General features: G+C 44.0%; 24 protein-coding genes across 49 annotated transcripts in view; 10 read left to right on the top strand and 14 right to left on the bottom strand.

The window, feature by feature from the left end:
* The first annotated feature begins 17470 nt into the window (after nt 1-17470).
* On the top strand, nt 17471-19494 carry LOC9655868 (BTB/POZ and MATH domain-containing protein 1). The gene is made up of 4 exons (XM_002980647.2): nt 17471-18058; nt 18424-18772; nt 18827-19109; nt 19173-19494. The coding sequence occupies exons 1-4, from the start codon at nt 17649-17651 to the stop codon at nt 19370-19372; spliced, it is 1242 nt and encodes a 413-aa protein (XP_002980693.1). The 5' UTR covers nt 17471-17648; the 3' UTR covers nt 19373-19494.
* Nucleotides 19495-20315: 821 nt separating this feature from the next.
* LOC9656313 (transcription initiation factor TFIID subunit 13) lies at nt 20316-21135 on the bottom strand. Its single transcript, XM_002980511.2, has 5 exons — nt 21055-21135; nt 20952-20989; nt 20834-20893; nt 20709-20783; nt 20316-20654 (listed from the first exon to the last, which is right to left on the bottom strand). Exons 1-5 carry the CDS (start codon nt 21119-21121, stop codon nt 20532-20534), a joined length of 363 nt encoding a protein of 120 aa, XP_002980557.1. The 5' UTR covers nt 21122-21135; the 3' UTR covers nt 20316-20531.
* Nucleotides 21136-21158: 23 nt separating this feature from the next.
* LOC9656312 lies at nt 21159-25457 on the top strand. 2 transcript variants are annotated; one of them, XM_024685557.1, is made up of 20 exons: nt 21159-21258; nt 21566-22521; nt 22583-22902; nt 22958-23079; nt 23132-23226; nt 23346-23399; nt 23457-23487; nt 23535-23571; nt 23628-23761; nt 23813-23892; nt 23940-24125; nt 24174-24242; nt 24293-24382; nt 24435-24510; nt 24562-24664; nt 24715-24769; nt 24816-24989; nt 25037-25159; nt 25210-25294; nt 25344-25457. In XM_024685557.1, the coding sequence occupies exons 1-19, from the start codon at nt 21174-21176 to the stop codon at nt 25291-25293; spliced, it is 2874 nt and encodes a 957-aa protein (XP_024541325.1). In that variant the 5' UTR covers nt 21159-21173; the 3' UTR covers nt 25294; nt 25344-25457. The 2 variants fall into 2 exon arrangements, with proteins under 2 accessions (XP_024541325.1, XP_024541326.1); XM_024685558.1 differs by lacking the exons at nt 25037-25159; nt 25210-25294; nt 25344-25457 and having other exon boundaries at nt 24562-24660; nt 24707-24769; nt 24816-24857.
* A 670-nt stretch (nt 25458-26127) lies between these two features.
* LOC112350062 lies at nt 26128-27173 on the bottom strand. 4 transcript variants are annotated; one of them, XM_024685560.1, is made up of 3 exons: nt 27046-27173; nt 26391-26511; nt 26128-26340 (listed from the first exon to the last, which is right to left on the bottom strand). In XM_024685560.1, the coding sequence occupies exons 1-3, from the start codon at nt 27168-27170 to the stop codon at nt 26266-26268; spliced, it is 321 nt and encodes a 106-aa protein (XP_024541328.1). In that variant the 5' UTR covers nt 27171-27173; the 3' UTR covers nt 26128-26265. The 4 variants fall into 4 exon arrangements, with proteins under 4 accessions (XP_024541328.1, XP_024541331.1, XP_024541329.1 ...); XM_024685563.1 differs by having other exon boundaries at nt 26128-26327; XM_024685561.1 differs by having other exon boundaries at nt 26411-26511.
* A 4870-nt stretch (nt 27174-32043) lies between these two features.
* LOC9656311 (TGACG-sequence-specific DNA-binding protein TGA-2.1) lies at nt 32044-33598 on the bottom strand. Of its 2 annotated transcripts, none has more exons than XM_002980509.2 (4): nt 33510-33598; nt 32970-33242; nt 32506-32756; nt 32044-32455 (listed from the first exon to the last, which is right to left on the bottom strand). In XM_002980509.2, the coding sequence occupies exons 2-4, from the start codon at nt 33172-33174 to the stop codon at nt 32162-32164; spliced, it is 750 nt and encodes a 249-aa protein (XP_002980555.1). In that variant the 5' UTR covers nt 33175-33242; nt 33510-33598; the 3' UTR covers nt 32044-32161. The 2 variants fall into 2 exon arrangements, with proteins under 2 accessions (XP_002980555.1, XP_024541537.1); XM_024685769.1 differs by lacking the exon at nt 33510-33598 and adding an exon at nt 33374-33500.
* Nucleotides 33599-33799: 201 nt separating this feature from the next.
* Nucleotides 33800-34881, top strand: LOC112350076. Of its 8 annotated transcripts, none has more exons than XM_024685655.1 (4): nt 33800-33978; nt 34433-34527; nt 34585-34600; nt 34691-34881. In XM_024685655.1, exons 1-4 carry the CDS (start codon nt 33827-33829, stop codon nt 34770-34772), a joined length of 345 nt encoding a protein of 114 aa, XP_024541423.1. In that variant the 5' UTR covers nt 33800-33826; the 3' UTR covers nt 34773-34881. The 8 variants fall into 8 exon arrangements, with proteins under 8 accessions (XP_024541423.1, XP_024541421.1, XP_024541422.1 ...); XM_024685653.1 differs by having other exon boundaries at nt 34687-34881; XM_024685654.1 differs by having other exon boundaries at nt 34582-34600.
* A 59-nt stretch (nt 34882-34940) lies between these two features.
* Nucleotides 34941-37301, top strand: LOC112350075 (protein NUCLEAR FUSION DEFECTIVE 6, chloroplastic/mitochondrial-like). 5 transcript variants are annotated; one of them, XM_024685648.1, is made up of 4 exons: nt 34941-35103; nt 35420-35911; nt 36773-36870; nt 37025-37301. In XM_024685648.1, the coding sequence occupies exons 2-4, from the start codon at nt 35766-35768 to the stop codon at nt 37075-37077; spliced, it is 297 nt and encodes a 98-aa protein (XP_024541416.1). In that variant the 5' UTR covers nt 34941-35103; nt 35420-35765; the 3' UTR covers nt 37078-37301. The 5 variants fall into 5 exon arrangements, with proteins under 5 accessions (XP_024541416.1, XP_024541415.1, XP_024541414.1 ...); XM_024685647.1 differs by having other exon boundaries at nt 36773-36901; nt 36990-37301; XM_024685646.1 differs by having other exon boundaries at nt 34942-35103; nt 36773-36901.
* Nucleotides 37302-37505: 204 nt separating this feature from the next.
* On the top strand, nt 37506-53256 carry LOC112350033 (titin-like). Of its 5 annotated transcripts, none has more exons than XM_024685469.1 (7): nt 37506-37983; nt 38044-38293; nt 38353-38423; nt 38479-38535; nt 38593-42043; nt 42299-44266; nt 48204-53256. In XM_024685469.1, the coding sequence occupies exons 1-7, from the start codon at nt 37900-37902 to the stop codon at nt 53192-53194; spliced, it is 10872 nt and encodes a 3623-aa protein (XP_024541237.1). In that variant the 5' UTR covers nt 37506-37899; the 3' UTR covers nt 53195-53256. The 5 variants fall into 5 exon arrangements, with proteins under 5 accessions (XP_024541237.1, XP_024541235.1, XP_024541236.1 ...); XM_024685467.1 differs by having other exon boundaries at nt 38593-42762; nt 42796-44266; XM_024685468.1 differs by having other exon boundaries at nt 38593-43038; nt 43156-44266.
* Nucleotides 53194-57268, bottom strand: LOC9656310 (putative aconitate hydratase, cytoplasmic). The gene is made up of 20 exons (XM_024685473.1): nt 57143-57268; nt 56996-57097; nt 56844-56948; nt 56616-56776; nt 56444-56536; nt 56196-56381; nt 55983-56144; nt 55773-55917; nt 55580-55722; nt 55470-55526; nt 55339-55418; nt 55017-55278; nt 54900-54967; nt 54727-54845; nt 54554-54675; nt 54406-54504; nt 53873-54352; nt 53725-53823; nt 53420-53662; nt 53194-53345 (listed from the first exon to the last, which is right to left on the bottom strand). The coding sequence occupies exons 1-20, from the start codon at nt 57192-57194 to the stop codon at nt 53274-53276; spliced, it is 2850 nt and encodes a 949-aa protein (XP_024541241.1). The 5' UTR covers nt 57195-57268; the 3' UTR covers nt 53194-53273.
* A 152-nt stretch (nt 57269-57420) lies between these two features.
* LOC9656309 (pentatricopeptide repeat-containing protein DOT4, chloroplastic) lies at nt 57421-59737 on the top strand. The gene is made up of 2 exons (XM_024685475.1): nt 57421-59442; nt 59492-59737. The coding sequence occupies exon 1, from the start codon at nt 57506-57508 to the stop codon at nt 59408-59410; it is 1905 nt and encodes a 634-aa protein (XP_024541243.1). The 5' UTR covers nt 57421-57505; the 3' UTR covers nt 59411-59442; nt 59492-59737.
* A 152-nt stretch (nt 59738-59889) lies between these two features.
* LOC9648252 (cytochrome P450 704B1) lies at nt 59890-61905 on the top strand. The gene is made up of 6 exons (XM_024685477.1): nt 59890-60365; nt 60417-60632; nt 60696-60989; nt 61041-61373; nt 61435-61635; nt 61696-61905. Exons 1-6 carry the CDS (start codon nt 60024-60026, stop codon nt 61870-61872), a joined length of 1563 nt encoding a protein of 520 aa, XP_024541245.1. The 5' UTR covers nt 59890-60023; the 3' UTR covers nt 61873-61905.
* On the bottom strand, nt 61847-63811 carry LOC9656308. 2 transcript variants are annotated; one of them, XM_024685479.1, is made up of 7 exons: nt 63738-63811; nt 63552-63680; nt 63082-63247; nt 62763-63015; nt 62442-62700; nt 62213-62376; nt 61847-62134 (listed from the first exon to the last, which is right to left on the bottom strand). In XM_024685479.1, exons 2-7 carry the CDS (start codon nt 63661-63663, stop codon nt 61925-61927), a joined length of 1164 nt encoding a protein of 387 aa, XP_024541247.1. In that variant the 5' UTR covers nt 63664-63680; nt 63738-63811; the 3' UTR covers nt 61847-61924. The 2 variants fall into 2 exon arrangements, with proteins under 2 accessions (XP_024541247.1, XP_024541246.1); XM_024685478.1 differs by having other exon boundaries at nt 63552-63676; nt 63738-63808.
* Nucleotides 63812-64044: 233 nt separating this feature from the next.
* On the top strand, nt 64045-66691 carry LOC9648251 (probable plastid-lipid-associated protein 14, chloroplastic). Its single transcript, XM_024685474.1, has 14 exons — nt 64045-64277; nt 64341-64384; nt 64443-64521; nt 64573-64680; nt 64740-64919; nt 64976-65062; nt 65111-65223; nt 65274-65361; nt 65415-65495; nt 65547-65623; nt 65693-65828; nt 65877-65939; nt 65988-66065; nt 66116-66691. The coding sequence occupies exons 1-14, from the start codon at nt 64056-64058 to the stop codon at nt 66665-66667; spliced, it is 1908 nt and encodes a 635-aa protein (XP_024541242.1). The 5' UTR covers nt 64045-64055; the 3' UTR covers nt 66668-66691.
* A 91-nt stretch (nt 66692-66782) lies between these two features.
* Nucleotides 66783-69026, bottom strand: LOC112350034. Its single transcript, XM_024685476.1, has 3 exons — nt 68474-69026; nt 67034-68368; nt 66783-66954 (listed from the first exon to the last, which is right to left on the bottom strand). The coding sequence occupies exons 1-2, from the start codon at nt 68999-69001 to the stop codon at nt 67109-67111; spliced, it is 1788 nt and encodes a 595-aa protein (XP_024541244.1). The 5' UTR covers nt 69002-69026; the 3' UTR covers nt 66783-66954; nt 67034-67108.
* A 40-nt stretch (nt 69027-69066) lies between these two features.
* LOC9648250 (NPC intracellular cholesterol transporter 1) lies at nt 69067-74947 on the bottom strand. 3 transcript variants are annotated; one of them, XM_024685472.1, is made up of 36 exons: nt 74853-74947; nt 74692-74759; nt 74543-74642; nt 74373-74480; nt 74197-74313; nt 73998-74151; nt 73696-73943; nt 73469-73639; nt 73342-73418; nt 73170-73287; nt 73028-73111; nt 72888-72980; nt 72742-72843; nt 72624-72692; nt 72454-72549; nt 72298-72405; nt 72136-72249; nt 72002-72088; nt 71828-71956; nt 71575-71773; nt 71381-71524; nt 71272-71330; nt 71141-71224; nt 71020-71088; nt 70896-70972; nt 70623-70842; nt 70504-70569; nt 70295-70439; nt 70114-70244; nt 69967-70060; nt 69872-69908; nt 69752-69809; nt 69511-69689; nt 69389-69455; nt 69266-69334; nt 69067-69191 (listed from the first exon to the last, which is right to left on the bottom strand). In XM_024685472.1, the coding sequence occupies exons 1-36, from the start codon at nt 74904-74906 to the stop codon at nt 69144-69146; spliced, it is 3843 nt and encodes a 1280-aa protein (XP_024541240.1). In that variant the 5' UTR covers nt 74907-74947; the 3' UTR covers nt 69067-69143. The 3 variants fall into 3 exon arrangements, with proteins under 3 accessions (XP_024541240.1, XP_024541239.1, XP_024541238.1); XM_024685471.1 differs by having other exon boundaries at nt 73998-74313; XM_024685470.1 differs by having other exon boundaries at nt 71828-72088; nt 73998-74313.
* A 67-nt stretch (nt 74948-75014) lies between these two features.
* On the bottom strand, nt 75015-75781 carry LOC9656307. The gene is made up of 2 exons (XM_002980505.2): nt 75585-75781; nt 75015-75509 (listed from the first exon to the last, which is right to left on the bottom strand). The coding sequence occupies exon 2, from the start codon at nt 75453-75455 to the stop codon at nt 75138-75140; it is 318 nt and encodes a 105-aa protein (XP_002980551.2). The 5' UTR covers nt 75456-75509; nt 75585-75781; the 3' UTR covers nt 75015-75137.
* A 140-nt stretch (nt 75782-75921) lies between these two features.
* LOC9648249 (F-box protein SKIP5) lies at nt 75922-77143 on the top strand. The gene is made up of 5 exons (XM_002980640.2): nt 75922-76075; nt 76135-76294; nt 76359-76437; nt 76513-76571; nt 76659-77143. The coding sequence occupies exons 1-5, from the start codon at nt 75955-75957 to the stop codon at nt 77053-77055; spliced, it is 816 nt and encodes a 271-aa protein (XP_002980686.1). The 5' UTR covers nt 75922-75954; the 3' UTR covers nt 77056-77143.
* Nucleotides 77144-77293: 150 nt separating this feature from the next.
* On the bottom strand, nt 77294-79682 carry LOC9648248 (GTPase Der). The gene is made up of 9 exons (XM_002980504.2): nt 79634-79682; nt 79138-79562; nt 78847-79071; nt 78518-78783; nt 78274-78461; nt 78093-78218; nt 77824-78009; nt 77634-77771; nt 77294-77558 (listed from the first exon to the last, which is right to left on the bottom strand). The coding sequence occupies exons 1-9, from the start codon at nt 79676-79678 to the stop codon at nt 77331-77333; spliced, it is 1827 nt and encodes a 608-aa protein (XP_002980550.2). The 5' UTR covers nt 79679-79682; the 3' UTR covers nt 77294-77330.
* A 9010-nt stretch (nt 79683-88692) lies between these two features.
* LOC9656306 lies at nt 88693-90786 on the bottom strand. Its single transcript, XM_002980503.2, has 2 exons — nt 90006-90786; nt 88693-89523 (listed from the first exon to the last, which is right to left on the bottom strand). Exons 1-2 carry the CDS (start codon nt 90171-90173, stop codon nt 88978-88980), a joined length of 714 nt encoding a protein of 237 aa, XP_002980549.2. The 5' UTR covers nt 90174-90786; the 3' UTR covers nt 88693-88977.
* A 445-nt stretch (nt 90787-91231) lies between these two features.
* On the top strand, nt 91232-92824 carry LOC9648247 (molybdenum cofactor sulfurase). The gene has a single exon (XM_002980639.2). The coding sequence runs from the start codon at nt 91232-91234 to the stop codon at nt 92822-92824; it is 1593 nt and encodes a 530-aa protein (XP_002980685.2).
* Nucleotides 92825-92977: 153 nt separating this feature from the next.
* On the bottom strand, nt 92978-97445 carry LOC9648246. 2 transcript variants are annotated; one of them, XM_024685670.1, is made up of 2 exons: nt 96678-97445; nt 92978-96585 (listed from the first exon to the last, which is right to left on the bottom strand). In XM_024685670.1, exon 2 carries the CDS (start codon nt 96248-96250, stop codon nt 93308-93310), a length of 2943 nt encoding a protein of 980 aa, XP_024541438.1. In that variant the 5' UTR covers nt 96251-96585; nt 96678-97445; the 3' UTR covers nt 92978-93307. The 2 variants fall into 2 exon arrangements, with proteins under 2 accessions (XP_024541438.1, XP_024541439.1); XM_024685671.1 differs by having other exon boundaries at nt 92978-96785; nt 97049-97445.
* Nucleotides 97446-100068: 2623 nt separating this feature from the next.
* On the bottom strand, nt 100069-102069 carry LOC9648245 (omega-6 fatty acid desaturase, chloroplastic). Its single transcript, XM_002980501.2, has 8 exons — nt 101898-102069; nt 101764-101841; nt 101577-101687; nt 101466-101516; nt 101118-101413; nt 100872-101055; nt 100569-100807; nt 100069-100502 (listed from the first exon to the last, which is right to left on the bottom strand). The coding sequence occupies exons 1-8, from the start codon at nt 101940-101942 to the stop codon at nt 100247-100249; spliced, it is 1260 nt and encodes a 419-aa protein (XP_002980547.1). The 5' UTR covers nt 101943-102069; the 3' UTR covers nt 100069-100246.
* A 13730-nt stretch (nt 102070-115799) lies between these two features.
* LOC9648244 (pentatricopeptide repeat-containing protein At3g09650, chloroplastic) lies at nt 115800-118263 on the bottom strand. 2 transcript variants are annotated; one of them, XM_024685739.1, is made up of 2 exons: nt 116121-118263; nt 115800-116047 (listed from the first exon to the last, which is right to left on the bottom strand). In XM_024685739.1, exons 1-2 carry the CDS (start codon nt 118253-118255, stop codon nt 115999-116001), a joined length of 2184 nt encoding a protein of 727 aa, XP_024541507.1. In that variant the 5' UTR covers nt 118256-118263; the 3' UTR covers nt 115800-115998. The 2 variants fall into 2 exon arrangements, with proteins under 2 accessions (XP_024541507.1, XP_024541508.1); XM_024685740.1 differs by lacking the exon at nt 115800-116047 and having other exon boundaries at nt 116362-116440; nt 116505-118263.
* A 5934-nt stretch (nt 118264-124197) lies between these two features.
* Nucleotides 124198-125172, bottom strand: part of LOC9656305 (pentatricopeptide repeat-containing protein At5g64320, mitochondrial) — an 8549-nt gene continuing 7574 nt past the window's right edge. Inside the window, exons 2-3 of the mRNA XM_024685504.1 lie at nt 124549-124636; nt 124198-124287 (exon numbers count right to left, since the gene is read on the bottom strand). Coding sequence (XP_024541272.1) covers nt 124198-124287; nt 124549-124636 — 178 coding nt within the window. The remainder of the gene's footprint in view (nt 124288-124548; nt 124637-125172) is intronic.

Below are 125172 nucleotides of genomic sequence, written 5' to 3'. Positions count from 1 at the left end.
GCTTTTGATATAGTCTTGGAGGTGTGTGCATACAAGAGAGCCCAAGTGTGCCTAGTTAGCACCATCCCATTGTGTATATAAGCTATATATTACAACTACGAGAGATGAACTACTCCACGACAAAGGAGTGTTTAACAGTAGTCTAGGGTTTTAAGAAACTTCATGCATATCTACATAGTTCTCGGACGTTACTAAAGGGTGATTATGTTGTTGTTACTTCATTATTAAAGCGGAAGAACCTGGTTGGTCATTGTAAACAACCAAAAAAAATGATTTGAGAGATGATCTATGGGGTTCAAATATAAAAAGAAAGGGCCCATGAACAAAAGTGCATTACCTTTTCCAATTGGTTAAAGGTCTTGGGATAGTTAAGGTTAAACATCCTTAGGTTTGAATAATACTAGGTTGGGTGACTTATCAGGAAGTCCAAATTTAGGAGCTTACAGTTGTATTGCTTGGTAAGCTTTGAAGCTTTAGATATATGATTTTGATATTGTTCATCCCCCGAGGAATTCTATGGCTGATGATAATGCCCTTTCTCAAACTCCTCTTCCTTCTTCACTCTCTTCTCATATTTTTGATGAGTCTGTTATTCTACCATAGATTTTCTCGATGAGGATTCTATGCTGTCGGCAATTGTTGTACTTGACGTTCAGTGTCCACAAGGTGCAAAGCAAGATTTATCTTCTTTTGATAAGGTTCATGAGGCTCAAAATATTAAGTTGTGGATTCAAAGGCTTCAAGATGAGTTTGAGAATTTTGCATCACTTACTGATGACTTGCCATTCTGGCATTTACATTCTCAATATCACCTTGAAGACGGCCTTCTTTATTTTGTGAGGATAGTTCCTGATAATCCTTTATAGCTGGTGGTTCCTTCCGTTTTTATTCCACAATTTCGCCATGCCTACCATGATTCTTCTATTCTAGATGAGCATATGGAACATCGTTGTGTGACCAAGAAGCTACATAAGTTTTTCTATTGGTTAAAGATGTGACGTGATGTTATCCAATATGTGTGTAACTGCATTTGGTGCCAGGCTTGTAATACTCCCCCTCATGCCGCAAAAGGACGGTTGGAGTGAATTGCAATTTCTTGTTTGTTTAAGTTGGTGGCATTTGATCTTATGGGACCTTCTCCACAATCGGTTGCTAGCAATGAATATGTTATTATTGCTTCTGATCATTTGACTCGTTGGGTGGAAGTTGGTGCTTTTGCTAGTGCCTTTGCAAATGTTGCTGAATACTTCTTCTTCAATCGAGTGGTGTTCTAGCATTCTTTTCTAGAGTAGATTTTTTCGGATAATGATCCCGCATTTATGGTTAAGGCATTTCACGTTTTGACGTCTCAGTTGAGGATAAGCCACACTTTCACGAGTGCTTATCATCCACAGTCAAATGGTTTGGTGGAATGGGTGGTTTGGACATTTAAAGGAATGATTACGAAGTACATGAACTTTTAGCATTCGGATTGGGATGGTTATTTGCCATTTCTTTGGTATAAATATGTCATAGAGGTGTAGAGTTCTATTGGTGTTTCACCATATAAATTTCTATATGGTCATAATCCAATATTACCAATGGAGTTAGGTTTACCTTCGCGATTACCACGAGCTGCTGATGCTAAGTCATGAGATCAGTATTTGACGAGCATTCTTGCACTTGTCTGAGAAAAATCTACTGAACACTCAAGTTGCATACAAATGGGACAACAATGGCGCTATAACTCTTATCATTATCCACCTATAAAGTATAAAATGGATGACTTAGTGTTAGTTTGTTTTCCCCATCTTACAGTACTAAGTTTATCTAAGGGGCTCTTTGCTTTGTGAAAAGGACCATATTGGGTATTGCAACAAGTTTATGAGGTTTGGCATAACATCCAACAAACCGATCCTCTAGAAATTATGCATGTGCAGCGGTTGAAATGCTTCATACAAAGGGATCTGCCAATGCCTCCTTCTGACGTTCCTCCAGATCTTAGTTCATCTATAAAAGAACCTTGATGGTCTTCCATTAATCCGAAAGGAGGGGATTTTCATGTGATAAAATTTGTTCATGAGTGTGGTCTTGCAAACTAATACTTCCATATACTATAAACCCAAAAACCCTAACTTATATATAGAACTAAATGGTCCAAATTAAAATTTATTTAATGGCTACTAAAATCCCACTATGCTAATATTAGTATACGGTATCGTATTTGTACACTTGGATCTCACATCATCCCCTCTTCTTGAAATGATGGAAGACTGTCAAGGTTCTCTCATAGATGGGGTGGGATCTAGAGGAATATCAGGAGGAGGCATTGATGGATCTGTAGGTGCTGCCAATTGTTTTTGATCCCTTTGTACGAAGCATTTCAACTGCTACACATGCAAAAATTTTGGAAGATTGGCATGTTGGACATCATATTGAACTTTATAAACTTGTGATCCCACTTGTTGCAACATCCAATACTGTCATTTCCACTGAGCAAGGAACCTTTAGATAAACCATATACTGTAAGATTTGGGAAAATGGACTAACACCAAGTCATTTACTTTATACTTTGCAGGTGGACGATAATAGGAGTTGTAGTGCCATTGTTGTCCCACTTATATGTGGCCCAAGTGTTCAACAAACTTTGTTCAGACAAGTGGAAGAATGCTCATCAAATACTAATCCCATGACCTAACATCAGCAGCTTGTGGCAATTGCGAAGATAAACCCAACTTCATTTATAGTATTAGATTATGATAATATAGGATGGTGAAGCATTAATAGAACTCTACACCTTTGTGACATACACATACTAAAGAAATAATAAATAACCATCCCAATCCAAATGCTAAGGCTTCATGTACTTTGCAATCATCCCTTTGAAAGTCCAAACAAGCCATTCCACCAACCACCTAACTGTGGATGATAAACACTCATGAAAGTGTGGTGTATCTCCAATATAGTTATAAATGTAAGACCATTATCCAAAAGGATCAGCTTTGGATAGAAATTCTAAAATATTATTCGATTGAGGAGGAAGTATCTAACAACAATTGCAGATGCATTAGCAAGAGCACTAACTTCCACTTAGCAAGTCAAGTAGTCAGAAGCAATAATGACATACTCATTGCTAGCAGTTAATTGTGGAAAAAGCCCCATTAAATCAAATGCCACAAGCTCAAACAAATAAAAAATTGCAATTGACTCTAACCATCTTTCCATAGCATAAGAGGAGTATTACAAGCTTGGCACCAAATGCAGCTATGCATAACACCACGTTGCATCTTTGGCTAATAGAAAAACCTATGCAATTTCTTGTAAACAACTAAAGATAATGATTTGAGAAACGATCCATGGGATTCAAATATAAAAAGAAATAGCCTATGAATAAGAGTGCACCCCCATTTCCATACTAAGATACTTGGGTATTAAAATACTTGGGGTTAAATATCCTTGGGTTTGAATAGTATTGGGCTGGGTGACCTCCCGGGAAGTCTAAATTTAAGAGGTTACATTTCTTAGCCACACGACAATATTCTATATGCCCATCTAGAATAGGAGAATCATGGTAGATATGGAGAAAGCATGGAATAAAGATTGAAGGCACCACTAGCCATAAATGATCATCAGCATCTATCCTCACAAAAAAAAAAAAAAAAACCATCCTCAAGGCGATATGAAAATATAAATGCTGAAATGGCAAATCATCAATAAGTGATGCAGGATTCTCAAATCTATCACAAAGTTTTTGAATCTATAGCTTAATCTTTTGAATCACATGAACCTTGTCAAGAGAAGGTAAATCTTGCTCTACACTTTATGGACACTAAACGTCAAGTACAACAACCACTAAGAGCACAGAATCCTTGTTTAAAAAATCTAGAGGACCTGGAACAACAGATTTATCAAAAATATGAGAAGAAAGTAAAGAAGGAAAAGGAGCTTGAGAAAGGGATCAACTATAAAACTCCTTGGGTGATGAATAACTTCAAAATCATATGTTTAAAGCTTCTAAGCCCACCGAGTAGTACAACCAACCAAATTCTTCCACTTCAATAATGAAGTAATTGCAACATGATCACCTTCTAATAATGTTTAAGAGCCATAAATATGTATGAAGTTTCTCAAAACCCCAAACTATTGTTAAACACTCCTTTTTTATCATGGAGTACTTCACCTTTGCTAGTTGTAATGTACGGCTAATGTATGCAATAGGATAGCACTGACTAGGCACAATCAAGCTCTTTTGTATCAACACACCTCCAAAATTGATATTAAAAGCATTTACACACAAAATGAAAGGTCAAGTGTACTCAGGATACACCAAAATTGGAGAAGTCGTCATTAACTTTTTGAAATTCATAAATGCCCACTCACAGTCCATAAACCAAATGAAAAATGACGTGGATAACTTTAGCAATGCTTGAAATGCTATAATGGGATAAAAAAGATGATCAACAAAATAACATAAATACTACACCTTGGCTAAGAAGTCTAACACGTCATTCACACATTTTGGAGTAGGGAATTTTAAAACAGCCATAAGTTTGACAGGATCAACTTGTAAGCCCTCACAAGAAAATATGGTAACCAAGATAAATTATGTCCTTGGACCTAAATATGCAATTTAACTACTTTAGTTTTAAACTAGTTTCCCATAGTTGATCCAACACCTTACAAACATGATGGATGTGTTCCTCTCACATCCCCTTTGAGTGGATCAAGACATTATTGATGAAGTCAGTAGTCACTTTCGACATGTCACAAAAAACATCATCCATCATTCACTACAAATTTATTGAAACATTGTTCAAACCAAATAACATCACCAAAAACTTATACAAACCAATTGGTGTATGAAAAGTAATATTAAAAATATTTTCTTTAGCCATTGGCATTTGCTAATACTTAGAGTATGATCTAACTTGATAAACTAACAACTTTTCCCCAGACAATCCAAGAGATCATTAGTATGAGGAAGAGGGTACACATTTAGGATTGTCACTTTTTTTAACAAACGATAGTTAATGCAGAATAAATGTTCCTATCAAACTTTATCACAAGATGAGGTTCACATGCCTAAGAACTCCATAACTTTTAAATAACACCCTTTTCCAATATCTCCTTAACATTTATACATAAAATCTTAAATCTTTTTAGTGACCAATGACAAATATAAACCTTGATTAAATGAGCATCCCCCAGTTGGAATAGAATGATATGTTGCAATCTTAGCTCCAAACGACAAATCAAATTCAAAGAGTTTAACATACTCCTTCATAAGCTAGTCAATTGCTACAACACAAAGATCATCAGAGGGATCGGAAAAGGGAATAGAGAAACAAAATGGAAACATAGGAAGAAGTAATAGTTAAATAAAAGTGATGGAAGTAGAGGTAAGAGCAGAGGGATGAAGAAGAATAGAAATAAGAGGAATGGAAGAAATATAAAGAAGTATAAAACAAAGAAGAGAAGTATTAAAATCATATTTAACATGATTGCGTTGCAATTAATCCATACCAAGGATGAGGTTAAAAGCTTAACTCAGCACTACCCACAATGATTGTAACTCAACCTCGAGATCACTCATACACACAACTAGATCCACCTCATCCCGTACACATACGTGTGTATGGTCATTGCCACACAGAATGAAAACTAACTTTACTACACAATGCAAATGTAGATGGCAACATGTGGTAACAAACTGAGCAATAGAAGATAAACTCGAGCTATATTAACTAACACGGAGAGAATAATAAAAGACCTCTTGTTATAGAAATGAGCTTAAAAAGTAAACACTTGATGAACTAATTATAAGCGATTAATTTTTCTATTTTACTTTAGTCACTTAACTACGCCTCCGACCACTTGAAAGAGTCTCATTCACAACTTTCATAAGTCTAATTTAGGACTTAGGGCTTGCTAGCCTCAATAATAGCATCCATGCCACTCAACCTTTACACTTGGTCCAAGTGCTTCACGTGACACCATCTACATCACAGTCCCATCTTTCAAAGACTGGGCCATCTGTCCATGAGTGGTCATCCCATATCCACTCCTCAGCATCCTTAAGATGCCCACAGATATGGGGAATAACCTTCCTTAATATCCTTTTTTCAGTCCCCACCAAGTCTTTTTTTGTTCATGGCCATGTTTGCTAACATTGCCACTAGATCAAGGCCCATAGGTCCAACCACTAAGTCCCTTTGTTCTCTGGGATATGGAAATGTTATTAGTACTTAAGTACTATTATGCATCTTTGTAGATTTAAGTTTTTTAAAACTCTACAACCAAGGTTTAATGCTTGAGAGACATAAGTTTGATTGAGTTGTTGAGTGTTTTAAGATTCCAAGTTGAATTAATTTTAATAAAACTTATCCAATGGGTATGAATAAACATTACATCAGATCTTGCAATTTGGGCAATACAAGCCTAAAACTAGAAAACTTTATTTCAAAGTAATATGGCTAACTAATTTAATAAAATTAAAGTATAACTAAAATATTATAAATTTCTTGAAAAACTAAATCTTTTAGTTTCAAAGGACACTAACTTGATAGACTCCCAGAAGAAGAGAAGTTGATGAGGGATTTGGTATTCAATCTCAATGATTTTTGTGAAGATCACCTTAGTCAATCCACTTACTCACAGAAGTCTTGGCCAATTTTCTCTTTGGTGTCAATACAAGCACCACAAATGTACAAAGAAGTCATTAATAACATTGAGGCTGAAAACTGGTAGAAAGTCATGGAGGAAAAGCTCAATTCCCATAAAACAAAGTCAATATTATATAGGTACATGGCTCAAGGTTTCTCACCAATTTTAGATGTCCACTTCCCAAGGCCACAAGCATACATAACTTTTGCAGCTTAGTTTAATTTTCACACCTATAATATGGACATGAAAATAGCTTTTCTGAATTCACCATTGGACAAGGAATTATATATGAAATAGCCAAGTGTTTGGTCAGAATGTAGAATATTTTGTCTTTCTTTTATTCTTAACTTTGATCTAAATTTATAAATCATTAATTTCTCTTGATCTAAACATACCTGACCTTAAAAGTGTGTCTTTATATTTTTGTAAAAGCTAGGTAGATTAAGGATAGATGCTTAAATAATAAATTTATATATAATATTGGAACTGAATATATGTTTAATATGAATATATATCTTATTATAATTAATGCATTATGCTACTACACAATTAGACAATAAACTGAAATCAATTATAATTTAGTTCATAGATTTTTAACTATTATTATTGTAGACAACCAAGATGATTATTTGTATTTGTTGTCCACCAAACCTTATTAGGTGCTTTTGCTTCATAAACAACTAAATTACAATCATTTTGTACAGTTAGAAAAGTAATAATAAAACAATTTAAACAATACTTCTTAATAGACCATATTACTTGTTTTTTTTCAGTATACAAAACAAGATTACCATCATATTGAAGAATAAGTATACAAACACCATAATATTTTTCATCATTATCAGATTCCCATAAAAGATTTCTCTCTGAATATAAAGTAATAGTACAATCTGATCGTAGATATAAAATATTCTTTTGATTTTGAGATGATATAAATTGTCCTGTATAAATAAGATTGTTTTTAAACCCAACATTCAAAGTAGTTAAAGTAATATCACAATCATGACTTATAGGATTATTTGGTATATACTTACTGGATATAATTACTTCAGAAATATTAATATGATTAAAGATGACAAAATATTCAATACAGAACTTTCTTAAAGCAATTCTACATTTAGTTGAACGAGCAGTAATAATATCATTATGATAATTATTTAAAAGACTCATAAATCCATTTCTTAATGAATCACCTGTTACTTTTATGTTTGAATCTCTTCCTGATGAACAATAAGGTGGATTTCCATCAAGTCGTTGAAAAATTACAAAAATGAAACCCCTATCAAACTTAATACCATGCATATTTTCATAATTACTTGGATATTCAGGGTTTCTTCCCCATGAAATTTGATCTGCAAGAACACTAAACCCATCATGAACAATCATTCCAATTTCATCATCAAGTAAAGAACCATTTCTCCCCCATTCAACATATGGATTATATTTTGTATGACATAAATAAATAAAAGATAAAAGAATCAATATATTCTTAATCATACTAATGAATAAAATTAAATATATTTTATAATAATTTATAATTTAAATGTTCTTTATAGATTAATTTTAAATATTTAACTACTTAACTTTTAGATTATATCTAAGCTTAAAGATTCTTAGTAATGTTCTTTTAATTTTTGTATTGATATTGTACTATTAATTGTGTTAGAACTTGTTTTACCTTCTATTATCATTTTGTTAGGGCTGAGGTATTTAAGGAACTTTTATACTAAAACTCCAATTATACCTTCCCACTATATCAATTAGAAGGTTTAACTGAATGTAATTTTTAAAAGAATATCAGTTAATTATGCTAGATTAGACTTGTAGTGCTTTATCCCACATGTCCAATCCCACATTCTAACTATATTGATATATCATTAGCTAAGTGCCAAATCAATAATAAAAAAGTATACTCAATTGATGCAATTAAAAAAATTGAAAGTCTAAATTGGTTCGTGTGGAGCTAAATATGTCGAAGCAGATGAAGTTAGGAATGTTGTGGCCAATTTTTCATCAAAATCTTATAAGATTTGTATATAGATTTAGTCTAGCCACCCTTGACAATTATGAAACGTCATCTCTTCCACTTCTTGTTACACATCCTTTAACTCCATTTCCTATGGGAAATAATTTTGTTTCAATGGAGGTTGATTATGGTGCTAGCCGAGTTACAGGACAAGGGGGAGGATATGGTCGTGGTTGTGATATCCACTGTTAAATGTGTGATGAAGTTGATCACACTTATCAGTGTTGTTAGCGTTTTCCAGATTGGTAAACTCTATTTTGTGGGTGGAGACCTTAGCATTAACAACATCCTATTAGTGTTGCTACAATAGAAGGTCTAAATACTAAAATACTTTCTGGAAATAAAGAGTTGCATCAGTAGTGGAGGGTACTTGTGTGAATAAGTCAATGACCCATCTATCTTTTTTTCGGGAGTATCATCAAAGGGTTCACTTGATACTAGTGTAAGCAACCAAAGGAAATGACTAGGGAGACAATCCATATAAGTTCAAATATAAAGGGAAAGGACCCATAAACAAGAGTGCACCCCCATTTTCAATCAGTAAAAGGTCTTAGGATATTTGGGGTTAAACGTCATTGGGTTTGAATAGTTTTGGGTTGGGTGATCTCTTGGGAAATTCAAACTCAGGAACTTACATTTAGTATTAGAAGGGTCTTGGGGCCAACTCTGTTGGTTGGTTAGGGGAATTACACCTTATGTTAATTGACATCTGGCAGATCCAATTTGCTTCGATTGGGCTCAACCCGAGGGGTAGGGTGTTAAGAGAGCAAGGCTCTTGGGAGAGCTACAACTCTCAACTTCCATTCATGAGGCATGAACTTGTAAGGAAGTGTGGTGGATTGTAAGCAACCAAAAAGAATGACTTGAGAGATGATCCATAAAGTTTCAAATATAGAAGGAAAGATCCCATGAACAAGAATGCACCCCCTTTTTCCAATCGGTTAGGGTATTGGGATATTTTGGGATATATTTACATGGTAGTGGCTGAGGCGGAAGCCAAACGATAAAATGCTTGAGGACTGAGCATGAAGTGAGAAACAAGTGAGTCTCTAGAAAAGGGGACATAAGAGGACCAACACATGACATGTGGAAGAGTCCAAGATGGAGTCTGACATGGACCTGAGATGGAGTCTGACATGGACCTGAGATGGAGTCTGAAATGGAGTCTGAGATAGACCCGAGATGGAGTTCGAGATGGAATCTAAAGGTTCAAGTTTGAGTCTGAATACTAATACAAGCTGATGGGTGAAAGCCCAAAGTGATCGTTCCCTGGGGAGCTACAAGGGGTTCCAAAAGTATAATAGGGAGAGTGTAGGGGTTGGACCCTAGTGGAGCTAATTTGGCCCTTTGGCCCAAGAAGGTTGTACCTAGGTGCTGGGTGATGAGATAACCACTAGAAAGTTCAATGCTAAAGTGAATAGAAACTGACAAGTGGGGTAGCTTGGTGAAGTGTTCAAGAGCTGACTCTAGTTCCCCCCGGGAGATCGAATGGTCGATACTCCTAGTTCAAATGTGGGTGGCACTACCTACTTGGATACTTGGTATGGCTCAATGGAACCTCACTCTAGCCCTATGGCTAGAGCACCTAAAGGTAGAAGGTGGGGAGAGTACCTATGAACCCCATGTAGAGCTATAATGTTCCGAAATGTTATCTTAAAATCCCGAATGGTGGAAAGGAAGAGGAGGAGTCCTCTGGTGTAGTGACAAAAGATGCAGTCATATGGTGAGGAAGTTCCAGAGAACAAGAGGACTTAGTGGTTAGGCCTATGGGCCTTGATCCAGTGGCAGTGTTGACAAACACAACCATGGATAGAAAGGGATTTAGTGAGGACCGAAAAAGGGATATTGGGGAAGGTTATTCTCTATGTCTGTGGGCATCCTAAGAATGTTGAGGATGTGATCTAGATGAGCATTTAATTTAGTAAACTAGCTAATATAGTTGTGGTAAACAACTATAATTAGGATCACGAGAAAGATAAAAACTCCAAAACAATAAAGGAGTCATAAAATTATCCATATATAGTTGAGGCTAATGAATTTGAGACCAGAATTAATGACTGAATACATATAAGAACACAAGTCTTTGAAATGGTAGCCAGGGCTACCTTTTATAAATGCTGGAACAAACCTAAAGAGTTGGGGGTGTGTTTAGAGGATGAATTAGTATTTTCATCATATAAACAGATAGTTCTAAGAGGCAAAGGTAGCCCACAGGAAATGGAAAATAATTAAGTGTTGGAGTAACACTTACAGTGAAGGTCCTTATGAGTAGGACATGAATACAAAAAGTTGTATTCCAGTAAGTTGGCATCTCAAAAGTAGAAGCTTACGAGTTATCGGATTAACAAAGTGCAAAAAGCTGAATAACTCAAGTAGAGTTAAGGAATGGTTCTAAGGGATTGGTAAAAACATTTGGACTGAGATGTATTGTGCCTCACGAAGGATGGGGAGGATCATAAGATCCAAGTATAATAGTAGTGGGTATCTTATTGATGGCAAAATGTGCCATACTAAAGCCGTGGGAAAGGTGTTTCCAAAAAAAAATAACTTTAACACAAAGTTGTGTGTAAACTCTATAATGCAGTGCTAACAAATAATTGGCATGAGAAACAACTATATTTGTTTTAGCAAAGATCTAAACATAAGTAAGAAGTGTCATAAAGTTAGGCTCGTGGAGCCGATAGTGTAGAGACACAAAATGTGCCAAGGCATGATGCCTTGAGGTCAAGTTGGCAGATTCATGAGAACCCCTTCCCAAAGAAATTCTAATGGAAATGGAAATGGTATAGCCTAAATTGGAGGGCATATAATTGGAGTGTGGTGACTCAAATAATGATAAAGGTGTGGAGGCAACAACAATGAGTTATAGGACTTGACAACTATTAAGCAACTAAGTAAAAGGTGCAAAATAATTGATTAAATTGGTAGAAGGTAACTACCCAAAACTTCTTATTGGGATAAGAAAGTTAAATATACCTTTATGAGGGATAAATTATTTATATTGCAATATAATTAATCAATATCGTAAAGGGAATGCTCATTATTAAAGAAGGCTATCATTGGGACATTCAAACATTCTAAAATACTAGGAAGTGGTGTTTAATGTTATGAGGGCAGTAGATAAGGCCTAAGGGACTAAATCCTTAGCAAATGATGGATAATAAATGCTATCCAAATGTTTAAAGTTGGAAAGATGGGAGAAGTTTATATATCCGAATTGGACAAACCCAAAAAGGGATCAAGGCTAGTGATAAGCATATAAAGGCCCATAAGTAGCAACATTATGTAAGCTCCTAAATTTGGACTTCTCAGGAGGTCACCCAGCGCAGTATTATTCAAACTCAAGGACGCTTAACCCTAAATATCCCAAAACTCTTAACCGATTGGAAAAAGGGGTGCAAATTGTTCCCTTTTGTTGCTTACAACCCACCATGCTTCCCTACAAGTTCATGCCCTCGTGAACAGAAGTTGAGAACCGCAACTTTCTTGAGAGCCTCGCTCTCTTGACACTCTACCCCCCGAGTCGAGCCCAGTAGGAGTAAATTGGACCTGCTAGATGTCAATTAATATATGGTGTGATTCCCTTAGCCAACCAACAGAGTCCGAGACCCCTCTAATACCAAATATAAACTCCTGAATTTAGACTTCCTGAGAAGTCACCCAACCCAGTACTATTCAAACCCAAGGATGCTTAACCCCAAATATCCCAAGACCCTTAACCGATTGGAAAAGGGGGTGCACTCTTATTCATGGGCCCTTTCCCTCTATATTTAAACTTCTATAGATTGTCTCTTGAATTGTTCCTTTTGGTTGCTTACACATTAATCCCAGTGTGTGAAATTACAAGGTGAGCATACCCGAATTGAGGAACCACTCCCTAAGCTATTAGGTAGATTCATCCTTAAGAAGATTTGCTAAAGCATGGTAGAAAATGCAAAACTATCCTTCTAGTTTAGAGGAGAATAACTGAAGGAAATGTATGAGGCCAAAAAGTAAGTAATAAAGGGATAAAACTGAACTATAAAAATCGAAGGGCATAACTAAAGGTGGTTATGTGAGTTGGGAATGAAGAATCAAATGGGTGCTCAAGTATGTTATAATTGGCGAAATTGTCCATGTTAGATTATATGGCAATTAGAAAGTTTGTGAAAGGAGAAACATTAACAAGCTAAAGGATAGAGTTCCTTCAAGGTTCCCATAGACAATTCTAGGTAGCTTAGTACCTAAAAAACGAAGTGTAAATGGTTCATAGAACACGTGAAATTGGAGTGGCACAGTAGAAGCGTGGTCTTGAAACTTGCTATAATGCAAGGCTACTAAGATTGGGGAAGTAATTCCTGAGTGTTCAAAGGGATAACTTTGAATGAAAATTGATGGTTAAGGACTTTCACACTTATGCATGAACCATATTACGGTGGTCAGATGACTTGCTAAGCGATATTGGCAATTCGAGGGAACAAATACCTTAGTTGATGGTATTAACTTCAAAAGGGGTAGCCCATAGGGCCAAACATAGAGGAATCTATGCATGATCACAAACTTATTAAGTGAAAAGATTTAGCAATACGGAGAAACTAAGTTCCTAAGCTGTGATTTGTAATGCACTTTAAGTATAAATTAGTGCACTAGTGTGGGGAGTCATGCTAGGCATCTTGGGTGATGCCGTCTATAAATGCATATATGGAGGTTGGGTTTGAGTCCCAACCCTTTAGTGCTTGGGTTCAAGTCCTAATGCACTAGGGCATAGTGATGGGTTGGAATATAAGGACATTCATTTTTTGGTGGTTATAGACTCTCAGTAAGGAGATTGGCTTGGGCACACCGCCAAATAGGGGATGCCCTGGAGTCGTAATACGGCTAGATTGCTTAATGTGAAAGCTCAATATATCTAACTTGAACAACTTTGGTGCAAGTGGCACCAAGGACGTGGTGAATGAGATGGGGACATTCAATCTTAGTTGCTATGGACCCTTGGTCGGAAGGGCTAACTTGGGTGCACTGCCAAGTGTGGGGATGCCCCCAGGGTCATGGTCAACAAGTTAAAAGTCTGAAAGACTTAGTACCGATTAGTAAATCTGTTAAGGTGTCAAGGCTAAATCACTAGGTGAGCAAGGATAATGTCTTTGTGAGGTTAAGGAATAAAGTTCTTAGTTTAAAGTGTTTATTTGAACTGTTAATAATGGTATGGTTTAGTCAAAGTGACCAAGTGGGAAGAATACCAAAGGGAAATGAGTTATGTCAATGCAATGGCATAGTGAGTCCAAAGAAATGTGTTTTTAGGAGAGATCCATGGGATGGTCACAAAGTAGGGCTGTGGATAGAGCCCACAACAGAAAATGCTAAAGAGATTTATTAGGGGTGAACACCATTTGGACTTGGCAAAACAAAATATTTGCTATGGAACTAAAAAGATACCTCGAGGATGGAGGGAGTGATCCTATGTTGCTTGGTGCAACAATCAAAGGATAAGAGTAGAAAACTAAGGGATAAGAATGGGCTATAGAAATCATTAGAAGGAATCTAAATGGAAAGGTTAGGCAAGGAACACTCATGTGTTTAGTGCTAATAGATTGTGGAAAAGGAAATATATTTCCAAGAATGGATTCCTAAATACTCCAATTTAGCGAAGCAAAAGCTCTAAGGGAAGGAGGGCAAGGTAGCCAAATGATAGGGCCGTGGACAACTTTAACACAAATTATAGAAAAATGAAACTTAGTGCATAAAGTGGCACCAAATAGATTAGAGGATGATGGTGCCCTCAAATAAAGAACTTTTTAAGATAGGGAAGCTGAGTTTGCACAACACATGCAATGTCAGGTGTTAGAGACACCTAGAGAATTAAATTTGAAAAGTCAAAATTAAAAGTTCCAAAGTGCAAAAGTTATGTTGGTAGAGGTTGAGGCTATTCCTGAATGAGTATTCAAATTAAAATAGAGACAGTATCTCTAACACGTTTAGCATGAACTAAATAAACAAAAAGAGAAGGACTACTATAAATGGTTTAATGAGTTTCTAAATTGGAGAGATTATACTCCTTAGAGGATGGACAAGGTATGGTGAGCCTTCAGTGTCAGACTATTGATAAATATTAGCTAGGTGCCAAAGATGAAAAGGGTAATATATGCTGGTGTTACTTTATAAAATGGTTTATTGTTCAACGAGGACATCAAATTTTATTTATGGGTGGTGAAGTTGTGAAACACAAATCCCTAAGCCCCAAAGTGGAGCCAAAAGGGTGCCATATGTTAGTGGCTGAGGCAGAAGCCAAAAAAGTGTAACATACTTGGATTAAAAAGCTCCGACTCGAACGGTCAAGAGCAAGAGTGGACCTCTCAATAAAATGCTTGAGGATAGAGCATGAAATGAGAAACAAATGAGTCTCTAGAAAAGGGGACACAAAAGGACCAACACATGACACATGGAAGAGTCTAAAATGGAGTTCAAGATAGACCCGAGATGGAGTTCGAGATAGAGTCTGAGATGGATTTGAGATGGAGTTTGAGATGGACATGAGCTGAAGTCTGAGATGGACCCGAGATGAAACCTGAGATGGACCCAAAATGGAGTCTGAAATGGAATTCGAGATGGAACTGAGACTGAGACCGAGACTAAGTCCGAGTCCAAAACCGGGACCGAGACCAAGTTTGAGTCTGAGTCCAAGTCCAAGTCTAAGTTCAAGTCCGAATACTAATACAGGTTGTTGGATGAAAGCCCAAAACAATCGTCCCTTAGATGGGGTATAGTAGGGAGAGTATGGGGGTTAGACCCTAATGGAGCTAGTTTGGCTAGGAAAGGCTAATTTGGCCCAGGAAGGTTGTACCCAAGTGTTGGGTGATGAAATAACCATTGGGAAGTCCAAGGTTAGAGTGAATACGTGCTAACAAATAAGGTAGTTTAGTGAGTGTTCAAGAGCTAACTCTAATTCCTCCTAGGAGATTAAATAATCAATGCTCCCAGTTCAAGCGTGGGTGGCATTACTTATTTTGATACCTAGTGTGGCTCAACGGAACCTCACTCTAGCCCCATGGCTAAAGCACCCAAAGGAGGAAAGTGGGGAGAGTGACCATGAGGCTCGTGTAAGGCCACAGTGTTCCAAAATGTTGTCCTAAAGTCTTGGATGGTGGAAGGAAAAGGAGCAATCCTCTAATGTAATGACCAAAGATGCAGTCACATAGTGAAGAAGTAGACCATAGGAAAATTCCCATCACAAAGTTCCCTCTCTTGAATAGATATATAATATATCCTCAAAGATATAAAGAAAAAAAACAGATGGTGCTCTAGAAGCCACACTTGCAATTCCCCTCCTCTCTATACTCTCTCACACATTTGCCTAGGATGTAGATTAGGCACTATGCAATAATATCCATGCCATCTATGCCATGAGCATCCATAGAAACTCCATTTGATAGCTACTATGGCCTATTGGTTTTGCCTGACCTCTAAAATTGTACTGCCACTTGCTCCATCAAAGAGAACACTAGCCACACTCTATAGCATATTATTTGTAAATTGGTGCTATGTGAAAAAAGTTCATATTGCATGTAAAACATTCCATGTGGCATCACATATTAGTTTTAAAAGAATATTTTATATGTGAAATTGAATATTCTATAAATAAAAATGTATATTATGCACATGAAATCAAATATTCCTACAGATCCTTATAAAAAACTTGAAGGATATTCCTTAAAATCTAATGGGCACTATAGGTATCCATTGCCACATCTAATGCAATCCTAACATACCAACATAGATTTGGGACTTTCTAAAATTCTCTAACGATAAAAGAAAAATCCATAATTTCTCAAATTTATAAACTATCCACATAACTAAGCTTTTGATATTGAGCTATGGATAGTGATTAATAACCACTATTGAGCCAAAGGGAATCTATCAATCCTTCTATTGTATAGACTAGTTATTTTATAAATTATCTAATATAACCTTTATATTGTAAGAGGTATATTATTAATTAATAACCCCTACTAAGATAGGGGTCATTTCCACACTAAATTTATTAATCCTTCCATTGTATAGATTAGTTATTTCAAGTGAGTCAACTAATAATTTACCTATACTATAGTCCTACCTCCATTTATGGATGCTCCAAAAGAGAAAAGACATATGTATGGATACTCAATATATATAATTTCAAATTTTAGAGTATATTTCTTAACTTTATCCATAGATGCTCCATAATAGGAAAGGCATATGTATCGATGCCTCATATGTATGATTTCAAATTTAGGAGTAGGAATATACTTTACTTAGAAGTATATTATATTTTTAAGTAGCCATTAAATAATAGAAATTGAACCCATGCCATTTACTCTAATACCACATATAACATACTCTATCTCTTTCCCCTTAAACTAGTGATTGTAACGATTGAGTGCAATTGATTAATTATCAATCCCTCAAAACTCTAGTAGCACATAGATTGATTGATTGCACAGCTTGAGAGCTTAGCAATTGATTGATTGGCACATTGGCAAGATCATGCTCTTTTTGATCTTAGCATCATTTTGCACAGTCTGAGATAAGGAAGAAATTAAATAGGGAACTCTACCACATGTGTGCTAAAGCCCTAAAGAAAAGTCTTACTTTTAATGCTAGAAAAGTGTAACATTAGGATTTTAAGGAAAAATACAAAGAAAATGCTAATTTTATCATTAAGCTAATTTAATGGTAATTTCTCGTCTGAACAAATTACCATTAAGTTAAACTGTTACGTTAGAATTTATAAAATCTAATCACATTACAATTAAATTAACTAATTTAATGGTCTCTCTGTCTTTTAGGGCGTACGCACGGCGGCGCAAGAAACGCGTGCGTGCGCGCGAGGGCTCGCGTTTCTAGGGATGCTCGTGCGCGCCTGGAATTCTAGCACGCGCGAGGCAGGCGATCGATCGATCGAGGTACTCTAGGGTTTAGTGCCTTCATGCGGTTGTGAAGAATCCGGGGGTGAAATTTCTCGTCCATGGCACGAGATCCGGAGGAGGGAGCCACTGCCGCGGCCAATCCATCCATCGCCGCGTCCTCGCGATCACGCTCCGTGACCGAGACTGTGAATGGCTCGCATCACTTCACCATCAATGGCTACTCCCTTGCCAAGGGGATGGGCGTCGGCAAGTACATCTCTAGCAACACCTTCTCGGTGGGGAATTACCAGTGGGCGGTCTACTTCTATCCAGACGGCAAGAACACGGAGGATAGCTCCCTCTACGTCTCGGTGTTTATAGCTCTCGCGAGCGAAGGCACGGACGTGAGAGCGCTGTTTGAGCTGACGCTCTTGGATCAGAGTGGCAAAGACAAGCACAAGGTTCACAGCCACTTTGATCGATCGCTTGAGAGTGGTCCTTACACTCTCAAGTATCGAGGGAGTATGTGGTACGTAATTCTTTCGCTTTTGCTTTGGTTTTCTTCCTTGTGATCTTTGGTTTGCTAGCTAGCTGGTTTTCTTCCTTGTGACAGTCGGGTCTGGATTCTATGCTTTGTGCGCACTTTATGCCGATTGTAGCGTGACTTGAGTTTTCAGTAGACGACTGCTTGCGTTTTCCTCGGGGTCTGTGCATTAGTCACTTGCTTAGCACGTATTGATCAACGGGAATTTTCCAGCTCCAAGTTGGAATGGATAGCGTCTTTGACAAGGCCGGCATGAAATATACTCTCTTGCATTCCAGCTCAAGGATTTTCAATTTTCTTTTATCCCCATCTCGACATTTCTAACTCAGTCAAGCTTTCTCGACTTACAGGGGCTATAAACGTTTCTTTCGCCGCGCGGTGCTAGAGACCTCGGATTATCTGAAAGATGATAGCCTTTCCATCACCTGCACTGTTGGCGTGGTTGTCTCGTCAATGCAGGCTTTGCGTCAGCAAAGTCTGCCAGTGCCAGAGTCGGACATTGGCCGCCACTTTGGAGCACTTTTGGAGTCTGGAGAGGGATCGGACATTACTTTTGAGGTGGACGGAGAGGTGTTCCACGCGCACAAGATGGTCCTGGCGGCTCGATCTCCCGTTTTTCGAGCGCAACTCAACGGGCCTCTCAGTGACTCCAACGTTAAGTTGTTACAACTGGAAGATATCAAGGCTCCGGTTTTCGAGGTATGTAAGCGATTCTAAGCCTCGAACTGATTGACAGCGTTTTTGTTTCTCCAGGCAATGCTTTACTTTATATACAGGGATGCGCTTCCAGATGCGAGTGAGGTGCTGTCCTCGAGCTCTTACTCGTCAACATCTTTGGCCTCCACGATGATGGCTCAACATTTGCTCGCCGCGGCTGATCGCTATGGACTGGACCGGCTGAGGATAGTTTGCGAGGCAAAGCTCTGCGAGGACGTGAGCATAGACACAGTGGCGACGACACTAGCTCTAGCGGAGCAGCACCATGCGACGCAACTCAAGAGAGTTTGCCTCAAGTTTGCCGCTTCCAACTTGGCAGGTTTGATATCTCCATTTTGTTTCTCTTCTTCGACTGAAGTTTCTTTTCGTTTCGTCTTTCTAGCCGTGATCCAAAGCGATGGCTTCGACTACTTGAAGGAGAGCTGCCCGTCATTGCAATCGGAATTGCTAAGAACGGTGGCTGGAGTGGAAGGAGGCGACGACGACGAACTAAGGCCCGGATCTAAACGAAGGTCCGTATGGACACACTTGGCGGATGGAACCGACGGTACTGGAAGGAGAGTGAGAGTAAAGCAGCCATAGCAAAAACAACGCAACGAACACACACACATTTGTAAACGCCCAAAGGCGATATGTTGTAGTATTCATCATCGTGTATGTACACTTGCAAAAGAATTAAAACAAAGAATGCGATCGATTTTATCTACCAATCTCGAGCTCAATCTCGAGCTCTAGTTGCGAGGCGTGAAGCTATGGCCGAGTGATACATGGTGTCGTGCCAGCTCTCAGATTCCCGGAGCTGAGATCTTAGCAGCTTGAATTTCTCTTCTGGTTCTAGCGGAACTTCCCGGCTCGGAGCTTTCCCTGCTTGAATCTCATCGCCAATCTCGTCAGTAGAAGCATCCAAGTCGTAGACCTCTCTGGAGAAATCGAAAAGTGGACTCCACCAAGGACGAGAGCTCGCTGCTGTGGAGTTGATCAAGTCGAGAACTTGGGAATCGCTGCGAGAGTGTTGGATAGCTTGCGTGCCACTGGGAGATGTCTCGAGAGCTTGAAAGTGATTCCCCCGAGAGCTTCTGTCGGACTTCATGCTGTGCACTCCATTCGGGAGAGCGAGAGCTTGAGAACCTTTGGCTTCATACTTCGAGTCCCTGTATGCTCTGACACCTTTGCTCGACGGAGCTGCCTTTTTGGCGCTGGAATTCACACCCAGAGCGTGAAACGGAACGCTGCTGCTTTTCAGTCCTGCCGCCATGACAAAGAAGTCACACACAAGCGAAAGAAGAATGAAACCGCTGCTGCTGCTTTCTGCTGCTGCTGCTGCTGCTACTTATAAGTTGCCTTGCCTCTCACACGAAAGACGCCGCCTCGGACTCTCAGTACGAGTTTTCCGTGAAACTCGTGTCGGCTCTTTTTGTCTTGAAGGATATCCGAAGCACGGATTCGAATGGTGGCATCTCCTCCACCGTGCTGTAATGACAGATTCCTGTCATAACCTGGCCATCCCTACTGCTTCCCACGAAGATGACCAAAAGGAGTGATCTTTTTGAACACCTGTATGAACCAACCATCCGGATCGGTCGACCAATCTATATCCCCGTCTGTATGAATCACCCGGATTCATCTACCTATCTATGTCAAGCTTGAATTGCTTTTACTTTTGTCACTGTCTTCTTCGCTGGACGTATGCTACTTACCGCATAAATTACTGCTACTTGTCGACGAGCTAGCGTCGCCTTCTTCACTGGGTTTCTAGCGCGGCAAGCTTTTGCTCGTCCAGGTCCTCGTTTAGAACTTTCCTGGCACGTTTTAGTTCCTCGTTCATGGACAAGAGCTCTTTCACACGGGCATACTTGCGGATGTCCTGGAATAATAGAAGCTCGATGACCATTTCGCTAAACAAAGATTAAATCGTTACCTTGCGGACGAGAAACATCACGTCTTCTGTTGTGAGCTTTCCTCTCTTCGAGGATACTTCTTGAGCCTTGTGAACCTGGAAAAAATTCTAGTTAGCAAAGGTAAGAAGAAAAAAACGAAGCACACCATATCAGTGATATATTCGATCATCATGTCCTCCATAAGAGCTACCGATTCTTGAAGAGGCTGTAGGAGTCTTTTAAGACGAGCTTAGAGAGAAACTAGAACAAGAAAGCGAGCTTACACAAATATCGTCTCCAAATCCATACATCATGAGCCTCACTGCAAAAGCGCGAGCGATCGATCGATCCAAAGAAACCGAAAGAGATGAGAAATTCCATGCTTACATTCTTTGCTAAACATTCCGCGCTTGCGCTTGCCGCCTTCCTGCGCTTTGCCCCCCCTCCCTGCCATTGAGCCCAAGAACCCTAAATTCTCTCTCCAATTTGAAGAGCCCTAAAAGGGGATGGATCTAAACGTTAGCCTGGATGCTGCCGCCCGGGCGCGCAAGGGCGAGGCGGCGGCAGCGGCGGGGGCGGCATCGATGTCAGGTGAGAAATGTGCGCTTCTGCGAATGCGCGGCGCTAGACATTCCCTCTCTCGGCTAGATTTTCGAAAATCTTTCGGTTCCTCTCTCGCCTAGATTTCTATCTCGATCCAAGAGCCTAGATTCCAGAGATTTCTCGGCTAGATTTTCAAAAATCTTTCGTTTCCTCTCTCGCCTAGATTTTCATCTCGATCCAAGCGCCTGAGATTTCTTGTTTCTTCCATCCCTGTCAGCTAGATTTTAAGAATTATCCTCGGGATTGTCAATTCTATCGATCTGTGCGGAGCTCACAGTGTGATTTTTCTCGCCAGGGATGAGCAATGCCGCCAATGGCGATTCCAGCCATCCCCAGCAGCAGCAGCAATCACAGTGCCAGCAACAGCAGCAGCAGCAGCAGCAGCAGCAGCAGCAGCGCAAGCGCAAGGCCAACCGAGATTCCTGGCCTTTTATGCACGCGATCATGCTGCTCGAGTGCTTCAAGGACGTGTGGACCAAGAGCAACATGGGCAATCTCACCATGGCGCAGTGGACCGAGGTCTCCAACAAGGTGAACGAGTTCTGTGGCATCAGCATGAACGAGCAGCAATGCCGGACCAAGGTGGACAACCTCAAGAAGCGCTACAAGCGCGAGAGGATGAAGTACGCTCCCACTGGCCACACCTCTCCCTGGGAGTTTTACGTGGTGATGAACAAGCTCTTTGGCAACACCACCAAGCTCTCCGCCGCGGGAGCTTCGCCCATCTCTGGACAGCCCGCCGTGGGCGATGGCTGTGGAGAGGATACCGAGGGGAGTGACGAGGAGGACGTCGTGGTTCTCGACAATGGTGGCGACTTGATCTTCAACATTCCGGCCGCGAGCTTGCCTACTACGTCGCCACAGTCCGGGAACTCTTTTGGAAGAGGTGGTCACACTCTTCTTCTCGAGGGTCCTGGGGAGACTGGCCTGGACGCTTCGCCGAGTGAGAACTCAAACGTGGTGGCGGGCCAAGCGGCGGAGACGAGCAGCTACCAGGAGTTCTCGAATGCTGCTGGCTTGAGTCCACGGCTGGGCTCTGGGAAGAAGATGACGAGGGCGACCAAGAGGAAACGGGATTCGGGCGTGGGTGTCGCGGCCGGTGATGGATATGGAGATTTGCTCAAAGAGGTGGAGAGGGAGAGGAACGTCGACTGGCAGCGCAGGCTGGCTGAGCTTGCTAAAGTTGATAAGAAGCGTGCTAAGTTGCTTATGCGGTCTCAAGACGGATGCGTGGGATTCAGGAATGGACCTGTAAGTTTGGTTTTTTTTTTTTTTTGCCGTTTTCTGCCATATAATGTTTGCGTTTTTTCAGGTGGATGGAGCTCTTGGTGCTCAGCAGGATGGTGACGAGTTTGATGACTTGCTAGATTTCGAGAGGCGGAGGGAGGAACTTAAATGCAAGGATCTCTGCGAGGCCGAACGGAAAGTGGACTTGGCATCCAAGGCGTTGTGCGAGGCACAGCAGGAACGGGAACGGCTCGAGAGAGACGTGACTGTCGCAAGGGAAGCTTTCGAGTATAGAAAAGCGGTCGGGACAGGTTTGAAGCTGTCACTGAAGAAGTATTTCGTGGAGAAAATACAGCCCGCCGAGAGAATCAACGCTTCTTTGACGAAGTTTCCATATTACCTGAGGTATATAATCTTATTTCGCGTTGCTGGTATGCTAACTGTTGCAAATTGTGTCCAGTGATGTCACTCGGGATTTCCTAGTTGAGGCGCTGGGATCGTGCCTCGATCAATCTAGACGAGCGAGTCACTTGTCCGGCCTTTGTGCCTCCAGCAATACGATCTTGCTGAATGGTCCACAAAGTAAGCCTCAATGCCAAAGTGAAAACGAACTCTCTGACTTTTTGTGTGAAAGATTCGGAAATGTACCAGGAAATGCTGGTGAAAGCAATTGCTCATGATCAAGGCGTAGCGTTACTAATGCTCGATAGTACAGATCTTGCTCCTCAAGTATGTGCTTGAGGTTCTGGTTCCTTGCCAGAACTTGTATGTCCATCCATCTTCGTTTCTCGTGTATTTTTGTTTTGTTATCAGTCCATTTGACTTACGAGAATTTGTGTTCCTTTCAGGATCACGGTGATGGTTATACTGATGCAGTTGAAGCAGATGATGATATGTCGAAGGTAACAGTTTGTAATACTGCCTCTGTATTCTACTGAACATGTGGTACACCATTGAAGGTGACGGGCTTCAAATATGGGTTCAGGAAAGGTAAGAGCTTTTACAATTTGCCTAAATGACATAGATGCTGCTTTCAGGTGATCGTGTCGTAAGCAAAAGGGACGAAAGGCAAAGGTAGCGTTTTTCAGTTTTACGATATTTATTTACTTATTTGTTGAGACTGATTGTAGAGGTCGAGTCATTGCCGTCTCTGAAAGTGTTTCTGGAAAGATTGGGATCCTCTTTGATGCGACGGAGGACGCACTCAAGTTAACAACAAGGTTCGAGGACATTCGAAGAAGTCCTCCCATTGAATGGCATTATGGTAAGCTCGTTTTTTTACTTTACCGAGAATATGTTAACAGCCTTGCTTTAGCGTCTGATTTTGACAAGGATCAATCTGGAAATACAATGTTCCTTGCAGCATGGCAAGCCACTATCAGCGCTTTGTGCGAGGTATCCTGTCTTTTATGCTTGGATTTTTTTTCATCTTATTTTTACAGATAAGTAGAAGCGCTAAGCCTTTGATTGTGTACTTCCCGGAACTTGAGCAATGGTTTGAAAGAGCAGTCCCTGTAGCTTGGAAGCAGGAGATCATTGACAATTTACAAAGGCAATTGGACAAAGTGATTGGAAACGTCGCTCTTATTGCCACCTTCACTTCCGATGCAGATGAGCCTCTTTCTGTGGTAACTAGTTATAATTGTCACTCGTTGTCATTTGACAGCTTTTTTCAGGTTAAAAGGAAGAGCTTGAAGAGTATACATAACTTATTCGCCAATGTGGTCGATATTTTTCCTCCAAAGGTATCGTTTACACGACTGTTTAGGCTTGAGCTGATTCTGGCAGCTCATAGGATGATCTAGACTTCTGGAGATGGAAAGCGCTTCTTTTGCAAGACGGTGAGCGTGTTACTGCGAATAAGAATATCCAACTATTACAGAAGGTTCAGGTTTCTATTTTTCCATTCATTTTTTATTTGTTAAGTGTTTCTTCAGGTTCTGACGTCCCACAACCTGGTGTGTTTGGAATTTATGGAGTTTCAAATATGTGACTTCCTTCTCACATACTCGGGTAAGCCGATTCTTCTTTGGAAGGAACGCTGAGGAACTGAAGTTACTACAGAGGCCGAGTACGTTGTAAGTTGGGCAGTGAGCTACGAATATTCAAACTCACAGAATATTCACGTAGACAAATCGACTGCCAAAACTTCTCTTTCGGCAGGCAGGTACGTGGAAGATTGTGCTGTTTAATCAGATCGATAATGCAGGTTTGCAGCTTGGATAGAGCGCTTCTCAAGCTGAGACGGCTCAAGCATGCGCAAGGTCCTAAGGTATTTGCTTGTATCAAATTTGACTGCTTTTAATTTTGTTTGACAGCTAGTAGCAAAAGACGAGTTCGAAGAAGCTGTGTTGTCTACAATATTGGCGCCAAACGGCACACCGAAATTTGATGACGTTGGTGCACTTGAGGATGTGAAGAAAATTCTTGGAGAGCATGTTGTGGTGCCCCTCCTGAGACCAGAACATTTTGCCAAGGGAGCGTTGGCATGTGTAAGTCTTGAAAGCTTACGACCTTTGTGTCTCTGACGCCTGGATAGCCTTGCAAAGGTGTACTTTTATATGGACCGCCTGGTACTGGGAAGACTTACTTGACAAAGGCCGTTGCAGCCCAGTCTTCCGCGAACTTATTTTGGCTTAGAGGCAATTCTATTGAGTACAAGGTACCCTTAATAGAGGTTGTGAGTTTGGCACTGAAGCTTCTGTGGTGCAGTGGCTTGAGGATCCGAAGCGGATGACCAGAGCCCTGGTTTTCAATTGCACGCAGGCTGGCTCCATCAATTATTTTTCTCGATGAGGTGCATTTCACTTTCATTTTTGTTCTATTCTTGTAAGCGCTGTCATCAGATCGACAGTATTTTCGCCATACAAGCTGGAGAAGCAATGACGAGGTTCAAGTTCGAGTTTATCTATGGATGGGATCGGCTCATGTCAGGAATAGCAGAGCCAGTTGTGGTGATGGCAGCTACATGCCGACCCTTCCATTTGGACGAATCAGTCATTCAAAAGTTCCCGAAAAGGTCTACTTTCAATAGTAAAACGACATTGTTGCTCATCTCTCTGATGGCAGATTGTGCGTGGATCTTCCAGATTTATCAAGCCGTGAAAAAATCCTTGTTGTGCTGCTTGCCAAGGAGGAGATTGAGAATGGCTTCGACTTTAAAGGAGTAGCAGAATTAACTGATGGCTATAGCGCAAATGACTTGAAGGTGTCACTCTTAAGTTGTTTGTGATTCATAACGTTTATTGCTTCCTTTCAGAACTTAACTGTGGCTGCAGCGTATCGGCCTGTTCGAGAAATGCTGGAGTTAGAGAAAGTAAATGACTTGCTTCCAATTTCAATTTACTGTTTCGTGAACTCATCCTCGTTTTCAGGCCAAAAGAAATGCTTTTGGACAGCCACTGCCTCAAGAACTAAGGCCACTTACAACACAGGACTTCGTGAGTACTCTGGAGGAGGTATGCTTCTATATGTCAAGTGTTGTTGTCAAGCGTTTTTTTGACAATCCTCCGCAGGTTAATTTATCTTATAACGCTGGATACCTCGACCAGCTTCGAGAGTGGGATGGACAGTTTGGCAACCGATGGTAGCAGCAAAGCAAGGTACTTAGAAATTTCCGTTTAACACGAAGGAGAAAAATGTGTGCACTTGAATAATTGCAGATAGTTCTTGAGAACAAGCATGAGAACAAGATAACTAAACTGATGACAAGTCCAGGCAAAGCTGGCACCACAGGAGGTATTTCTCGTCTTGGTTTCTTTCACTTGATCATGTTGTTGCCACCGACTGCGAATTCTCGAGGCACATCGTCAACCACTTGAGATAGATGCCTGAAACACCCACCTTTGATATTAAAGTGATGGCAACAGTTTCTACCATATCCGAGAACGAACCAAGAGACAGCTGAGATCACCTTCATAGCAGGTTGCGCAGCCCGAGATCCGCGACACCATCCAGCAGTCGGCCGTCGCGCTGTGGAGCGGCCGCATCGACAGAAGCTCCCGCCGGAAGATCCTGCCAGGCAGAGATCGAGATTTGTCACAGGCTCTCAAAGTTGCCACTTGAGAGAGCAACGACGTGTGTAATAGTCATTCATACCAACAAGAGAAAACTCTAATGTAACTTCGCAGTGGAAGAGCACACAAGAGACTTTGATCTCCAAAGAGGCAACAGCAAAGATAAATCGTCACGATACTTCGCAAGCTAATCGGGAAGCTGCCAGAAGAGAAAACTCTAAGCAAGGTAACTTAGAAAGCTTGCGGCAGCACACGAGAAAGCTAGAAAACCTTGCAAAGTTTGAGCAAAAAGAGAAGGGAATGGCAACTAGAATGTAACTCGCGAAGTGGCTGGACGAGAGAATTTGCAACGAGGAGGACAGAAGAATAACGAATGTAACTCGCAAAGTGGCTGGACAAGAGAATTTGCAAAGAGGAGGAGAGAAGAATAACGAATGTACTCGTAAAGTGGCTGGACAAGAGAATTCGCAAAAGAGGAGAGATTCGGGATCACAAAGAAGCAAGAATCTGTGACACCCACAAAGGGATTTACCTGGATCTTACTGGATTGCGAGGCGCGGCGCCCGCGAATCCAAATGGCGCCGACCGCCGCGACGCCGACGGCGCCGCCTGGAGAATGCGCCGCCCAAATGCCCGACCCGCCATGCGCGATGCCATATTCTCTCTACCTAGGGTTTAGGGTTCTTGGGTTTAGAGGGCTTTTAGACTAGGACGTGACATCACGCTCATATGAAGCGCTTTTATAAGCGCCGGCGATGGGCGAAGAGAGCGCCAGAGTTTTAGTATGTGGTTCGTCTCTTCGATCTTCGGGACGCTCTTCGCGATGAAGAAGAGAAAGCTCGAGGATGATCTCGAATCCCAGGTCAGTGTCAATGGCGCGCTCCAACAGCGCCTCCTTGATCAGGATCAGCACTGCAAGGAGCTCGAGCGGAGGAATGGGCTGCTGGATCAGCGATGTTGTTCGCTCGATCAAGAACTTCGCGAAATCCACGAGCAGAATCGGCGATTACAGTGGCAAATCCAGCGCATCCGCGAGACCAACTCCAGGGCTTTGGAACTCGAGAAGAAGAACACGGAGAGGGCGCTATCCATGGCCAGCGAGCTAGAGCGCAAGATCGACGGACTGGAGCGCCAGATTTCGGAGCAATCTTTCGGGGGATCCTACTCCGATTCGTCCGCGACGCCGACGCTCTTCGAGGCGGCCCTAGCGCAGGCCAACGAGGCGATCCAGAATCTCGCATCGATTCTTCCATCCCAGTTTCTAGCGGCGGGTCTTTCCTCGGTCGTCTTTGCGCGGCCGCTCCACCGCAAGATCGCCGTCCGCGCAGCGCTGGGCGACGTGTTCTTCGCGGGCTTCGAAGCTGAGACCTTTGGCCTGGATGGCGGCTTCACCGAGTTCCTCGATCCGGAGAAGCTGCGCCGCCGCTACTTCCAGGAGTTCCAAGCTTGTCCCGAGTATCGAGTGGAGGTCTTTGCGGTGGCCAAGATGGAGGAGCTCCGGGGGAAGATCCCCGGCTTCGACGAGGCAAAGCATGGATCGCAGTTCGAGAAGGTGGCGCTATCGGTGTGGAAGCTCCATCGCTTGGCCTTCTCGTTCTACCCAGCTGCGAGGATTCTGCGCGTAGCGAGTGGAAGGAAGATTGAGCCGGCGTTCATGGAGAGCGTGATCACCGCGGATGATCTCGAGGAGGTCGAGGATGATGAGGAGAGGCTGGCGATCGGGGGGAGCGTGGCGTTTTCGGTGTTGCCGGGGTTCACGATCAGGAAGACGGTGTTTAAGTCGCAAGTCTATCCGGTTCTGGGGAAGGTGGTCGTAGCTCCTCCACTGGCGGAACTGGACGCTCCTCCAGTTGCTGGAAAGGATCATACCGAGAACAGGAAAGTGGAAGATCATCCAGTTGCTGGAAAGGATCATACTGCGAATGGAGAGAACAGTGAAGTGGAAGCTCCTCCAGTTGCTCGAAAAGAACGGAAGAACAGTGAAGTGGAAGCTTTTCCAGTTGCTGGAGAGGATCACACTGCGAATGGGAAGAACAGCAAGGTGGAAGCTCCTCCAGTTGCTGGAAAGGATCATGCTGCGAATGGGGAGAACAGATCGGATGGGATGGCAACTGTTCCAAATGTTGGCGGAGTGAGAACTTTCGCGATGGTAGTGAACGGTATTGATACTGGGAAAATCGAGATTGCGAGCGGACGTAGTATCGCGGGTGGCGAAACGCCATCACGAGTTACTGCTGCTGGAAACCGAGCTCGCGATGCCAATGCTACTGCGACTGGAAACCGAGCTCGCGAAGCGAATGCGACTGCAATTGGAAAAGAAGAGCCCAAGCTTGGTATGGTTGAAGCAAGCCAGAAAGACAAGGCTGGTACTCTTGGAGATGCTCCGCTGGTCGAAAATGGATGGACTTTCGGCGATCTCACCGGAAGTGAGATTGATGATATCGTGAACAACGAAGAAATCCTATACGCTGGGCGTGATGCCTCTCGATGACTCCCTGGCAAATGGAGTTGGAACTTGGTTCTAGCATATTTGAAATAAGCTCAGCAGTTTCATCCAACAATGACACTATGTTTGCCGAGGTGTTGCTTTTTCTTCAAGGATTCCCCATTGAGGTTCCTCTTAGCTGCGGTGGTTTACCGTATGTGCGGTGAAACGAGAGAGCGCTGAAGGGAAACTATGCTCGCGTTTTGAGCACAAGGCCTGGGCTCTTAACAAGGGCGGGAATTAATGCAAAATGGAGCGACAAGAAACCAATGCCGAGAAGAGGAGTTTGAATTCGTTGCAAAATATTCCAAGGGATCTTCAAACGGACGGCCCAGATCTCATCTATAATTCGCGCGCGAAAACAAGTTAAGAAAACTTCGAGCATAGGGGGGGCTGATCATAGGCTCAGAGAGGATTTGGCCGATGATCTCTTGTATAACTGCGATCAGTTTCCATGCCACGAACTGTTTCCGGAGATGCCGCAGCGCAGCATTTTTTTTCTAAAACTTTCTAATGCAAATGTACGCAATGCATCAGGATGCCGCGGCGCAGCGTCCTGATGATCATCGCATTGGCCTCCCAAAACGTGGGACGAACGGGATCATTGCCAAGTGTGGCCTAATGTTTGGAAGGAAGAAAGGCGATCATTCCGCCTGAGAGTTTTGCCAAAAAGAGTGGGCCGGATGAGGCGTAGTAATCGCCTCCGCTGCTGTGAATCACAACACTATATGCAAACGAAGATTGCAAGAGAAGTATCTTCAAGGTATAAGGCGTCCCATCACGTCGTTTCTCATCTCTGCAATCTTCCGCATTTTCGATAGCTTGTCCAAATTTCTGGTAATCAACGACAGCTTCCTTCACTGCATTTTTGGGGGCTGAACTTACAGGGTAAGGTAAAAGGATGGGAACAACATAATACGCAACTGGGGGGCTGTTCATGGGCGTCGCGTCTCGTCGCGGGGACATGAAAAACGTGTAGAAAAATCACATAGAAGGAAACGCAATGTGAGTCAAGGCTTCATTCGACCACCATTTGAGCTTCCTCAAATGAGCATGCATCCGGAACCCGGCAAAGGCGCAAGCCTGTGCTGATGTTTGCTGTCCCGGAGAACCTGGAGATGGTGGCAATAGCAACTTCGAATCTGTGGTTAGGAATCTGTGGCACCTTGTCACTCAGTGCTGTAGACAGAAGAGGATGAACTATGATCCGGCGACGTTCACGCCAATCTATGCGGATCACGTGTCCCTAGGTTCGTTCCCTCATTCTTCTCAATCAACCAAAGAAAAAACATAGTTCTAAAGAACAAGCAATTTGCCAAAAGGAATTCGTCACCTCAGACATCTTACATGTGAGACTGGGGCGAACATAGCCTCACGTCTCAACTTCTGGAATCGCTCAAGAGAGTGGCATGACTCGAAAGAATATCGAGCAAGTGTTTTGGGAAGCGCATGAAGGAGGCTGTCATGAACTCCATGGCGTAGCGAGTTAGCCTGTTCACTGAAATAATCACAAAACTCTCATGAAAAGCTTGAGCATTAGAGTTTTGAAGTACCTCACTGTTTTCGCCAGCTTGTTGCTTGTAAGACGGGCAGAAAAGCTCTGTTCGTGTCCTCTTGTGTTCTTTCTTTGTGCTATTGGCATCCTTCCGAGCTGCGCTACAGAATGGAAGTGTTCTACAAGAGAATCATGAGATAGAAATGTGTCGATTCTTGAACGCGCATTCCTCGAGTTACATAGTGTGCAGAAGTTTCAAGATCAAAGCCAAAGCAGAAGAAAAATCTCAATGGGGAGTTCTATTCCAAAATGAAGCAAAGGATGAACAAGCGGCACTCGACATCTCCATCATGCTGGTGGCCCCTTGGGACGTTGCTGCTGCTTTGGTTGCTCGCAAACAGCAGAGAGGTGCGCACCGGGATGGGTCGCCAATGTCACATCAGAGTCTTGATCGGATCGGTCGCTAGGCAAGAAAACCGAGGTGAACAGCTCCAGTGAATCTGAGGGCAATAGCGCTATTGCCCTCAGATCCACTGGAGCTGCGTCCATCCATTTTCTTGCCTAGCGACGATATGCTCCACTATGCTTTTCCTGATAGAGACTGATCTGATATAGCATTGACGACCGATCCCAGTGCGCATCACGACGTTCGTTGGAGATGTTGGTGATGGCAGTGGCATTCACGAAACTCACCACCTGTGCAAGACAACAAAACGGCCACACAATCAGTCCCAAGAGCATAACTATGAGCCATGTAGCTCTCACCCATAAGCTAAACCAGTAGTGTGGTGATGAGAGCTACTGGCAAAAGGGAAACGATTGCGAGAGGTGGGGCTAGGGCCTGGACTTATATTCTAGAAAGCTCCATGCTTTCTAGGAAGTTCCAGGGCGTTGGGCAGGCACTATAGCCAAGGAGTTTGAAATGTTGATCGTTGCAAGATATTCCAATGTTTTTCTGTTCTTCCGCGCGAAAACAATTTAATTAAAGCTTTGGCATCATCCTTCCTAATGGCAATCTCTCCCGCCGAGAATTCGTCTCTTTCAGTCTACTGCTCACCATGGGCTGATCGGACACATTTGGTAGACACATTTGATCTCTTGGTCGAGATGCCCCAAATTTACACAGGGAGGGAATCTAGACCGATGAGAGGATCTGTTTCTGATACAGTGCAGCATTGCATTCTAAAGCTTGCTAAGTCAACTGTAAGCAATGCAGGGCTGTCCAAGTCCAGCTCCAAAGGTCACACAGCGAACCATGAACTTTAAGGTTCTACCTGATAAACTGAAATGGCTATGTTGCTTTAAAGCTTCAGCTCTAGAGGAAGTGGAAGTCCATTCTATGGAGGAATTCCTAGTTACAACTCCTGACCAAGAGGGAGCTGTGTGATACAGACAAATTTACTGTGAGCATCCAGGTATGTGAGTTCTCCTTTCAAGTGTTGTGCACAAGATCAAAGAGCATATCCCTGTCCATGAAACTCTTTTAAGTTCTTACATTCTTGCATAGAAATTCTCTTCAAGAATTATGCAAGGAGCTCTCCCACTATAAATTTAAATTACCCTGTATAGATTTTCTATTACATGATAACAGATTAAAACTAACAATGACCTAAATACACTTTATTATTTGCACAGACAGGGGTCATTGGTCATTCTGTTTTTGGGGAATCATTTGCGAGGACACGATGTTGTGGGTGGTGTGGCTGAATTTAAGGAGCGCATCGCAAACGCGACCTCAAAAGCGACGATGCTACATTGCGCTGCTTGGATGGGAGCCAGCACAGAGTGGAGCTCAAGCAGCGTCTTGATGCGAAGCTGGTCGGCCCGCTTTAAAACATCGCGAAGGCTAGAGATTTTAGAATGGAGCGTCTCCTTGAGCTTGGAGGAGCTGGACGACGATCCCTCCTCTCCTTCGTCGTCCTTCAAGAGATCAGTCACCACGTCCTGATCCGCCAGCATCATCTGCAAAGATCAAACGATCACTTGAGGGAAAACCGAAGTGCTTAGCTCACCTGGACAGTCGCGAGTTCTTCCGTGAGATCCTTCTCGGCTTGGCTCGTAAGATCCCGGAAAGTCTGGAGCTGGGAGAGCTGTTCTTCGCTGAGAGCTGGGACTGATCCCCCCAAAGTTCCTGGATCGGTGATGTTCAAGTTGAGGCCCTGGTTCTTGAGTCCCATGACCGAGAAAACCAGCGAGATCGCAGCTGATGGCCTCCAAGCACCCATCCACATAAACGCTGCCTCTAGCGGTGAGATGCCTCGACCTGTACAGTGTGTCTCTCAGTATAGATACGGAACTCATACAGTATGGGGAGTGATGGTGAATGATCCCATCAGAGAACCTGGCAAGAAGGAGCTAGACCATTCAAACAGAAGAGAATGAGATCCCAGAGAGCAGGCAAAAAAATCTAGCTCTTGTTTTTCTATCGTTTTCTTTTTCAAAAAGGAAAAGTGCAAAGATCTATAGCGAATCATACCTGAAAGTATTTCAAGAACAGTGTTGGAGTTTTCGTAGCGGTGAGGGTCCTCGTAGTTGGAGATGGTAGTGTTGAGGATCCTTTTCACTTCGCATTTGATCCTCCTCTCGATCAAGCTGGAGCTGTGGAGCAGAGCTCGGAGGTCCTTCATCTGGATCTTGAGCTCGTCCCAGGCACCGCCACTGCTGCTACTCGCCGACGCCATTTTTTTTTCTCAAATCCAGGAAGTAAAGTTGTACTCAGTCGATCGAGATCACCAAAGTCCGGAGTTCTCTGCATTGCTTCCAAATCAGTACTTCTTTTGCCAATGATCCGAAAGAACAAGCAATGATCCACAAGAAAAAATACGACAAATATTTGAGAATGCAAGCATTAGAGTTCCAATATCCCGGAAGAAAACACACCGATAGAATGGCGATCTGTGGATGATTCAAACCACGATTCAAACCAAAGCATAGGAGATCCAAATGCGAGGCAGCCATCGAAGATTTCATAGCAGAAAAACCATCTCAAGAATGGAGGAAATATGATCAAACTTACAATCGCGCTCAACGCACTGCCAAGGATTTGTTGCCAGGTGCCCTAAAGCCTCGCTTCTATACGCTGAAAACCATTAAGCACTAATACACGCTTTTCAGTGACGTGTGAGATATTTGCCGGGCAAACACGTGGAAAGTTCCAAATATCTTCAAGATCTTTACAAGACACGTGTTGGCCGTCGGCGATCTTCAAGCATGGCACGTGTCCGATGCCGAGGATTGGGCCACGCGTCTGCCAGAACAAAGATATTCGAACCGGGAACCGGCGGGAGGATATTCTAGAGCATCTGGAGAAGCCCTAAACCCTAGCTAGGGATTATGGCTGCCAGGAGCGCGGGGCGCTTTGCGCGCAGGGCATTCTTCAATGCCGCTGCGCCGCGGCCGGCGGCCAGGCCCGCGCAGCCGCAGCCGGGGTTTGGATTCGCTAGTTCCAGGAGCGGCGCGCGCATTGCTCGCTTGCAATCGTCCGGGTAAGAATCGCTTTGGATTGATTCTAGAGTAGATGGCAGGGAAGGCGTCTTTCTTGCTGGAATTGTCGCATTTCTGGTGCTGCATTGTTCTAGATAGGGATTTTGCAGCACAAGTACGAAGAATGGTCTTTTCGCATGTCACAGTGCATGATTTTGTTCTTTGTCTCGGTGGCTTTCCTTTTTGGGGGTGAATTATGGCGTTGCTTGTGCTGGAATGATTTTGCACAAGTTTAGTTCTACTTGGTGTTCTAGAATCCAGAGTTTGCTGTGATGATTTTATTCTTTGTCTCGGTGGCATCCTTTCCTGAGGAGTGTCACTCTGCGATGGACACGCCGCCATTGTTTTTGGGTTTTGGAGGCTTAGCTAAGCAGCACTGAAGCTCTCCCGTCATTGTAGATAACATTGACGGGGAAAGTGGACTGAAAAACTTTGTTTTTGCGGGTATGTCTCCAGGTTGCGCCGCGAGGTGCTGACAATGCAGCCGATGCACTCGGTGACGGCAAACGCGTGGCTTGTTTCGAGGATTTCGGAGATACTTGTCGACGCAGGTGTGTACGAAACTGTGCTCACCATAGACTCTGAAAAAAAAAAAAGTTTTGCAGCAGAGTTCCTCCAAAGCAGGTTTGCCTGGCTTGCATGTTCTTGAGGATTTCATATTTTTTTTCCGCCCCCCGGGAAAGAAAGCGTGTTTTAACTGTGGTCTTCAGACAGAGTGCTGCAGCGTGTCCAAATTCCACGTCCCATCACTACGGGAGCAAGAACGAACTCGACACAAGAAAGAAGAAATCGCTGAGAAACGAGTGAAGAAAAAATCGCCGCCATGAAATCTTTCTGCAAAGTTATTGTTCTTGAACCAAAGAAACAAAGACGCAAAGAATTTGCGCTATCGAATATTCTTTTCCTATGGGTATATTCCTCGCGGTGGATATTCTTTCGAATGTTCCTTGTGGCTCAAACCCTAAACCCTAATGGTTTGGGTGTATGGCAGCAAGGACGGGCTTCGCGAGGAGGGCTTTCTTCAATGCGGCGCAGCGCCGGCCCGCCGCCGGCCCGCGGCCGCCTCCGCCATTGGGATTCGCCGCTCCCAGGCGGGGCAGCCTCGCCAATCGAATGAATTCGCCAGTGTAAGTTCCAATCCAGGGTGAAATTTCTCCTTTCCCGCATTTGGATGAGGTCTCAATGCTGCATTTTTTGGTTTCTTTTCTTCTGTGAATTCTTGTTGCTCTTGTTCTCTCTCATCTTGCGGCAATGGTAAGCTTGTTTCGTTAGTTGATTAGTGGTCTCGTTTTTCCTGAATCGTTTGGTTTTCTTCATGCTTGGTTCGTGTTTTGGTCGATTTTTCTATCAGCGCAGCGTTGCATGCATTGTTTGATAAATCTTGTTTATGGTCATCGAATCGCAACTCTCACACAAGGATTTTTTTTTTCTTGGCTAATGCAGGCTGCGGCGAGAGGTTTCCACAATGCTCCCGTTCCATTCCGCCACCGCGAAAGCGTGGCTGGTGTCGAGGATATCTGATATTCCAGTCGACGCGGGAGTGTTTAGAACGGTCCTCAAGATGTTCCAGGTGGAAGAATGTAGTGCTTAAATCGGCTACAACACACAAAAAAAAGAAGGAAAAATCGCGAAGAAAAACGAGAAAAAAGAATCAGGAACGAAGAACATTGCTGCTAATTAAATTGATGGAATTGCTTATTGCCGCTTGGCTTGACGGCATATTCGGTGACGGGGGGGAATGTTCTGTCAGGTCTCCCCCAAACCCTAAACCCTGCATGAGAGGGAGGATATGGCTGCAAGAAGTGCTGGACGATTCGCGAGGGCGGCGTTCGCCAATGCCGCCTCCGCTGCGCGCTCCGCCCGGCCTCAGGCGCCGCCGCTCTTTCGCGCCCGCGCGCCTCAGCGCAATCCCTTGGGCGGCGTTCGTTCTTCGGGGTAAATTTGCTTCCTCTTGCATGTTTTTCTTTGTTTTGGGTGGCTCTTATTGTTCTCTGGTTAAGTTCTTTCATTGTTGTTCGAAGATCTGTTTATTTTTTCTTTGTTTGCTCGGGTTGTGTTTTTCTTCCTGAAAGGAAATCTCTTTCCTTTTTTTTGTTTGCATTTGTTTTCCTTTAGTAAGAAGATCTAATTTTTAACTCTTCTTTCCGGCGTGCTTGCTTGCAAAATCTTGATCTCTCAAACAATTGGACTGACTATAGCATTTTGTTTTGGGTCTTATTGTTTCCGGGTTAAGTTTTTACATCGTTTCTTTGTGTGCTCGAGTTGTGTGACGATACATGGGTTTCTTTCGAAAGGTCTTTTGTTTATATTTATGTTTTCGTTGTGAGTTCTATTTGGAAGCTGCATTTTTATTTTTATTTTCCTTCTTTTGCTGTGCATAAGGTGGTCTAATTTTTAGCTCTTCTTTCCGAGGATTGCTGATGTGCTCACGTGCAAAATTTGATGATCTCTCAAACAGTTCCGTAGTTTGGAAGGGGTCTTATTGTTTGCTGGGTTTGAGTTTTTCATCTATTTTTTTCTTTGTTTGGTTTTTTTTTTCCTGAAGACGGTACATGAGTTTCCTACCAAATGTCTTTCTATGTTTCGCTGTGAGTTTTCTATTTGGACGCTGCACTTTTTTTTTTCGTTGTTGTGCGTAAGAAGATCGCGTTTCTTTCGGAGGATTGTTGACGTGCTCGCTTGCAAAGTTTGACGATTTCTCAAACGATTGTGTAGTTTGGAATGAGTATAAGTTTTTCTTCCATGAAACGAGAACGATCACTCTAACTTGAAACCATTTCCCTTCTTTGATTGCAGACTCTTGCGACGGGAGATTGTGAGCATGCTACCGATGCACACCGCGACCGCCAAGGCGTGGCTCGTGTCGCGGATCTCCGAGGTCCCCGGTGATGCAGGTGTGTTCACTACCTTGCCTGGGTTGCTTAGGTGGGTACTGACAAGAGGAAACCATCCAACCATTCTTCAGAGTCTCTTTGCGTTTCTTCCCTGGATGGCTTACTAAATGTTTCGCTAGGTGCTTATCTAAAATGGCTATGGTTACGTCTTAAGAGCCGGAGATTCGTTTCCCGCGAGACACACCAAGAACACACTCAAGTTTTTGAAGTTTCTATTGATCCGCCGCGAGATCTCTCTCCGTCCAAATTGTTCTTCCAAAAGGTAGAGCTCCCAGATCTCTCCCGGTTTGAAGTTCTTCGTTGACGCACTGTGGAGGCAAAGAGACAAGAAAAGCTTGTTTTTTAGAGACCGACTTTCTATTGTTTTTTTTTCTCGCATTGCTTCTTTCCAGCAAAGGCCATCGAATAAATTTTATTCTCTACTCATTCCAGCAAAGCGATTTTTAGGATAATCACTTTGTTTAATTCTAAAAAGATCCAAGCCAACTACGTGATCTCCTTGAAAGTCATTCTTGTGGGGAAGGAAGAATATTTTCTCTTTACAATGTCAGTGAACGGCCTGGATCGTTCTCAGATGGACGGCCACGATCGCCGCTCATAGCTGGCATTGGTCCGGCCTTCACAGTTTTTTCACTGTAGGGTTTATCGTGGCGCCATCGAAGAGGAAAGTTGTGGCGAGAGGGAGGGGCTTAGATCCTGGCGCTGGCGTAATTTTGTGAATCTGGAGTGATTTTTTCGTGCTAGAATCCGGCATTCAGCGCTTTCTTGTGTAAATTTTGCTGGTTTCGTAGAGATCGGTGTGCGTGCTCGTGTATATAGATTCTTTTCCTCTTTCTCGACAGGGATTTTAGAGACCGTGATTCATACTTGCACTGTTTTTTGATCGCAAGCTTGGATTTCATTCGCGTTTTTGTTCCCTTGCTCCGGTTTTTCTTAGAAGCTTGCACGAAGCAAGCCCCTTGCACGGAGGAGCAGCGAGAGATTTCTACTATCATTGTTTTACATAGTTGTGTGTTCTTCTGATTCATCATGGGAAACGCTCAACGCAAAGAGAAGGATGACGGCCACCACAGAACGTCCAAGGCGGCCTCCAAAGTCGCCACAAAGATCAAAGTAACTTCGATCTATCGTGGTGGTCTGGATTTCTCATTTGTTTTGGATCTGATCTTGCAGGAGACTGGCAAGAAGTTAATCCACGACGAACCAAAAGATGACTTTGAGACCATCCAGAAGGAGGAAATCAAAGGAATGGATGAGCACGAAGAGGAGGGCCAAGAGGAGGAGGTTTTTCATGATCTTGTCCAGCAACTAGACGGGTTTTCGATGCCTGTGAAGTCGAGTCCATCTCGTCGATCGCCAGATTCGTCAGAGAGATCTTCACTTCCCTTGTCTTCCAATGGAGAGAGTAGCAGTGAAGGTAAAGGTAAACAACCGAGTTTCTTGTTTGATCTTATCCAACTCTACTGGGATTTTCTCGTGCAGCAAGATATCTGGGAGGACTCAAGACCGTCGTGGAGGATTTCTATAAGCCTGAGAACGATATCAATAAAGAGGTACTCTTGTCCATAGAGCTGCGAAGTATTAATTGCTGACCATATCACCCAACAGCGTGAGATTCCTGGAAAAGCTGAGGAGTCTCCAGTTGGAATGTCTAGAGTTGAAGCGGTAAGATGATGTTCTCCAATATCGCATGCCTTTTCTTGAGCTGTTTAGAGTTTCCAGGAACCCGAAAGTCCTCAAGGTCAGGAAGTCTTTCATGATTTACCCCAACAAGTGGTACTTCCCCCGGAGAGCTTTTCTAAAGTTCCAGCGGCTGACGCGCCCTTGAGCACCGATGATTCAAGCAATGATCCCAAACACGATCAAAGTCCACTATCTGAAGCGATGGCAATTGATTCTCCCGCTGTTGTCTCCGAGGCTCTGAAAGATGTTCCGCCTGAGGCTCCAACGTCTGATGACTCGCCAGTTATGACAGAAGACACCAAAGCTACTGAAGATACTGGACAGGATACTAGAAAACACGAAACTACGGATGAAAACAAGGAAGCCGTCAGTGATCGAGGTATCGACGACCAACTTAGTCCAGCGGCGGAGATCGATGCCAAAGAAGCCGCTCTTCAAGGTGGCGGCGTTTCACCCGATGTCATGGACAAAGAAAACGTTCCTCAAGCCAGGTCGGAGTTAGAAGACTTGACAGATAAACCATCAGAGGAGAAGGAAGTACCCGAATCATTACCTTCGGATGAAGCTCCCGTAGATTCGACGGTGGGAGTTGAAGGCAAGGCTGCTGCTGCGGACGAAAAAGTACCACAGAACATCGAAACCGGAGGGACAGTGGAAGGAAATGTTGACGAGCCTGAAGACCATGTAGCTACTGCTCCAGAGACAACGGAAGCCAAGCGCGAGAATGTAGCAGAAAGTGGAGAAAGTGAAGTTAAAGCTGAAGATGTCGATCAACCCGAACAGATGCCGGAAACCCACATCGAGGCCGAGGTCGAAGAAACCGAACCGAAAGCGGAGGAAACTCTGGCGGCAGAGACAGTCGACAAAGTGCCTGAAAGCAAAGATAATCAAGGGAAAACGGAAGAAGTTCCTACTCAAGCCGAAGAGTTCGAGGCTGCTACACCAGAAACCATGCATGAAACCGACAATGTGTCTAGCGGTGACAAAGAACTGCAAATGGACGAAGCTCCTCCTCAAGTTGAGGAAAAAGTGGACAGCGAGAGTGCTGCTCAGGCCGAAATTGTGCCGCCAATGGAAGAAAAAACGGAAGAAATTCCAACTGAAGAAGAGACGCCACAGGTTGAAGATAGCAAGATTGAGGTTGAGTCAAAGGATCGTGAAGAACCTGTGAGCGAGGAAACCAATTTGGACAGTGCCGGTGCTGCGAAAGAAGAAGCAGCTCCAGTGAGCTTGCCGGAGGAAACAGGTGCTAAAGCGGCTGCTTCTACTACTCAGCCTGTTGAGAGTGAGGAAAGTTCTGCGTTAGAAGACACGACAGTGGCTCTTGACGCTACACCGTCTGAAGAGGCTGTGCTAAGTGAAGAAGGAGGCGTCGAGCCTCCTCCAGAAACGGCTGGAGCTCAAGGACCTGATACTTTGGAGGTCAAGGAAGAGGATACTCTCGAACCAAACGAAGAGTCTAGAGAAGTTGCACCGGAAACTTTTAATATTCCTGCGACAACGGCACCTGATATCACGGAGAACTCCGAGGTTACGAGCTCCGCTCCTGACGTCGAAACTGAAGTTTCACCCGATGCAACAGTTGACGACGCTGCTCCAACCGTGGAAGCTGTTTCAGATGAGAAGGCTGGGGCTGAACTTGACAGGAAAGAGGACACGGGAGTTGAAACAAGTGTTGAAGCAGCGCCAACTGCCGAGACGCAGGAAGAAACTGGTGAAGAAACTGAACGAACGAAATCACTAGCAGATGAGCCTCAAGTTGAAGCTGCGGAAGAACCTGAGTATCAAGTTCTTGAAGCCAAAGCTGAGCCTCCTAGCGTGGTTGAAGAGAGCACTGATCAACCAGTGACTTTGGCTGAAGAACCAGCATCAACTGATCGTGATCTGCAAGAACCAACCATCGAGACAATGGAACCAGCCGAGGTTGAAGAACCAGCTCTTGGGACGCCAGAGACAACGACAGTGGAAGAACCAGCCGAGGATGAGTTGGAGACTATGGATGACGCTATTGGTAAAGAGGATGCAACAGCATCTGAGCCAGGTTTGGAGGAACCTGTTGAAGGAAAATCAGAAGAACCAGCATCAACTGATCGTGATCTGCAAGAACCAACCATCGGGACAATGGAACCAGCCGAGGTTGAAGATGAGACGCCAGAGACGGAGAAACCGCCCGAGGTTGAAGAACCAGCTCTTGGGACGACAGTGGAAGAACCAGCCGAGGATGAGTTGGAGACTATGGATGACGCTATTGGTAAAGAGGACGCAACAATATCTGAGCCAGCTTTGGAGGAACCTGTTGAAGGAAAAGCAGAAGAACCAGCATCAACGGATCGTGATCTGCAAGAACTAACCATCGGGACGATGGAACCAGCCGAGGTTGAAGATGGGACGCCAGAGACGGAGAAACCGGCCGAGGATAAGCTGGATACTACTACGTCAACTACGGATGACGCTATTGGTAAAGAGGAAGCAGCAGCCTCTGAGCCAGCTTTAGAGGAAACTGTTGAAGCAAAAACGGAAGAACAAGAACCAACTATGGAAACAGCCGAGGTTGAACAACCAGCTCTTGGGACGCCAAAGACGACGACTGCGGAGGAACCAGCCGAGGTTGAAGAACGAGCTCTTGAGCCGCCAGAGACGACGACTGTGGAGGAACCAGCCGAGGTTGAAGAACGAGCTCTTGGGACGCCAGAGACGACGACTGTGGAGGAACCAGCCGAGGCTGAAAAACCAGCTCTTGGGACGCCAGAGACAACGACTGTGGAGGATCCAGCCGAGGGTAAGTTGAAGGAACCTGCTGATGGTGAAGCTTCGCAAGAGCCGGTGGAGACATCCCCCGTGGACGAACCAGCTCACGAGCCTGCTGAAGTTTTAGAACAAAATTTGAAGGAACTCGTGACTGAGGAACCATCAACTGCTAAGCTGGAGGAAGGTGAAGCTTTGGAAGAGCCAGCGGAGGCACCTGTCGTGGATGAACCAGCTCCTACTCGAGATGAACCTGTCGAAGTTCCAGAACAAGATTTGAAGGAACCGGGGGTTGAAACAGTTCCAACGACGAGCGAGGAGGAACCATCTGCTAATGTGGAGGAGCCTGCTGAAGTTGAAGCTTCATATCCTGTCAAAGTTCCGGAACAGCATTTAGAGGATGAAATAGCTCCAACCACGAGCAAGGAGGAACCATCAGCTAAGTTGGAGGAGGCTCCTGAAGAGCCAGTAAAGTCACCCGTCGTGGACGAACCAGCTCCTACTCAAGATGAACCTGTTGAAGTTCCAGGACAACATCCAGAAGAACTGGTGACGGAAACAGTTCAAGCAACACGTGAGGAGGAGCCTGCCGAAGTCGAAACTTTGGAGGAGCCCGTTGAGACATCCCCCGTGGATGAACAAGCTGCTATGCCAGTCGAAGTCCCGGAACAACATGCAAAGGATGAGACTAGTGAGAAAGAACCATCTTCTATGGCGGAGGAAGCCACAGCTTTGGACGAGCCAGTTGTGGATGAACCAGCTTCTGCTCTAGGTGAGGCAGTCGAAGTTCCAGAGCAACATGCAGAGGATGAGACCACGAGCAAGAGGGAACCATTGGTGGTGGAGGAACCTGCTGAAGTCACAGCTTCGGACGCAGTTCTGGATCAACCAGCTTCTACGCTAGATGCTGAGCCAGTCGAACTTCCAAAACAACATGCAGAGGATGAGACTGTTCAAACGACTCGTGAGAAGGAACCACCTTCTATGGCCGACGAGCAAGTTGTGGATGAACCAGCTTCTGCTCTAGGTGAGGCAGTCGAAGTTCCAGAGCAACATGCAGAGGATGAAACTACGAAGGAACCATTGGAACCGGTGGAAGTTACAGCTTCGGATGAGTCAGTTGTGAATCAACCAGATCCAGAGCCAGTCGAAGTTCCAGAAGAACATGCAGAGGATGAGACTATTGAAACAACGAGTGAGAAGGAACCATCTTCTTTGGTGGTGGAACCCGTTGAAGTCACAGCTTCGGACGAGCCAGTTGTGGATCAACCAGCTTCTACTCTAGATGCAAAGCCAGTTGAAGTTCCAGTCGAAGTTCCGGAACAACTTGCAGAGGACGAGACCGTTGCGAGTGAGAAGGAATCATCTTCTGTGGTGGCGGACGAGCCAGTTGTGGATCAACCAGATGCTGAGCCGGTCGAAGTTCCAGAACAACTTGCAAAGGATGAAACGACAAGTGAGAAGGAACCATCTTCGACTGTTGAAACAAGTGAGAAGGAACCATCTTCTGTGGTGGCCGACGAGCCAGTTGTGGATCAACCAGCTTCACATCTAGATGCTGAGCCAGTCGAAGTTCCGGAACAACTTGCAAAGGATGAAACGACAAGTGAGAAGGAACCATCTTCTGTGGTGGCAGACGAGCCAGTTGTGGATCAACCGGCTTCTACTCTAGATGCTGAGCCAGTTGAAGTTCAAGAACAACATGCAGAGGACCAGACTGTTGAGACGACGAGTGAGAAGGAACCATCTTCTGTGGTGGCAGACGAGCCGGTTGTGGATCAACCAGCTTCGCATCTAGATGTTGAGCCAGTTGAAGTTTTGGAGCAACTTGCAGAGGATGAAACGACGAGTGAGAAGGAACCATCATCTGTGGTGGCGGATGAGCCGGTTGTGGATCAACCAGCTTCTACTCTAGATGCTGAACCAGTCGAAGTTCCAGAGCAACATGCAAAGGATCAAACGAGTGAGAAAGAACCATCTTCCGTGGAGGAGCCTGTTGAAGTTCACCAGCCAGTTGCGGATGAACCAGCTCCTACTCCAAATGAGCCAGGCGAACTTCCAGAACAACAAGCAGTTCCTGAAACGGTTCAAACGACAAGCGAGGAGGAAGCAGCTGCTAAGTTAGAGGAACCTGCTGAAGACACAGCTTCAGAAGAGCCACTTCTTGAGACGCCAGCTGTGGATGAACCAGCTAATGAGCCTGTTGAAGTTCTGAAACAGGCTGAAGAGGAAACAGTTGCTCAAACACCAAGTGAGGAACCACAACCAGCTGTGACTGTGGAAGAGCCCGGGGAACAAGAAGCAGACGAAAGAGCTCTTGAAACACAGGAACCAGTAACGAGCAAGGACGAGCTCGATCCAGCGGTCGTGATGGATGATCCAGTGGAGGTTCCTGAAAAACAAGTAGACGAACCAGCCAGTGAGACACAGGAGCAAGCTGAAAGAACTAGTTTGGATGAACCAGCTGCAGAATTAACCAGTGTGGATGAGCCAGTTCCTGCAATGGTGGAGCCTTCTGAAGGAACTCCTGTGACACAAGAAGCAGTCCAAACTACGAAGCCGGACGAACTAAAACAGGAGATTCCGGAAAAGCACGAGACAACCAACAATGAAACACAGGAACTGGAAGCAAAGGAACCGGCTGCCACGACGGAAGATGACAAAACTCTTGAAACAGAGGCAGCAGCTCAAGCAGATGAACCAATGGAGGAGCCTGCAGAGAAACACGTAGAGGACGACACACAGGAACTGGCTGATCAAACGACTGGTCTGAACAAACCAGCTACTGAAATGGACAAGCCTGCTGAAGCACAGGAGGAGGAAAGAGCTCTAGAGATACAAGAGCCAGAACAAGCTGTTACAATTCCTCCACATGAACCAGCTGAGGAGAAGCTCGTTGGAACTGCAGAAGAGAATGCTGCTGGAGTTGTGGAGACGCCTGGAGAACCCAAGGAAGTGTCGCATCAAAATGTGGATGAAACAACAGCCGAGAGTTCCAAATCTCCCACGGAAGAGTCTATTGAAACACCAAGCACAGAAGAACAACCAGCTTCGGTAGAGGAGGAAAAAGTTGGCGAACAAGTTATATTCCCAGAAGGTGGCGAGAGCACAGACGCTGCATCAATAGAAGAATCAAATCCTACTACAAACATTGAAGCGGCGGTGGAAGACCCAGCGGAAACTCCCGAAGCTGACATCAAGCCACTGGAAGAACTTGATGCACCAAGCCTGGAAGTAGCCGGATCTGAAGAAGCTGGAACCGGAGACCGTGCAATGCCGGAAAGCCAGCCACTCATCACAGGTGATCCCGCCAAGGTTGAAACCGTGGAACCCGAACCAATCCCTGGCGAAACCGAGACAGCACCAAGCCTCGAGGAGACTCCACTGAATGCCGCGGAACACGAACCAGTTGAGGAGCCAGAGCAGATTGAAACCACTCCGAAAGACAACGAAGTACTAGCGGCCCTAGAGCCGGGACAAGCTGACGAGAATCCAGTCGTGGAAACAGCGCCAGATGAGGTTGAGAATGCACCAGCAGATACTACACTAGAACAAAGTACACCAGAACAAAGTGTGGATCAAACAACACTAGTTGACCTTGGCGAGAAGTCAACGGAGGAAGTAAACGCACCAAGTTTGGACGATGAACCACAAGCGACCGAGGTGGAGAATTCAGCAGCAGTAGCAGAAGACGTTCCTACCAAGAAAGAAGAAGAGAGTACAATGTCAACGGCTGCTGACCCTGAAAAAGTGGAAGAGCTGACGTCAAACCCAAAGTCAATTGCAGAGGAAGCAAACCATGAGACGCACGAGGATGAGATGCCAGCAGAACCTGAAACCGAAACCGAACGTGAAAGCAAAACCGAAACTGAAACTACGAAAGAATCTCAGGAAGACAAGCCCGTTGACTTTGTTGAACCAGCCCATCACGAAACAACCTCGGAAACAAAACTATCAGATGAAACAGCAAAAGTAGAAGCAAGCAGTTGATCGCATGACAAAACACAGAGCCAATATGAAATAACTGAAAAACGCGAAACAGCTCTCTCTACGGAGAGCTCATGGTTTGGATAAGAAGCTCTGTACATACAGTTATATAGTATAAAGAAAATTGTGTTTGGTTGATAAGCTCTGTATATTATTCTCGCCGATGTGGTGGGAAGGAATATAAATGCTAGCTTGCATGCAACCAAAGAACTATTCTAAAGATCATTGTCAGCTTGGACAGCTTTATGTCGGTGTGAATATCTTTTAGAATTTGGATTCCAATCTTTGCCACCTTTTGGATTGCCCACATCATCCTCCATTTAAACTTCTCCACCTAGTGGCCAGGAAAAAAGAGAAAAGAATGACTGGACAGCTAGCTCTGTGTGGCCCATGCCAGGGTGGAGGACAGTTTGGACGGTGCCGACCAAAAAGAAAGGTGATGTGGATAGATGCTGGGCCATGTGGACCTGACACGCAAGCATTTTCCCGCCCAATTTTTTTGATCCGATTCCTTTCTGGAAGGAATATTGTAGGAGACAAGACGTTGGCGGTGTATGTGGATATATGATGAGATTTTAGGGCGATTATTTCTTCTCAGTGGATCTAGATAGGTTTTCCTTGGCGCCTGGCGAGCGATCGATCGAGTTTCGGTTCGATCTTTGCGATCCCGGGCTTGATTTTTGGAGCAGAGGCGGAATCTGTTCTTTCATTGGAGGATCGATCGATCCGTGGTGCTGTTTTTGATCGAATACCTCTGCCATGGGCCTAGATGATGCGGAAGTAAATAGCGACGCGATCCAGGTATGGCTTAGAGATCTTTAGCATAAGATTTTAGTGGCAAGATTTTGATTTTTCTATCGCATTCTTCTCGTAGGCTGCCGAAGAGAGCATCGCCATCGAAGGCTTAGCTTTAGAAAGCAAGAGTGAGAATAGTTCTTTGAGCGGCGTTAGTTTTTTGGATAAGGAGAAGAGTGGAGTAGACAGTGATCAGAGTAAAAAGGACTTAAGCGTTAGATCTGGAGAAAAAGAATCAAAGCCTGTCGAAGATGGTAAGTCTGAGGAAGAGAATCCGGCGGCTGTTTTAGTGGAACCTCTGGACGAGAAGAAACTTGTGGATAAAGTCGAAGAAAATGGTGGTCAAGCGTTAATTGCAAGTAAAGATGACGGAGAAGGAGCTGAGATGAACCCAGTCGAGGAACCTGCTCCAGTCGAGCACGGGGTACAAGAGGTTGTGAAAGATCGTGTCGACGAAGACAAGGCAAGTTCACAAACGGACGTAGCAAGCGAAGATCTTGATGGTAAGGTTCTTCTCGAAGATCAGACTCTTGGAAGTAAGCTAGAAGCCGAGGATCGAGTAGCAGAGGTAACGAAAAATGGGAGTGGACAAGAGTCACTGGAAGAAACAGATCCACAGCAAAGCAAGGATCAACTCAAGTTAGACGAACCAAGTCTGGCCGAGGTTGATAATTCAGCGAAAACTGAAGAGGAAAGCGGATCAGTCGTCGGGGAATCTGAGAACAGGAACACTTCTGATGAAAGTTTTCACGATAGTGGAAAAGGTGGCATCGAAGTTGGAACAAGCGAACAAGCAGCACCTCGTGCAGAAAGTGATGCCCAGATCCCTGACGAAGAGAAGTCCCCTGGAAGTCATTTGGAACATCAGATCGAGGAACAGAGTAGTCAACATGAGAATGAAACAGTAGCCGAAGGGACATCGTCATTGGAAGTGGGAGGTAATCCGGAGAACTCGAGTGCGAAAGAAGAAGTTGGAGCAGCAGCTGATGTTGATACTTTGGCCTCGATTCCAGCGACAAGCGACGGAAGTGATTTGCAAGAAAAGTCGGACATGGTTGAAGAAGCAGTAACTGTTGATGCAGCAAGAAACTCTGGAGATCATGGCCAAGAAGATTCAGCGACTGAAGGCACAGCAGGAGATGACATCGTGGATACGGTAGCTGAAATAACAGAGGATATTGAGCGTCAAAGCTTGCCTGATGGGGAACGCGAGCTTACTGTTCCTGATGAAGATGTTAAGGTGGAAGCGATGGAGGAAAGTGGAGCCAGGAACACTGAGAAGGAACAAGGGAATAATGACGAAACGAATGACAAAACACTCTCGGACGCGGTAGAAACTTCTTTAGAAACAGTTTCTGAAGAAGTTACTCCGCATGAAAACGACGCTAGCAACGAGGAAAAGAAAACAGAGGATGGTACAGGAACGAGTGTTGAGACACCAGCAGTCGTTGCAGGCACGGAGGAAACGGAACCAGTGGACGATGGAGTTAAGGAAACAGTGTCTGATCAGACTGCCATCGCTGACGAGAAGGAAACAACATCCGATAGTAAAGAACAGGTCGAGGAAACTGACGTGCAAGCATCTTTAGAAACACCAAAGGAGATGGAAGCAGCCGATCATGAAAATAGTACTAAGGAAACAATGCCTAGTGACTTGGAGACTTCTATAGAAACACTGGTGGTGGATGAAGTTGCAGCCGATCACGAAGGAAATACTGTGCTTGGCGAAACAGTGACAGAAAATAAGGAGCTGGTTGATGAAGAGGAAACAGTGGCTGGCCAGGAAAACACTTTCTCAGAAACAGTAAAGGCACCAAAGGTGGTGGAGGAGATTCCGGAAACAACAAACGATGTAAAAGCTGAAGAGACAGTGGCTGGCGAGCTGGATACTTCTGTAGAGACACAAGAACCGTCTCAACCGAACGAAACAGCTATGGACGAGCCAGTTGAAGTGATGGAGCAGGAAATAGCTCTTGAAACACACAAACCAGCTGTAGCAACGGGCGGGGATGAAGAAGCTGCTACAACTTTTCCAGAAGAACGAGCTGAGGAGGAGCTTGTTGAAGCTCCGGAAGAGAAAGTTGTTGAACCTGTGGAGACATCTGCAGAAGCCACTCATCAAAATGTGGATGAGACAACAGCCGAGACTTCCAAACCTCCCAGGGAAGAGTTGACCGAAACACCAAGCACCGAAGAACAACCAGCTTCTACAGAGGAGGAAAAAGTCGACGAACAAGTTATATTTCCAGAGGCTGGCGACAGCACAGACGCTGCGTTGATAGACGAGTTAAATTCTATTACAAGCATCGGAGCGCCAGTGGAAACTCCCGAAGCTGACATCAAGCCGCTGGAGGAACTTGTTGAAGCACCAACACTGGAAGTAGCCAGATCGGAAGAAGGTGGAAACGGAGACAGCGCAATCCCTGAAAGCGAGCCACTCATCACAGGTGATCCCGCCAAGGTTGAAACCGTGGAACCCGAACCAATCCCTGCTGAAACCAAGCCACTCATCTCAGGTGATCCCGCCAAGGCTGAAACCGTTGAACCCGAACCAATTCCTGCCGAAACCGAGCCACTCGTCACAGGTGATACCACCAAGGTCGAAACCGTGGAACTCGAACCAATTCCTGCCGAAACCGAGCCACAACCAAGCCTCGAAGAGACTTCACTGAATGCCGAGGCAGAGAGGATTGAAACCACGCTGGAAGACAGTGAAATATCGCCGGCCGTAGAGCCAAGACAAGCTGATGAGAATCCAGTCGAGGAAGCAACGCCAGACGAGGCCGAGAAAGCAGCCGATCTTATGCAAGCACCAGCAGAGAGTACACCAGAACAAAGTGTGGATCAAACAACGCCAGTTGACAAGTCAACGGAGGAAGTAAACGCACCTGTGGAGGAAGAACCAAAACCGACCGAGGTGGAGAATCCAACAGCAGAAGAAGATGTTCCAGCGAAGGAAAAAGAAGCAACGCCCGCTGACCCTGAGGAGGCAAAAGTTGACGAACAACCTATAGCCCCAGAAGAACTTACAACAATCGGAGCGCCAGTTCAAACTCCCGAAGCTGATATCAACCCGTTGGAGCAGGCTACAAAAGTGGAAGCTGGATCGGAAGAAGCTGGAACCGGAGAAGCAGCAAGCGAGCCACTTACTACAGAAGAACCCGCTGAAGTAGAGACTACGGAACGAAGCCCTGTCGAAGTCGAGCCATCACCAAGCCTCGAAGAGACATCATTGAATGCTGAGGAACAACAATCAGAGGAGGAATCAATGACCGTCCAGCAGGAACAAACTGATGCGAGTCCAGTTGAGAAAACGATCCCAAACGAGGAGAAACCACTCGATCCTGTGGAAGCGGCCACAGAGTGTATATCAACTTCTGAGACGGCAGATGAAGAGAAGGTCGAGGAAACAGTGCCTAGCCAGGTAGAAGATCTCTCAGAAATAGCAGCTGCCACAAACGAGGACGAGACAGCCGATGTTGTAGTAAAAATGGAAGCAACAGGCCAGGTGGAAACTTCTCTAGAAGCACCGATGGAGAAGATTCAGGGAACAGCAGACAATGACGTGAAGATCAAGGAGACAGCAGCTGCTTTAGAGACGAGTAATCAAATCGAGGAGGACGTCGCCAGCACTGAGGAAAAGGAAGCATTGGACGATGAAATGAAAATGGAGGCCGAGACGACTAAGGTGATTGGAGTAGTTCCCGAGGAAAAGGAAGTAGCAGCCGATGAAGCGAAAATCGAGGAAACGGTACCGAGCGAGGACGCTTCTAAGGTGATGGAGCAGATTGAAGCCGTCGAGTCAGCGAATGATGAAGGCGTGACTGGAAACACAGTGCCTGACCAGATGGAAACTACTGCAGAAACACCAGAAGTAGCAAGGGAGATTGAACTAGTCCCTGCGACGGCAACAAATGAAGCAGACACGGATGAATCTACGTCGGAAATGATATTAGAGAAGCAGGAAACCAAGGACCGTGAAGAGCCAGCAGCAGAACAACTTGAGGTGGAGTCACGGGACCTCGTAATAAACAGTGAGCTGAATAGCGACGAAGAATCACAAGTGGAGGAGCTTCAGCTGGAAGACAGGGTCGAAGCAGCAGGAAACGCAGACAACGAAGCACCAGTAGCAGACTCTGAACAACTGGAAAGCAGGCCCTTGAAGAACACCACAATCGAAGAGAAAGATGAGAAGGCTGGAGATCTCAATAATCCCGAAAAGCCAGCAGAGGCTCAGGAAATCGATGATGCGCAGAGCGAGGATAAAGTTGGGGAAAGCAAAGAGAAGGTCGATGAAAACGCGAGAATTGAGGAAGCAGGGTCGGAGATTACTGGTGCAGCAGCAGCCGTTGACAGTAGACACAATGAGGACGTTGCAACAACACCAGAGAGTGTCACTAAGGAGATCCCAGATCAAGCATTGAGTGCAGCATCGGACGAAGCAGATGCTGCGTCGCTAGGAAACGAAAAGCCTGGTGAGGAGCAGGGAACATCATCGCAAATGGCTGACAACAGGGAAGTGGAAAAAGAGGATGAAGCTGCAGTGGAATCAACAACAGGGACGGAAGAACGAGCTGATGAGCTGGTCGATGTGGCAGAAGATCCAGAAAGTAAAGTGCAAGCCAAAGAAGAGCTGGCTGACAAATCTGGGATACTCGAGGAAGCTGTTCCAGACGGAAGCGCAACTGTTAGTGAGGAACAACTAGCAACAGAACCGATGGTGGAGATAGACGCCGCAGAGGAATCTGGAAGCAAAAGTGTCGAAGAAAAGACGAGCAGTGGAGATCACGAAGTAGACGCAGGCGAGGATCATGGAACTGATCAAGTATCTGCTGCACCAGAGTCTGATGCTCAAGACAAGAAAGAAGCGGCTGAAGAAACACCACGCGAGGCTGAGCAAGTCCACGAAGCAGAGAATGAGACCACATTGCACGGACAAGACCAAGTTGACGGGACACCAACCGAAGACAAGGCTGATCAGGAAGTCGAAAGTTCCAACGTTGAAGATGCAGTACCTCTAGACAAAATCGAGGGCGACGAACTAGCTGCCGGATCATCGGAAGAAACAAAAGATACCGTTGCTGACAAGAGAACCGAAGACGAACTACCAACGATGACAACAGAAGAAAGCGGGACAACTTTGGACGATGACGCCAAATCCAAAGTTGAGGCTGACGAAGGCAGAGATGCACAAATTGAGAAGCTGGAGGACTCTGGAGTTACCGAAGACCATAGCATCCAGGAAAGTAAGGATACAGACGAAGGCAGTGCTGTGGAAGTTGAACCAGCAACAGATGAAAGTGTGGTCACTAAGCAAGCAGGAGAACAGTTGGATGGAGCTGAGGATCAAGCAGCAATAGACGCAGATGGCAAAGAGACGACTAGAAACGATCAAGCGTCTGCTGGCGAACTGGTTTTGGAAAGTCAAGGGCTATTAAAGACAGATGAGGCTGACAGAGGACTTGAGCTTCAAGATGGAATTGAGAACACAGCTGCTGAAGAAGTCGGAGAGAAACCACACGAGGAGATTACGCTGCAAAGTGAAGCTGATGATAAAGGGGGAGAAGACTTGCCGTCGACAGTCCAAGATGTCGAGGGAGCTATCGAAGCCAGGGAGGACAAGGCAGTCGAAGGTGGTGACGAAGCAATCCAAAATCCAGTGGAAGGTCGGACTGAAGAAGGCGAGCAAGATATTAGAGACACCGAGGAGTCAACAAATCTGATTGAACACGAACCTTTGAAAGACGAAGCCGTGGACAGGAATGTTCCAGCTGCTGGCGACGACGAAGAAAAGGTGCAAGAAACAGTGAGCAGTGAAGAAACTCAGGCTAAGATCGCAGAAAACTCGGAGATGGAAGCAACTGACAAACGCGAGGAAAGATTTCAAGTAGCAGAAGATCAAGATCCAAGCGGAGAGAAAGAGAAAGAAACAACAGTTCTCCAAACGGATGCTCTTTCCACGAGCACTCAGACAGCAGAAGACATAATTCCAGACAGAGAAGAGATCCACGATGAAGCTCAAGTAGCCGAAGATATAATTCCGGACAAGGAAGAGGTGCACGACGAAACTCAAGTAGCCGAAGATATAATTCTGGACAAGGACGAGGTGCACAAGGAAACTCTTATTCCGGACATGGAAGAGGTGCACAACGAAACTCAAGTAGCAGGAGATACAATTCCGGACAAGGAGGAGGTGCACGACGAAACTCAAGTAGCAGAAGGTATAAGTCCGGACAAGGAAGAATTTCACGACGCAGATGTCACCTTTCCGGACCAAGAAGCGGGCAAAGATGAAGAAGCAACAGTTGAAGAAACAATAGTATCTGCGGACGAAGAGAAAGAAGCGGCGGTAGCTGCTGGTGAAGGAACTCATCCAGCAGAGAATCGCGAGGATCAGAAGGCTAAGGAGCTCGAAACAACAAGCATCGTCCACGAGAACGACAAGGAAGAAGCAACAACACCAGCCGAAGACAAAGGCGACATTGCTCTAGACGAAGCAGCTCTCATTACTGCCGAAGACGATGGAACTCAGCTCGCAGAAACTCAGGAGGAAGACAAAGAGAAAGCAGTACCAGAAGTTTCCACACCAGGCGAAGACAAAGATCTCATTGTTCCAGACGAAGCAGCTCCCATCACTGCCAAAGACGAAGGAACTCAAGAGGAAGAGAAAGAGAAAGAAGCTGAAAGAGTACCAGAAGATTTCACACCAGCCAAAGACAAAGCTATCACTGCTCCAGATGACGCAGCTCCCATCACTGTCGAAGACGAGCTAGCAGACGCTCAGAAGGAAGACAAAGAGCAAGTCGAGGAAACGACTCCCACCAGCGAGGAAGAGAGTCCGCTGCTACAAGAGGATCCAAAAGCCGCTAGCAAAACCGAAAAACCAGCAGTAATCAGCGAAGGAGAAGAACCTGGAGTAGCCACGAAGGCGATAGACATCGATGATCTTACGACCCCTCCAGCAGCAGAAACTAAACAAGAGAGCTCGCCACCACCGGCAAGCATCAGCATCGCGTCGGCCTTGAAGAGCATTGTGGCAGCGTTGTCCACAAAGCCTTCCAAGAAGAAGAGGCTGAGACTAAAAAAGGAGCTGGCCAAGGAGCTGCAAGCATGAGAGCAAGGATGTTACTACACTTAGATTTGTTTGAGAAATAAAAGCACGTTATTCCAAATTCACAAAAGAGTCCTTTAGTCTAAGCACTGCCAAGTAGCTGCCGCAACACATAGTGCAAGATTCCACCGTGATTAAAGTAAGTCTTCTCAACCTGTGCATAGCCAAGTGTAAAGCCAAAGATCAAAACTCCACTAGCAAAAAGAAAAAAAAGAAAAGTTTTCATACCTCCGTATCAAAGCGAAGTGTGCAAGTAAACTCCTTCCCCGTGTTGGTCTTCACAAGCACGTCCTGCCCGGGCTTGATCTCCTCGATCGTGGATGGCAGCTCGATGGTGAAGGTTTCATGTCCAGTAAGACCAAGCGATTCTGCGTCTTCGCCATTCTTGTAGCACAGAGGGATGATGCTCATTCCAACAAGGTTGCTCCGGTGAATTCTCTCGAAACTCTTAGAGATGACAGCTTTCACTCCCTGCCAACAAAGCGATTCATGACTTTATCATGACTTTAGCTTGAAAACTTAATTGGTCTAACCTGAAGGAAGGGCCCTTTGGCTGCCCAATCTCGTGAACTGCCACTGCCATATTCTGCTCCGGCAAGAACCACCATCTCCTTTCCTTCGTCTTTATATTTCTGCAAAGGAAACCTCAGTTCTCTTAAAGACATGAAATAGAAGAAATACCTGCGCCACATCGAAAACCCAGTGACATTCCCCAGAAGGAAGATGGACGGTTTTTGGTCCCACTTCACCTTTGAGCAGCTTATTCACAATTCTGATGTTTGCGAACGTTCCACGAACCATAACCTCGTCATTTCCACGTCGGCTGCCGTAAGAGTTGAAGTCTTTCCTCTCGACGCCTCTTTCCATCAAATATCTGGCAGCCGGACTGTCTTTGTGGATGCTCCCGGCTGGTGAAATATGATCGGTAGTGATACTGTCCCCGAGATTTAGCAAAACGGCTGCGTCGTGAACGCCATGAACACCGGGTGGATCTCGAGTCATGGTCTTGAAAAATGGCGGCTCGTGAATGTACGTTGATTTAGGATCCCATGAGTAGAGATCTCCAGTAGGAGCAGGCAAGTCATTCCACATAGTATTGCCCTTCGTGATGGATTCGTATGTAGACTTGAACATTTCGGGCAACACAGAAGCTTCTGCAACCTGGAAGTGAACGAGTTTTAAGAAAACAGATGAAAGTGATTCACAATACATACTTTTGCGACTTCTTCCGACGTTGGCCAAATGTCTCTCAAGAAAACTTGTTTCCCAGAGTGGCCAACACCGATGGGTTCCTTCTCAAAGTCGATGTTTACCTGCAAAGAAAATCATAAAAACACGGTTGTGCTGAAAACAAAGGCTTACCGTTCCTGCTAATGCATAAGCTACAACCAGAGGAGGAGAAGCCAAATAGTTGGCCCGCGTTAAGGGATGCACCCGTCCTTCGAAATTCCTATTTCCCGATAAGACCGCTGCAGCAACAATATCTGTTGACAGAGGACAGTAAGTAACAAGAGGAAATGCAGAGAGCTACGTACCATTATCCGCTATCGCTGTAGCCACAGCCTCATGCAGCTCGCCAGAGTTTCCAATGCAGGTAGTGCACCCATATCCCACAACACTAAATCCTTGCATATCAAGGTACTTCAAAAGACCACTGCAGTACTTACATGTGGTTCAGAATACAGGCATGCGGCAATGAAACAATTACCTTTTTATAAGGTACTTCGTAACAACGCCTGAACCAGGAGCAAGACTTGTTTTTATCCAGGGACGAACCTGCTTATAAAACTAAGTTAACCATCTAGAGAACATATTGATGGCATACCTCGAGTCCCAGTTCCGTTGCCTTCTTGGCAACTAGTCCAGCTCCAAGCATCACGTAGGGATTGGATGTATTCGTGCAGCTTGTAATCGCTGCAATGACGACATCCCCATGTCTTAGCTCTGCCGGCTTCCCTTCGTATGTAAATTGAGCGGTCTTGTGCTGAAGATCCTTCGGAATGTTAAAGCCTTTGAAGCCAACTTTATTGTCTAGGCAGGCCTGCCAATCAGCCTTCATGTCCTTAAGAGAAACCCGATCATGCGGACTAACAGAAAAGTTGGATGTTAGAGAAGGAGCGAGCCATCAAAAATCGACAAAAGCTAACCGTTTAGGTCCAGAAATGCAGGGTTCAACGCTTCCCAAATCGAGCTCTAGATATGCTGAATAGACCGTCTCAGGTTGTTTCTACGCGAATAATAAAAAACTGTTAGGCAAATTTCTATAGTATCTTGTTACCTGAGAATAGTCCACAAACATATCATTTGCACGCAAATAAGCTTCGACCATTTTCACCTGTATTATTATACTAAATCATAAGGTTTTATTTTAGAAATGTATAAAGTTACCTTCTCTGCATCACGGCCTGTCAAGCTTAAATAATTTAAGGTCATCTGATCGACAGGGAAAAATCCCATAGTAGCACCATATTCCGGTGACATGTTAGCAATAGTTGCTCGGTCAGCTAGTGAAAGGCAGCTGACACCCTCGCCTGAAATAAAAGGAAAACGTTAGGAGTATAAAACTCAAGTAGATACAGACCGTAAAACTCGACAAACTTCCCAACCACACCATGTTTCCTCAACATTTGCGTTACAGTAAGGACCAGATCTGTTGCAGTGACTCCAGCCTGAAGTTTGCCTACTAGCTTAAACCCCACGACTTCCGGAAGAACCATGCTCATTGGCTGTAACAAAAATGGATGAATTTGAAAAATCCGGATAGATGTTGCAAAATCCTGAATCAAAATACCTGTCCAAGCATTGTTGCCTCCGCTTCGATTCCTCCAACTCCCCATCCGGCAACTCCAAGTCCGTCTATCATGGTGGTGTGCGAATCAGTACCAACCAAGCTATCCGGATAAAGAAAGCCATCTCTGTTGAACACTACTCGAGCGAGATACTCCAGATTCACCTGACAATAATGACAAATGTAAACTTCCAGATTTAAAAACTGGGCTCATACCTGATGGACAATACCAGAACCAGGAGGAACCACCAGCATGTTTTTGAAGGCAACTGATCCCCACTTCAGAAACGCAAACCTTTCCTTGTTGCGATTAAACTCAAACTGCATGTTGCTCGCGACAGCATTAGCCGAGCGAGCGACATCGACTTGTACGGAGTGATCAATCACGAGGTCGACAGGTATCTAAAAGCAAGAACCAAGATTTAAAATACTTTCCTCATGAGAAGAAAGAACAAAGGTTTTACCAAAGGATTGATTTTTGTGGGATCGCCACCGAGCCTCTTCATAGCATCCCGCATTGCAGCTAGATCCACCAGAGCTGGTACACCAGTGAAATCCTGAAGGAAAAAGAAAAAAACAAATACACAAGAGTTGGAACAAGTCACATCACAATTGTTTGATTCTTAGCTTCCAAACCTGGAGGATAACTCGAGCAGGCTTGAAAGGAATTTCCACTAGTTTTGGAGCAGTGTTAACCCAGTCGGCAATTTTCTCTACATCGTCCTTTGTAACCTGGAAGTTGTCACAGTTTCGAATGGCCGATTCCAGCAAAATCTTGATCGAGTAAGGCAGCTTCTCTGTGCAATCGAACGAAAAAGAGAGAAAATTTGAGACAGATCAAATCAAGAGAGAACACCAGCATACCAATTCGTGGATCATGCAAGTCTGGAAGGCTGTAATATTTCCCATACTCCCCACCGTCGTCCTTGGACAAGGAAGTGAGAATACTCTCGAATGGATGCCCCGACACTGCCAAATTTCGCGTCAGAGGAGAAATTTCCAGACATCGCGCTCACCCATTGCGATCTCCTGTCGCTGCCGCAAAGCGATCGAGGCGCGGAAGTGCACGGATCGGACGCGATGGAAGCAGCTCAGCCGGGGAGGCGAAAGGCCTGAATCTGCATTGAAATCGATATCGCGAGGTTGCTATTGCGAGAGATGACCTTTCCGGACGATTGGAGCTGCCAGACAGAGATTCCAAGCAGCTGCGAGCATAGAATGCGCGGCCCTAGAACGATCCGAGCGGTCGATCTATAAACCCTAGAGTCAATTTGCCACGGCTTGTGTGCTCCACGTGGTCGAGAGATGGAGAATTTACCATCTACCACCGCATTGACGGCCACGATCGCTGGTAAATAAGCTCCGTCGGGCTAGGGAAAGCCGTACCCTTTGGTTTTATTCCTAAATGTAGGAAGCAAATATCCAGCGCCGCCCAAATAATTTTGGCGATTGTCACGAGAAATTAGGGCTGCTGGGCAAATTTTAGGGTTCTTGGGCATATGGTCTTGGCGGGATCGCGATGATGAATGAGGCATCCCGATTCCGCGGCCTACTGCGCGCTTCTCAGGCAGAAGATCAAGGCCGGCGCCATCGCAGACGGCAGGAGGATCCACGATCAGCTCAGGGCGGCGGGATCGGACGGGGAGACGTTCCCGGGCAATCTCCTCGTGCAGCTCTACGGCGAATGCGGCTGCCTGGGCGATGCGCAGCGGGCATTCCACCGGATCTTCCGCAAGAACGTCTTCTCCTGGACGGCGCTGCTGGTGGCGCACAACAGGAATGGATTGTTCGCGGAGGCGAGGGATTTGCTGGCCAGGATGCCGTGCCACAACGCGGTGGCGTGGACGGCGGTAGTCGGGGGATTTGCCCAGCTAGGGTTTATGCGCCAGGCAAAGATGCTCTTCGATTCCATCCCGGAGCTCAGCGCCATCCCTTGCAATGTGATGATCAATGCCTACGGGCAGAATGGATTCGTCCAGCAGGCCAAGAGGATGTTCGATGACACGCTCGAGAGGGATGTGGTATCCTGGAATTCTCTCATGGCGGCATATGCCCAGAACGGGCATTGCAAAGACGCTGTTCATCTCTTCACTATCATGGATCTCGAGGGAGTCGATATTGACGAGATCTCGTTTCTCACTGTCATCGACGCTTGCACAAACCTTGGAGAGTTCTTTCTGGCCAAGGGGATTCACTCTTCCATCGAGGATTCAGCTCTAAGCTCCAGGCTCGACTCCATGGCTTTCACGTCGATCGTCAACATGTATGGAAAGTGTGGACGAGTCGAGGACGCGCGGAGAGTTTTCGAGGGGATCCCCCTTCTCGAGCACGACGTTGTCTCGTGGACGGCGATCATCACAGTCTACTCTCAGAACGGCGAGGCCAAGAGGGCGATCGAGCTTTTTCGAATAATGGGAGTGGAAGGAGTGGAGCCGAATCGCGTCACCTTTGTCACCGTCTTGGATTCGTGCGCGGAGCTCGAGGAGCTTGCAACTGGCCGGATCATCCACGCAGAAGTTATCAACTCCAAACTTCCGGTTGATATCATCATGGGAACAGCTCTCGTCAAGCTCTATGGAACTTTTGGTTGCTGGGACGAGGCAAGTCAAGTTTTTGAGAAGCTGTCGCGGGAAGACGAAAAAGGGGACGTGATCCTCTGGAACGCCATGATCTCGGCCTACGCTCTCAATGGATTCAACACCGAGGCACTGGAGCTCTTTTGGAAGCTAAGTCACAGTGGCATGAAGCCCGACAAGGCCTCGTTCGTTGCGGCTCTGGACGCGTGCTCAAACTCGCTAGCATTGAAACAAGGCAAGCTTCTTCACTCGGGCATTCTCGAGCACGGCTACGAGTCGGACCTCGTCGTGGGGACGGCGCTCGTCAACATGTATGGGAAATGCGGAAGCTTGGACTCGGCTCTCGAGTTTTTCCAGGGGATGAAGAAGAGAAACTTCATCACCTGGAACGCCATGATGGGAAGCTTTGCCGAGAACGGTCACGGGATGAGAGCTTGCGGAGTTTACAGGGAGATGGAACAGGAGGGTGTTCTATCCGACCAAGTTACGTTTCTGAGCGTTTTGTTCGCGAGTAGTCACGCGGGATTGGTGACCGATGCCTTGGAGTTTTACCACTCGCTCCAGGACGATTATGGACTGCGTCCCGGCTTAGAGCATTACAGATGTATCGTTGATCTTCTGGGACGGCTCGGGCAGCTCGAGGACTCAGAGGAAGTGCTGAGCTATATGCCGTTTGAGCCGGATGCTGCTGCCTGGATGGCATTACTGGGGTCGTGTAAGATTCATGGAGACGTAGGAAGAGGAGGAAGAGTTGCTCGACTGATTCTTCGTTTGGATCCTCACAACTTGGCCGCCTGTCGCCTCTGGTCGTCCACTCCTACCTCGTCATCTGATGACTGGCTGGCTGATGAATAGTTTCACAACGTGTAATGGCGAATCACCTCCAGGTAAAATCTTTATGGTGCCAATTTCTCACAGCTTCTCATGTTTTTCCAGGCATATGTTCTCTACACTTTCCGTGATGAATCATGATCTCATAAGTGTGTTATGGTGCCAATTTCTCACAGCTTCTCATGTTTTTCCAGGCATATGTTCTCTACACTTTCCGTGATGAATCATGATCTCATAAGTGTGAACAACGGTGCAGTGGCTAATCATCTCCAGATAACTCTTTTATGGTGCCACTTCCTCACAGTTTCTCTTGTTTTTCCATCGTGTAATGTTTTATATATTTTTCTCGTCGATAAGTCCTGTTTTTCTAAAGCTGACGCGGAGTCTGACTTGTTTTCAATGAAACGAAGTTTCATGGCTTAAGATTCGGTAAGATCGCGGTTTCTTCCAAGGTATTGTTCTATATCACTTGCTGCATCGCGCTTCACACTGTGATTTTGTAGGCCGTGGACTTTGTCGCGCACTCTACAAAACTCCATCAGTGCGATTAAGCCCAGTATTGCTGACTTGCCTACCACCACTCTTTAAGAGGGAGGGATCCATCCATTTCACTTCCGTCCTCAACTCCCTCACGGCCATGAACTCCACCGACAAAGTTCGTAACATCAGCGGCGTTTTCGAAGGTCTTTCCTATCCAAATCCTCTGGTTTTCATCACAGGAATTGCTGCTGCGGTCTTCCTCGCGGTGCTTCTTTCTGCGGAGAAAAGAAATCACAAGGGACCAAAGAGATGGCCTCTGGTCGGTTCTTACTTCCAAGTCGTGAAGAACTTCCCAGTGCTTCACGACTGGTTCCTTAGCTATTTCAGCAGCGAGTGTAGGACGATTGCAGTGGACTGGGGGACCTTCTACAACATTCTCACGATCGACCCTGCCAACGTCGAGCACATTCTCAAGACAAATTTTGCTAACTATCCCAAGGTATGATTCGTTTTTACTGATTCAAGTTCTTACTTGCGGTATGGTGAGTAGGGACGTGTCTCGCGCGCCAGGAACTACGACTTTATGGGAGATGGAATCTTCAATTCGGACGGGGAGATGTGGAAACGGCACCGCAAACTTGCAAGCTACGAATTTTCGTCCAAGAAGGTGAACGAGTACAGTGGCCAAGTTTTCAAGAAGGCTGCTGTGAGAATGATGGAAGTGTTGGAAAATATTGCAAGCACGAAAACCTCTTTCGACTTCCAGGTATGGTCTATGAGAGAAATAGCATTTCAATCTCAAGCTCGAAATATTTTTTTTCTTTGGCAGGACATATCCATGCGAATGACATTAGATTCTATCTGCGAGGTTGCGTTTGGAGTGGAACTAAACACTCTGTCACCTTCCTTACCAGCAGTTCCCTTCGCAGCTTCTTTTGACCGAGTTAACGAGCTGATCGTGCGTCGCTTAATCGGGCCAGTGTGGAAAATCCTACGAGCTCTCAACCTGGGCTCTGAGCGGGAGCTAAAGAACCAGATCCAGGTACTGGACTCATTCACGTTCCAGGTGATCGAAAACCGACGACGAGAGATTGAAGCCTGCGAGAAATCTGGCAAGGAATACGTAAGTTTTTTCCTCCCAAATACGACTTTTTCTTACAGTTTTGTCTTCCAGGAAAGGCAGGACCTCTTGTCCCGATTCATGACTTCCACTGGAGCAAGCGATGCGTATCAAGACAGAGAGCTTCGTGACGCCATCCTCAACTTCATAATTGCTGGACGAGACACGACGGCCATCACTTTGTCCTGGTTTATCTACTGCATTTGCAACAATCCTCGAGTGGCCAAAGAGATTCGCCTCGAGTTAGACCGGACCTTTGGGAGTGAGAGCAACACACTGACTTTCAGTGCCTTCGCACAGCTCCTCTCCACTGAGAATCTTCGCACGCTTCACTACTTGCACGCGTGCATCAGCGAGACTCTTCGTTTATACCCGCCGGTACCACGAGTAAGTCCCACCAAGCTTTCTTTACACCAGTAAAAAGCTGACTAACTTGAGCTTTCTCCAGGATGGAAAGTATGCAGCCAACGATGATGTTCTTCCGGACGGGACTAAAGTTAAACGTGGGGATTCTGTGGCTTACGTGCAATACTCCATGGGAAGAATGGAGTTTCTGTGGGGACCTGACGCTCTAGAGTTTAAGCCGGAGAGGTGGATTAAAAACTCCGAATACCAGCCTCAATCACCATTCGTCTACACCGCATTCCAGGTATGAGAGATCTCTCTTTATCTCTAGTTCATCACGGCTAAAACTTGAAAACTCTACCAGGCCGGGCCGAGAATTTGCTTGGGAAAGGATGCCGCTTACTTGCAGGCCAAGATCACTGCCGCGATGCTCATGAGGTTCTTTAACTTTGAGCTAGTGAAGGATCACGTTGTCCACTACAGGCTGCTCATGGTGTTAGCAATGGTGAATGGTATCAAAGTTAATGTCTCCAGGCTATAGCTTGCGATAGAAATATAATTCCGGTTCAAGACATACCGAAGAAATGGTGTTTTCAATTGTGAAGTGTGCTGGGCTCCGCCGAAAGCTCGATGAGCTTGGCGTTCTCTTCGACGTGCTCTACTCTGCGCATGCCCGCGAGTGCTACAAGAACGTTTGGCGTGGTTCGCACGAACTGTAAGGCACACTGAGCGCCAGTGAGCGCCTTGTCGCCTTGGGAGAATTCTTTGAGGACCTCGGCCGGGATAGAGTTACAAAGCTTTGCCTAACGAAACGAGCCATTATAAGAACCGAAGCAAGAAAAAAGAGAAGAAAAAGTGCAAGCTTTTCCATGAGAACTTGCCTGCATCAGCGATGCTGAAGTCGCGACTGAGATACCAAGCTCTTTCGCGGCTTGCAACAATGTCATTTTGATCCCTTGCACGAGCTGCGTTTGGCTATTCGCTGCTTCCTGAAGCGCCATGTTGTATGGGAGCTGAAGGATCTTAAAGTGGTGTCTTTCTCCTCCTGGAAAACAAGCAAAAAACCTTTGATCAGAACAAAAACCATTACAAACAAGTGAAACGACTGACCAGCTTCATACGCAGCGCGAACTAGTTCTTCCAGTGAAAGGTGGCCCTTCGACTCGGGTGGAACTCGAAATCCATTCCATGTTGCGATCCCATAGATCCCAACCTTGCCTTCGTTACAAGCTTCTTCCAGCACCGTAAACGCAGCCTTGATCCGCTTGTAAAACTCTTCACGGGACACCTCCCCGAGCTGAGTTTCTGGATTGTGGATGTAGTAAACGTCAATGGTTTCTAAGCCCAGATTGGCTCGACTCTTGTCTAGCTACAAAACAAAAGAAGAAAACAAAAAGAGGAGTCAAGTTCTAGATACATAAAACTTCCAACCTGATTCTTGATGTATTCTGGTTTCATGCAGTGACAGCCAGCCACGAAGTCCTCCCACGCAAAAATACCAGGCCGGACATAATTTTCTTCGATCCAGCCCCGAGGATTTGGAGGACGGATTGTATCAAAGCTTAAGAAGCCACCCTTGGTACAAACCACGACTTGATTTCTCTTTACCACTCCCCGGGACACGGCCTCAGCAAGAGCGAGTCCTATGGCTCTCTCGCTCCTCATGTTCCTGTAGTTTATCGCTCTACACAGAACAGGCAAAGCATCGATCAGGAGAAGATCGAAATGAAAATGTTGCGATCAAACTTACGAGTCAAGCACATTGATCCCGAGCGCCAGAGCACGCAAAACAGCGTTTTTGTACTCTTCATCCGCGACATCGGTCTCTGGACCGAGGTATGTTCCTAGTCCGAGGGACGAGACGGTTAAATCGCCTGTACTAGTTTGTGCCGGAAGACTCCGATAGTTTCCAGCTCCTGAGGAAAACAAAACAAGAAACATGAGACGAGCACCACGAAAGTAAAGAAGAAAAGAACAAGCTGCCATGAAAAAGCAACAGGAATCGTTGTTCGACAAGAAGATCAAAGAAGAAGAAAATTTCGCTCGAGACAATCACGCTCCTCAGGAGAACAAAACAAAAAAACTTGGGACGAGCAGAAAGAAAAGAGGAAAGAACAAGCTGCTATGGAAAAAGCAAAGAGAAGAAAGAAAATTATCTCCTTGCTTGAAGAAGAAAATCAAAGAAGAAAAAAACTTCGATCGAGACAATCACGCACTTACCAGCTGTTGTAGCGAACATTTTTGCAAAGAGCGAGGTGCCATTGGAATCCGCGCAGCCAGGGAGTAGCGACGACTGCTTGGTGGAGCAATGCTCTTGCTGGGACGACGCCATTTGCGAGCAAGATCTGCCTAAAAGAGAGTCACACCTCCAAATCTTGATCCTCTTCTTCTCTCCAATGCAGTTACCTCGCCGATTTCTTGGACAGCGCCTTTGGAAATAGAGATGAAGACCAAATGCGCGCTACCATGGCCATTCTTGTACTAGAACCCTAAAATAATGCTGCCACGTGTTTAGCAGAGATACTCTGACGCGTGTCAGATATCCACGTGGCCTTAGGGTGGCATGTAATCCCAGGTGGCAGAACCGTGGCATACCGTGGCTGGCCTACGCTGGCGTGTGCTGTGTAAGCTTCCACGTGGCTATATCGCATTGGGTGCTTTGAAATATCAAATGTGCATATACACATCTCTGTTTTGTTTTAGGTCAGCTGGATCGATCGCGGCATGGCGATCTCTAGCCGCGCTGATCTCTGGCTGCGTGATCCAAGGCCTTTGACGCCGCTGTCATCGCTGGGATCAGCGGGGTGCTCGTCAATTGGAAGTCGATCGAAAGCTATCATTTGCTCCTCCAAGAATGCGGCTGAAGCGAGTCCGGCGAGCTACAAGGAGTTCAAGCTCTCGGATTTTTCGCTCTGTCCTCACGTTAGCATCGGCTTGTCAGGGAGAGTGAGTATTGTTTTAATGGTAGTCTTCTTTCTGACTTATAGAACTTTGGTTTGGTTTTCTTAGAGCGATGAGCTCTTGTTTGAAGGAGTGGTGCAAAGTCCCAGCAGGTTGATTCACTTCGTGATTTTATTTTCTGGCAATTGAATCTTAAGATTTCTTTTGCAGTGACTTGAAAGGCATGCGAGTGGTTCTCAGGCAATTAACCGGTGCTCGAGCTCAGCGTAGAGGAAAACGAGCTCTAGAGGTCAGTACTTTTCTTTGTCGCTCGAGAAAAAAATCTTTGACAGCCTTTCAGATAGTCTCCAAACTGATTTGTAAGCAAGATATATTTCATTCTTATGCGACACGAGTGCATGGCTTTATTCCGTCGTCCGACCAAGATTCTCTAACGCTTGTCCATGGTGTAAGTTCTTCGATAATTTCTCACTCCGTTGTTCTTGACGAAGAAAGTTTTCTTTGCAGTACTATGGATGCTCTTTACACCAATGGCTACTTTGTGTGGACTGGCTGCCAAATCTCGAGCAAAGGCTTGCACTCGGCGAGGAAGCTGCTCGAAGAGTGGGAGATCATACAACTGGTGGCCCGGAGGTGACTCGACAACTTCGACTTGTTCGAATGATAATGCGCGACATTTTAATCGGGGTAAGCTTCTGATTTCATGGTTTTTTTTTTCGTTGCTTCTAATCGACTGTTTGTAGGTAAACTATTTACATAGCCAAGGTCTTGCTCACACTGAATTACGATTGAACAATATTCACATTAGTGCGGCCGATAGGCATGTCAAGGCAAGTAGCTTTCGTGATGGGAATTTAACCAAGAGTTGGAATGCACAGGTTGGAATTTTAGCAAATGCAGTAGAATTTTCCGAAGTTGATGATCAAGTTACTGTGCCATCTGGGAGTCAGCTCAAGAATCGTCGCAAGCAAATCATCGCTTATGACATAAGGTAAAGGCTTTTTCTTTAGAAACCTGAGGGTTAACGTGAAAAAGCTACAGATGCGTAGGCTATGTGATGGCACGAATGGTCCTCCGGGAACTCATGGATCCTTTAATTTTTTCGCACTTCAAAACCTTTCTTAGAAAGGTTCTCTCGTTTCTACGGTGAGAAACGCTCTTACGCCGCGTTGTTTAATACAGGGCCATGATCCTGTAGGCCTCCGTGAGTTCCTCCTCCCCCATTTACTTTCCAAATCGCCTTCTGGGAGCACAGGCTTACAGGTTTGAGTCGGATAATTTATCTCTGGTTAAAAACTTTTTTTCCTTTTGTAGATTCTCGATAGAGATGGTGGCGCTGGCTGGAATTTGTTAGCAGCCATGCTTGCTATTGATCCTGGAAACCGAATCAGGTACCTTTGTATCGACCATCTCCTTTGAACGACGAAGATAGGCTTATAACTGTTTCGTGTTTACGACAGTTGCACAGATGCATTAAGGCATCCGTTTCTGTGTGGACCAAGGTGGCCAGTGAATTCCTCCATTGATATGATACGCTGGAGTCTAGGCTCCGCTGCGATTAGAATTGTAGAAGAATACATTTACATGACTCATCAGGTACACTCACAATTTATATCTTTATATCTTCTAAAACAATGCTACCAGCGAAACAGGCTAGCACAACTCATTGATCTTCTAGAACGAGTCAATTTCACGACAAGACTCGAGGTAAAAGATCAGAGCTCCAGTCAAGTTGATATTGATATTGATCTACAGGATTGGATGAAAACGCTACCAGGAAAATGGAGGCTCATCTATCACACAAGCAGGCAAATTGGACTTACAATGCGACAGGTAAGAAATTCTCATTCTCAAGGAGTAACTTTCATCCCTTTCTCCAACAGGCTTCTCCGCCAGTTCTCATCAAAGACGTAATGCAAACCATCTCCGTGACAAGCCAAACTCTCGCCTCGACAGTGGACGTGACCTTCACAGTGCTCCCGAGCGACACAAACTGGCCTCACGACAAGTCTGGAAACAGCGGCCGGATCCAAATCAACGCCACAAACATCCAGCTCCGGCAAGGCGAGCGCCTCTACCAAACGGACACCGAAGTCATCGACCAGAGCCCGGCGCTGGAGAGGCTGCGAGAAGTGGAGAGCTCGGCAACCAGAAAGCGCAAAGGACTGGGCCACTTCCTCCCAAAGGACGCGCCAAAGTCGCTCCCCATCATCCGGCTGGACGTGGACGAGTTCGACATCGGCATGGAGCTGGAGGAGGCGCTGCCGGACGCGGACTTGGCCCGCCGGATCGTGCAGGAGGTCCGGCTCCAGCTCCCAAAAGAGATCTTTGCAGTGTCCAAGCTCGCCTGTGCGACTTACGTCGACTCGCGGCTGCTGGTCCTGCGTGGTATCACTGGTGCTGCGTTGCTGTTCATCAGGTCCCCCATGAAATAGAGAACCAAACCTTGTTCCGTGCTCTACCTGTGTACTCTTTCTCGTTTTGTCCTCGTAAAGGCGTAGCAAACTCGTCACTCCGGAATCGCGAGTACTCGCGAGCTCGCCTCTTCTGTGAGTGGAACGTTTCTATGCAATTACAAACTAACAGCTATAGGTGTTAAAACATGAAGAAAGTCGAGGCTAAATAAATTTTCCCTACGTTTTCGTGAAGCTTTACCGTTTGAATACTTCGCCAAAATAAAAATCTCTGCAGCTAGCCGCGTTGTGTTCTTCATCACCTCTCACTAAAACAACCATATACCACGGCATGAACAAGCAGCGACTGGAAGCGAGAAAACGAAAAGAGAAGGGATGGATGTCTACCTCAAAATTATTTGCTCCGCTGGAAGCTGGCCGGGATCCAGACGATCCAGGAGGATCTCGAAGCGCAGCAGCCTGTCAAGCTTCCTCGTCTTTGGCCTGCGTCTTCGCCTTGCTCTCGTCCTCCATAAGCTGGACCGCCGCCACCACCCGGAAGAGCTTGTCTCTCGGAATGTCCTTGGCGCTCAAGGTGACCCCGACGTGGGACTTGCACTTCCTCTGCCCCGTCCCCGTCACGCACTGCAGCCCGCTCGACGTCCGCATGAAAAGCTTGGCGGCGAAGCGCACCACCTTTCGCTGGTCCACGTACATATGCGGCTGGAAGGGATACGTGCATGGCCGGCAGTGCAACGCAACCCACCAGGTCTCGTCCCCGGTGCAAGACATCGTCACCTTCCACCTCGAGCCCCCGAAGAACACGTCCTTCTCCATGTTTGAGCAGTACCACGCCTTGTCCGTGAACGTAAACTCCGTCCCGAATCGAAACGGCGGGAAGTCGCTCATCTGCATCCCGCTGTGGAGCTTCGCGGACCAGCTGAATCCCCCCGTGCTCTTCCTCCTCTTGCCATCGAACGAACACTCGTCCACGGTTGAGAAAGGCACCAGCGTCGCGGCACTGCTCGCTGCTGCCCTGTCCAAGCCGGAGTCCTCACCGCCGCTGCTCGCGTTGCCGGCCTCGTCCTCGTCCGGGCTGCTCCAGTCCGACTCGCTCGACTCGGAGGAGCTGCCGGACACGCCCGACTCGGAGGAGTCGGAGTCTTCTTCTTCCTCCTCGCAAGGTGTGCCTCCGAGCACCCGGGTCTTGAGCAAAACGTTCTGCCATATCGCGTCGTTGACGACGTCCGTCGGCATGTTGGCGTCCTCGAGCTCTTTTCTCGCCTGGAGCCCCTCGTTGGCGTCCATGTAAGCAAAGGTGATGCCCCCACCGCAGAACAAGTCCATCACCATCTCAAACCCGTCCTTTGATGAAACCTCTGCTGCTTCCTCGGCCGTGTCTTCGTCCCAGAGCCTTCTCAACATTTTTAGCGGGGTCGAGCTCAAATCCTCCTTTTGCTGCGACGAGGCGGCTTTCTGCTCGCTCGAGGCCTCGCCTTTCTTCTTGGTTTTGTCCTTGGAGCTTGGCTTGCTGCCTTTGTCCTTGCTCTTGCCCGAGGCTGTTTTGGCGGCCTTCCTTGCGGAGTTCGACTTTGCAACCCGCTGCCTCTTTGACGATCCACCCTCCACATTGGAAGGTCTCCGCGAAAGCTTCCAGTCTACTAAAGCCTGCTTCGCAAGCTTGTATCTCTCCGACTCGTTCGTCACCCAGAGCTCGTCAGACTTTAGTAGCCGGCAAAGCAGCTGGAAAAAAAAAAATCCATCAGAACTTTTCACAAACCAAAAAAACTTTTCAAAACATTCTCTAGCGGGAAAGACATACAAAAGGAAGGAAGAAACACGACTTACCGGAAGAGAAAGCTTGGATAGTACGTGGGAGAGCTCTCGAGCAGCATGGAAACAAAGGTAGCTCCAGCAGGCATCGCGAATTCCTTCAGCATGGTGTCCATAGCAATGCCGCTCCGACAGCTGCTGATAAGCCAGGAAAGTCTCCACTCTGATATCACTCACCATGAACTGGACGCACTGCTCGCACAAATTCTCGATGCACAGGAAGCATCCAGCCGCAAGAACGCCCACCGCATTCTCGTTGCTAAACGCCGGCTCCACTCCATACAAGTACGCAAACGCGATCTCCAATCCCTCCACCGTCACATTGTGATCGTCAATCTTGAGCTCCACGCGCGGCTTACCGGATTCCTTCCAGGGTCCGGACAGCAGCGATTTGAAGTAGAGGCTCTGCGAGAGGATGATCCGGTGGAGCTTGTAATCCTTGCTCTGGAAGCAAACCGTGATGTCGGAGAAGAGATGGCCCTGGAGGCCATGGCGCTGGACGTGATCGCACAGCGCCGCGCCCGGATTCTCGAGCGCGCACATCGTCGCTCCTACTTCGCTCCCTGCCCTACCCGCGAAACCCTAGAAGCTTTTATACCACAGCTCGCTAACGGACTTTTTCACTCGTTTATTCTAACTTAGTGAATTCTATCAAATGTACAAAAGCTCGTTTTCTTTGCTTTGATCAATCCATAACGCTTACTGATTGCGGACCGCAAATGCTTAAGAGAACCTGGAGAGAAAAAAAGTTCTTGCGTGAGAACCAAGAACAAAGAAGAAGAAGAAGAAGAAATAATCTCGACTCACTGGAAGAAAGACGAGGCCGTGGAGAAATCCCAAAACCACCAAGCCGAAATACATTCGAAAGTAGTAGACCTGAGAACTCCAAGCTTAGAACAAATCAACCAAAAGCAAGTTTTAAATCGTTACCACAAAGATCTCCGAGCGAGCAAAGACGAGAACCACGACTCCGACGAGTTTGGTTAAGGTGATCCCACTGCAGAAACCAAGAAAAAAGATCAAACAAAGCAAGTGACAATGTTTTACCAGACCTGAACACGGAGGCTCCCATTGTTGTCAGAGCTTTTGTTGCTCGCATTGATCGATCGCCTGTGCTAACCGAGAATGCGTGCGTGATGTGAACGCAGAACTCCACGGCAATCCCCACGGACATGATGAGATTGACGACCGAAACAGCATTCAGCTGAATGGTCCAGATTGACATGAGCCCCTGTGACTCACAAGTTCATCGCGTTATGAAACAACCGAGAGTTTTTCACTTCGAGTTCTTACGAGTAAGTTGATGACTATCATTAAAATGACGAGAAGGATGATTCCTGCCGTAGCTAGGCTGCAGAAGAAAAAAATCCAGAAAAACGTTTTAGACCTTGCGAAAAGTGATTGATCACGAACCTGGTGGTCACAACTAGACAGACGAGGAATACGGCAGCTGAAATTCACAATTGCCACAGTTAGATTATACCAAGCAAGCCACAGAAACTACGAACCAACTGCGAGCACGAGGCTGATCAGTGTGTTCTTCCATATGTCTAAGTACTGCTCGAAGAAAATATAGAAAACTGAATATGGAAAAACTGATATCTGCACACGAACATTCATAAGAAAAAAGAAAACTTAAAGTTGTAAGTACTCACGTTTAGTGACTTGGACACGCGAGCGGTGAAGTCCTTCACAGCTCTCAACGCATCAATATAGTCAGTTTGTTTGTTGAGAGCTGTATGATAGGTGCGGAACTCAAATGCTCTAATAGTTCCATTCTTGTAACCTGTTCAAAGGACGAGATATAAGAACAAAACTAGAGATGATCTTACTCACCACTCAAGTTGAGGCTGTTGGAGTATGCGCCTCGACCTCCTTTCGAACAATCGGCAGACGGCAACGCGTCCAAGAACCATGGTAGTTTCTTTCTAAACTGCTCAGTGGTAGGACGCCCGTCGATCAAATCAGACTGGAGGAAGCACTACAAAAACAAAGATATGTCATTTGAGCACGCAATATAAATTTCAAAGCAAGATAAAACGTACCGTAGTGCAGTCCTTGCAAGTCTCACTCAAACCGCAGTAGTCCTCCCATTCGGGACAACAAGGGGGCTGGCAGAGTCAACAGCTCTCAAACCATAGAAATAAACTAGAAAGCACGATACCTGATCATCAGGAGGGCAGTAACTGCCGTCAGGGAAAGTACGACAACATCCAAAGGCATCCGGAGACAGCCAAACGAGAAAATCATCTAGCCATGAAGCCGCCGGTCTAGCTATGAAGCTTGTCTGAGGCGTAAGGGCGGCCCTCGAGACCTCGTTAAGCAGTGAGTCTGGATGGCAGTGACTGATAGAGCACAATTTGTTGGTCTGATTACTTCGTGCGCTGCATAGTCAAAGCTAGTTATTAGATGAAACTAGACGACAAAAACTGCGAACCTGTAGTTATAGTCTTGAACCACAAAATAGAGAGGAGGTCCTATTCTTAAATGACTTGTCACGTTATTGAAATAACCCTGCAAGAAACGTTCATAGATTCATTTCATACAGCATATCGCATTACCTGTAAGTAAGAATCCCGAGGAAGGACAATTTGTTGGTTCAGACCAGCCGGAAGCCTTACAGCAAGTGCCTTCATAACCAAGACGTGAGCAACAAGAAAAATTTCGTCATCATCTACTTACGATGCTCACTAGAAGTAGAGCAGAAAAAGCTGCCAGGACAACGGCCTTCACAGCAGGCTTGAGAAGGAGCGGTGCGTGCACTTTCTGAAACAAACACGCTGCAGTAGTTTTAAAAAAAGCGGAAATGTTACCTGCATATAAACAGAAACTAGACCAGCTCCTCCTTCCCCTCTGAGTCCTTCACGGTTCGCTGGAAAATGAAATTATGTCAAAAGCAGAGCACAGATGGGAACTACATACGGTATCCTGCATTGTAGTCACGCTGTCGGGCTTTGATACAAGGCAAACAATCTACGCGGTTCGCTTCAGTTCTCGTAAAGTCGTAAGTAAGAAGAGAAACAAAAGCCGTAATCTGAAGTAGAAAATCTAAGAGTATCGCAAAAGCTGCATTCAAAGAGAGTGTAAGTACAAGTCGGGAAACTTGCAACATTTACCCGCGAACATAGAAAACACACGGCAGGCAGGCATGGGCGTGAACGATCCAATAGCGAAAGCTAAGAACTCTGCAAGGCTTGCGAGTGTGATAGATGGACCTACTTCGGCAAGAGCATTTCCAACTCGAAGGTCGAGAGGAAGTTCAGGTTCCTGGCGTTTAAGCGCATGCACTAGAATACACATGTTGTCGACTCCCACCTGAAGCAGCATTTGATCAATTCTAATCTAACGGACCAAGTAACAATAGCTTACCGCAAGGACAAGAAATGGAATGACTTCAGCAATGATAAGCGTGGATTTAACACCAACAGCACTGAAAAAACCAACAGATCCTAGAACTGAGAGTGCAACAATGATAACCCCTCCTAAACCAAGAAACACCTGCAACTCAATGTTAATTTGGAGTCGAAGTTTCGCGAAACCAACCTTGGACGTGACATAAAACGGAGCAACTTCTGGTAATGAATCTCCCAAAGTGAAGGATATATACAAGAACATAACCAGATAGCTCACCTGCAAGCCATTGTTCAAGAAAATGAATCCATCATTGAAACACTTACAAGAATCGTTACAACATCCGCATAACTTTCTCTCTCTAGCTCGGACTGTACAGAGCTCTCAGACGAAAATGCGAGAGTCAAGTTGTGTGAACTTGCCAATTGCTGAAGCTCTTTCTGCGAATTTCATGGAATAGAACACATATATCGAGGTAAGTTCCTTACCTTTGCCAAACGCACAAAAGCCTTCTCCCAGGCAATAGCAGCATCATTTGCACCTTCGGTGCTGCTCACAGCATTGTTGACGGGATATGTTACAACAAACGCAGTAGCCTACGTATTCAGAGAAAATCATTAACACTCTCGAAGTTATTTTTATACCTGAGTATAATTTGTGCCTTCGAAACCACCAACGGCTGTACTAGGATCCACAGGCGACTGGTATGCACTGAGACAATTTTCCGAGGACGAGTAATGCTGAAAGAAAAATTAATCAAGTAAAAAAGCATATTAGAGAAACAGAAGCATCTCGAGTTTTTGGAGAAGTTTACATCAAAGCAAAATGCCGCATGGCTCGCTCCCTCATCGTCGTCAAATTTTTGGCGGTCCATCTTATAATACTGCAGCAGCAACACAAATTATTAAGAGTCAGGGAAGACAGTTGCGTACCTGCAGAACACTTTGCGTAGCACAAACTGTTCCGAAAGGTTTCATGCAAATATCTTGGAGAGAAACCGTTCTTCCAGAAAGGTTTCCTCTCAAATCGTCAACCTGCTTTTATGAATTACTGCGAGCACAAATCTAATAATTTTTACCTTATTTTGGATTTCAAACATAAGCTTAAGGTTGTCATCTGTCAAAATAGGAGGAGACACTCCGTTTTCATCCGGAAGGGTTGCCAAGATCAGCTAAAAATGCAAAGCATGAGTAGGCATGAGGCGATGCTCACGTTTACCTGTTCAATTCTATAGAAAGGAGTAAGCTCCGTATCAAAAAACTTTTTTTCTGTCGCTGCTGCGCTCCCGGGACTAACCCAGAGCTGCACGAAATATGTGAGTTTGAAAAAAAAAACACAAAAAAATGACTGAAATGCTTACGTTTTCAGGGTTCGTTTCAACATTCATTTTGACAAGCCCAATGCACAGAATTATGGTCACGAGTATCGACAGAAGCAGAACCACACCAGGGTGTCTAGCGATCCACGTTCCCTGCGACCTGGCGAGCGTAAAAGGTTATAACAACAAACCAATTAAAGCACGAGGCTCGCACCTGAACCATCTCGACAAAAACTTTTCCAGAACAGGTTCATGAGATTCAGGTGTGGATGTTTCGTCCTTTTCCAGTCCCTGCAACACACAAAACATGAGGTGATGAAGAACATGAATTAATGCACCACCTCAACCGGGGTAATTTCCACCCCATTCGTCTCTTCTGATTGCAAAAGTTCCTCTCTAATCTCTGCGTCAGAAGGTTCTTCGTAACGACGAGTAGTAACCCATAGCCAAGCCACAATTCCCACTAATAACAGAAGGTATAAGATTCCAAGCCCCAGGTCTATACATAGAATCTGGAAAGAGAAAAACGCTTGATACTGATGGGCACAATTTCTGATAAGATGCGAACCTTTGTCCCGCCAATTTCGACACTACAAGCGTTCTTCTGAGGAGATGGTGGTAAAGAGGATTCTGTACATTCCTTGGCCCCCGGGCAGTCGCCACACGAACAAGAGAGTGACGCATCCCAGCATGGAAACATTTTCGTGTTGAGGAGTGACATTGGCGAGGACTCGTTAGCTGACGTGTGGAACTTGATGTAATAAGGTGATCCAGGTTCATATAAATCAGCCTGCCGGCCAATAAATGCAAGCCACTCTACACAGAGAGTCGTTCTCAAGCCAAAAATGCAAAGAGAGAAAAAAAAAATACCTTTGTATGTTTTCGCTCCGCCACCCACAAAGTCCATTGCTCGAGTATTAAGAGCTCCAAATTGAACATCTTTGCAGGAGTTAAAGAGATTTACTCCAAACTCCTCGGAAAGGAAAAACTCAATGCCGTCTACAGTAGACGTGGTAGAGTTTTGCTGCAAACTGTTCGTTGGCAAAAGACAAATAGAAACGAAACGAACCTGGACCGTAGAAGTCACGTTAATAAACAGGCTCTGGTCGGGAGAGCAAGAGAGCTCACAAAAAAGATTAAGAAAGTTCCTCAAGCACGCAGGGCATCCAGTCAAAAAAGGAACAGCCTGCCAAAGTCGCGACTTAAGAGTAGCAGCAAAGCAACTCCAAAGTTTGTGCATCGTACCTGCTGAACTTGGCTCCGGAGAATATCAAACTGCTGCTCAGTACAACAGACATCTCCAGTAATAGTCGGGCAAAGGCTCTGGACTTTGTGAGAGAACGAAGAACTCGGCTGCAAAGAACAACCAATCCCATCAAACTTATCAAGAAACAAAAACGAGAACACAAACTTACCGTGACCGCAGGCACCGAAATCGGACAGTTCAACGCCTTTCCATCCTCTCGTTGTCCACAAACATCATACATTGCGCAGTGATTTTTCGCATGCTTAGCCCTGCGAAGAAAGATCAACTTTGCTGCTCTACAATCTAAATCCGACTTACAATCTCGTCTCTAGACGATCATTTACACTCTCAATCTCTGCCAAAGCCGCTGGAAATCGCCCCAAACCCTGGACACAGCACGAAAATCAGCTCTAGCCACACAAAACCCCCCATTCTACCCTAAGAAGCGAGCATCGATCGAGCTCAATCGAAATCCCTACCTCCAGCGCCAGTAGCAGCGCGAGCGCGACGGCGCAGCGCCATCCAATCGCCATAACCCTCCTCCCTCGCGTGCGCAAAGCGAGTATAAATAAGCAACGAATATGCCAAACGAATCCAAATACAAAACCTCTACCAGAATATGCCTTAACTCAAACGGAATATACAGCATCTTAAAAAGTTTATTCCGTTAACGATGTTAGAATTTAATATTCTTTGATATTCCAGAGATCACACTTTTGACCTTTGCCTTAGAATTCCACAGCAAAATCATCTTTTTTCTTTCCTTAGAACCATCCATAGCGCATCTCCAAGTACTTGTTCTTGATCCACCGGAAGCTATTCCTCACAGACGATTTCACCTTGCCTTCCACCGTGAAAACCTTGTAAGACGCGACCCTCTTCTTCCTCTTCATCTCCGGATCGTTGCGGAAATCCCACGATCGGCTGCTGGAGCTCTTCTTGTGCTCCTTGATCTGGTACCCAGCCTCCGGATTGTTGTAGCCGCTCGAGTACGAGGGCGCCGAGTGAGACGCCGAGGAATTCCTGTAAGAATCGTCGTGGTAGTAGTGCATACCACGATCGTTCGCAAGCTCCCCGTTCATAGCTGATGGAAATCCCTCACAGATTCCTCTCTCTGATCACCGCTCCTCGCAGATCTGTGCGATAATCACCGAAATCCCCCTGTTATCGATGATCCAATCCACAATCCAGCCAAGGATCGGAGCCATTACCTTCCGGCCGCCGAAGAAATCCGAGGGAGTGACGATGGATCGAATTTCGCATGGAGCCGGGCAGATCTGCGCTCCAGCCGCGCCGCGATCCTCCTCACGACCCCAGCGCCGTCGCGATCATCGTCACACAAAACCCTAGCGCGCGACTCTTGTGCTAACAAAGCTATCACTGTGCGTGGATCATTGCCCGTGGTTAACCCTTGTAACGCACGCGGCAAGCCGCATGGCCGGCGAGCGATCGCTTGAGCACCACTAGCGTTCCGCCACGTGTCTTGTACGCGCGAGACTTTTTATTTCAAATATTTTACCGGGTGGAGGGGGATCGATTCCGGCGACGAGTCACATCCTTTAGGGTTTGGTGATTTTGGCGATGCTGCCCTGCTCGAGGAGCGCCAGGCGAGGGCGAGGGCAGGAATCGCGGCGGCCATCGATCAATCTCCTTGACGACGGCTGCCTGGTGCGAGTTCTGGGATTCCTGGCGCCATTTCCAGGTGAAGATTTTGTTTTCCCACGCCGGGATTTCGTCAATGCCAAGCTCCTGCTCGTGTAGATCGCTTCAATGCCGCGAGCGTGTGCTCCCGGTGGCACAAATTGATCGCCGACTCCCGGATGTGGCTGAGGGTTCAATCGGCCACTGCTAACTCTAGTTACAATTCTTTTATTCAGTCGGGCGAGTTTGCAACTTTGCAAGACGCTGTCAATGCGGCCAGGTCTGGGAGTTTTCTAGTTCATACTTTTCGCGATTCTAATGGATTCTTCTCTCTTTCTCATCAGGCCCGGAGACACGATATTTATCGAGCCTGGAGAAGTCCACGCAGTTGCAAACGTTGCCATTGACAAGCCGCTGTGCTTGGTCGGTATTTTTGCAAGTTTCTTCTTTCTCCAACGTATGAGCACCCCGTTTTGTTGTTGGCATTTGGATTCTTAGATGGGTGGAGGCTCTTCTCCAGAGGAAACGGTGCTAATCTCCCCCAGTGGTTCCGAAAGGTCGTTTTTTTTTAATTTCCTTCTTCTCCTTTGCGAGCGAGAAGTTCGATTTCCTGTTTCTAACGAACTCGAGCACTCACTTTGCAGCGCGTTGGTCTTCTCGGCAAACGGCAAGATCGCCAACCTGACCATCAAAGCGGAGCTGGGGAGCTGCTTGCTACACAGGCGTGGCAGCCTGACGGTGGATCGCTGCGCCCTCGAGTGTGAGGAGCATCCTCTCGAGTACCTCTCGTGTCCGATCGTCACAACTGCGGGTGGCCTAGCAGCGCATCATCTCCCAGGCAAGAGCGATGGCTTGTCCGTGATCGAGACGCGGATAGTGGGAGGGACTTGCGCTGTGAAAACGGTGGGGAGCCTCGTCTTGCAACAGGTGCGCGTGTTATACTCGCGGGCCGCCGTGATTTTCTGGTTCACAGTGGCTCAACAAAGCAAGAGCGCGAGCTCCATAGGAGTGGCAGCAACAGCGTTTGTGCATGCCTCGTGATCTACTTGTAATCTTGTGCGTAATTTCTCTAACAAATGTAGAGTTTTTAACTATAATCGAATCACTAAGTAGGGGATCTCATGATAAAGCATTTCCAACGTTGAGCTAGTGAAATTTCTGTCTTGGGACCTCTTTATACTAAAGGTAACTTATCATTAGTTAAAGTTCGAATAGCATAAAAAAATTTAAATTAGGTTAAAATCATATAATTTAAAAGTTCTAATTTAAAGGTGGGTGCTTAAGTTAAATTTCTACTTTATTCGAATAATACAGAGTTAAACACCCTCTAGTTCTTTCTTGGTTCGCTGGATAACGCGAACTGGGATTCCTCCCATGTTAAAGTCCTCGCGAATGGCGTTGGAAATGAATCGAAGCTCGTGATCTTCGAGGCTGTAAAATCCCGCCACGAACAATACAAAAGTTGGAGGTCGGGCCTTCACCTGCGTTATGTACCTCGGCTTTGCTCTCTTCTCGTCTTTTCTCTTGGGATGTCGAGCAAGCACCTACACATCGCGATGAAACAAATCATGATCACACCAACAAAGCCAAACAAAAGGAAAGAAAAAAGAAAAACCAACCTTGTGAAGCCAACGATTCAGTCTCGGAGTCGACACCCTCGTACACCACTTGTCATAAGCCTCGAACGCGAGCTTCATGATCGTCGATCTTCCACGCCCCTTGAGAGCTGAGACAAAGATGATAGGAACTCCAAGCACCTGTTGAATGCTCGTGATAAAAAGATTGCAGCCTAAGGAAGCACTCCAGTACCTGAGGAAGCGTAAGCTGGATTTCTTTGGGAACTGCCTCCATGAGTTTCTTCCTCAGGTCGGCATTCTTTTGACCTTTGAGAACGTCCATCTTGTTCACGACGATGATAAGTGCGCGGCCTTCGTCGGTCACCCATCGTGCCAGTGCTGCCTCGGAGTTTCGAAGTGTCATCTTTGAATGTGCGATCTACAATCCAAAGTTACAGAACAGTGAGAAGGTAAAAAAAAAGACACACACACACACACAGAGAAAAGAAACAAAGGAAAAACCTCTTGCGCGTCGAGTACTATTGCCACCACATGAGCAGTCATTAAGCTTCTTCGAGCGAGCATAGCACTGAGAGCCATGGGACCTTCTTCCAGCTGGGAGCGTTGAATCCATCCAGCAGTATCAACCTGGAGAAGAGAAGAACGTTACGGATTTCTATACAAACGAAAGATGCTAGATTACCAGACGCACTGGCTTCTTGTTAAACTCAAAGTCAATCGTGATGGCGTCTCTCGTAAGCCCCGGCTCTGGTCCCGTGAGAACTCGCTCTTTTCGTAGTAGTGAGTTTATCACTGTGGATTTCCCAACGTTTGTTCGACCAGCGATGGCAAGACGCAGAGGCTTTTGGCCTCCTAAGCTCTTCTCTTCCTCTGTCACAAACGATAAACACAAGTTAGAAAAACAAGGAGAAGAAGAAACGTCTCACCTTCTTCTTCCTCGACGAGCTTTTCTTTTGCGGCATCCAAAATCGGCTGGAGACGTTGGAACAAATCAGCCAAACCTTCTCCAGTTTCTGCTGAAACCGGGACAGGATCCCCAAGCCCGAGGCTATAGCTTTCCGCGATGTTTGCCATTATCTGGTGATCGCCTGTGATTTTCTCAGCTTTGTTCACCACCAAAACAACCGGGAGATTCAAGTTGAGTTTGCGAAACCACATGACAGCCTCTTTGTCCAGAGGGCTCACACCGGCCCTGAAAGAAAGAACAGAAAAAATATTAAAGCTTTGCTGCGAGAAAGAAAAGGGAAAGTTTCACCTCCCATCGATCAGAAAGAGAGCGGCATGGCAAGTTCGAAGAAACGTTGCTGTTAATCCCGTTGTCCTCGCAAGAACAGTCGCGCCTTCTTCGGAGGTTTCCAGCCCGGCCGAGTCGAAAACTTTGAAACGCAAGTCCGAGAGCTTTGCGGAGCCTTCGCGAATGTCGCGTGTTACATGGCTGTCCGGAGTATCATACACAATGGCTTCTTTCCTGTGTACAAGCCTGCCAAGGAAAAGTTTTGAGAACCTCCGACGGATCCAAAACCAAGAGAAAAATGAAGCATCTCACCTGTTGTATAGCGAAGATTTACCAACATTTGGCCTTCCAAGGATGATCACACTCGGCATAGGCTCCACAGCACGCTTTGCCTCTTCCTCGATCTTCTCAAACGAGATCCCTTCCTCGAGAATCTCTTCCTCCTCAGACTTTGCCAGAGGAACTTCATCGTCGACCAGTTTTTCTTCATCCTGTCCTCCAGAAGTTAAGGAGGGCGCTCCATCTTCGTCGCTCTCTTCTCTTTTCTCGGGCATGGATTCTTCCTTCCCGCTCGAAACATCCACACTCTTGAACTTAGGATTAAGTGCCGGGACTGCCCTGGAGCGAGGAAATGCGGCCAAGCTGGCCGTGAAGAACGACCTTTCCAGCTGCTGGGGATGGTCTTGGACGGATGTAAACGCCGTGAATGGCTTGGGTTTGGAGCTTGACACGGTTGTCTAGAAGGGCCTTAGCAGAGCCAAGTGGGAAGATTTAGCGCTTGAAGGAAGAACGAGGAAGAAGGACTCACCCGGTGCGCCATCCATTCTAACCGCCGTTTGATCGCTCTCCTCATTCCAAACCCTAAACCCCACTAAACCCTAAACCGTCGTTATTTTAAATTATATTTTCAATCCAGACACAATCTCTATCTCAGCCTTCCACGGCATCCCAGAAAGACGGCCTTACGTTGAGTGGTCCTCTTCACAAACAAATTAAATCAGGTGGCAAGAAGCAACAAGACTTGACTCTGAGGCTAAACCTTTGGAAAGGTGGCATCTTGGAAATTACATGCCATGTGACAAACCTTTGGAGAAGTGGTACCTTCAAAGGCTCTATCAATGCAGATCTATTTATCCCTTGTGGAAATCTTATGCAGCTTTGAGCAGTTTCATCATCTTCAGTGCCACTGGGAATTTGTACAATGTGACACTCTGGACTGTGATTGCCTAGACTTTGGCCGCTGGCACATATACTACACAAAGTTAAGAATGGATTGTTGCTCTCTAGAAACTCTCACACAAACTCTAACTAATGGTTGCATTAACTTATGCTGCCAGAGCTCTAACACAGTCAAAGATTTCATAAATGTTTTAGGTGAGAAAACCACACAAAGCAAGTTTTACCCTAGATTGGAAACTTGGATAGAAATATTTCTAATAAAATAAATAAAGTAGATTTAGGTTACATATCTAGCAAATAATTGTAAATAAATAATTTCTAAAAAATTTAATTTAATTAAACATTAGAAAATCCTAAAAACTAATGTAAATATATTTACTATCAGGTTCACTATTTAGTTTTTGATATTAAAAATATAATATCTTTCTTATATAAAACTTAAATAATTTAACTTACATACCAAGGATGAGACTTAACACCACCCGTAATAACTGTAACTTAAGCTCAAGATCGCCAACATGCACAATTAGACCCATCTCATCCCACACACATGCATGTGTATAGCCATTGCCATAAAAAATGAAAATTAGTTCTATTGCATGACACAAATGTAGACAGCAATGTGTGGAAATAGGCCAAATAATAAAAGATAAACTCAAATCTACATCTACCAACATAACAAGAATAATATGAAACATCTTATTATAAGAACAAGCTTAGAAAGTAAACACTTGATGAATTAGTGCTAAATGAACCCTTAATAATACTCCTGAAAGAAAGATGAAAGGGTCACCAACTTATTCATACAAAAACCTTTTACTACTCACGTGATTCTTCATTTCCCAAAAGTATCACAATGTTTAAACTTTCCATTGCAGTAGCACTAATAGGACATTATTGGAGCCAAGGTTTCCACCCAGGAAATAGAGATTGCCAATCCGGAAATGCTAACAATGTTAATAAGTGTGATCAACTTCATCATACGCCTGACAACAAACATCACACCCATGACCACATCTTCACTCTTGTCTTTCAACTCAAGTAGCAATAATATCAACTTTCATTGGAGTAAAACTATCTTTTACAAGAAGTGGAGATGAAGGACGTGCAATGAAAAGTGAAAAAGGTAATATTTCATAATGTTTTATTATACAAAGAGCATCGTCAAGAGTAGTTGGAGCAAGTGTATGCACAAGTTCTACAGGATCCTGATGAAGTGTTAACCACAACATCCCTAACTTGATTCGTTTCTACATATTTAACTCCACATGAAGTAAAAGGCTTTGGAAACAAATGCCAAATTACATCACTGACTCATATGGCCCTTGACAAAAATGATACAATTGTTGGAAGGCATTATTATAATTGTTAGCATATCCCAATGCACATTTAAAGACATCTAGGATAATGTTTTAATCCTCACGAGTGGCTACATTTAAACTATTACACTATTGAAGTGTTGTCCCTTGGAGACACATGGGAAACTCATACAAATGCCAAGTATCATCCCAAAAATGATATGTAACATCGTAAAGTGATCGAACCAATAGTACATATCATCCCTAGGACTCCCATGGAAGAACTCCTATTAAACGTGAGGATTAGTATTAAGAGAAGGAGGAGATGTACCATGTATCGTGAATGTTATCATTTATTGAGTTTGATTGTTCAATTATAACCACATAGTATCAAGGAATTGCATCAACTACTGCTCCAAAGTCAAAGAAAGAGGAGGTTGTTGCTCTACTATGAAGATGAATAAAAAAAGGACAAAGTAATAGATAAAAAATTTAAAAAATTATAAGGAAAGGGAGATTTAGACAATGCGAAAGCTAAATCTAAATTAAAATCCCAAATTTGAACATTTCTCAGTGACAATCAAAGTTACTCCTCATCTCCGCTAATGTGATTGCATAGAATATAGAAATTGAATATAGAAATGTGCATATTAATTATCCCAAAAGCCTTAGTTTATATACAGTAGTGAGTGGTCCAGATTGAAACTAATCATTATGCTAATATTAGTATACAGCATACACTCCTAATTAAGCTATATAGAAAATAAACTTTTCTTATATTAAATTTTATCAATGGTTAGATTAATAATTTTTAAATTAATTATACTGTTAGAATCTCTCTCTATATATAAATAAATTAAAAATAAATGAACAAACTTGAATAAAAAATATATACAATAAAAATATAAATATTTATTAGTGTTAATTTCAGAAAATAACTTTATGTTATTTCTAAGTTGACTAAAATATAATTTAATTTTTTTATTTTTTTTTTGCCTCTATATTGGTTATTTATTGCCAATATAATATTTTAATAATGATAATTTTGATTGTCTCAACATCTTTTAGTTTGAATCCTATCTTGTCACACATATTCTTCTTTAGTTTTAGTGTTTTTTATATTTTTCATAATGGATGAATTCATTTACATAAATTCTCAAAAGGATAAAAATTAAAAATAAAAATAAAATTATAGACATAACTTGTGAAAGAAAGGGTAATATAATAGTTTTGATGATATATTAAATTTTAGGATTATAATTTTATTTCTAAGTACAAGCTAACTTTTAACCTAATGTCTAACATTGAATTCTTTTTTTCCTGTAAAAAGGATAAATAGATAGATTGACATTTTTCTAGTCACCTTGGCTAATTCCTTTTTTCACACCACTGTGACACCAGTGCCTTCACTATCCAAGTAAAGCAGCTGTAAGAGCTTGTTTAACTATTCAAATCTGTGGCAGTTTTTTACCATGCTACATGAATCTCTACCTTGTCTCCATTCTGTGCACTCAAAGTCACCCCGAGTGAAGTGGGGATTTATTTACTTTGCATTGGCCGGCTCCTTTTTGGAAAGCAATGGGCTCAAGAGTCAAGCAATAAGAACAGAGTCAGAGAGACACAGTATACAGATTTTCTTGTCATGATTATGGACATCGCAATTGATTGGATGGGGTGGAAAAAAAAGAACTACAAGGTATCCAGAAAAACCAAAAAAGTGTGTTCTTCCGACTGGCTGGCTAGAGCTAGCTGACACTCTGACCATCATGAAAAAACTCTCTATCTCCTTTTCATCGTGCTGTTGCTGTTGCCGCTGCTCCAAGCTTCTTGAGTTCTTCCCGGAGCATCGTCGTCACCAAATGGTCCAAGTAATCGATCTTGGATGGATGATACGCGCCGGAGACGATTTCATCGACTTGCTCCTTGGAGATAACGAGCTTGAATCGGGGGACCCCATCCTTGGACTCGGGAAGAAGCTCCAATCCATCCCTCACGAGGTTGTGCCTTTTGATCCTATCCCCCGACGAGGAAGAAGAACACGAATCGATTGACGACGAGGACCTGCTGCGGTGAATTCGATGGCCGCTGGATTTGGGATTGCGATCCTTTGCCACGCCAAAGCACGAATTTCCATATTTTTTTCCCTTTCCTTTCCTCCTTTTCTCTCTTTCGAGAAGTAAATTTCTTGCTCCAAGTAGCTGGGATCTTCGCAGTGCCGCGGACTGGAGACCCAATACCGCGATTTGAGAGAGCGATTTGACCGTGGAGAGATTGTGATCGATCAACAGAGACGGAGAGATTAGCACAAACTGGGACTTACGCAGAAGAAAAAAGAAAAAGGATAGGGTTCTTAAGCGAAAAGGAGAACGGCACTTAAACTAAATAGTGCCTCGTGAGGGACAGGATTTCAGCACAAGATAGTGACCATGTCTCCTCGAGGCGCAGCAAAGTTGATGGAGATAATCAAAGACTTTGAGCTCCTCGCGACGATTGATCGAAACCAAGGGCTGGGAGGGAGAGCAGGAAAATGAAAGCCAAAACAATGCCAAGAGAAGACGATGGGTTTCACAACAAAACACAAAGAGGAAGGAGAAGGAATGGATTGATTGGAGGCATCGCTATCGAGAGGAAGCGAGCACGCGAAAGATGAGAGAACTGTAAGTATATGGATTTCGAAGGATGAACAAAATGTATATGTTACAGGAAGAACACGAGTGAGTGAAGTTTTTCTTCTTGTTTATTCCTTTGGACAGCTCTCGCGAAAGCCTGAGTTGCCACGGAAGGCAGTGATTGATCGTGTCGGCATGGGCACAATTCCAGCGGCCGTACGGGGGTGTATCTGAGAATATGTACGGCGCGGTGAAATCATGTTTGCTGCGGTATTCTGTACGCGGTAGTGGTACAATACGACAGAAAGTGGTATGTGTACCTGTACACGCTGAGGGTACAGGTGTATGAATTTTCGTGCACACACACACTCCTCATAAGAGGGCACATTGGTTCTCAAAAAAATTTGAAAATCTCCGGTCAACTGATGATGGACAGTTGGGGTGTGCCCTGAATGCCAGGCACTGCATGTAATGCCACAGATTTGATAAACCAAAGCCTGCATGTTCTCATTGTCTTTATTGCCTGTCTCTAACAATATAATTAAATCAAAAGAATAATGTTAATAAGTCAAATTAAAACAACGATTAGAAAAAAAACATATGCTATCACTTAAAAGCATTCCCTCCCAGCAAACAAACAAGAACCTGTCTAAATTTTAAAAATGTTTAGAATTATGAATTTCAAGTTAATTCACTAATTTTTATATGCTTTGGCAAACTTTGACAAGCACGAGATACATAAGGGAATACTATTCCTTGTGAAATATTCAGGCATTATCTAGAATGTTTTTAAATATCAGTGTTTAATGTTAATTGTCCATTACCAATACCCTTTGTTTATAGGAATTAGTAAAAGGGCACAAAATATAAAGCATGTCTAATTTAAAGGTGTTTAAGTTATAGAATAGTGCTTTGGCAAACATTAACAAACTATATCAGAACATAAAGATAAATAATAACTAAAAAGCAAAAAATATTATACTAAACATACATAAAGAATCAGGACAAAGGTGGCAAAGATTTCTTCCCTCTTCTGGTTCGGCCTCCCATGGTGCTCAGCATGGCCACGAAATGGCTTCTTCGAGCATTCTCCCTGGGTGTGCGTGGCCTTCTCCTAAAAAAGTTAGGAAGTAGAGAGGTTTCATACGAATTCTTCTAGAGGGAGCAGGAGATGGGGCAACCGCCCCTGGCCAAGAAATGCACATTCTTTTGGGTTTGTGTCCACTTTAAATTGATTAAGCCAGCTTTTTATTGTCGTTTCCCAGAAGACTTATTTTATCCGGATAAAGGCGGCAAAGATTTCTTCTGGTGCCTGTCAAACAAAAGCCCTAGGAAGATGTTGGCAGTCTTCTCTCTGAGCTATGCCTATGTCGTGCAACTGGCCACCTTCTTGATCACCATGGCTGGCTCATGCTCACTCAGCCTCTTCTTCTCACTAAACGTCTTGTAGGAAGCACTGGCACAGCTCCGTAATACTAATCCTTGTCCTTGAAAAATCCACAAGTTGAACCACACCCTGCTTTTGGAGAGTTTTGTGAGTACTCTGCTTCCTCTTCCACCTCCTTCCGGAAGCTCAAAGTCGAGGGCCTCCCTCAGGACTCAGGGCGCCTTGCAAGTGAACAAAAGACCGTCACTCTTGCGCTTGATTTGGTGCTTGGCCTCCCAAACCCAGCTCCTTTTCCACGAACAACAAGTCCCCGTTTAACTCCATGGCACCCTTTGCTCATCCATGATTCAGTGCTCTGACATGTAACAACTTCTTGTAAATCATCGGCAGTGGCAGTTCACTAAGGAACTGGCAGTGCAGCTACCTTGAAGCTTAGCTGGCCTAGCATGAAAGTTTCACATTATATAAATTGTATATTGCATTCTTATATAAATCAGAAGATCCATACATTGTGTTAGAGAAGAATAACAAATATCAAATATAATAGAAAACCTCATAAAAGACTAATAAGAACTTTAAGAAAAAGAAGGATAAAAAAAAAAGAAACAGCAAGAAATAGAACAATTATTGAGAACAAAAATTATAAATTGCAATTAAAACATGTATAGTAAAACACTTTTATTTGTCTAGAAAAATATAAAAACCTAAACCAAAAGTAAACCAAGCATTATTGTTGCCAAATGATTATATAAAAATCCTATAAAAAATTTAATTTATTCTCAATTATCCTGAAGTTTTAGTTTAGTTCATATTGAACTTTCCTTGTCCAAACACTATTTCATAACCTTGCATCAAAAAAAGCAAAATTCAGATTTTAATTTAAATATTTTTAATACTCATTTGTCTTAAAATCTTAATTTTTTTTCAAAAAGTAGATGATTTTTATGAGAGTGAAAACTCCAACACCACCAAGGAAGCATAGAAGACATACTATTTAAGAACTAGAGCCCTCTTGCCCTTGTGCTAATCCTTGCCATAGCTATTAGGAGGTTCATTTTCTTCAGGCTTGCCAACAGCACTAGCATTAATGTTTCTTTTTAACACTGCCAATTTTACTTCTTTCAAAGCCTTTCTCTTCTCCTTCACACAGATTATTCATAATCTTCACTAATTAATCATGGTTAATTTAAAACAAAGAAAAATCCAAAGATTTCCTTAATGATTGTGCTCTGTCTAACTCTCCTCTCACTCTAGAACCTCATAAACCACTACATTTTGGTTAATTTTTGGATTTTTTCTCTTCATCCCTTTTTTCTTCTTACTTGCTAGTTTAATAGCCTGATTTCTTTTACAGAATCCCCACTATCCAACATTTTTCTTGCATAGGAACAAGCTGGCCTTCGACTTCTGAAGGTAACCTGGCCTGTCTAGCACTCACTCTTCTCACCTTCCATGCTACTCTTTGTTCCTAGACAGTGCACCAAAAATGTGGAGTGAAAACTCCAACAACACCAAGATGAGTGAGCACAGAAGGACTAGAGCCTCTTCACTCCAATGCCAGTTCTTGCCAATTGTTGCCAGAAGTTCAACCAGCACTATTGTTGCTCTCCATCACCACCACTTTGGCTTCTTTCACCAAAGCCTTTCTCTTTCCCCAGTAGGACTTTGTGATATAAATTTTCCTCAGTAAAGCTAGAGTGAAGAGAACCATAACTTTTTTATTCTGTGTCCCTCACTCTCCAACATCCAGGACTTCATGGCAATATATGATGGAAGGTGAAGATGTTTGGAAAGAATCTTCCTGGAATTATAGTTTGCGCTTCCATCTAGAATTGTTGATACGACCTCCATGGCCAGGATGAGCCTTTTGGCTTTGTCATGCTCCTAAATGACTCTGGGCTCCATGACGGTGTTTGACCAAACTTTTCATGCTCACTTGCATACAATAAAGTTAGAAGACTTCAAATTCAGGTTATCCAGTAATATTCCTAATCAACAGTGCACGAACCAAAGCGCCTCGGCTTGGGGCTTCTTCGGCACTGGAGGGACGTCCTGTTGGGCTTTTCGTCTTTGCTTGCCACCTTTGTCCTGTCCCAAATCCATACACGAATCTAAGAGCCCGTCTTGTAACTTCTACTTAACACCTTCCCTTCTCTACACCTCCGACTGGCCTCCTACAAACACACACGAATATACAAACACGACTGTGAGAAGTAAAAGAAAACAAAAATTAGAAGTGATTGAACACCAGCGATAACTTACCCAGATCAAAAGCATTTTCAACACTTCCATCACTTTAAACATCCCAAGATTTTGCTGCAGCGACAGATGCCTCGACAAAGGATAGTTCTTGCGCTGATTCCGAAGTTTTGTCCTCCATAGTGAGCCTTGTCACAAAGAAATGTAAAAGCTTCACAGCAACAACCTCTTGAACTTCTGTAACGATGAAGGTAAATGAAAAGAAAAAATAAAGCTCTAGCCTTGAAAGCAAACACAGAGACCTGGCGCAGTACTTTGGAGAAGGCGGCCACTGGCCAAAACTTAACAAGCACTCAGCGTCCTTGTTTTTATTCTTTCAGTAGAAGAAAAAAAGGAAATTAGAAAAAGACGCTCGAAGATGCAAGCTTGGGAATTCTACAAAACACGGCGAGAATAGAAATCCCAAGCTTGAGAGATTCCTACTGCTGCATTTCGGCAAAATGCCTCAGGCCTACGGAAATCCTCTCTTTAATTCTACAAACTGAATAAGAAAATGTTTCATCAGCGAATTCCAGACTGTGAGGTTGTCCATCGCGACAACGAGATTGCCAAGATGCTCATATACATTTTGCTCGGTTATAGACATACCTTTTTATTAGAAATTTGTATAGCGGTGTTAGTAATGTAATAATATTATCATTCAAATTGATTAAAAATGAATTAGAGAAAAGTTTAACAGCAGAAAACCATGACTACCGGATTAAAGTACATTTTACAAAAATGCTCGAATATATTTGTATTATATTACTTACACCTTCATGAGGTGGTGTTGGAGTTATTTTAGTTACTTTTTTTTATCATTTTATTATACCACTTTAATTTTATAGTAGTTTAATATAAGAAAATAACACCTATCAAATTGAATAATTGTTGCACCTCGCCATCTCTTTTGAGGAGCCGAATTGATACTTAGCAATTTGATTTACTTTGCACTAAAAATTTAAACATGATTAAGGACGTTTACGAGAAGAATATATTTGAATATTCTGAGAAAATAAAAAAATACCAGAGTATAATATGAATAAAAGTATTAAGATATTTTATTCTATTTTTTAGCATTAAATTGGATAGTTTAAAGTAATGCATTTGTTAATAATGATTAACTCTTGTTATTTAAAAGTGCCTGAGGACCAAGTGCTCAACAAATTCCAAGTCCCATATTCCAAACACTAGAAAGTGTGCCAATATATGGTGTCTAGAATCGATATCATATCAAAGTGTCTTGACAGTAGCGAACATGACGTAGATAATGTTCCCAGTCCTATTTCATTCCCTGGTCATAATTAATTTTACTGTGTTCTCCCCTCTCAGTTGGACAGGAACAAACATAAGCATCAAAAACCGTATCCCTCGATCCATCCAGAAGATCCAGATCCAATTCCCCACTTGGCCTAAAACCATTGCCACAGATATCATTCAATCACACCATGAACTGTTGATTCACAGGCTTCTCGTCCACATCACGAACAGCTCCCACCACATCCCCACTAACATCCAGATGGTAGAGCACTGGGACGAGCGCGATCGAGCAGAGCAGCACCGGGATCGGGCCATAGATCCACAGCAGCAGCGGGAACGCCACGTAAAACGCCCTCGTCCCGATGCTGTAGAACGCAAAACCCCGTACGAGAACATCGCCCACGAACTCCGGCGTGATCAGCGGGGACCCGTACGAGGGTGGGACGTTGATGAGGTAGTTCACGTTGTTGACGAAGCGGATGGATTGCATGTAGCAAAGGAAGGAGAAGAGGAAGCATGCGAGCAGCGAGAGGAACTTCACGGCGACGGAGAAATCGTCCCTGGCGCCATAGACGGCGCTCTCGAGCGGGCGCTTGACGGAATAGTTGCTGCTAAGGAAGGCGGCGACGCCCGAGGTGAGGAGGATCGCGGTGGACGCCATGAGCGTCGAGGCCATGATGGAGTTTCGCAGCGTCTGGACGGCAAGGATATTCTTCTTGTCCATGTCCTGCCAGGCAAAGCATCTCGGTTAGTAGTGACTAATCGATCCAGCGCATTTCGTGTGTGTGCGTGAGAGAGGGAAAGGTTTGATTCTAGCTTCCATTTTTCTGCATTAAAGAACCCATGCACGCAAGCAAAAAAGCGGAAAAAGGTGGCGCATCTTTACCAAACACAGGCCCAAATTCTCTCCCACAATTGCGATCCAATCCGTTACGCACTTAATGGGCAAAGACAAGAAAAAAACTGCTGCGCAGCAAAGGCGAAGGCTATGTTCTTGATGTGCCTTGTGGGATTGCCACCCACAACTGGAGCGATGCCACATTTCTGGTTGGTAACACTGGATTCCAGGACCCAGTACAGAGATCGGACGTGGGCTGTGATCCAATCTCGGGAATTCGCCCGAATTGCCGGACCCATTTCGACATTGCAGAGAGAGAAGCATTTCAAATTTGCAAAGAGGAGCGAATGCTGAGGAGTGGGAGTGTGTACCTTCATGATACTGCGCACCCAGGCGCGTTTGGCGATGTTGTTGATGCCGATCACGGTCTGGAGCGGGTCCTTTCTGATCTTGTACAGGAGAAAAATGTGATAGGCGACGATGATGAGGATCGCGACGGGTACAAGAACCGCGTCCAGCATCGATCTGCTCCAAACCATGGTCTTGGCCGACTCTCGCTGCGAGCGATGGCTCGCGCACGATCACTCAATTTGGATGCTAGCAACTAGAGCAAAAGAAGAACTACAACAAAAACACTAGATGGTGAGATCTGGAAAGATCGTAAAGCGAAAGAGATCGCTGGAAGATCAAGAGATGGGAAACGAGCGAAGGAAGAAGAGGACGACGACGACGAAGAAGAAAACACCAGCTTGGTGGCGGTTTGCAATTGTACCGAAAGAGCCAAGAGCAAAACAAATGAGAGAGAGAGAGAGGGGGGGTTACGGCGAATTGGAGGCGAAAGCGAAGGAATCAATCAGTTATCACAACAAATGCGTGATGATCGATCGTTTCATGTGTGCGCCACGCTTGCGGCCTCCTCTTTCCAGCCACACCGCTCACACTCGCTCTAGAACTCACTGGTGGGTGTGTGTGTGTGTCGCAGTAATCTTCCTTTGGGCGGAGAAGTGTGTGGCGTATCAGTGGCGTGAGCGATCGAGAAAACTCCTAGAGACAAATGATACTCTCATAGATTTGATGAGCCCTCCCTTTTTTTCTCTCTCTCTCTCTCTCTCCCTCTCACACTACAAACTACAAACTACTGTATGGAGAACACACACACACCACCGGGGAGTCGCAAGAGCCCTAGTTTTATAGCAAAGGCCGCTATATAAAGTTTTCTTTGCGCATTTAGGAAGTGGGGGAAGCATCTTCTTCGGGATTATAGATATGCGCCCCCTTCTTTTTATTAAGTTTCTAGCCATCTTTGTGTGATTGCGAGCGATCGAATTTCAGCTCCAGTCGGACTGCAAGGGAATCCGGTCGATTCCCGCAGTGACTTTTCGCCCTTCCTCTGGTTTTAGGGCTCTTCCCGGTATGCCCTAAATTTTAAAATTAGGGCTGATTCCTCATTGTTGACTTTGAAAGTTTGTAGGTCTTCGTTTGCTGCGTCGAGCCACACGCATTGGATGGAGTCGTCGCGCTGGCCTGGCATTGTGATCAATGCGCCACGACTCGATCGAGCAGTGCGATGAGGTATTCTTCTAGAAAATCCCGTTAGATGCTACAGAGAGAGCGACGAGATCCATCAATGGGCTTGGTATGGGAGGATTTGCCCGATCTCCACTCGGCCCAGGCCGCATTCCTCGAGCTCTATCCGGAGTACCAAGCAACCTGCGCTATCGACAGCGTCAGGAGGACGGAGTATCCGCACCTGGACGAAGATCGCCATGCTTGCTTCGACTATGGCGGGACTGGGATCTTTTCCTCGCGCGAGCACCAAAACTTCGCGCTGGCTTATGCGCCGACAAGCCTCGTCTCTCACGCGCTCTACGAGGACTCCCGCTCGATCGAAGGGACGATGCGAGCCAGGATCTTAGCTCACCTCGGGCTGGACGAGCGGGACTACTCCATCGTCTTCGCGGCGGATTCTTGCTCGGCGCTGCGGCTCTTGGTCGATTCTTTCCACTTTGACCGGATTCTCCTCGGCTATGACTTTAAGAACGAAGGCTTGAGCAGGATCGAAGAGAGCGCTCGCGCTACCGGTGCCAAGGTTGTGCATGCCACTCTTTCCAGCACCGGTTTTGGTATCGATCGAAGGAGCCTGCAAAGGAAACTTAAGAAGCACAAGCGGGAATTCAAGGGGCTCTTCGCGTATCCGATAGTTTCCAGGGTGACAGGAACCAAGAACTCGGTAGAGTGGATCAAGGAAGCTCGGGATAATGGCTGGTGCGTTCTTCTCGACGTCTCTGGGATTGGAGCTGCGAGCTCGTCCATGGACTTAGCAGGATTATCTCCAGATTTTCTCGTTGGCTCCTTCTACAAAGTGTTTGGGATGGATCCAACGGGCTTTGGATGCCTCGTCGTGAAAAAATTCATGCTGGGCGATTGCTCTGGAGGCCGTGCTGCCGGGATGGTGAAAGTTGTGAAAGCTCATAGCAGTTTTCTCCAAGTTCCAGAGAGCTTTAAGCAGAAATCCGAGAGCTACGACGCAGCAGCGAGCTTGAGCTCTAGAAAAGACAATGGAATGAATCCACAGCGGAGGCTGGAAGTTGCCAAGCCAAAGCCGCTCAAAGAATCCGTCAGTGCGTCGGTAAAGTTGACGAGATCATCCGAGTTCCAAGCAACGAGATACTACTACTCTACGTCGAGAGCTTCCAGCTTCCATGGCCTCCATCACGCCGAGAAGCTGGCCAAGCTCGCAAGCATGAGACAGGACTCGCTACTCGGCTGGCTGAGAGCTTCGCTGCTGCTACTCCGGCATCCATCGCCGGGCCGTCCAGGACTCGTTACCATCCACAGCCCCGAGGACTCCGGCCCGGCTCTAGCCTTCAGCCTCTCGGACCACTCCGGCGAGTTCTTGGATCCGGAGCTCGTCCAGAGGCTCGCAAATAGGTCCAACATCTCTCTGGGGACTGGAGCGATCCAAGCTCGGCCAGCAGCGATGGAGGAAAACTCCTACTTTTGCGTGAGAAAGCTGGAGGCCTCGTCCTCAAGCGTCCAGAGCGTTCTCTGTGCGACGCTGGGACTTGTCACAACTTTCAGGGACGTGTTTCAGCTTTGGGAGTTTGTAGCACAGTTTTTGGATCCGGGGTTTTGCTCGAGGGAGCTACTCCAGTACCAGGGACTCGACCAGGAGACAGTTTTTCTATAGCTCGGGTAAGAAGTCTGGTAAATGGAATTTTTCTCTTCGTTTCCAAAGGGAATTTTTTTATAAAAAAAAGGTTTGAAGAAAATGGATCGTATTTTCCTTTTCTCCTTTCTTGGAAGACTTTCAGACTTTTTCCAAGAGTATATCTACAAAATACTGCCAAGTTTCTTTCGTTAGTTTCTTAGAAAGAGACCGTAGCACGGATAAACTACTCTACACATAAAATGTATTGCTGGAAAAGAAGAAACTCTTTTTGCGCTTTTTTTTTTTTGCTGGAGCTTCCACAGCAGGAAACAGCAAAAACAGAGAGCTGCTGCTGCTGTGCTGCAGTGTCAAAAGCAAAACAACAAAACAAGGAAAACAAGGAAAACAAGGAAAACGAAAAGAACGAAAAAAAGAGACAGCTGAGCCACCAAAAAAGTTGGAAGGAACTTCGAAGAAAACTTTGAACCTGGAAACTTTGGTGGTGATGATGTTTGATACCAATCAGCACTTGTTGTTGTTGTTGTTGGCGATGTTGGAATTCGAAACGCTGGAACTGATGATGATCGAATTGTTGATCAAGCTGTTGTTGATGTTGTTCGATCCTTCCACCGCCGAGGAAGAACTCGCGGGAGTCCACGACGAAACCGCGACCAAAGGCTTTCCCTGCCACCCCAAGAGCAGCCCTCCCTCGTCCCGGCAAACCTCAAAGTTCTTCCCGTGGGAGTGGCCCTTGATCAAGCACTCGGCCTGCATTCTCGCCGCCTCGCCCATGGGGACCGGTTCCAGGCCCCCGCGCCCCAACCGGGCCCTCCACTGCGCCAGCCTCTCGTGCCTCTCGGTACGCCGAGCGCCCTCCAGGCTGACGGCGTTAGCGATCCCGGGCGACAGAATATCCTTCTCCACGGTGAGCACCCCCGCGCCGTCCTCGGGCCCCAGCGAGTCCAGCACAAACGCGTAGTACTGCAGCGTCTCCACGAACCTCCGCTGGAATTTGCCGTCATTGTCGTCCACCTCCTCCTCCGCGATGGTGACCAGCCGGGGCGACGCCGTCATGACGGCGCTGACGGCCGCGTCCGTACCGCCCCGCGCCCCAAGCGACCGGTGGAGGCTGAACATAAAGTTGACCACCACCGGCTCCCCGTCAGTCAGCCCCAGCAGCGGCGCCGTCATCTCCCCGGCTGAGGCGCACTGGACCAGCCCAAACTGAGGCGTATGCCGCAACTGGAGCTCCCCCGCGAACTCCCGGAGGCTCTCCACCACGAACCCCAGCCGCGCCGGGTCCGGCCCCACTAGCGTCAGCCGCAACCGGGGCTGTGGCAGCGCCGCCGGCGTTCTTGCGACATCCTCCAGTAGCGCCGCCCACTGGCTGCCAAACCCGGGGTCGAAATCCACAATGTGGACGCTGGCCTCGCCCTGGATCGCCTCGAGGATCGCCTGGTTGGCGGATAGATAGGCGAAGCGGAGGAGCGGGGAGATCTCGCAGAAGCTGGTGTAGGCCCTGACCTTGGCGAAAATCTCCGCCGGAGTGGCGGTGGTGGTGGTGGCGGAGGTGGTGGTCGTGGTGGTGGTGGTGGCGGGATGATGATCGATCATCCGCGCTGCGAGGGCCTCCTTGAAGTAGAAGGCCAAACGCTGGATGCGTTTGCCCTGGTGACAGAACAAATGCTGATTGAGCCGCGCCAATATCGACTGAGCAACGTGATTGCTCCCAACGTCGATGGCCTGTGCGAGATGGAGGAGCTGATCCATGAGCCCCAGCCCCTCATCCGGCACCGATAGTACGCTTGGAATCCCTGCCCCTGCGCCTCCTCCGCCTGGATTGGAGCTCGCCGCCACAGGGGCGCCGCTGCCAAATCCCGATCCAAATGCGATGGCGCTGGGATCCCTGCCGTTGCCGCTGCCGCTGCCGCTGCCGCCGCGGCCATGGCGATGGCGATCGTCCCCGCCGCCGCGCACGCACTGGAGCTTAGGGTTTGGCGGGAGATCCCGGTGGTGTTCTTGGAATTCTTGCCGCTGCTGCTGCTGCCATGGCGAGATCGAGCGAGATTCCACTGCCAGCGGCACTGCGAATGCCGAGGAGCTGTAGGGTGCCCGGTTCTTGGAAGAAAGATCGGGAATTTCGGGGTAGTGCTCCTTCCTCTTGCGATCTAGCTCCCATCCCGGGGATTCCAGCCCCTGCTGCTGCTGCGCCTGGAAATTCCTGCTAGGCGACCGATCGATCGATCGGAGCTCGTGCCCCGGCCCGGGATTTGCTGCGAAATGGGGCGGATCCACGGGGTGGAAGAGCTGCTCCAGGCCGACGTCTTGGTGCTGCTGGATGATCCTCGGCCGCGGAGGGGAGAGGAGCGATGGCTGCGGCTGGATCGCCAGCGGCAAATGCCGGGACGCGGGAAATGCGAGCGATGGATTGGGGGCCGATGCTTGCGGGAAGAACAACGGCTCCTCCTCCTTTGCCGGGATCGCTGGGAAGAAGTGATGATCCTGTTGCGCGGCATCGCCCAGGAGCCACTTCGCGAGCTGCTGGTGGTGCTGATTCGCGGCAGCGGCGGCTCCTCCCATTCCCCCGGAGGAAGGCGAGAGGAGCATCCTCTCGAGTTCCTCCATTCCATACTGCTGCTGGGCGTGGACTTGATCGATCGGTGGCGGTGGCGGTGGTGGCGGAGGGAAGATTTCCACCTCGATCTCTCCCGGCCTGTGGCTCCCGGTGTTGGACGACGAGCACGCTGGCGGCGACTGGAAGAACACTCCCCTGTTGTTGCTCGTGAGCTCCAGCTCCTCCTCCGCCGCCGGCGGGATGTGGAGCTTCTGCTGCTGGAGATCCGCCAGCCATTCGTCCAAGCTCTTGTCTCTCGACCTCCTCGCCGCCGCTTCCTCCTCCTCTTCGCCGCTCTTCCATCCCCCCGCCGCCGCCGCTACCACGAGCCTGCTACTCACGGCGGTGTTCTTGGCGCTCTTGCTGTTCTTCCGCCGCTGCTCCTCCTCCTCCTGGTCCAGAAACCTCCGCGCCGCCTCCACGCTCTTCTCGCTCGTGTTGCTCCGGTTATCATCGAAGGAAGAGGGCGATCCGTGGTGCCCAGCGGCGGCGGCGGTGGTGGCGGCGAGCCTGGCGGCGGCGTGATCGTTGAGACCCCCCGAGGAGGATAGTCCAGAGCAGCAGCCGCCACCTTTGGAGCTCGGGCTCGGGCTCCACAGATCCAGCACGGAGGTTGGCTCCACGGCAGCGCCACCACCATACAGGCTCCCGCTTGCTGCGGAGAATGGAGCTCCGCCGAGAAGATTGAAGTGGTGGTGCTGGTGGTGGTGATCTTCGAGCTTGCGATGGAGGTGGAGCTCCTGGTGGCCGCCGCCGCGCAGGTAGTGATTGTTGAGAGCTCCGAGCTGCTGGTAGTAGTGATGGAGATGGTGGTGATCGAGCTCTCCCACCCGATGGGCACTTCCAAGCATCTTTCCTCTGTCCGGCAGAGCTACTAGGGGCCTATACCTCCTCCCTGCTTCTACAGCGCTTTGGTCTACCTATCGCTCTTCTCCCCTGGTACGCCGGCCATATCTAGAGCTCCCGGGAGAAGACCCAAGAGAGATGGGGATTGATTTGATCGATCGCTGTCACTTGGGCTGTTCCATCTCGCTGTTCTTCGTCATCATCTCGCCCAAGGATCCAGCCACGCCAGGAGGATTTGCTCCACTAGCAGCAGTCCAAGCTTCTTCTTCTTCCCGGCCCGCATCTAGAAATCCAGCGCGCAAGATCCCTTTTTGCTTGGAGTGGTGTGGTCGAGGTGGAGCTGTGGATCAAACAAGGAGGCATTTTTCTAGCGACCCAGATGAAGAAGAAAGCCAAAAAGGAGAGGGAAAAGCAGAGGTTTTTATAATTTACCGTGTGTGAGTTTGTTCTTCTTCACTCGTTGCGAGCGATTTGATTGATTACTTGTGCGGCGATCCACTTGCGCCGCCGCTGGCGTTGCTTCTCCAGCAAACCAAAGGCCTGCAGATCAACAGTGGTCGTCACTACCGGCGCGATTTGATTGTTTAGCGAAGGAGGAAGAAGAAAGGAAAAGAAAAATGGGGCAAGAGAAGCACAACTACTCAAAGATTTCCAAGTTCTAGAAAACGAGGCATCCCATCCCAGGAACAGGGACACACCAAAGCTTCGACACTATTGCAAGCAAATATCTACGCAATGCAAGCACACAAACGAGGGGTTTTCGATCGTCTCGCTCGGAATCACGCCAAAACAAGAGTACAAACCGGGGATGGATTTAACAAAGCAGTTCCATCAGCACCCCAGCAGCAGCAGTAGCAGCCCAGTAGCAGTAAGCACGACGTCCAAATCGCCCCCTCAAGAACACACACAAAAAAAAAAGGAAGAACAAAAAGGCAAAAAGATGGATTGATCGATCGCGTGGTCGCTTCTCTTTGCGCGCAAATGCGGCCAAAGCGCAAAATCCCTCACCGCGTAGCAACAAGGGAGAGAAGGAGGAGAAGAAGAAGAAAGCGATGAAGAAGAAAGAAAAGGAACACGAAAAAGATGCCTCTTTTTGGGATGTTTGGATCCCTCCAGATGCCCTCGTCCTCGTATTAGCACCAAAGTTAACAATGTTTAAGCTAAGGCATTGTTGTTTAGCAACGAGGAGTCTTCTTTGTTCTGCCACCCTAGCGCTATGGCGTCGTTTTCACACACACACACACACGCGCTTTTGCTCGCAAATGCCCAGCAACAACAAAACATCTCCTTTGGTGGCGAGAAAAGAAATGCCCAGATAACAAGAAACAAGATCGAGCCTTTTGTTTTCTTCTTGTTGTGCTGCTCATGCTTCCTCAAATCCAACGATGTTTGCTCCCTTCTTCTATGCATTCCTTGCAAGGTACGAGATACCGTATTCTATACCTTTAGTCTATAGTCTGCCACCTTTACTTATTCCTTTGTTTAGGGCTTGTCTTTTGCGGGGAATGTAGATGATCCGGGTGATCTGTGACAGGTGATTAAACTTTGCATTTGGTGGGTTTGAGGTTTTCTTGAGCAGTTTGTGATCCATCACCGGATTTGAGCACGCTGGGTTTTTATTTGAAAAAGCGGGCCTTATAGTCGCTTTTCAATTGAAAACCATGTAGTAGAGATTATTAAACAGTTTTTTTTTGTCTTCTTTTTCTTTTGGTCTGTCTTCGGTGCTTTTGCTTTCTTTTTTTTTTTCTTTGCGCATTGGCCTTTGAGCTGCTTCGCTGCTTCTGGTGTGGGGACAACACTAGCCACCATCGTGGTTTGCTTTGTTTTCTTAATACTAAAACAGTTTTAAGTGGGGTTTAATCAACATGGGAAGGTGTCAAGCAAGCATGAGTGAGTGAGACACTGACCATGAAGCTTTCTCGGTCAAGTATTATCTTTTTGAGAACACCCGGGACGTTAAATATGAGAGCAAGAATGATGAATCCTTGCTCCTCAAGCAAACGAGGTTACAATGAATAGAGAAATTTGTACTGTTTCTACGGCAAGGAGGACCGGATCAGCGTGTCTTCCACCACGGAAGCAGGGATTACAGCCCAGCTTAGCTGAGATTACTGTATCAATCAGTCCATTGTCCCATCAGTTTCAATAACAGTTGTGCCAGATTGGTTTTTGTCTCTGATTTGTTGCTTCATGGCCAGGATTGTGAAAGATGGCAAGTGGAAAGTGAAATGCTTACTTGAGGAGGTTCTCGTTTCAGAAACCCTTTAATCTGTGAAGGGGAAAAGAGAAATAAGAAAGGAAAAAGAGAGAAAAATGAAAAAATGAAAAAGATGTTGCTGCTCAGGATGAACTGACCTCCTTCTGTGTCTCTATCTATCTTGAGTGCATAGAAAATGATATCAACCCTTCCCCCCACCCTCTCTCTCTCATGTACAAATCTAAAGATTTGGTGTGTGTAATCAAGTTTGGGCCTGGATTTTGAATGTGGCTGCTGCCTCCTGTCCTGCTGCTGGCTGCCTGGCCTGGCCTGGCTGGCGGGTGTCTGGTACTGAACAATTCAACTGAAACTTCAACTTAAGCTGATCCAATTCAAACACATGCAAAGAGCGGTGTCAAGGAATTGGGTTCTTGAGTGGATTTCTCTCTAATTGTGTGTTTTGTGTTCACACTTTGAGTTGTATGCTCAATCCCCTCCCTTCTCCTGTGCTGCCTGCTGCCAGGCTCACCTTTTGCTACACACTGTCACACACTAGCAGCCAAATTATGCCTTGCAGGGACTCTGCAATTGTGCCAGGCCAATAACAAATACCTGTATGTGTGTGTGTTTGTGTGAGTCCTGGTGATTTTCTCATTGGTATAGCTGTTGTGGTACACCTTTGCCACAGGGGCATGTGTGTGTGTTGATCCATATACCCAGAGTGGGCATGCCACCTTTTGTTGATGTTTACAGGGCAATTACACACACCCAAGCTGGGCATATGTTACATGTCCAAGTGGCTACATGCCGCCTACATTGGAGTACGTTCTTGGCCACCAGCAAAATGCGTGGTTTGCCTTTGCCACTTTATAAAAAACTCCTCCACTGCCAAAAGCGCTTGAGCCTTGGGCATTGAAATCTCTCTCTCTCTCTCTCTCAATGCAGCTCACCTGGACCTCGACTCCAAGCGAGATTCTGGGACATTACATGAAAGCTCTTAAACAAAGCCTTGTGGTTTTTCTGCTGACCACCATCGCTCAAGGTGGTGGTGGTGATTTGTTTTTGGCCGAGGATGGGCAAAAGTTTTGGATCCACTATACAAATGCGAGAGATCAAAGGTGTTGTCCGACCGACCATGTCATCTCGTCGTCGTCTTCCTTGGGTCTCGTTTGCGTTTGCGTTCTTTTCATCTTTCTTGTGTATCTATCAGTCTACCGTTATGAAAGTTACAAAAGAGAGAAAGTTCGTACACATTAATGATTTCGCCACACACACACGTCTAATAATCCTGACCACCACACCCCCAGAAACTTTAAAAACCTCCCACGTCCAAAATCTCAGTCTTGTCTTGTCTTTTCCACCCTTTCGTGGCAGCCGGGTGCAAACTCGAACCCCAGACCGATTCAAAGATGGCGAGATTTGTCGCGTTGGAGATTTGGTTTGATGTTCTTCGTCACACTCCATCCACAGTTCTTCTTTCCAGTGATATTTTGGTGTGACATTATTATATGTTGGAAATCATTATTGCTTTTCCGGCATGGCTGTCGGAACGAGAACCAAAGTTTCCTCGTGGGATATACCCAGTTGTGCTACCACCACCCAAAACTTGAAGCTTGTAAGGCCATAGAAATGACAATCATAATAGTATGATAATGATTGATAATATACGCTCCAAACTCGAGCTTAATACTACTTTCACCCTACAGATGCATACGATAGAGCTATTTTATAGTTCCTGTTGCAATGCTTTGCTATTGCCTTACTTTTTCTAAGAAAACTTTGTGATCTTGTATGGTTTCCCGTTTTAATCGCTGGTTGCTGCAACGGCGTCTCCTCTGAGGTTCTTCGCGAACTTGACCCACTTGGACCTCCTCGCATCGAATAAGTTGCACTGATCAAGGATCGTGTTCATCAGCGGGAAGCCAAACTCGGCCTTGTTCAAGTGCCGGTCCCATTTCTCCTGGATCGCGGCGTATGCCTTGCGGAGATTGTAGCTGGGAATTTTGGTCGATACGTGGTGTGGGATGTGGACACTGATGTCATGGCACAAGAGATCAATCCTAGAAGAAATCGAAAAGAGATGAGCTCGCGAGCGAAAGAGAGACGGCATTGAAAGAAAGCGTTACCAGGCCGGGTAGTCGCAATGCACGGTGCCGTTAAGTTGCGCTTCCACGGCATACCACTCCCGGTTTGGCTTGAAAGGAATGTGTGGCGCGGTGTGATGAACCATCGTGAAAGTGCTCATCCAGAAATGAAAGCCCAGCCACGGTACAAGCCACCACTTGACAAATCCAACTGGACCCTGAGTTACCAGCAAAGGTGCAAGCACCAGTGCTGCAAACGCTGCCACTGCCGCCAAGCTCACCTTTTAAAACAAGGATGGAGTTTTAGATTAAAGCTCGCGGAAACAAGGAACAAAAGAAAGTTACCTTGACTTTGGGTTGCTCTTGAGGCCGGAACTTGCTCAAGTCGAAGTGCCAGAAAATCCAGTGTCCTACTGAAGCCATCCACCATAACGGACCCATGGTGGCTCTAATTACCCCCCTCACTAGAGGGCTACCATTGTCATACTGATGTGGTCTGAATGGTTGCCATGCAGTATCCATAATCAACCTGGTAAGCAGAAAAACACGCGTTTTGAGTCGGCCGAAATCACGAGCACAGAAACCACTTACTTGTTAGTGTGAGCATGGTGAGTGTTGTGTTTGATCCTCCATGGCTCGAATGGATAGATGAGAGGCGTCATGACAATGGTTCCAACGACATCATTCACGAGCTGGCTCTTGGAGAAAGAGTTGTGACCACAGTCATGGCCGATGACGAATAGTCCGGTGACCGCGGTTCCCAAAAACGCGTAGACTATTGGGTATAAGTACCATGGTGCCACCGCAAGGGCCGCGTATCCAGCAGCGACCGAAGAGACGGTGATCGCCACCGTCTTGAAAGCTTTGAAGTCATCAACCTCGAACACCTGACAGCAGGAAACTCGTAAGAAAAAATGCATTTTTTACCGAGTGATGTACCTCTTTGGGCAAAGTTTTCACAACATCGTTCAAAGAGAGGCCTTCGGGAACCTGCAAGCAACAAAACGAAGGCAAATGTGAGATTTTTGTTTCTATCGCTCTGTCAGTCACCGGTTCTCCCAGCTGAGTAAAACCAGGAATGGAGGTCTGCACTTCCTCCCGAATGGGTACAGCCACAGCACGTACGCCGACTCCTCGTTTCTTGGGATTCACCGACACATCCTGGGGAAAAAACAAGCCAAAAACAATTCAAACATGGAAAGCCAGGAAAAGCACAAAAGAATGTGCGTGTCAGTACCAAGATCTGACTGCGCGGGCTTCGCAATCGACAAAAGCCGGAGCTCTTGAAGGGGCTAGCCAAAATCCTGTCTGAGCTCTGCGCAAATTGATCGATTCAGCTGCATGCAGATGAGAAAAAACTGGAAAACTCACCGAAATTTGGGCCGAGGCCTGAAGTTGAAGATGCATGGCCGCCATCCTCAATGCAGGCACTCGCTCGTAGATCTGATTGAGCCAAAGCCCTAGTAGCGCGAGGTCACCGCCTCCACACACAGGATGGATCTCTGGCACATACCCAGAGCCCTAGCAGTGAGAGCCGTGGTTCTCCCTACAAAGACTATAGACAGATTTCGGTGCATCACCACCGTCGGCCGGTTGGCGGTCACTAAAGCTCCACGTGCATAGGAATCTCTTGAACACAGAGTGTCACCCATTGAATGCCTGCCACGTGGCAGGCACGAGATTGGCCATGCAGAATTTTAAACCTAACAAATCCGAGATTGTTTTTTGCAAAATATTTGCCGGGGCCACCCCTGTGATGTGATTTTTTGGAGGGGCTTTAGCTCCTCCTTAGGTATAACACCTGTGATTGTTTTTTAAATATATAAAAGATCCCAAGGTAGAGGTGTCTATTAAATCTGTTATTATATGTTTTCCAAGTCACATTTTCCATAATTTAATTATACTAATTTTTCTTTTTTACTATAATCTTAATGCTAATGGAATTATCGATAGCTGTTTATAAGATGACATAATTTTTATTTACAATTTTGGACTAAATCACCATAATGTTATTTTAGATAGTTTACTTTTAAAATAGTTTAATTTAAAATATTTGTAAAAATTTTGTAGCCCATGATATCAAGATGTGTAAACAACTAAAATAAGAAAGTATTCTTGGTTTAATTTAATAGTATTCATTTAAGTTAATAATAAATAGATTGCAAAGTTTTAGCTGCCACATGGAAAATGTTTTAGCTGATATTTTTTCTACTATTTTTATTTCTAATTTTCTGTACCGTTTTACTCAGAATGATTATTATTCAAAAGAAAACTTTGTGTTTAGATAGATTCAAAAACTTTCTGATCTTAAACATGTATTATTATCAATGGTTATGATTATCCCAAATCTCTAATAAAAACTTCATATTTAATATTAAAACAACAGATAATATGTGTTTTTTAATATTATTTCAATGTTTATAAAATTATGCCCTCAATATTGCTAAATGGTAGTGTATTATGTAGATTTCCTTTTAAAAATTAAATTAAAAATATTCATATATCGATATATATATATATATATATATATATATATATATATATATATATATATATATATATATATATATATATATATATATATATATATATATATATATATATATATATATATATATATATATATATATATATTTATTTATTTATAAATGTACTTTTATAAGTACTTACACTAAGCTTCATTTTTATATTGATTTTTAGAGTATAATTCAACTATGGACAAAACAAGTCCATGGGAAGAGTGTGGCCTCCCCCTCCAAGGAATCATCAACCACTTCTTACCATCTTGTAAACAAATTTAGAGTTATTTGTGAAGCATCAGATATTGTGATTTTGGAATGACCAAATGAATGGCCCTTCATTGTGGTTTATATTTCATAATCCTGCTCAAAAACCAACAAAGAAAAATAAGAAAGTAAAAGACAAAAAAAAAGAGATGGATTGCATAGTGAGATTGGTATATTCTTATATATATAAAGTTTGTACTTAGGGTTGAGATATACATGGCTTTTCCAAGAGAGGTGTCTCTATACACTAGTCTTGGTGAGTGTTTTTCAGTGCCTAGGTGATATGGGCTGGCTTTCCAGCCCCATATGTACCTGTGGCATGCCACAGAGGGAATATGATCATAGGTTTGTTTCCTTTGCAAGAAGGTAAGTTTTTTTCTTTCCCTCCTTCATTTTCTCCTCTCTTTTTCTTGTATAAAATCCTTTCCTTATGTTCTAATATAGCCTGGTAAAGGGAAGTTCATCAAGGCAATGGTTTCTTGACACATGGTTTCTAGTCCAGCAAACAAGCACCATGAAGAGACCACTTATCTCCATAGATGAGTTTTTAGTAGCTTTTAAGCAAGAGTTTGTGCCTCTCTACAATTCTTCATATGCTTGGCATGAGCTACAACATTTACAGCAGAGGAAAGGCAATTTGATTGATGAGTATATCAATTGGTTTGAAATGCTACTTAGCCACATTCCAAGTGACTATATGGAGGAGGAAAGGATTACTGTTAGGAGGTGATTTGCAGAGGCAAAGTGGAGGCAAAGCTTGAGGCTGGTATGTCTGATGAAGTGATTATGTATGGCAAGGTGGCAGGAAGCATATGACGGAAGCTAGGGTTTTAATCACATTTCTTTCTCTCTTCCTCTTTCTTTTTTGTTTTCTTATCTCTTTCCTTATATTTCTCATGATTCAATTCATTACAACTCATGAGATCTATTTGGATCTCTATAGTGGTATTGGAGCATTCATCCCTAAGCCTTCTTCTACTTTGGGTAATGGGCTTTCATCATGAAACACACAACACCATGTGAAGAGGATCCTAAAAGGGATAATTGTACCGGGAATGATAGTGGATGTTGTCTTCAATTAGTTCCTTGAATAGATTGGGACAGACTTTGTCCAAGAATCACCATTTCTTCTATTAGCATGGCTTTGGGTGAGTTAGAGAAATAGGTTTGGTGGTTGGATGGCTTCACCATCACCTCTAGCCAAGTTTGTAACTAGGCACCCAAAACAGCAGCAAGTTATGGAAGATGAAGAGTTGGAGCAAGAATATGATGATCAGGTACACAGCATAGCTGACAACAAGAATGCGACCGGCACATTGGCAGTTCTCTAATAGCTAACCATGCAAGTCATGGCAGAACAAAATCTCCTTTAGCAACAATGAGTTTTGGCCAATTTCTGTGACATGTAAGCTGAGATTTGCATGCTAGTGGAGAAATAGAGCAAGGGGGCAATGATCTTGCAAGATATGGCTGAAAGGCAATAGATCTTGGAGTCCAAAATGGAAGAGCAACAGTCAGCTTCTTCGACATAGAGAACTGGAGGAGCTTTTCCAAAGATTCCTCATTAGTGGGAAGAACAAACAAAACTCTTTTCTGAGCAACACTTTAGACCATGGTACAAAAATTTATGGGCTAGGATGAAGATGGAGGATCTTGTGGAGCTAAGTCCACCTTCCTTTTCATCCAAGAGCCAAGGACTACTAGGTAGAACACCATTCTTGTCTTCATCCAAGTGGAACAAGGACAAATGTCAGCTACTGAGATGTAGTGGGGAGAATGATTGCCATAAACTACTCAACTGGATTAGAAGGCACAAGTGCAACTTCATCATGCAGGAGCCTCATGATGTGGAGAAAGTTCCACTTATTACTAACTATCTCACAGACTTAGCCTCAGAGTGGTATGGTAGCCTGGAGTGTGCACAAATATTTCCAAATTGGGAAACATTCAAAGTCATGCTCATGAAGGAGTTCATTTTGTTTATTGTCCAGGATTTTCCCTTCAACAAGCTTTGTGACCTCTACTGCAATCCTAAAATGCAACTCTCCAAACATTCAATTGGGTACAAGCTAAGTTTGGAGTTGACAACATTCTGGAATCAGCTTTGGTTCAGTGATATGTTGCAGTGTTATTGACTTCAATGGGAGCTGATATTGCACAATTGGCACCTTCATTGGTTCACCAAGCCATACAACTAACTTTGAATATAGACCTCAAGTATAAGGAGTGAGAGACTATGAGCTGGTTGCACCAAGAGTGGCCTCACCTTCAACCAAGGACACTTTCTAGAGAATCAGGGTTGGGCAGACTAGGCAATGGCAATTCTTTGACTCCAATTAAGTTGGCACCTTCTTTAGTCCCACCATCCAATTCACAAAGTGCTTAAAAGACATGAAATTGGGCCAATGTTTTGACTATGGAGCTAAGTGGGAGCATGGCCATTGTTAGGTATGCAAAGCTTGTGCAAGACAACCATAGGGACACAACAAAGCAGGAGATTTAATTCCAATGGCATTCAAAGACTTGGATTTCCAGTATGATATCTTTGTGTGGGAAGGCAAAACTTCAACTCAAGGAGATGGGGATGGAGCATTTCTGGGTGCTACCATCTCACTCCCATCCTTCATAGGGAAAACAGGTCTATAGTGTATTAGAGTCAAGAACAACAAGTATTTGCTTTGGTAAACTCTGGCACATCTCATTCCTTTAACAATGCCCAATCACTATCTAGATTGTGTATTTCCACTCAACTAGCTCATATTCCCTTGGAGGTCAAAATTGCCAATGGAGGAATGATCCACATGGATCGAGTTGTTACATACTCTTCCAAATGGATTCATTCTCTTTTATGGAGACCTTCTATGTTATGGAGATGGGAGTGGTTGATATAGTCTTGGGAGTGCAAATGCTGTAGAGATTTAGAGACATAACTGTCAACTTCACAGATCAAAGACTCTCATTCACCTTTGCAGGGCAACAAGTTGAATGAAGGGGGGTTCATTCCTTTTCCAAAGTACGAGAAGCTTCTACATCTCAGTGTCAACAGTTAATCTAAGGTGGTGGGGAATGTCTTGTGTACCATAAAATGCAAGACTTTTGGAGCTAGTTTAGGGTTTATTCGAAGGCATGCAACGAGTTTCGTTTATATCATACCTTCAGGAATTGAGGGCACTCCAGAGCGATTTCATGGGTCCAAGTGTGAGGAAAGCAGATAAACATTGTGAAGAAAGTAGTAAGGACCTAGGTGGGCAGCTTGAGCCGGGTGGGAAGAAAGTAGCAACACACTGTGAAAAAAGCAATAGGGCTCAAGCTTTTAACTCTAGCCTGGTGCACAAATAGTGGAAAAGCACTGCGAAGAAAGCAATGGAGATTTGATTTTTTGGAGGCCAAAGCACCAAAAAAAAGCAGCAAAGAAAGTGGCAGTGCATCATGAGTCCTTGGGAACAAGCCACAACCAGCAAGTTGATCTAGGTCTTCAAGAGGATCAGATGAGAACAAAGACTGCAATATTAGATGAGGCTATTTTAGACATTTTTGACAAATATGGCTCTAGAGCTTAAAGAGGTGGCTAAGTGACATATTAGCATGTTTTCTAAGTGCATTATGGGCAATAGTAGCAAAGTGGTTGGTATTATGTATTGAATAGAGTTGGAGCCGCATTTAGTAGCAGTGAACTCTCCAGCTATACATATAAGTTGCAAGGAGCAAATGATCACTGATTACATGGTAGATGAACTACAGCAAGAGGGTTTGGTTTAGGAGAGTTTTAGTCCATTTGCATCACCAGTTTTGTTGGTGATGAAAAAGGATGGATCTTGGCAGTTGGTGGTGGACTATAAAGTGTTGAACAGGATTAAAGTTAAAAACCAGTTTCTAATTCCACAGGTAGATGAACTATTGGATGAGCTTGGATAGACAAAGTACTTCTTAAAATTTGATCTTTGTTCCAGTTATTACTAAATTGTTATGCATGACCCAATATAGCTTTTAGGACGTATTGTGGACTATTCTAGTTCTAAGTGATGCCACTTGGTTTCACTAATGTCCTAGTTATGTTCCAAAGCATGGTGAATAGATTGTTAGCTAAGTATCTCTTCTAGTTCATTATTATTTCCTTTGATGATATTTTGATTTATAGCATAGATTGGTTTGAACACTTATGACATGTTGAGAACATCCTCTCGGTGTAAGCTTTTAGATTTTGGACTTCCTGAGAAGTCACCTAACCTAATACTATTCAAACTCAAGAACAGTTAACTCCAAATATCCCAAAACCCTTAATCGATTAAAAAAGGGGGTGCACTTTTATTCATGGGCTTTTTCTTTCTATATTTAAACCCTATAAATTCACCATGCTTCCCTACAAATTCACACCCTCATGAATAAAAGCTGAGAGCACCACTCTCTTGACACCCTACCCCTCCCCCTAAGCTAACCAATAGAATTAGACTTGAAACCCCTCTAATACCAAATATAAGTTCTTGGATTTTGGACTTCCTGATAAGTCATCCAACCCAATACTATTCAAACCCAAGAACACTTAACCCCAAGTATCTCAAAACCCCTAAAACTGATTGAAAAAAGGGGTGTACTTTTATTCATAGGCCCTTTCGCTCTATATTTGAAATTTATAGATCATCTTTTAAATTGTTTTCTTTAATTGTTTACACTTGGTTTTGGAAGGAAATTTTCTAAGCTTTCAAAGTGTTCCTTTACAATACTTAGGATTTTATGGTAAGCATAGAAAGGTATGGGTTGATGCTTCTAAACTTCAAGTGGTTATAGATTGGCTAGTCCCAAAGTTAATAAAAAAACTATGAGCTTTTTATAGGTTCATAAATTACTTCCGACACTTTATTCGGGATTTTGTATCAATTGTTGCACCACTTAGTGATATTCTTCATTCATCAGATTTCTCGTGGTCCAATGTAGCTCAGCTTTCATTCGAGACATTGAAGCAAATTTAGCTAACAATACCTTTACTCCAGATTTTTGCAATAATACATTATTGAGACTGATGTATCAGATGCAAGTGTAGGTGCAATTCTTTATCAAGGAGATGACTTTATAGCTTTTGATAGCCAATATGTTTTAGTCTTGTAGTCTCACCTCCTTGTTTATAAGAAAAAGATGCTTGTAGTCATCCATGCTATATAAAAGATGGTGGCATTATCTTTTGCTTAAACATTTCATTCTTTGCACTGACCATTATAGTCTTAAGTTTATCTTGGAGCAACAACATCTCTTCAAGAAACAATAGTGGTGGGTCGAAATTCTCTAAGATTTGGACTTTACAATTAATTTTGCCCAAGAAAAAGTAATATCCTTCTTGATGCTCTATTGCACTGCTCTAAGCAACTAAAAACATCCTCTTTATCTAGCATTTCTAACTGCATATATTAACAAAATTTAGGAAGGATACAAATCAAATCTAGACTTAGTAGCAATTTAGCATTCTTTTCATTCTAACAATGACTACACTCATGATAAGTATACATATCACAAAGGAAAGGTATGATCATTTTGAGTGCTAGTCATCAAGGATATTTTCCGGGAATGTCACTCCAATCTTTTGGTTGGACATCCAAGAGTCAGGGGAACTACAACTACTATTCGACAATGGCTTTATTAGAAGGGCTTGCAAAGGGAGGTTTGGGAATAGATCCAAAAATGCAAGTTTGTCAAGTCAAGAAGGTAGAAATTATAGTTACTCTAAAACTTCTTTTGCCATTACTATCAACTACAGCCTCTTTTTACAGCATTTCTATGGACTTTATTGTTGGCATTCTGATAGTGCGAGGTTATGATTCCATCTTCATGGTGGTAGACCATTTTACAAATGTGGCCCACAACCAATTCAGCTAAAAAAGTTGCCGAGGTGTTTTGGTTGAAAGTCATTTGTCACCATGGACTTCCTCAGGCTATTGTCTCAGACCGGGATACTAAGTTCATGAGTATATTCTAAACATCCATGTTTAGGCACTTGGGCATCCAGTTGAATTTTTCTAGTGCCTATCACCCTCAAAGTGATGGCCAAACAAAGTGCACCAATCAAACGTTGGAGGTTTTTCTTCACAGCTTTATATTAGACAAACCATATTCTTAGCTTTAGTAGCTGCATTTTGCTAAGTTTGTATATAACACAACTTTCCATTCAGCTATTGATATAGCTCTTTTCAAGGTGTTATATGGCAAAGAGGTTTGCAAGTTTCCAATTCTGGGTGAGATGGTTCATGCCTCTGACATGCTCCTCCATATTCATGAGATGGAGAATTTTTAGTAGCAGTTGCATTGTTGTTTGGAAGTGGTTCACCATGTTATGAAAGTTTCAGCTAACAAATCTCATTCTTTTTGAGAATTCCAGGTTGGGGACTGGGTTTATGTCAAGTTTCACCTAGAACAACACCTTGAGTCATCATGCTACTGCTCATTCCAAGCTCCATCCAATGTTCTTCAGGCCTTTTGAGATTATGGAGCATGTGAATGAGGTAGCATACAAGTTGCAGTTGCTAGCATTGTCATGATGTCTTATATGTTTCGGAGTTGAAATTCTATATGGGACCTCTAGCAGCTACTACATCATCTAGTGTTCCTCTCCCTTAGCAAGTTTGTGAGGATCAAACTTTGCTTCAGCCAAATCATGTGGTCAAGGTGGTTTATCACAACTTATGCTGATGACGAATTCCTTATTTTTGGGTTTGTTGGGCTGGAATTGACTCTACCACAGATACTTGGATCACTCATGATCAACTTAAGTTCCTATATGAGACCTTCTAATGGTCTCTCATTTTACCAACAGAAGCTGAGGGGCCAACTAAACTTTTTTGGGAGGGGATGTAATGTTAGAAGGTGATATATGGAGGCAAAGTGGAGCCAAAGCTTGAGGCTGACCTCTTCCTCTTTCTTTCTTCTTTTTATTCTCATTTTCCTTGTACTTATCATGATTCAATCCAGTATAGCTCATGAGATCTATTTGAATTTCTACAATTGTGTAATTGCAACATATGTGAACTTATAAAGTCTATTCAAGCTTCCAAGTCACTAGAGGAATTGTTCATGGATGCTTGAGCACTTAAGGATGAGGAGTTGCAAAAGTAGCATCCTGATAACACCAAGAAACATCTATATAATAGGAGTCTTTCTAACAATAATACTAGATATGGTGATGGTGGCAATGATAAGAATTCTTGCTTAAAATCCTATGTGGTGGGATCTTTCCCACAATAGCAATCAAGATATAAATTTGAAGGGTGGGGTTTGATTTTTGGATGAAATATGATTTTCAAATCTCCCCTTCAATTGAAAAAAAAAAAGAAATTGCCTATTTTTAAGAATGGTAAAAAAATTCTCAAAACAAAAAGAGAGAAAGTAAAATATAAGTGAAGAAAAAAAACAAAGCTAAAAGATTCTTCACTTGTCCTGATTGGATTGTGCTCAATAGTCATTATAAATGGTTCCTATTGTAACAAACACTAATAAGAAGGCAGTATATGTAATTCTTGTTGTAATAGGGTTTATACATTTCTTGACTAAATTAGCTTGTTGAGAAAAAGGGCATTCATCCTATCCTTTGAAAGCAGAAGGAGTAAGGAGTATGATCAGACTCTTGGAAGTAGCAAGAGTTCTAATCAACCTAAAATATTCTAGCCTATAAAAGAATATTCAGAAAGAATATTTATTTTAATTCAATGGAAGAAATTTAATTAATTTAAAAGGCATATCAAAATTTCACCCATTTTTGTAGAGTGAAATGGCCAAAACATTTTTTTACAAAGAGCATCAATTTTTTCGCCCTTGTGGCATTAGTAGAGGTAGTGGTAAGAATGATAGGACCACAATAATGATTAGGGATCCACATTTACATCACTATGCATATTCCAAATTAATACTTCAAAATATGACTCTTCTATGTAGTTGCCCTATGTCAGAATTCCTTTGGGGTCAATAGCAATAAACCCCTTTCATAGCATAGAGTCTACCATGAAAGCATGTGGCTCAAAGTCCTCTTTGATTCTAAGCTCCTTTGTATTCTTTAATGAACCAGGTAAGGCTTTTATGTTAAGGACACATTTGTTAGTCATTGCATGAGTATTTTTAATGGCTTGATTTTGCCACTTTGCAATTTGAATGACAATTTTAAATTGAACTACTTTCAATTTAGTAGATTTATTTGAAGAATCTTTATTTTGAAATTGTATTATAATTAGAAAATCAAAGCTAGAACTCAAAGATAAAGATAGACATCTGCCTTTTTTTGGATCTTGGGTTTATGGCTTAGCTAGATTTTGTTTGTTTTATTATTCTCTAAGTTGATGGCCTCTATAACTATGAAGCAGCTGAAGAGATTTGGGATGTTCTTGGTTCTATTGCTTACCCCGTCTAAGGACAAAGAGGCAATGCTCAACTTAAAGTGATATCAACCATAGTGGCCTATGTAAGTAGATCTTTTAGTGTTATTGGTGCCATCTTGATCCCTCTAGAGTAGTGCCACTAGCAATCTTTCACCACCACCATGTATAAAAACCCATGCATTTCTCCAAACTTCCATGGAGTGCTTCTATGAGCATGAGCATGAGCATCAGCAAACAATCCTCATCATCACCATTTGATCAAACTCACCACTACCCAAATAATCATACTAGTAATGCTTCTACAAGGACTTGTCTATTCTTTGAGCATGAAGAACAAAGATGACTATTAGTATGATCACTTAAAACATATAATTCCTTCAACCTTTTCACTTAAATTAAATTAGTGAATTGAAGTATATTAGGCGTAATTAAAATTTTTGGTTGAAATTTATAAAAATTAAAGTTTAGAGCTAAATAAGGACATGCGAGTGGTGATCAAGGTCCTTTCCAAGCTCATCAACATGTATCTGTCATAGTTAAAGTTTAGATTCATCTATGGCCATGCTTACGAGTACATTGGAGATTTGGACAATGCTCTCAAGGAGTTTGAAGATGCCATAAAGGTGGATCCTCTGTTCCTTAGAGCATTCCAGGTAAGCTTCAGAGAGCATTTTTGTTTGCAAGAAGTGATTTTTTGTTTCTTTCTTTCTTGCTCTTGACAGAGCCTTGCATTGGTTCTTAAGAAGCAAGGCAAAGACATTGATTTCATCCAGAAAGTCGTGGACAATTCCATGGCAAAGGCCATTGAAGCATTTGAACATACATTAACTTATTTTAGGTTAATTTTATAGGCCAAGTTCTATGTTTTACATACATAAATGTACTTAGGGTCAAATATTAATCTATGAGTTAATACTACTTAATTTATCATTAAAATAGGATAATAAATAAAATTTAAAGTTAATTTAATTTGTTAGATGAGAAGCATAAAAATTATGGTTCTCTTGTTAATATTGTTTATTTTATAACTGTTGATGTTCACTTCTTTTCTTATTCAGCATGCAGGTATAATCTATTAGAAGAATATCTTATTAATATTATAGCTTTGAGGCTATTATTTTTAGATTGGTAGTTATTAATGGAAAGTGAAAGTAGTTCCATTTAGCTAATATATATATATATATATATATATATATATATATATATATATATATATAAAACCTTTTTATACACAAATTTTAGACATATTACACCTCTATATTTCAGCTCCCCAGAGGGAGATTTAAAAAAAAAAAACCAATCCACCTTCTTCTACACACCTATGGTAGTTTGGTAGCAAGCTAGAGGTAGGGCTGACCCATAAAAGTGCATTAGTGTCATGAATTTAGCCCAATGAGATGCCTATTATAGGTGTTTGTGCAATGCTTATGGTGGCCCCATGAATGGACCACCACCTCCCAATGAAAAGGAAGGAAGGCTGTAAAAACTCTTAAATGAATGTTTTAATTAATGATTTTAATGTTAAGAATTTCTAACATTAGGATTAGCCCAAATGACATAACTTTAGCATTATTAAATTATAAAATTTAAATAGGCTCATTAAATTAGTACTATTTGTCTAATTTAATGTTGCTTATAGATGCAAGAACTTCTAACAATGAGGCAATAACAACTTGCATTTATTTCAATTGCATGGGATGTGCCTCACAAACTTCTAATTTGTACATTTGCTGTCATTAGGAATTCTAGCTGACTCACTTTTCATTGAAATATTTAAAAATAGGTCAAAGGTAAAACATGTGAATCATTAGTTATTTGGTAGTGCATGCAAACTTAGTCTAGTAAAATATATATTATAAACCTTTACACATATTTAATTTTGTACAATATTGAATCATAATTTTGGTTTTACCTCAGTATATGTAACACTTACACCATAAAAGCTCAATTATCATTATTTACCAAAAATTAAGTTATACATTACATATGCTACACTATAGTAAAGAGAGACTATCAATTTGCACAATTGTGGGACTTCACAAACTATCAATTTAACTAATAGTAAGATTTTATAAACTATCAATCTACTTAATGGTTAGCAGTTCACAAATATCCTATATAAGATACAAGTATGTGTCATTGTTTATAATTATTAATATAAGAAATGTATTCATGTGAAATTAAAATCTTGATCTTGTAGCATAATTAATTGAAAAGGAGTTATTTCTACTGATAAAATTAATGATCGATTTCTGAGTCTAACATATCCCCCTAAATTATTTTTAATACAATTTATTTTTATAAATCTTATAGCTTGTTCAATGTCACTTCTAGTTTTTATAAGATGACAAGTTGCTCTTGTTAATGTTACTAAAACAAGTCTAAGATTTAAAAAGTTTTCTCTATACCTTCTTCTAAATAGATCTTTAGTTCATTGAGCTAACATACATGTTGAAACATTACAATATTCACTGTTACTAATTCTTGAATATTAACAATTTGTATAACAAGATTCTATAGCAGGCTGGAGTATCCAAAAGTTTTTATAAAATTATATACATAAAATAAAAATAAAATATTATAACACATATTATTTAAAAACTTTTAATCATTATTTATAATATTTAACACTAATGGCATGTAATTTTAAGCTAATAAATCACAAAGTTAAGCCTTTATTAATCCTTACTGCCATGTTATTTATATATTAAAATATAAAAATAAAAATAAAAATGTAATTAATAAATTAATAAATAAAGGTGTATAAAATATGTATTAGAAGAGAAAAATTTAAATAAAAAACGTTAAAAGAAAAAGAAAGAAAGTGAAATTTAACTTTAGAAAACAATACAGAACATCTGTAAATACATAGAATACAAAAAAAAATTAAAAAATATTCATTTTTCTTATTAAGCCTTGCATTCTTATTTCTCCCAAAAAGTTTGAATTATCTTAATTAACTGAGTGTTTGGTTTTTTGGTTTGCCATTTGGTTTTAATTTTTGATGGTTCTAATTTATTTTGTGGTTATATCAGCATTACCCATGATTGATGCTTCTGACCAGTTCACAAATCCAATATAAAGATCTAGACAAGGATTTCTCAAGAAATGTGCTCGTGTTGTAGTGTCTGGATATAAGCTAGTGCTAGTGACACTTTTAATGAAAAGGCCTTGGCAATTGTTTGAGGAGAATGGCTAATGGTGATTGTAGAAAAATGGAAATCCAAAATTAAAAGGGGCTACATGATTTATAAGAATACAACTTTTCATCAGTGATATGAAAAAAAAAGAGCTAAAGACAACTCAACCATGTGATCATGCACCAAATTTTTTCTTTCTTTGTCACTTGTTTTTTCATGGAATTTTTGCCTATGACAAGTGGATATGAAGCTGTAAAGTAATCTCTAGAAAATCTTTTTTAATTAGCTCTAAGGGGTTAATAGCATATGAACCAATCATGCACTGCCACTGCTGCCACCCATCACCATATACAGCCCCGGACAGAGAGCAGCACCCGTCGTGTCCATCCCAGCATCAGAGTGGCTCGACATCGAGGGGAGGCCACCAGCCAGGAGCCCTCTTCGTGATGACCCACCGACCACCCGCTCACCCTTCTTCTTCTTTTTCTTATTCTTCTTCTTCGTCTTCTTCGGTAAAAGATTTTCCATGTTACTTCCCCAAAACACAAGCTTCACAAGCTGATAGTGGAAGAAATAGGAAGAGTTAGGCTTGTCACCATGCCTTCAAAAGTTTTTAAACTCTTTAAGACTTAAATAGCCAACTCTTAAATGCCATATTTCAGTGTTGTTTTTGTTGGCAGTGGCAAGATTGAATTGTTCATTCCCCAAGTAATAAAGATTACTCTCTTGGAGCTGTTATTATGATTGCACCAGTGTTAACATTAATAATAACACAAAAGTTAGAATAAAAAATGAGTTTGTTACCCATTTGTGCCATATAGATTGAGTCTTTACATAGAGTAGAGTATGAGCCATGCATGCTCTTAGTCATGCTCATGTGAGGATGACTAAAGTATTTGTGGCTGGGACTTGGAATGCCATCAATGCCAACAACCTCATGCTCACTTGTACAACATATTCTCCAAGACAAGTTCTGTAATGAACAAAATCTTCCTGTGCTGTCAGTAGTGTCATTCTCCATTCATTCTCCATTTTTCGAGTTTGCAGAGTTATCCTTTAAATTGAAGGACTTATCAATCTGCTCACTTCACATGAACCAAACGAAAGAGCTTGAGTGCATTCCACCATCTCCTCCTCCTCCTCTCAGATAATAGCCAGACTCCCTACTTCTGATGCCAGAAACATATTTACAATTTTAAAAGAACGGCCCTTCATCGCGTTTGAATGGTCCATATTTCAGAATCCTGCTCAAAGTCCAACAAAGAAATAAGCAACCAAGCAAACAACAAATTAAAAAAACAAAGATGGATTACGTACTTAGCATAGCGAGCAGGAGTTTTGACCGCACCGAGGCTGAGCCACTTCTTAAACTCCTCCATCTCCAGGAGCTGCTGCTGGCGCCCGTAAACTCTCAACGGAGACTTGTGCTTGCTGGTGAAACGATGCGAGTGGTACTTGAGGAACAAGTCCTTGAACGCTTCCCTGTCCAGTGGGATGTCCTCCTCTTTGGCATACTCGAGAAGCTCCAGCGCTTGGGCGAAGTTGGCACCCTTCACGAACGCATACATGAGCGTCTCCACGAGCTGCTTGTGGAGGATTATCCTGTTTGGCCGATCTCTCCTCGATGCAAACTGTATCTGTGGCCAAAGTCCCAGAACGTCTGTCAGCCGGCTCCGCGTGATCAGCCCCTTGACAACGTACCAGTACGAGTAGCTATCCGGCTGAACACCCGCCGGAGCCATCCTAGCCAGCATCCTCTGCGCGTCCCCTATCAGCTTCTTCTTCGAGCAGTACTCGATCACCAAGTTCCAGGAGAAGAGGCTGATCTTGACGCTCGGGAACTCCATCACCGCCTCCAGCACTCTAACCATCTTGCTCGCTCGCTCTTCCACCGTCAAGGCCTTCAGCAAGGAGACGTAAGTTGCCTCGTCTGGAACGATTCTCGCCTCGACCATCTCCAGAAACGTGTGATAAGCGAGTAGCCTGTCTCGGCACCTCACGAGTCCCTGGATGAGAGGGCCGTAGATGGAACAGTCGGGCTTGATCCCGGCTCTCTTCATCAGGATTATAAAGCTCGCCGCCTTGTCCAGCTGATTGTTGGCGCAGAACCCGTGCATTAGCGACTTGTAGGCCGAGAACGAGACTTCCATCCGGTGCTGTAGCATGTACTGAAGAATGGAGCAAATCTCCTTGAGCATTCCCGACGCTATCATGCTCGCCACGACTCTGGCTTGATCCAGCCCCGTCCCTGCGTCCTCGAGAGGCACGCTGCTCAAAAGGTTGGCAGCGTCGCTCAGCCTCGCTTCTAACGCATACGCCTTGAGTAAGCTGTTGTAGACGTCTCCTTCCAGCTTCACAAGGTTCCACAAGCTGCTCTTCCCTTGCACCGTCTTTTGCAAAACCTTCTCGGCCTCCTCTATGTTGCCCGACTCCACATAAGCGTCGATGAGAGCCTTGAGAGTCGACGCACTGGGCCTGACGCAGGCAGCCTCCATTCTCTGTGGAACCTTCCGGAACAAGTCGAATCGCCTGGCCTTCCCATAAACCTTGATAAGCAGCTCAAACGAGTCGCTGTTTGGAAGCACACCAAACAAGCTCATGCTGTGGAAAATCTCCTCGGCATTCTGCGTGTCGGCCAGCGTCGCACAGATCCGGAGAGCCGAGTTAAACGACGTGACGTCCGGCCTCATCGAAACCAAGAGCTCCTCGTTGCCTTTCGGCATCATTGCAAAGTCCATCAACTTGATGATCCTGGCCACCGGGTCCGGCTCCTCCACCATCTTACACGGCTCTCTACTGCTCGCGTCCACAGTCCCACCCGTGAGCTTGCAAATCTCTTTGAAAAGCTCCAGGGCCGCTGGAGCCTCGGAGAAACTCTCGGCGATCTTGCTCACCACCGCTGTCCAGACTCTCACCGGAGGATAGAGCCCGGTCTGGAACATGAGCCGCAAAGTCGACCGAGAGAAGTTGGCCATGCCAACGCCGGCGTAGGCGAGCGCTAGAAGCGAGAGGCTGTTTTGATCCAAGAGATCCTCTCTGCGCGACGCCACCAAGTCTTGGATCAATCTATCAGCCTGGGAAAGACTGAGCGGTGTCTGCTTGTAGGCTAGCTGCGATATCAGAGTGCTGAGACTATCCCGGCTTGGAAACGAGCCTTTCCTTCTAAGCCCATCTACCGCAAACACAGCATCCTCCGTTCGCCGCTCCAGCAGCGCCCTGTCGAAAGCGATCGTCATACTAGCCACACTCAGGGAGTGCTCGTCCGAGACCGGGGAAGGAGAAGGAAATCCACCCGTGGCGCTTGTGCCGGAGCTCAGGCCTGTGCTGAAATGCTGCTGCCTCGCTCGATATCTCGTAGGATAAAGCGCTGTGATGCGATGTGAGGTACTTACAGTGGCATAGCGCCGAAATGCGGATGATTGGAGCTGGAGGAGGGCGCACCGCAGCACCATGGCGCCTACTACAAATTTAGGGCATTCCTAAGTATATTCCAAAGAATATCAGTTGCATATTGATCTAATAATAAATACAGATAATATATTTTTAAATACCATACAAAGATATATTCTATTTATTTATTGAAATACTTCAATATCTATTGCTAAGAATCCTTATTGATCTATTATATCTCTTGATATCTTGCAAGAAAATGTCTGAAACTGTTTGAGTCTAATGATAAATAACTTTAATAAATATCCCAATTAATGATTTTCTAGTCTTGTAATGAATTTAATTCAGATGGATGTTATTTGTACTGATAAATATAGAGACCGATTTATAAGTTGAACATAACCCCCTATTTGATGTCTAATACAATTTCTTTGTATAAATCTTATAGCTTGTATAATATCACTTCTAGTTTCTACAATATCCTGAGATGATGTTATTACTAAATCAAAAATAAGATATTGAGAGTAGTGAGTATAAGTTACTCTGTATGGATTTCTAGTCCATTCATTTAACATATCTATTGAAGCACGACAATACTCACCATTTGTAATTCTTAAATGCCGATTATATACATAACAATGTTCACTAGCAGTGCTTGAATAACAAAGAGATTTTATGAATATATTTATGAAAATCATTAATAGAAAACATAAATGCAAATTATTTATCTTGATTCATTTAGTAGAAAAGCTTTAAGTGTTTAAGTTCAAAACATCTAAGTTTGGTACTTTATCTAGATCTCAAATACTATTTTACAAAATATTACATTTCTTCGTCTACAAAAACAAGTAGAAGTGATAAGCAAGAAAAAATAAATTGAAACAAAAAATTAAAATAAATAAATAAAAATAATCTAAATATAAAGAAAAATAAAGTTACATAAGGCAAACACATAAAGATAAAAGAAAAAATAATTAAAAAAATAAAAAAATTAGATAAGAAAATCTTAGGAGTTTGAAGGAAGAATAGTGTAGCTTGAAAAGAGGGACACCAATAAAAAGAACAAAAGAGAGGAAAAACTTAGTTAGTGGATAGAGGCTTATGAGAATGATAATTTGGTTGAGCATTAAAAGTACAAGTAAAAATTATAAAGGGAAGAAAGAGGAAAATAAGAAAGAAGTATAGAAGTAAAAAAGAGTTGAGGTGAGGAGAGAGGAGTTTGAAGAACAATATATGAGTGATATAACAAGGAAAAAGTTTGGATTACTTCATAATGTTTTCTCTTGGAGTCATTTTCAAATTCAATTAGCAATTGCAGTCTTGATCTTGCTTGGACAGGTGCCTCTGATAGTGATTAAAACCATAAGGATACCATAGACTAAAAATGTTATCAAAACAGTCCAATGGATTAAAATAAATAAGTAATAGTATGAAGAATTAAATTATAAGACAGTAGCTAACCATCTTTTATACTACAGAGCTTACAATATTATATGTTTTTTATATTTTATAAACATTAATATTTTAAAAAATATTAGGAACATCTTAAAGCTTTGCAACATGATTTTTATTATGTGACTATCCTACTTTAGAATTTAGTCAGTATTATCAATAATATAGAATTATTAAAAAGTCATCCAAAAATAGTTTGAATATCATAATTTTTTAATAATTCATAAATTTCAATTAACACATGTATTTATACCATATATCAAGCTTTAGTTGTTGAACACGTCAAAATTTTTATAAACAACGAGCTTGTCATACTAATACATCTTCAAATACATCTTTACCCCCCATTTGTAAATTTATACATCTTCTTTCTATCTAAAGCTACTATGATGCAAAGAATTCATTGTCAAATATGTGTATAACATTTCTCAATAACACAACTTGAATATCAAATTAAAACATATAAAACCAAATTCTTGAAATACATGTTGTTCAAACTTCCTTAGTTTTTCTTAATTCTATATTCAAATATATAAGTTTTTTGTAGGACATTCATATGGTAGTTATTGTAACTTTCTTTTCATTAATGTTTCTAGTAAGTGTAATATTAAATTCATATAGTTTATTTTTATATTTATTATTATAAGATCATATTGATGTATTAGATAGATAATTTTAAAGTAAATAATTATTATTTCATTATTTAAGTTAAAGTTTTCATCTATGAGAATATAAGAATATTTAAATGAAGAAATTATTTTAAAATTCTATTTTTTATTAGTAAGTCACTTCAAATACTTATACTTAAAATAAAGCTTTGATATAAATCTTGTAAATATGTATGTCTACATAGAAAATTACTATACCTAATCCCCAATTTGTGGGTTTGGGTACAATGTGTGCCCATAGTCATGGTTGGTCTCTTGTGTGCATTAAGTGTGACTAGTATTCATAAATCAACCACTAAGTGTTTTGGATTTGTGCAAATAAGAGCATGTATGCATAGTTAGAAGTGTGTGTAAAGTGGGTGGGCAACTATAACAAGTAATAAATAGTGTTAGAGAGAGTAATTGAATAAATGGATTGTGACTGTGAATAATCTAGAATGATGGAGATGGCAAATAGAGTGAAATTATATAGTGAAAACCTAAAAACCTTGCTTAAGCAACTTTGGTTCCTTGGTATTATTGATCAAGATCTATTTAGATTGGCTAGTGTGATAGTTGGCATGAATGAATGTTTGTTAGTTTTGCAACATTCATTTTATTCTGTTAATTGTTGCTTGAGTTAGTTATAATAGATTTGGATGTTATTTCCTTCGAGTAATACATTTGCGAGCATTTTGCTTGCCAGTCAATGATACTTGTGTTCCTTGAGATGTTTTTGGTAACTTGTTTGGTATACTATCTACAATCTTTGGTAGTTAAGTTTTTTCATTGAGTTTACTTGATGATGTACTTGCTATTGAATGTTGTTGGATAATGACTCATGTCTTTATCAATTATGATGATCTTGGTGGTTTCTATACTATACTTCTAGTTTATCGGATGATAACTTACTTGGAATACTTTTGTGTTCTAATCTAAGATTTATTCATTGATAATTAAGACTCTAATATATGATTTTGATATTATCCATGTATTGATCTTTCATAAGAACTGAAAAATGCATAAACTTCTAGATGAAAGGAGTTGCTACCACCTTAAGGTAAAAATCCAAGCTCATGCTTTCTCCAATGCTGATATTATAATATCATGATCTTTACCTCTCTTTTCCTTTGTTTTTCTTTCTTTTCTTTGCTTGTACACTTTTTCTAGTATATGATACCATGTGCTCTTTTAAAAGTTTGTTGACTTAGGTCAACAAAGGTAAAACAATGTTTTAATATGAAGAAGATGATAGAGAAGAATTAGGTGTTTAATAGATTGATTTTGCAAAGTTCTTCAACATGGATAAGGTTGAGAGGCTGTCTAGAAGTGGGTAAATGGCAATAATCCTCATTGATGGATTCACTAGAGCAAATAGGTTAGTGAATTCATACTGGGTCATGGAGGACTTGTCATGGAAGACATGTGTATTGAGTCAAGGAAGTTTGATAAAGAAGAAAAATTATAAATTACAAGAGATTAATATGCTAGGAAAAGAAAATACTGCACATAAGAAAAAACACTATAACAAGAAGATGTCTCAGGTTGAGACAAAATAAATGCTTGAAAAATATGAAAAAAGGAGAAAATAGTGTGAGTGCTTAGGATATGGGAATAGATATATTAATTTGGGTTTACACCTCTACTTATATACAAGAATGGATGGATCAGATTTAATTTTAAATAGATGGTCCATATGCTATAGTAATATAATTAGTGTATTACTTAGCTAAGGTATGTATATATAAACACACACACATACATATATATATATAATCTTCCAAGACCATTAGTAACTTGGACTTATAACTATAAGCAAAACTTATTTTCGGGTTTTCCCTTCGGTCAACATCCAAAACCTATGTTAACTTAAACTCATAACTATCATCCTCGTCCAACACTACACATGGGAGGTTGGACTTACTTTATTCGTCCTCCACATCCTCTTTATCTCTTCCTCGAAGGAATTTTTTTTTTGAAGCACTGATTTTGTTCAAACTCGTTGCACTCATCTTTACTCTACCATTTATGTTTAGTCTCATTCCACTATCACATTCATTTGGCCTTATTATATCAAGGTTGAATATTATATTCAAACTCTTTATGTTTGTCTTTACTCTACAATCTATATCATTTGTCTTTGCTCTACTATTGTATCCACTCATCTTTACTCCATTGTTGAGGTTGGACTCTTGTCCATCCCCTCTACCCCCTCCTCCAAAGAAAAAAAAGTTTGAAATGTCAGGGAAAAAAGGATAAAGAGATAAAAAGAGAGGAAAAAATATTGTGGAAGAAGAGAAAGTGGATAAAGAAGTAAAATTCAAAAGAGGAATTTTCAGCAATTATTAAAGTAAAAATGGGGAGGAAATAAGGAGACATGTTCAAAACTTGGAAAACAAAGGATCTACTATGATAAAATACTTTGGCTAGCACGAGATAAGTAAGAAATTTATACCACTCAACTTCCTCAACACACAATTCAACACTAGAGATAAAAAAAAAAAAAAATTAATAGAAAAGTTGTCACGAATGTGACTTCGGGTATCGAAAGATACTTGTTGGCCAATTCTTATGAACACTCTTTCCTTTCACTTGGATATTTTTATTGGAACATCACTCACAAATTTTCTGGCTACTTGCCCACCTTCCGCAAACTAAAAGTGTATGGGTGACATTTGCTCAGCATTCAATCTTAACAACTTAACTAAGTTTTCAGATATCATGTTGTGCATAGCTTCGGTCTCAATCATTACTTGGATTTGGTGTCCACGGATAAAGCCTATTAGATACATCAACAGATCAGTGTTTGCATTGATTGTGAGAAAAACTTGAGGAAAGCAACAAAAGTGGCTCATCTCCTCTTCCTCATAGTCTGCATTGACCAACTCGTCAACCCCTTCAGCTTCACCACCACTGTCTTCCCTCATGAAATTAACATGAAACTTTGTCTTATGCTTGTTGGGACATTTCGAGGACCTATATCCCGACTCTCCACAATGGAAGCAATGACCCACACTACCTATTCCACTAGGAGCAGCTTTTGCCAATTGCTGCTACTTATACAGGAGGAGGAACAGAAGGCCTAGGACCAGAAGAAGCTGTTAGTGGTCTCCAACCACCACCACCTTTGTTAACTGTTGCTTATGAGCCTTTAGAGTGGAACCTGCCTTCCACCCTTTGTTTCCAATCACCTTGTTTATTCCCAGAATTTTTGTTCTTGTCTGAAGTACTAGCATACAGTTATTGATATTGTTCCATGAGCGAGTGACTAAAGGCAATTTGTTGTGCTGCCTCCTTACACTCCAGGTACGTCTTTGGCTTAAACTTCAAAATCTCATTATGAGAAAGTGAACGTAAACCCTCTAGGAAATAACTTTGAGCATCTTTGTCACTCATATTTGTAATCATAATGCACTTCTGAGCAAATGCATTAACGTAATGCATGAGATCCCCTCATTGCTTTAACTACCGTAGCTCTGTGCGAAGTCTCAAACCAAGATCATCCGGCAAGTATTCCTTACGGATATGAGACCGCATCTTGGTCTAACTTCTAGTTTGCCCTTTTTCAGCACACACCTGGCGCCACCAAATTTTGGCATGATCGATAAGAAAGGATTGCGTGCATGCAACTTTCGTACCACTATGAAATAGTTTTCCATATTGTAGACCCAGTCTTTCAAAACCTGATAGTCCCACATGCCTCTGAAATTGAGTGGTTTTGGAGGTTTGAACTTTGAAACTCATGCAACTGGGGGTGGTTGCAGAACTTCATCATCCTCAGAACTTGAGGAGGAGTCTGGTTGCTTAGGTTTAGCTGGTTTAGCCGCTTCAGCTTCTTTCTTCCTCTTCTTGTTCCCCTTTTTCAATTTGTGAACTTCCATTCGTAAATTCTCGATCTCAATTTCCTAAGCCATATGCTGCAGTGCCGCAGCATCTGGCTCTTCCTCTTCTGACTCGGTCTCTGCTTCTTCTACAACATCTCTAGCAGGAGATTCCTCCTCTCAATTCGCCCGTTTAAAGGTTTTAGTGTCATCAACACGGTTCCTTTTCACCATCCCACTAGTTGCATGCATGCCTCTATCAGTAATTGAATATGCATACAACGTTCTTACCGAATGGTGCAATCTAACTAATCCTACATAGGTCGCTTCAAATCTACTAGAAAAGTCTTTGTATATGCAACTTGAGTCAGAAAATCCGACAAAAGTTGGATAGGAATCACTGAAACAATTCCTCTGATACCAAATCTAGCGCACCTGAATTTGGAGCTGAACTCTAAGCCCATTGCGGTACGAAACGAAGGTCCGGTACGATCCCATGAGAACCAGCTCCTCGTATCCAACACTTGCATGCAAAATGGTGTCAGACAGAGTCTGGCACAATTTTGGCATATCAGTGGCCTAACATGAGGAGGAAGGTACCCCACTGACTAGAACAGCATGGGGCTTAGGCTTAGACCTAAGCCAGACGCAAAATAAGGAATGACACAACCTAATAGGTGCCAAACTAATGTCTCAGATAGTTGAATATGCATTCCAACCACTATCCCTACTATACATTTGGAACCCCCCACAATCTCCCCGACCCTCCCCCCCCGCCCCCTTGAAGAACACATGTTTTGGGCTTTCACCCCAAGCTTCCCTTAGTACCAAGAGTTAGTCTCTGGGATAAGCTCGAAAGTTACTAAATATAGAATATTCCTAGATTGTGACTTTGGACACGGGATGAACACCATCGTGTTCAAGCCAATCTCTACATTCCGTAAATATGCCAAATAAGCGAATCTAAACACTTCCCACAAATAGTATTTAAGAGCAAAATGAGACTAACACAAAAAGGTATGATAGCAAGGGTGTTTGGTAGACACAATAAGCTATCAT

The sequence above is a fragment of the Selaginella moellendorffii genome, unplaced genomic scaffold (assembly GCF_000143415.4).
Source record: "Selaginella moellendorffii unplaced genomic scaffold, v1.0 SELMOscaffold_45, whole genome shotgun sequence".
Taxonomy (NCBI): Eukaryota; Viridiplantae; Streptophyta; class Lycopodiopsida; order Selaginellales; family Selaginellaceae; genus Selaginella; species Selaginella moellendorffii.
Note: the sequence above shows the minus strand (reverse complement) of the source record. Positions and strands in the feature narration are given on the sequence as shown.

What these genes read in the sequence shown, in the direction of transcription:
- LOC9655868 (XM_002980647.2), top strand. Translation starts at nt 17,649, where the DNA reads ATGGCACGAGATCCGGAGGAGGGAGCCACTGCCGCGGCCAATCCATCC. An exon ending in AAGTATCGAGGGAGTATGTG is followed by an intron (nt 18,059 to 18,423) that starts GTACGTAATTCT and finishes CTCGACTTACAG; the next exon opens with GGGCTATAAACGTTTCTTTC. An exon ending in TCAAGGCTCCGGTTTTCGAG is followed by an intron (nt 18,773 to 18,826) that starts GTATGTAAGCGA and finishes TTGTTTCTCCAG; the next exon opens with GCAATGCTTTACTTTATATA.
- LOC9656313 (XM_002980511.2), bottom strand. Translation starts at nt 21,121, where the DNA reads ATGGCAGGGAGGGGGGGCAAAGCGCAGGAAGGCGGCAAGCGCAAGCGC. An exon ending in CGGAATGTTTAGCAAAGAAT is followed by an intron (nt 20,990 to 21,054) that starts GTAAGCATGGAA and finishes GCGCTTTTGCAG; the next exon opens with TGAGGCTCATGATGTATGGA. An exon ending in TGATGTTTCTCGTCCGCAAG is followed by an intron (nt 20,655 to 20,708) that starts GTAACGATTTAA and finishes CTATTATTCCAG; the next exon opens with GACATCCGCAAGTATGCCCG.
- LOC9656312 (XM_024685557.1), top strand. Translation starts at nt 21,174, where the DNA reads ATGGATCTAAACGTTAGCCTGGATGCTGCCGCCCGGGCGCGCAAGGGC. An exon ending in CTTGCTGAATGGTCCACAAA is followed by an intron (nt 23,080 to 23,131) that starts GTAAGCCTCAAT and finishes TTTGTGTGAAAG; the next exon opens with ATTCGGAAATGTACCAGGAA. An exon ending in AGCATGCGCAAGGTCCTAAG is followed by an intron (nt 24,770 to 24,815) that starts GTATTTGCTTGT and finishes TTTGTTTGACAG; the next exon opens with CTAGTAGCAAAAGACGAGTT.
- LOC112350062 (XM_024685560.1), bottom strand. Translation starts at nt 27,170, where the DNA reads ATGGCATCGCGCATGGCGGGTCGGGCATTTGGGCGGCGCATTCTCCAG. An exon ending in CGCAATCCAGTAAGATCCAG is followed by an intron (nt 26,512 to 27,045) that starts GTAAATCCCTTT and finishes TCTGCCTGGCAG; the next exon opens with GATCTTCCGGCGGGAGCTTC. An exon ending in GTGATCTCAGCTGTCTCTTG is followed by an intron (nt 26,341 to 26,390) that starts GTTCGTTCTCGG and finishes TTAATATCAAAG; the next exon opens with GTGGGTGTTTCAGGCATCTA.
- LOC9656311 (XM_002980509.2), bottom strand. Translation starts at nt 33,174, where the DNA reads ATGGCGTCGGCGAGTAGCAGCAGTGGCGGTGCCTGGGACGAGCTCAAG. An exon ending in TGTTCTTGAAATACTTTCAG is followed by an intron (nt 32,757 to 32,969) that starts GTATGATTCGCT and finishes CACACTGTACAG; the next exon opens with GTCGAGGCATCTCACCGCTA. An exon ending in AAGAACTCGCGACTGTCCAG is followed by an intron (nt 32,456 to 32,505) that starts GTGAGCTAAGCA and finishes TGATCTTTGCAG; the next exon opens with ATGATGCTGGCGGATCAGGA.
- LOC112350076 (XM_024685649.1), top strand. Translation starts at nt 33,827, where the DNA reads ATGGCTGCCAGGAGCGCGGGGCGCTTTGCGCGCAGGGCATTCTTCAAT. An exon ending in GCTCGCTTGCAATCGTCCGG is followed by an intron (nt 33,979 to 34,432) that starts GTAAGAATCGCT and finishes GTATGTCTCCAG; the next exon opens with GTTGCGCCGCGAGGTGCTGA. An exon ending in GGAGATACTTGTCGACGCAG is followed by an intron (nt 34,528 to 34,573) that starts GTGTGTACGAAA and finishes AAAAAAAAAAAG; the next exon opens with TTTTGCAGCAGAGTTCCTCC.
- LOC112350075 (XM_024685644.1), top strand. Translation starts at nt 35,766, where the DNA reads ATGGCTGCAAGAAGTGCTGGACGATTCGCGAGGGCGGCGTTCGCCAAT. An exon ending in GGCGGCGTTCGTTCTTCGGG is followed by an intron (nt 35,912 to 36,772) that starts GTAAATTTGCTT and finishes CTTTGATTGCAG; the next exon opens with ACTCTTGCGACGGGAGATTG. An exon ending in CGAGGTCCCCGGTGATGCAG is followed by an intron (nt 36,871 to 36,941) that starts GTGTGTTCACTA and finishes ACCATTCTTCAG; the next exon opens with AGTCTCTTTGCGTTTCTTCC.
- LOC112350033 (XM_024685464.1), top strand. Translation starts at nt 37,900, where the DNA reads ATGGGAAACGCTCAACGCAAAGAGAAGGATGACGGCCACCACAGAACG. An exon ending in AAGTCGCCACAAAGATCAAA is followed by an intron (nt 37,984 to 38,043) that starts GTAACTTCGATC and finishes CTGATCTTGCAG; the next exon opens with GAGACTGGCAAGAAGTTAAT. An exon ending in AGAACGATATCAATAAAGAG is followed by an intron (nt 38,424 to 38,478) that starts GTACTCTTGTCC and finishes ATCACCCAACAG; the next exon opens with CGTGAGATTCCTGGAAAAGC.
- LOC9656310 (XM_024685473.1), bottom strand. Translation starts at nt 57,194, where the DNA reads ATGCTCGCAGCTGCTTGGAATCTCTGTCTGGCAGCTCCAATCGTCCGG. An exon ending in CAGGCCGTGATGCAGAGAAG is followed by an intron (nt 55,527 to 55,579) that starts GTAACTTTATAC and finishes ATAATAATACAG; the next exon opens with GTGAAAATGGTCGAAGCTTA. An exon ending in CCAAAGGGCCCTTCCTTCAG is followed by an intron (nt 53,663 to 53,724) that starts GTTAGACCAATT and finishes CTTTGTTGGCAG; the next exon opens with GGAGTGAAAGCTGTCATCTC.
- LOC9656309 (XM_024685475.1), top strand. Translation starts at nt 57,506, where the DNA reads ATGAGGCATCCCGATTCCGCGGCCTACTGCGCGCTTCTCAGGCAGAAG.
- LOC9648252 (XM_024685477.1), top strand. Translation starts at nt 60,024, where the DNA reads ATGAACTCCACCGACAAAGTTCGTAACATCAGCGGCGTTTTCGAAGGT. An exon ending in AAACCTCTTTCGACTTCCAG is followed by an intron (nt 60,633 to 60,695) that starts GTATGGTCTATG and finishes TTTCTTTGGCAG; the next exon opens with GACATATCCATGCGAATGAC. An exon ending in TATACCCGCCGGTACCACGA is followed by an intron (nt 61,374 to 61,434) that starts GTAAGTCCCACC and finishes AGCTTTCTCCAG; the next exon opens with GATGGAAAGTATGCAGCCAA.
- LOC9656308 (XM_024685478.1), bottom strand. Translation starts at nt 63,805, where the DNA reads ATGGCCATGGTAGCGCGCATTTGGTCTTCATCTCTATTTCCAAAGGCG. An exon ending in CTGTCCAAGAAATCGGCGAG is followed by an intron (nt 63,677 to 63,737) that starts GTAACTGCATTG and finishes TCTTTTAGGCAG; the next exon opens with ATCTTGCTCGCAAATGGCGT. An exon ending in TCGCGCTGCGTATGAAGCTG is followed by an intron (nt 62,377 to 62,441) that starts GTCAGTCGTTTC and finishes CTTGTTTTCCAG; the next exon opens with GAGGAGAAAGACACCACTTT.
- LOC9648251 (XM_024685474.1), top strand. Translation starts at nt 64,056, where the DNA reads ATGGCGATCTCTAGCCGCGCTGATCTCTGGCTGCGTGATCCAAGGCCT. An exon ending in TGCGCGACATTTTAATCGGG is followed by an intron (nt 64,920 to 64,975) that starts GTAAGCTTCTGA and finishes GACTGTTTGTAG; the next exon opens with GTAAACTATTTACATAGCCA. An exon ending in GATCCTGGAAACCGAATCAG is followed by an intron (nt 65,624 to 65,692) that starts GTACCTTTGTAT and finishes TGTTTACGACAG; the next exon opens with TTGCACAGATGCATTAAGGC.
- LOC112350034 (XM_024685476.1), bottom strand. Translation starts at nt 69,001, where the DNA reads ATGTGCGCGCTCGAGAATCCGGGCGCGGCGCTGTGCGATCACGTCCAG. An exon ending in TATCCAAGCTTTCTCTTCCG is followed by an intron (nt 68,369 to 68,473) that starts GTAAGTCGTGTT and finishes TTTTTTTTCCAG; the next exon opens with CTGCTTTGCCGGCTACTAAA.
- LOC9648250 (XM_024685470.1), bottom strand. Translation starts at nt 74,906, where the DNA reads ATGGCGATTGGATGGCGCTGCGCCGTCGCGCTCGCGCTGCTACTGGCG. An exon ending in CTACGCAAAGTGTTCTGCAG is followed by an intron (nt 72,693 to 72,741) that starts GTACGCAACTGT and finishes TTGCTGCTGCAG; the next exon opens with TATTATAAGATGGACCGCCA. An exon ending in TGTCTAGTTGTGACCACCAG is followed by an intron (nt 69,810 to 69,871) that starts GTTCGTGATCAA and finishes TTTCTTCTGCAG; the next exon opens with CCTAGCTACGGCAGGAATCA.
- LOC9656307 (XM_002980505.2), bottom strand. Translation starts at nt 75,455, where the DNA reads ATGAACGGGGAGCTTGCGAACGATCGTGGTATGCACTACTACCACGAC.
- LOC9648249 (XM_002980640.2), top strand. Translation starts at nt 75,955, where the DNA reads ATGCTGCCCTGCTCGAGGAGCGCCAGGCGAGGGCGAGGGCAGGAATCG. An exon ending in ATTCCTGGCGCCATTTCCAG is followed by an intron (nt 76,076 to 76,134) that starts GTGAAGATTTTG and finishes CTGCTCGTGTAG; the next exon opens with ATCGCTTCAATGCCGCGAGC. An exon ending in TTGACAAGCCGCTGTGCTTG is followed by an intron (nt 76,438 to 76,512) that starts GTCGGTATTTTT and finishes TTGGATTCTTAG; the next exon opens with ATGGGTGGAGGCTCTTCTCC.
- LOC9648248 (XM_002980504.2), bottom strand. Translation starts at nt 79,678, where the DNA reads ATGAGGAGAGCGATCAAACGGCGGTTAGAATGGATGGCGCACCGG. An exon ending in GCTCGTCGAGGAAGAAGAAG is followed by an intron (nt 78,462 to 78,517) that starts GTGAGACGTTTC and finishes CGTTTGTGACAG; the next exon opens with AGGAAGAGAAGAGCTTAGGA. An exon ending in TCCAGCTTACGCTTCCTCAG is followed by an intron (nt 77,772 to 77,823) that starts GTACTGGAGTGC and finishes AGCATTCAACAG; the next exon opens with GTGCTTGGAGTTCCTATCAT.
- LOC9656306 (XM_002980503.2), bottom strand. Translation starts at nt 90,173, where the DNA reads ATGGTTTGGAGCAGATCGATGCTGGACGCGGTTCTTGTACCCGTCGCG. An exon ending in GGGTGCGCAGTATCATGAAG is followed by an intron (nt 89,524 to 90,005) that starts GTACACACTCCC and finishes TTTGCCTGGCAG; the next exon opens with GACATGGACAAGAAGAATAT.
- LOC9648247 (XM_002980639.2), top strand. Translation starts at nt 91,232, where the DNA reads ATGCTACAGAGAGAGCGACGAGATCCATCAATGGGCTTGGTATGGGAG.
- LOC9648246 (XM_024685670.1), bottom strand. Translation starts at nt 96,250, where the DNA reads ATGCTTGGAAGTGCCCATCGGGTGGGAGAGCTCGATCACCACCATCTC.
- LOC9648245 (XM_002980501.2), bottom strand. Translation starts at nt 101,942, where the DNA reads ATGGCGGCCATGCATCTTCAACTTCAGGCCTCGGCCCAAATTTCG. An exon ending in GCCCGCGCAGTCAGATCTTG is followed by an intron (nt 101,688 to 101,763) that starts GTACTGACACGC and finishes TTTTTTCCCCAG; the next exon opens with GATGTGTCGGTGAATCCCAA. An exon ending in CACCATGCTCACACTAACAA is followed by an intron (nt 101,056 to 101,117) that starts GTAAGTGGTTTC and finishes TCTGCTTACCAG; the next exon opens with GTTGATTATGGATACTGCAT.
- LOC9648244 (XM_024685739.1), bottom strand. Translation starts at nt 118,255, where the DNA reads ATGGTGCTGCGGTGCGCCCTCCTCCAGCTCCAATCATCCGCATTTCGG. An exon ending in ACTCCTGCTCGCTATGCTAA is followed by an intron (nt 116,048 to 116,120) that starts GTACGTAATCCA and finishes GACTTTGAGCAG; the next exon opens with GATTCTGAAATATGGACCAT.